Here is a 144,179-nt window from a genome sequence, read left to right on the forward strand (position 1 = left end):
CAAATATCACTCATGTATTGATTTTCTGCCTGATATTTGCGTCATGTCTTGTTTTTGTTCAACAATGTTGACAAACATGAACATTAACACCGGACTTAGGCGTTTAGCTAGATAAGACTATTGCGCATATTCGGTTTCACTTTGGCCGGGTGTCTGAATCGAGTCGCAGACAGACAGACAGACAGACCAAAATTTCTGAGTTTAAGTGGCCCAAGAAATACTATCAACTTTAAAAATCAGTCCTTTAACTCATCTCTCATGCGTATGGACTCACTGTAATTAAACGAGCATTAAATCATTTAGGTGACGCTTTATTACTCCTCTGGGATAACCAAAGTCGGGCAGTCCTCATAGCGTGTACCCTTCTAAAGCCTAGGCTGCATGGCTTTTCCGTTTATCCCGTCATTTTCCCAGCCAAATCCCGTACGAGAAAAGCAGTTAGTCCTGTCTCGCCTCTTGCCAGTTCTTTTTTTTTTTTCTTTGGGCGAAGGGGGATGGAGGAGAGGGCTCGGCAACACCGGCCCAACGCCCTCATTGTCCGTCTGCCCCCGTTAGACGAACATTGCCTTTCAAAAACGTCTTTTCCCTTGATTTGCCCTGCCGGATGCCGTGGTCAGACGCCGTCAAACAACGGCACCACGCACTCCCAGAACTCACGCTAATCCTCTAGCGAGCCATTCTAAAGCCCCATTCACGACGATGATGCATTGCGCATGCGTTTAAAAACGAAGCGTGCTCCACACTTCTGAGTTCCTGTCCGTAACAATGTTGAGTTTTCGTAACGAGGTGGGTTCGGGACTCTAATGCGCGAACTCGTTCTGTTCTTCTTCCCGTTTCGACGGCGTCAAAACAGCAGTTAAGTCCTGAACGAAGACCTTTCTGTCAGTGCCGTAGAGCAAGACGGGAATATAACAACCAAGCGGTTCAACCCAGTGTCGTCTCTCTCTCGGTGTTTTCCGTCTCTACGGAAAGCTTCAAAATGAGTTCTACACTAGCTCAAAACAAGAATAAGCTGTGTACGCACTGTCTTCTATAGACGCGTGTAGGCTGAACTGTGGGGGCGACCGATAGAATTGAGTAATGTACAACGAAAGAAGTGCGGCGATTTCCCGCAACATCGGTGGATGTCTGTAAATTCACGTTGAACGAAACGAAATTGTGGGTATAGTTTTGGGCGGGACACCGAATGCTCGGCGTGTTATTGTTTTTTCAGGCATCTGTGCTACCAGACACGCCGTTTAATTCACGTCGATTTCAGGGGTCCCTTGTACTGACAGCATTGACACGCTTACCCTACGCTCTCCCTCGAAAGGCTACATGAGAAGAGGTGCTCTGATGGGACGCCGCAAGCGGAAAAATTTAAACGTTGAAACAGAGGGTGAACTACACCGCCTTACTATCGCTCAACGTTCTTAGTTTCAACAGTAGAGCTGATAAAGCTTGTAGTTCCGCCGTATAGCGTTTTCATAAAAAAAAAATGCCATGAAAAAGACCCAGCGCACGTGAGCGTCCGCCTCGTAAGGAGTGCCCGGCGTCCTCCAGGCTTCCGCATTGGCTTGCGCCTCGTGAGGAGCTCACAAAAAATACGAAGAAAAATACCAAGCGTACGCTAGCATGCTGCGCCTCGTGAGAAGCGCCCGGTGTCGGTCAGCTCGACCTTCGAGAACACTGTTACCAACGTCCGTGGCGTGATCTCTCGCGTGGTGTTCTCCTCGCCAGTTCATTTGCGCTCGCGCCTAAGTTGGGAGCACAGACGCCGAGATCGCGCTACAGGCGCCGAGCTCGCGAAGCCGGTTGCCGCGGATACTAGCGCGTGCTAACGCGGTCCGCTTTGGGAGAGATGTGAAAGGCTGCGGACAACATGATCCGGGCCTGCCAGTCATGGAGAGCTTTCAGCGGCAAGTTCGGAAATTCCTGTGAGGTGCAACAGCGGCGTCTCCGACGAAGGAAGAGGGGCCGACAAGAGTTCCCGTATATAGCTCTCCTAGGGGAGCAGAGTTGCGCGTCCATCCGCCATCTTGAGTTCTAATGTACTGCGGAAAAGCCACCCGTCACGCGTTTAGGAGCCACCACCGTGCCGCCGCGCCAGTGGCAGCGACGGGGAGAGTCGGCGCATGTGCGTACGCCGCGGACAGCGCGACGACGCGGATATTCGGCTGCTTATCAGCTGAGCTACAGTGCCTGTAGCTGAGCTGCCGCTGCTGCTGCCGCCGCAGCCGGCACCGCAATCGTCACCGGCCACTTGAGCAGAACTGACTAAAAACGGTGTCTTGTGCGCATCACTGAATTGCGGGCTTCGCTGTCGTAAGGTGTAACCCGCGGCATGTGCAATCATACGCGCAACTCTTGCGCTACGCGATATACAGGAACTCTAGGACCGACATCTCTGCTGTATCGAGTGCAGGTCTTAGGGGCGGGCGATCGGGGCGCCGGCGCAAAGGAGGCGCAGACCTGCACTGAACACCACATCCCCCTCTCCCTCCCTCTTCTGTCCATCCGGCTCTGTCTTCCATCCATCAAAAGAACAGACTACGGCGTGCATTTTGAAGTGAGGGATACGCCTGTGTCCAAATAATCCCAAATTATCAAGCTTATACCCAAAAACATAGAGCCACAATTACACACCCAAAACGAGGGTACGAATGTGGAATTGGCCTTCCGAGAAACCGCCTGAGGAGGCTTCCGGAGGCCGTATTCACAAAACTAATTCAGTGTAACTTTTGCATTCCGACATTTATGCTTAAACTAAATGCTGAAACAAGAACAAAACTTATGCTTAAAGGTCTCCTTGTCGCGAAGTTTCTGGTCCGAAAAGTAAGCTGTACTTAAGGCAGAAAAAAGTGACGCAGAAAATTGAATTGATCTTATTTTTGAGTAAAGAACAATTTTTTTGCTACTATTATTAGTTTGTACGTGGATATGGATAATGGTCTGGCTATTTCGGAAAGAGGGTTAGCGTTTCTGGGGTCTAACATTATTTTAAAGCCCGGGTTGGTTTTATTTTGAGAGAAACAAAGAGAATAAAATTTCATTTATCGAGCAGAGGGTGATGTTACGGGCTCCGTCCCGTAGAAGGCATTCCTGTGGTTTTCTGGATTCTTCTGAAATCTCCTCCCTCCCGTGTTGCAAACAAACTGAAGGAAAACTTTATTACGGCAACTAAAGCCGTCTCCTCGTACGTACATTTCTAAGCAGGGCTGTTTGTTAAAGAAAAGAACGACAGAAATGCTTAAACTACTGGCGTGTGTTTAAAGTTTTATGGAGAAACAGAAGAAACTGAATAATGCCCTTTTAGTGTAAAAGAGCAAGCCTGATTTTCGCATTAGACTAACCTGATCTATCCCGACCAAACTCGCACGGTCTACAACGTTACTTGAGGAAGTTGTCCTCATATTGACAGCAATCATTTCGCCCCGCTAGACTTTTTCCCAAGTGTGTGAGCAAAAGTGGTGCGCCAAACTTTGTGAACCCTAGACCATAGCCGAGACACGTTTATACATCCCCGAATAAATTCATCACCATCATCATCATCATCATCATCACCAGCCTATATACGCCCATTGCAGGGCAAAAGCCTCTCCCATTAATCTCCAATTATCCCGTTCCTGTGCTAACTCCGACAAATTTATCACCGCAAGCTCCTTGATCTCGCATGCCCATCTAACTTTCTGTGGCCCCCTCCAACGCTTGCCTTCTCTAGGGATCCACTCTGTTACCCTTAATGACCAACGGTTATCTTGCCTTCGCACCACATGCCCTGCCCACGTCCATTTCTTCTTAATTTCTACTAATATGTCCATAACACGCGTTTGTTCCCTTACCCCCTCCGCTCTCTTCTTGTCCCTTAACGTTACACATATCATCTTCCGTTTCATTGCCCGCTGAGTTGTCCTCAATTTAAGTTGAACCCTCTTACTGAGCCTCCAAGTTTCTTCCCCGTAGGCGAGTACCGTAAAACCACGATCATAAAAATAATATGCGTGCATTTGCCAAAAGATGCCCCCACTCCACTGTCATGAAGTTTGACGCTGAAACTTTGTCCTTCTGCCAATATGTTACCTGAGGTTTCTACGTGAATCTATCGCACCTAGTACTAAGACCATCACTTCCACATTTCTACGACGTTTCCTCAGGTCTCTTCAATTTGGCCTGCACTTTCTTCACGAGCTCAGTATTAGTCCAGCCGGTTCAGCGCAGGCACCGCCACTGCAGGACCGGTCGTGAACTTTTGTCGCCTGCTTCTGCACCTCCTTCCTGGGAAGTGCAGCGAAAGCCGTGAACTCATCCTGCACTCCCTGCACCGTTGGTACATCCAAGAGGAAAGTGCAGGCGCCACGCTGCACTCGAAAATCGAAGAGGCGAGTGCTGCACTACCTGAATGAGTGCGGCGAGTGCAGCCAAATCGAAGACACCTAACGTCTGTCTGGTCCTCTGCGCAGCACGCTTGACTAACGAGGCGGAGCGCGTGTGGACTACTGTAGAAAAATCCGTAATTTTCGGGCGTAATCTACGAAAACGAAAACGGACGCTTTATTGGTCCCTTCACTATGCAGGTCTTATTCCCGCTCCTGCTATTTGAGAGTAGCTATAGCCCTACTTGTTTCGCTTTAATGCCCGCCGCGTTTGTGCCTCCAACACTGGTCGGTTGCTTATAAAGGCTTAAAATTAGACAGTCAACACAAAGTTCGAAATCAGACAGTCAATGAGACAATAATAAAGCTTCGCTAGTACGCACTAGCTTCTTCATGAATAACTGCACTTGTCTGGCATTTTGGTTAATACAAATAACTTTTTTTTACTGGGAAGCTTCTTTTCGCTGGTGCGTTTCAAACAGCATTATCTGCTTGAAATGTACATGATCAGTGACCTGATCGCAACTTAGGTGGCGTCATGCATGAGAACCTAATTCGGGCTGGCGCATTGATTCGCGGCCCTTGTTACGGGCTTCAGCCACCGAAATACATAGCTCGCGTGAGTGAACTGTGAAACACATTTTTTTAACGGTTACACACCCTACTAAAAACAAAACGAATAGCATCAATCCCATAAAGGTAATTTATAAATATCTACCATCCCTTCCTAAATAAAGTTGAGAGAAGTGCGGAAGCGACCATTTTTTCCCACTGAAACGCATTTACGAACAATCTAAATGCACACCGGTACGCGATTTATGATACATACATACATATATATATATATATATATATATATATATATATATATATATATATATATCATAAAATATATATACTCCTGCTTCACGATCGATGCATTAACAACCGTTCCTTTTTCGCGATTTTCCACTGCCCGTTTCAACACAATAGACGCTCGGTTTTACGCTTGTAGCGTCGTCTTAGAGTTTAATTGCTATGTAATTTCTATAGGGATACTTTTGTTAACAGAAGAGTTAGAGCCATTTTCTGTAATCAAACTCATTTTGTAGATGGCCAGGCTTCACTGCAGAACCAGCTGTGTGGGGCAGCCAGCTTACAAAGATCAAGCTTATTCCGACATTTTGAAAGTCGGCTTCACCTCTAAGCACAAATTTATTACTGAGAAGACATTTCGTCAGTGGCAATATAAGCCGGGTTATATCAAAATAAGGAGGCCCTAGGACTTTTTCTTTTATTACTTTTATGGTTTTGTTCCTTACGCTGAACGTGTGGCACACAGTTTTACGAATCCAGGAATTAGAGTGGACGCCGTAACCTGGCGCTGCGCTCGCGTGGGGTATTCTTGTGTACATCGCTCTATAGTCGGAGTAGTCGGAGACGGTCTACTAGATCCTAGTCTTAGCTTCGCTGTAAAAATGAGTTTCATGGTCGGAAAAAGGGGGGGGGGGGAGGGAGGGGAGGCGTCTTGGACAGCAGTTCGCATAGGGCGCCGAATGAGGTAAGGCCGGCCCTGGCTGTATCTTCCAGCCTTGCACCACTAGTGCAAGCTACGGCAATCTTTTTCGCCTATAATAATAATAATGATAACGCAGAACCGTGATGAGACGAGGTCTCCAAAGATGGCAGTTTAATTAATCGGAAGCATATGTGGCCCAATCCATGAAAGAAGAGTATTCGGCATGATGCAGTAGTAAATTTACGTCGCTCCAAGTAAAAGCGAACCTATACTGTATTATATTGCACGGCGAAACTTTATATCCGCTTATTTCGGCGAACCTTCCGCTGGGTATGCTCGTAAGTGGACCCAGAGCACTTTGTTCGTGGCCCCACCCCGAAATAGGCCAACGCGAAAGGCAATGTTCTTCTCAAGCAGCGACTAAAGGCTACGCTTGCTGAAATCTGACGTGCTCATGAATTATTTCTAGATGCAGTATTCTCATATTACCATATTCCATGGCATGAATGCATTACAACCAGGGGCACCAGCAATTTCCGCAACCACTTCTGCTTACCGAAACTGCTACCACACCCGAGTTGAATAGGTGTCGTGCTTTCCGTTCAAATGAACACCATAACGCTCATTTATGGCGATAATTCGGCTGTAAAGTAAAGTTAAAAGTAATTACAAACGAGCACAGTATGCAAACCGCAGGTCCCAATGAGCGACATGGAAAGCTCCAGATGGACACGTCACGCCTTGCTGGGCGGATTGGCGCACACGGGCTGAGTTCGGCCTCGCTGAACGGATCGCAAACAGATACGTCAAAAAAAGCAAATACTGAAGAACACAAGAGTGGTTCACTAAGATATGGTTCGCATATGTATTCATTTACAAAAAAATTACACCATCTTCCCGTAGGGGAGCCCTGAGTAGTATGCGAAGCAGCCATGGGGTCGACTGAAGTTCCATTAGTTTTCAGTTCGTCGTTTCCGTTGACGTTCGGCTTCGCGTGCCTTCGTTGTATCAGTAGCTTCTTGACGTAGTTTGAATGAGTGAAGGACACAATGCGCGTCCGTAGCACATGCTCCCGTCTCGGTTTGTAGCGCAATGGGAAGAGCGCCACGTACCTCCGTTGCGGCCAGAGAGTCGTGGGATCGAAACCGGGCGCCGCCTAACTATTTCTAGCCCAAACGCTGACGGGGCTGAAGAGACGCGCATGCGCAGTAGTGTGCGGACGGTGGACGACAAGGGAGGGAGGGACACAGCCCCGAGCATGAGATGCTCCGCATCTAAAACAGACGTTAAATACTGGTTCAGTAGTACGTGAGCTCATCCGACCACAGAATTTAAGCTATAGTCAGCGGACGTAGTTTGAGGTCACCACGCTCACAAGAGTAGACGTCGGCTGGAATATAATCTCATATCTCTTTATCAAAAAAATAAAAACGCAGAAGACACAAAAATATCAATTCCATCATATGTTGAACAGAGTGTGTACAGGTTTACCTCATACTTTTCCAATCAAGAGTTCGTAATAAGTGATCGACAGCAAAAATATGGAACGCCATTTGACACTCCATCAATTTCCAACCAAACACCGGGAGAAAAAATCCCGCACCCCTCCGCCTAACGATGACGATGGTTGAACGCGACGCTTTCTTGTGATGGATTCTTTGGTTGGCCAATCCCACACTGCAAGTATGTGCTACTCTGGAGGTACGCGCCACTGTTCTGGAATACTTACAGCCTCGCTGTACAGCTCTCGGGTGTGCAATTCGCGGGCCTAACGTTCAGGTTTGGGGTGTACGGTGCGAATTGGTACCTGCTACTTGGCAAAATGGAGCAGTCGAATAGACACCGGCTTCATAATGCGAGGTACCCAGGTTCGATTCCGGCCACGGGAAGTGTTTTTTTTTTTCTTTCCCTTCACCCACGATCATTCATCATCATCGCCAGAAAATGTTAGCTTTCCTGCACGGCGAGGCCCGGACGTGGCGCCGGCTACAGACAGGCACATACTTCAACTGTACCGTACTGTCGCACATCTCCCCTACCACATTCTCCTACTTCTGCCATTCCTGCAACCTCCCCGCCACAACAGCCCATCTTGTATGGTTCTGCCCGCACCATCCCGATCCCCTCCCTTCCCCATCCCCTGAGCGGTGGGAACGCGCGCTGACCAGCCTGCACCCGGAGGACCAGCAACGCCTGATCAACCGGGCCACCCGGGCTGCGGAAGCGCGCGGCTTCCTGAACTGAGGACGCCACCCACCTTCTTTCTTTCTTTTTTTGCTCAATAAAACGTTTTGCCTCCTCCTCCTCCTGCACGGCGTATGGCGTACAGCGGCATCAGTGAAGAAACTAATTCATCACTAAATTCATCCTTCCTCACTCTAATTCATCCTGATTCAACCTTCTTCGCTCCACTTCAACACTAATTCGACACTAATTCTACACTAATTCTAAATCGACACTAATTTATCCTTCTTTAAGGACGACCAGCGAGGCTGCGGCGTGTTTTACCTCAATCAACGCATCTATCCACCGAACAACACACGTTTGTTTGTAATTTGCGATTGAGCGTACCTCCTAATTCGTTAGTTAATTAGCTTGATAACCTTAAAAGGACTATAGTTCTAGTCTATAGCGGACCAACGCGGGGCCGTTCACAGCTTCACTGTGAAATACGCAGTTATGAAAGTAGATGAAATGCGGCGTAATGCTAGAGTCGCCTGAGCGGCTAATTGTCATGTAATTCGCTTCGGGGTAGCTTCAATAAACCAAGCGTTAGAGCCGTTTTCTGTTACAATGATCCCCACGTATACGGCCCTGTATTAACAGCAGATGAGAATTCTGAAACGTTTACAAATTCCCAGTAAACTAATTATGACGAGTAAATGAAACTGAGCGTAACGGTAGAGTCATCTGACGATGATGATGATGGCGGCGATGATGGTGGTGGTGATGATGATGATGGTGATTATGATGATGATGGTGATGATGATAATTGATAGTGGTATCCACTTTGTAGCGGGGTGATGACGCGTCATGTTACCAAATAAACTAAGAAACTAATACTCCTATGCGTTACACTCTTCATTTAATACTAGCGCTGCTCTTAGGGTAGGCACAAAAAACTTATTAGGCACAAAATACTTGTTTTTTCTTTTACAGTAGCTGCCTTAGTCAGTATTCTCTCTCTGCTTTTCGTCCACCAGCATTCTAATCTTCTTTTGGTCGCCTCGGCAGCCTTGGAGTTAACTTCCTCTGTGCTACCCTTAAATCCTAGAGCTTCTGGAAGCCGAATATTCCCTTCATGTGGATTTGGATGGATACCCTCGCATTCAAACACTATGTGCCGCATATTTTCTGTTTCTTTTCCGCAGCCCACGCATACCTCATAATTTCGTGTATACTTCCCCACAAAGCTCTTAGTTCGCTAGCAACCTGCTGTAGCCTCAAAAAGCAAAGCACTGCATTTGAAATGATCGCAGAAATTTTCCTTTCTAATGTCTAATTTTCCAGCCCTGTACATCTATCTCTAACGAAGTTTTAGCTTCTATTTTTAGCTTCCTTACGGCCAGATTTAGTGTGTGTTTTTTTTTCTTCAAAATACCTATATTAAAATGAGAGCTATGGCGCATTGGCCAGAAACGTTTTTCAGCGTTCGGAAGTACTAGCGCAGGCTGAAGAATTGGGCTGGTCCGAACTGAACTCCTCGCAAGTGGGGAGCCCATCTATAGTCGCCAGCGCGTGGAGCTAGTCTGAAAAAAAAAAAAAAAAAAGGAACATAAAAACAAAGCATAAATTTGTGCGCGGTCCCCAAACGTCTTCGCTGAATAGCTCTGCCCTCACTTACCCGTCTACCCGTCCGCATTTAGGTTTGGGCTCACACGCGGTTTCCTAATCCCACCATGAGACGAGAGAGGGAAAGCCAGTCGAGCCGTGTCATTGATACAGGCGTCGGTTTGTCGCGCCATGAGCGCGTACTCTCGCACTAAGCGCTTCCCATATTGTGCGCACTGACTGGCTGTGCTTTCCCTAAAACAAGGCTGCTTGTTGCAAAGCGCGCCGAAGAGGCGACAGGAAAGTAATCGCACCACGATAGCCACGCAATAAGGCCAGCATATACACGTACGCACATTAGGGAGGAAGCAACAACGGTAATGAGGTAGACGGCCCTCCCATTGCTTGAATCCCTTGAAACGAGAAAGCTAGCCGCGAAGAGGCTTACGGTGGTGTCTGACCCGACGCTGATTCGGCGCGGTGCCGCCATTGGAGCGGCTGAGAACTCTGAAAGACGACACGTATGGTTATTCTCGCCAAACTATTGCCACCAGTCAACCACCCTCAATGAAACACATTGTGCCAATGACGTTGAAGTGCGCTTCTTTACATTTCATGTCTGGCTGCCTGCGGGTGAGACATGTTGGTAACTCGCGCTCGCCTTACATGTGTGCCGATACAAACAGAAACATTTCGCTCATTCTTACAGAAGCACAGGCTTGTTCGTACCCGCAAGAATACCGCCTGAAAAAAAAAACACGTTTTTTGTGAGATCTGATGTTTACATAAGCTTAGTCACTCTCAAAGAACTACACGAATAAAAAATCAAGCGCGTGGTGCCGATATATCCGAAGTACGTTTTATTCGAATGCACTAAGCTGCCGGTATACACGAACAAACGCGCGACCACTGAAATCTGATACGCTCTGATTGACGCCACTCTGTGCGCTGTTTGACGCCACTGCCTACTAACACGCGCTAATATACCTAATAACTAAACTAATATAGCTAAACTAAATATAACTATTAACAGTGCCTGTGAAAAGACACGTATTACTTCATCTGGCAGGATAAGTCACATCAGAGAGAGAGCCTTTCAATGCCACGTGGTCATAAACTAACGAATAATGAATGAATGAATGAATGAATGAATGAATGAAAATGAATTTTAGGCTTGTATTTAGAAACACAAAAGCGTTTCGCATTCAACTTTGGTTCTGCCGCCTTCGTCCCTTCCCTGCTGCAAAAACGCCGGTTCATCCGCTCTGCGTGCGAGCAGAGATTGAACTCCTTCACCCCCTTTATCCCCGCGGTGACCCTTAATTGCGGCCGGTAAATAGTTCGAGAGGCCCCTTAATCTCAGATTTGCGCGGTCATGCGAGCCACCACCTCACCACACAGCATTCAATCTCATGCGTCGCACCAATTGAGATGACGGCTCATTGAGTGCGCACAAACAAAGATATCCGCGAAGAAAAAAAGCTAAGAAATCGCGAAAAGAAACGAACCCTGAAGACGCATAGCAAGGGAAAGGCTGCATCCCTAAGCAACCGGCTATGGGGAAGGGGACGGTGAGAGTTCGTAGAGAGATGCTTGGGAGGATGGGGAGGAAAAGGATGCTGCTCCCACATCTTGATGGTGTTCCACGGGAGTGTGCTCTTCCGCATCCTTTCGATTACTGCTCCGCTCACAATGCGAATGCACGTGGCCGTGAGGGAAGAGGGGGCGGGGGGTGGCGTGACGTCAAGCCCGACAAGCGTTCCCATTGGTCGAGACGACGACCGAGGGCTGGCGGCTCCGCGGTTAAAAACTCTGGGGCGCGCGCTGCTCGATTGTCCCACCGCGCTTCAGCCATCGGCACCGGCGGAATTTTAGCGGAGACCATCTCGTTCTCGCGAACGCAGCATCCCAGACCGGACAAGTGAGTGACGTCCGACGTTGGATTTGTTTGCGTCTTCTTGCTCTTTTTCACAAAACCGCCTTGCCATGTTACTTTGCGACGTTATCTATTAATGTTTGCGCGTTTATGAAATAGCAGGTTACGGTATTACTTAGCCGCTAGTTAGACGAAAACCCTTCTGATGATAAGCCCGACAGTGCTGCTAACATTGAAATGAAGGAGGAATAGCTTTATTCTCAGAGGGGGCATGATTGCCCTGGTGGGGAAGGAGAGGGACATTCAGGGAGGGAGGGAACGATCGAAAAGATATCACAGTTCAAGGTTCAATCACTTTAAATGGCGGATAGCATTTAAAGAGGGAAATGTCATCTGTTGCAGCGCGGTATGCTAATCTCATTCTGTAGTTTTAAGTGAAACTGATAGCGCCTGGACCTTTCACAGGCAAGTCTAATTTTCACGCAAGCAAAGCACCTCCATTCCTTGCAGGTGTTTCATACAATATGAATTAGTGATAACGCGAAAAAGAGTAGTCATTGTTTGAAATGTAAAAAAAGGACCTTAGATTTGTTGCATTTCAGCTTCCTTTCTTTCTTTTGTTCATAAATGGTTAAGCATTTCTGTGTGGGCAAAGTGAGAAAACCGGTCTGTCTGTCTGTAACGCGCGATGTGTTACATTCTGGCCGCATACGAAAATGCTATCAATTAAATGCCAAAGGGCATTCACATCTTCATACAAGTACTCGTGTATTGCCCCTAAAAATGTCTCTTCAGCATTGCATTTATTTACTTCCGTGAAAAAGACTCTAAAGGGGCTGATTGTATAGTGCGTTATATCAGGAATACATGGGGTTTTATAATGGTCTTTAATACAAGGCCCTAGCACACCCTTGTTTTCCTACTAAACCTATATGATTGCCTCTAAAAATGTATCCCCAGAGAGGAATTTTTGTAGTGTAGTGAGGCCGACTTTAAAGGGGCTTGATATACATATAGCGCCTTATAGGGATGCATGGTACCGTGTAGAGGTATTAAAATCCCGAAGGACTTCCTACTTAGGTTTCCGAGTGCTTATATGGCGCTTGGAAGGATATCTTCATAGCAACGAAAGTATGTGGTAGTGAAAGCGACTTTAAAGGGCTAGATGTATAGCCCAGCGGCTCAAGCATTTATTCAACAATACTCCCTTCGGGAGTTTCTGCAAGTGCTTTTTTTTGCGTTTGGAAAGGCTCGGGGAAGCACAGGAGACGATCAAACAGCTTCGCCTAGCATTATTGCAGATATTACCAAACAAAGCGGATGGTACAGCCATGTTTCCTATGATTCAAGTGTCCTTAAATTATGTTGGGACCAAACGCGATTCATCTAAGCTTTCAAGTCTAAACCAATTCAAATGAATGAACGGGAAGATCAAGTAGCCCTGACTGCGCAACTTGCAAACGTGACTATCCATAAATTGGCGAATGTCGTCTTTTCTGCTTCGACGCCGTTTTTAGAGCATGTCGGTGTAGAGCAACGCGCGTTTGCATCTGCAAACAAGCTAGTAGAGATTGCCTGGAACGGGGGAGGGGGGGTCAAAAATGGGAATACAAGGATTATCCTCCCCAACCTTTAAATCCGAAACCCAACTGGTCATCACCTTCCTCGTCCTATTTTGGATTAACTGTGCGCACATACAGAACCCAACGTAGCCTGGCATGCTGCCGCATTTGAAACAACATAAGAACTACCGAAGAGGACAGCTTGATTATTTTTTGTTTACTGTGGGAGCCATGTCAACCACAGGGGTCATTGTATTTCCCGAGCTTGCCGGCTTGACAACCTGCCGCCGTACCGCAGTCTCCGTACGGTTATCGATACTCTTCGCAGCGGTTTAGCTTGAGAGAGAGAGAGAGAGAGAGAGAGAGAGAGAGAGAGAGAGAGAGAGAGAGAGAGAGAGAGAGAGAGAGAGAGAGAGAGAGAGAGAGAGAGAGAGAGAGAGAGAGAGAGAGAGAGAGAGAGAGAAGGCTATTTATTGAAAATGCAGAGAGTTCTGCCGGCGTTTGCAATCGCCTACATGCTTCTCTGCTAGGAGTCGGGGATGTAGGGAGTGCAGGCGCTACAAAGAGTTGGGCAGAAAGATAAAAAAACAGTGGCGTGACTTGACGTGCTTGACGGACTGTTTTTTAGATTGCGTCACAGAATTCACAATCTTAAAGTGCGACCGATGTCCCCCAAATAAGACAACGAACTTTTTAGAGCTTGAAGCTGCTTTGAGGGGCAATTCGATGGTCCTAGAATAGTTTTCAGAGTTACCAGCCCTTGATCTAGGCGCTCAATTCTTCAAACAAACGGGATCTTGGTGCCAACTAGGCCACAAATTCTAATAAAATATGTTCAACGGTTTCTACAAAAGAACAGTTGTCGCAGTACGGGTTGGTCGAACGAATTCATGATGTACGACACCGCAATGGTCTCCAAGAGAATTCTCGACAGGAGACAGGACATTTAAGGAACCTTTGCTCAGGCTCGACGCAACGGTCATCGTGATGGGCTAACCCCACAAGGCAACACAATTGTGTTGCCTTGTTAGACATTAATGTCTAACACAACGTGCCCCCCACCCGCTTCGTGTATAAGCAAGGTTCGACCAGGAATGGCCGAGGTTGGCGGCGCTGCAGCTTGGGCCATGCTTGCATTGCCGCAACAGGGCACGGCAATAAAAAATTCTGGTTAAATAATAACTAAAAGACTTCTCTCACGAGCAATGCGCGTGGCACAAGAAGACCTATTGATTAGCGCAACCCACCTCTGGCTATCTTTTTTTTTTTATTCAGCCGTAGGACTCGCGCCGTCGAAGCACCGTAAATACTACGACCTGTTCTCGGTCTGCTAATACAACGGCGCTCCTTGACACCAATAATGCGCACCTCGTAACGAGCAGAGGCCGCGATGAAAGCCGCAATTATTCACTTGAGGCTTTGTACGGAGCACGCGAGATAGGCAAGCGTTTTAATTGTAACGCACTGCGCGGGCAGCGTTGCCCTAGGGGGCCAACTGTCAGCGACAAACACCAGCTTAGCGTCTATGAGTGATTGTGCTAATGCGTCGGCTTATATCTACGCCTGCCCACTGTAGACACAAAATGTAGGGATTCGGTTCGCTAATTATGCTCCGTAGCCAACGATCAGTTACGAAAAAAACACACAAAATCTTTCAATGATGGATCGCTTGTAGCAGAGCGGACCTCATTCGTGGCCGCTGGGTGAAAGAGCACGTGTATGTCTCAATTAGCTGCAAGGAAATAAGACCCGCCCCGGTGGCTCAGTGGCTAAACGTTGTGCTGCTGAGCCCAAGAACGCCGGTTCGATTCCCGGACACGGCGGCCGCTTTTCTGATGGAGGCGAAAACAAAAACGCCCGTGTTTTCGAGATTTCGGCGCACGTTAAAAATCCCCAGGTGGTCAAAATTAATCCGGAGCCCTCCACTACGGCGCGCCTCATCGCCTGCGTTGCGGCGGCGCGTTAAACACTACAATCAATCAATCAATCAATCAATCAAGGAAATAAGAAGTGCGAACGCTGTAAACGGTATAGCGAAGTTCGAACAAACAAAACAATCGTTTTGCCGTGATATCCGAATGCAAGCGAATGAGGCGGGCGTAGTAATAGCAGATATGGTTAAAATACTAAAGCTAAATTATAGGTTATTGAGAACTAGCAAAATGATTACCGAGTAGCGCACTAAATGCTTAGCTTCGGGAAAGTATCTCAGTTCAGAACGCAAGCTATTTATAAAAGAAATCTTTTACTGACAGCAAACTTTCAAGATACAGTTCTTACCGCGAGCACAACCTATGTTGAACATTACCGGAACGCCTTGTGAGCTCGCAGAGAGCGAGCTGTCCCTCGAAATTCCTGCGTGACAGCTTGCGTGCCCCGTTCCCACCACTGAAACTTAAAAGGCACTCCACGAAACTGCTCGAGAGCATGGCAGCGTTGTGTCTGAAAATGAAATACCCGTAAGGTAGCACTTAGTAACGAACGCCGCCTCCGTGCGTCCACTATCGCAATTAAGGTGTCAATAGGCCCGTGGATATTGCGCTACATAGCCGCAGCCGCCATAGGCGTCCTCCACAGGATACGGCTCTTTGAAAGGTTAAATTCTCGAGAGGTACAATGCGTCTATTCGTCCACGATCGTCCCTCATAACGAGCTGGACGGCCCGCCGCCATACTTTCTCTTATACTCTTATGAGGTATAAGGTTATGGGAAATGTAGAGTTATGGCGCTATGAGGCGTTGTGGGGTTATGGGATAGGCGGCGTTATGGGGAATGAGTCATTGTATGGGTCATGAAGAATGAAGCCGTACGGGGTATGAGGCATGAGATTATGTGGTATAAGGCGGTATGGGGTAATGGGGTATGAAGCAATATGGGGTTATGTAATATGTGGCGTTATGGGGTTTGTGGGGTGTGATGCATTATGGGGCTGTGATGTGCGAGGCGGTATGGAGATCCTACTCAGTAGCGGGTCATGTCTGGCTAGTAGAGAGCGGTCGTGACGAGTTCTGCGAACGCACTAATTTTCTGCTTGTAGTCAGGCGCACATCATATAGTGTGGTACAAACTACCATGCTGCTTCGAATTTGGCGCCCCTTCTGTGCTGTGCGCATCCACACAGTCGATGACTATGGCACGCTCCTCCTACAACACGTTGACATTCAACTGGCGCTGAATTTCGTGGAACCAAAGCACAATGAGGTGTCGTACGAAGGAAGAGCGACGCATATCGGAGTCATTTTGAAACGAAAGCTCTCCTTGTGGGACCCATGGCGTCCTGTCAGGAAACCAAAGCATTTCACCATAGACCGGATGGTCGACTGAAAATCTTTGATAAGAGCTCTGGACACACGGTGCGTGCGTGTAACCGGGCTTCCATATGTCAAAACAGTTAATGAAAACCGCGATAAAGGAACGGCTCTAGATAAGACAATACACTCGTCGATCATGAAGAAGGAGTACAATAGACCACGTATTGGCATAGATTTAAATCGTTCGTAGGTACGTTTATCCAGAACGCGGAAAATCGCCGCATGGATTCGTTCTCCGTTTGAGATTTGAATCTTTGAAAGTCTGACGATTGATACGACGCACTTTTAGCGAAAGTTTTGACGCACTTTTGACGCAGCTTTGATGTCAGAAAGCTTTTGCGCTTCTCACAACTTTGTCTAGAAAAGGGTGGTAAAGTTTTTTTTTTTTTTTTTTTATACAGATTTCGAACAATTTCCCAACCTGAGTGGGCAGGTAAAAAGCTTGTGCCCCTAAACACGAGAAGCTTGGATGCGCAGGGGCAGAGAGAATTTTCTACAAACGAATTTTCTGCAGACGAATTTTCGGCAGACACGACACGGACACAGACGAGGCGGACGATACTGGCGGAAACTGTCAACTGAAGTTTGTTTACGCAAAAAAAGCGACATATATACACAAACCACGGCCGCTCGATGGAAACTAGTTTCCATCGAGCGGCCGTGCACAGACCGGCCAATACTGAGTGCAAGGTCCATAAACTGTCATCTTACATAATGTCCATGTCTGATTTAGCGCCCTTTCGAATACCGTCTAACCAAACTAGCTGAATTAATATGCTACTTCGACTAAATACGGCTGACCAAGAAAAAAAGCATTTGTGCCTAAGCGAGTGCCCTGAATAGCAAAAAAAAAAAACAGAAAGACACAAAGAAATAAAGAACAGGAGGAAACAAAAATTAAGTAAAAGCTGTCATTTGGGATATATACTGAGTTCCGGAGGACAATGTCGGAAGGAAATTCTTCTATGGCAATACAAAGGTTGCGCGGGCTGTACCGTTTCAGTCTCGAATACAACTGTTCTCAAAGCAAGAGTTTTTAGAATAAAGTATACACAGAAAGATCAGACACGTATGTAGCCTGCGTGAATATAAAAGAGAAATGATTCCATGAGTTTGCTGCACCGTCTACTCAAACCCACGCGAGAAATTTCACCTTGCTTAGGAAGTAGCATTGCGATTCAGAGCGACACTGAAAAGACTTATAATTATTGCTTGATGAGGATAAAATTCGAAGTCCTTTCAAAATTGCCGCCGCATCACTCGAATGATGTCGCTCGAGCGCGCAAACAACGCCAAGACCGGGAAAGAGATAAAACTTTTTAAAGACGATAGTCTTTCTTGGGCTACTTAAACCCAGAAATTTTGGTCTGTCTGTATGTCTGTTTGTCTGTCTGTCTGTCTGTGACTCGATTCAGCCAGCCGGCCAAAGTGAAACGTAGTCTGCGCAATAGTCTTATATACTCACAGCCAAATCTAAACGTCTAAGTCCGGTTTATATGTTCATACTTGTCAACATTGTTGCACAAGAACAAGACATTACGCAAATATAAGGTAGTTTCCATCGAGCGGCCGTGTATTAGGCAACAAATTAATACAGGAGTGATATGTGTAGTGTTCCTTTGTAAAAAATCATACATGCTAGATTTTTGCGAAATTAAATACTTCATCAACTGCAGAAAAAAATGCACTCCGCCGTCGCCTGCTGTCGCCCGCGCCACTATAGCTTCTGGCGCCATTTTAAGAAATCAACCGGCAACAGCTACGAGAGCTTCAAATAGATAGGTTCCACGTTCTGCTTGGAACGCACGTGGAGTACGGCAACGTAGTTCTATCGACGTTGAAGTAGGGCGCCTCGATTCACGCGCGCCTCCGCCGTACGGCAGCGTTGGCATCGAGACACACGGCCTGGAGCAGTGGAACGCGGTAAATTTATAATGATTTAAGCAAACCTTTCGCGTCTTTACCTTGGGAAAAGCGCGACGCAAGGGGAACAACATGAGAGGTGAGCGGGAAAGCGAAGGGAGGCATTTACTTGGCAAAATTCAATAAAGACTATCGTCTTTTGTCGACATTTGCAACGAAAGGAGCAGATGCGCAGCCAATTTTTTGAACAAGTTTTCAAGTGATGTGATGGGTGTAGACCGGTAATATTTTTTCTGTTGCATTATGTCACCCCATGTACTAAGAGCTGAACTCGCTTGTCTACTTAGTTCTGACAGCATTTCAGATTTAGAAAGAAATCGGAAAAAAAGATTCGGCACTCATTAAACCTGTATGAAGTGTCCGTTAGCAAACAAGTCGTTATGAACCAGAAATAAAGATGAGCATCAAAATGTTTCAGTTTGAAACAACATCAAACCGTTTCTATACAAACAAACAATCGTGACGACATTACGTTACTATAGCGGTAGTTCTCGAGTCGGTCGCGAATTGCGCATAGCGATTTTCGTTCTTCCGACCTTCGCGCGTAAACTAAGGCTCCAGACTTCTATTCAATTGGTTAAACGCAGAATTACACGTGTTACACTATTCACAACGCGGTCACGAAAAATGTATTTCAGTGTGTCTTTAATGGGACCATGCAGGCAAAACACAAGTTTGGTTCATTCGATAGATTGCCTCGTTAGAATCATACTGACACCACTTTTAACGCACACTTCGCTCAAATAAGCTACATAATTAGGAAAAAAGAGAATGGCCATGAGACCCACTAGCTCATTTCCCGCAACAGAACCTATAATGTCATATGCCCAGCCGTGCGACTCGCTGAGGCCAGCAAAAGGAAACGCAAATTAGGCAGGGCTTATAATCTTGCGAAGCGAGCTATTTGCGCTTAAATGTAATGCATACTCATTTTACAGCAGTAAGAATGGTGGGGTGAACAATGAAAGTTAAGAAAAAACACGCAAACATAGAAGTACCGATGCGCACTGCTGTTGGTACTGGGCGCACTATGCTTGTTTTAACTGACCAGTTGCCCGCCGCTTTGGAGTTGTCTTACGTCCGATTGGCGAAAGCGACGTTGTCTTACGTCACCCTGTTTGTCGAGCATACCCCATGTTCCACGAAACGATTACTTTCTCCCGTAATAAAAACAAGCCAGGTGCAAATACGGTCAAAAACACAGCAACGGCGGACAACGGTCCGCGGCTCAGTATGGCAGCGCCATCTGGGAAGACTGGTGGAGACGCACTGGAAGTTCGTTTCAGTACCCGTCCTTGTGACTTCATGGCAGACGTCACGAAAGCACACGACTTGGCGGGAGAATTAAAATTTTAACCTAAACTGACTAATTTCTCAGTAAATACGGCATCGTTTGCGGCCGGATAAGCGCTGGGGGCACTATAAAACACGAAATCCTTCGAATAAAACAAACTTGTATTTTGTTTCCTTGGCCCCTTTAAGAATAATAAGCAGAATCTAAACCAATAAGGCGTGGACGCAGGACGAGATTATAATTTTCGGTAAAAGGCGAAAGGGAGGATAATGAAGAACATCTGTACCCTAGTATGCGATATTCCGTTCCCTTGGGGGGACAAGCCGGGTATTTCCTGTGAGCACCCAGCGGGCTTAGCGACATTGAAACCGTTCTTTTCTTACCTCCGGTTGGTAAAGATGGCTGAGCTCGCAGCAATTTCACTGCCGCGTTCTCAGAGAAATTTGCATATACATTATTAAAGCCATGACAGGCACTAACTCTTTGCCAGGACGTCTTTGTTAGGAGGGTACGGCTAAGAATTGGATATTACAATCTAGCACTGGGAGCTAAATATTGGCCTTGCCGCCTCCGCCTTTCGAAAGTTCGCGCCCTTTTATCGTATGTCGCACAGAAGTTGTTTTCATCCTGGATGCTTCCCGCGAACCATTAATGAAAACATTTTTAACGAAGCAGCTTCGGTGGACATCAAGCATGGCTCCCCGTTTTCCTCGCCGGCTTCGAAAACCACTGTACCCCGCGGTGAACCGTAAGAACTGGCAGCCCAACACTGACGCCTCATTCGTCCTTTGTTTTGAAACTGCGCGCCATTGCGGTCTGCGACTTTCTCACAAAGGCGCCGGTCGCCGTAGGAGCTGTGTATTCGATCGCACGCTTTGTGTCGCCTATACGAGGGGGACCCGCTTGGTCTTATGCTTGCACTTGTCGCATTGTCTCCGGGCTTTTAAAGAACCCCCTTAGGCACGCGACGTGGCGGTGAGGTCAAACAATGGCCACATCTTCCCATTTTTGGTATGCATTTATAGCAAGGAAAACGCCAAGTTCCCAACCAGCCCGTCGAGCCCGCATCATCAGCTTTTTCTCGCCTGCGCATGGCAGCCAGGTGTACAGACGAATAGCATCTTCACTCAGAAGTATATGCATTTACGGAGCGTGTTTAATCACCTCCTTGTTGTACTACAGAAGAAAGAAGTAAAGGACGAATGTAACGAGTAACACAGGGATGTAAAAGTGGCAAAAAAAAAGTTAGCATGAACTGAGAATATAATTCTGAGCGACTAGGCTGGCTCCGAGAGGCGTCAGGTGCTAAAGTCCTCGCGCCCCTCATGGGTAATTTTATGCAGCAACGCGTGCCATTTCCTCTGGATGCCAGTGAGAGCAGGTGCATTCCGTTGTTCCATTTGTTGGCGGAGAGTTCCATGACAAGTTGCTTCGGTACCAACGTTAAAGTGCCGCTTTGAGTTCCTTTTTTTTTTGACATACCCATAATTAAGACGAAAACTAGTCTGTAGCCAAACTCCCCCTCGCGCTCTCCCCCTTTTTTCTGCTCTACTTTCAAGCTGGCCTGCCTTACCGGCTTGTGGGCTGACAGGACGCATTGCATGTTTTGACCTTTTCTCTGTAAGGCCGGGTTCAGACTGTTGCCGTAACTGTCGTAATAACTTCAAAGAATGACGTTATTTCACGTCTCAGCCAACCGAACTGCATGACACGCCTTTTTTTTTTTTTTTTTTTACGTTCATAGATCACGATACGGCTTTTGCGTCGGTATACGTCTGAACATAGCAAAAAAACGTTTTGTCGGTTTAGATCAAGTTATGTCCTGTAGTCACGTGACCAGCCCAATATCTCTGTTCCGGTACCCCGAGAAACGTTACGCGACATTTACGAGTAGCTCAATAGCAGTTCACAACCTACTTGAGAATCTCGCTAACCTTCAGGGCTTGACAAGCTTCATTCATGGCTGCATTACATCACAGGTGATAAATTGTCCTTTAGGAAGAATTCCATTCATGCTGATGCAATAAAAAGTAAACGAAAAAGCCTTGAAAGGCGCGGAGGCTAACCCGAGCAGATTCTCTTCAATATTATGCACAGTGAAGGGACCCTGCCTATGCAAATAAAACGTCGAAAGATAAAGGGAGCGTAACATGGAAAAACTAAAAAAGAAGGCCAGTGACTAAGAAACTACAAAAACAATTGAGACAAAAATAAAAAGAGCGCACACAGACAATAAATGCTCTACACCAAAGAAAGAGCTGTTGGAAAAGGCCTGTTACATCAAGGGAGCTCTTTCATTGAACTTTGGAATAAAAGTGACGACTCACTCTAATGACTTAAAATACCCCTTTCTGCGAGAGGATGCACAGTCCAAAGAGGCCCACGCAGCAACAAAAATCTTCTTCGAAAACCCGTATAACGAACTTCCCGATTAAAGCGAAGCAGGCATAAAGAAATGCGCACAACACATGAGTCGAGACCAAAGTATGGTTTTCTACTGCTGTGTGCTTCCAGCCACGATGCATAGAGAAAGGAAGACAAATTTTATTCAGCCCCATTTCCTTAATCCACTCGGCAATTTGCTTGAACTCCGAGCTACTTCGCACTTCCCTGATTATGTGCCTCCTCCCGTACAACTCCGTCAATCAGGCAATTTTTTTTTGTTCAGCTTTTTGTGCGCTTTATTACACATCAACCACAAGTTCTCGGCCTTCTTTGTTCCCAGACAGGACCTGTTTTTATGTCTTAAAAAAAACTAGACGAGCCAGTATTGAAACCCGTAGGCCATGAACATACTACATTGGATTGGTATGGGGGGCTTCTTTGATTGGTTTGATAACCAGGCTAAACTCGTTTCCCGAGAGACGCGAACAACTTCGCCACAAGCCCTTGACGATGTCGTCGCGCAAAAGGAAGACAAACATCCTAAATGGAATCAGGTCATCGATGACGTCGCGGGAGACATTTTGTCGCATGCACATGCGAACAGCGACGCTAAGAAGGAGACAAAAGAAGGAGAACTTTAATTAGAGAAACAAAAATGGCGCAGAGATGGCCGGCTTGCTTTCGGACGTCCGGTTGCATCGTCAGCGGCGATCATCGATCGCTCGCTGTCGTTGAATGCAGCTGTTTGCTGCCTCCATCACAAAGGGTGTGATGAGAAAGTCCAGTAGTAAGAGCAATAACGATAACACAACGCTTGTCTTTATGGGGCGCCAACCGACCGCATCGTTTTATTCCGAACGAATCTTGGGCAGGATCATGACTGCCAGAAAACGACGCCTGCAGGCCGACTGACTTCATTAGAGGATTCGTTCCCTTATTTTCTTGACAGTTGAGCCCGCCGGGACATCTCCGGTATGAGGAGACGACTTATTTCTGCAGTTCGCTGTAAGCCTGTACGGCAAGTTGTAATGTTAGGGCGTACGTTTTTAGGAATATTACGGAGTTGGCGGAGACGCGATAAAAGGCTGTATTGCGCGGACAAATTTCGCTTTATTGCAGCTCTGCGCACTTGAGTGTCGGTGAGAATTGAGAGTTGCCGACAAGCGTTTATGCAGGGCCGAGACAGTTTCCCGCCTTAACGAGAAATTTTATTACAAAACGCCGGCTGTAAAACTTTTTTTTGGTCTTTAATAGACGCGCGAAAACTCCATACGTGTAGTGCCGATTTCCGTCCCTCCCAGCATGTACGAAATTAACTGGAAGTTAAAGCTCGGTTCGCAAACACGCCATTCAGCGTCCATTACGATAATGGGGCATGAGATAGAGTCAGCAATTTTCACTTAATGTAGCCCAGCTGCTTACAACAGATAGGGCTAACAACAGCATACAGCTATTCCATATTACGATTTAAAAAAACATGCTAGGGTAACCGTCATTTGCCGCCGTATTACTAAGGCAGCCAATCGGGGCTACCGTTTGGTCGTGTGCGAGAGGGCACATGACATGGTGTTGCGCCTCATACATTCGTTCAAAATGGTAGAATACGCATTTGGTTTAACCGCTAGCTGCGAACGTATTTGACATTACGTATACGTAGGAAAACTCGGTGATTACGTCCATGGACCAGCTCGCTGGCTGAACCAACAGCAACCTAATGTCGTCCTTGTTTGTCCGCGCGAAGTTTATGCAGATCTAACGCATACTCTCGAACCGGTATCACTTTGCACTCTTGCGAGGGTGTCGCCGCTTCCGACGTCGGCCAATCGGCTCAAAAGATGGTGCGATGAATATGTCCCCTTTGAATACACTCTTCCCTTGCGGAAATAATTGTGTACATCGGAAGAATAAAAAAACGTTCGGCGTAGCCTAAACGCTGTCACCACTAAGCCGACAAAAGTACTATAGAAACTTCTTTAACCCTTTACTTGGGAGATGAGGCGCCGCGTGTAGTAAAATGCTTCAGATTAATTCTCATCCCCAGAAATTGCTTTCAACGCACTCCACAAATAATGTCGGCGATACGTACTGCATCTCCACTCTGGCGAGGAAGAAGTTTATCACCGGTCAAGGGCGGGCCGTTTATGTCGTACTCTCGCACTGGCGTATTCACACAGCGGATCGTATCACGCTTGTATGACGTCTGTGATTCTTGCCCTGGTCGGCTGGGTTGCGCATGTCACAGGGCCGACAACGGTCAGTGCTCTTTCACTCTCTGAAAATTGGGCAGTAACTTGAGCACTCCTCATGATTTAGTGAATGTGAAAGCAGAAGTGTAAAGTTACATTTCGCTGGAGATTTGTCTTGTCCACAAACCGCATTCTGTTCACCGACGGAGCGCCAAAAACAGCTTTTGACTCAAAACGGTAGCCGCGGCACGTGACTTAAAGGGGCCCTGAAAGGCATTTTGAGCACACTAAATGAACTAGCGCAACCGTTAGATTGGGTCGTCAACGTCCTTTGTGCCAAGTATTACTCTTTTACGCGCAGCGGAAAGCTCACACTTTTGTTGCAAAGTTTGTCGTTTTTTTCTCACCCTTTCCTTCGTGTTTTTGGACGCCGCCATCTTCACATGTCTACATCATCGATTCCCAGATGTTCGTCATGAGCTAGACATCCTGCTATTGGGCGGCTTTTTCACGCACTTCCGGCAAAGAGATCAGTCGTCTGCTCAGCGTCGGCTTGCCGGCTGATCTGCCAGCGTAGTGCCGGAGTGCTTGGACATTTTACGACAAACGAAACAAGTGTAAACAAACGCTTAACCGTTTGTATTGAATGCAACACGGCCATAACACGACATGGATATTCTGTTACCTGAGTACGTTCCATAAAGCGTTGAAGCCCCGTGGCACTTCTTTCGTGCAATCGCAGAGAACGCCCTGAGCCGAAGGCCCGGGTTTGACGCATACATTTTATTCGACTTCAAAACAATCCAGAGATGCGTTTCTAACGAACACAACGTCACAACATGCGTTGAAAGTCTGAACCACGATTGACAGAGGATGGGTTGCCTCCTGCCCGTCGTAAATTCGGTACTCACCTCGCGCGCGCTTTGCGGGGACGAACAGCAAGTCACTTAACTCTGGCGCACAAGCCGATGGCTTTTAGCCACGCACACTGCACATACCCCATGCGAGGTTGAGTCGTACGTCGCTCGAGAAAGATAATCCAGACCATGGGAAGCACTATCCACCCGCAGAAGCACAACATCGCATTTAATCGCGAAACAAAGGCGTTCACAACACACACACCATCGCCTCCTGTAATGCCAAACGCATCTCGCACTTCCCAATGGGAGTGAGTGGTACGCCTGCAGTGCCCACATGTAGCAAAGTGGCGCCCCAAGCTGAACCGGGATCACGCAACCGTAACTGACTTCTAAAGCGGTTTGTGCCTTGTTGCCAAGGCAACCGATGTTTGAGATTGTCAAAGAAATGGCGCTCGGTCCAGCGCTAGAAAGCTGAGAGCCGCGGAGGAGCATGTTTTGCCAACGTTGCAGCTCTCCACCACGCGTCGCCCCAAGCTAAATTGGTCACATGATTGAAGCGTTTTGTGCACGGGTTCTGTATTGGTTTAATATGACTTTTTCACATGCCGCCGGCAGGAATTACCACCACCGCAAAATAAGACCCGGCACCAGCGGGGCCACATCTGATACGGCGCTTTTTGTATAAACAGTGCGCGGTGCATCAAGGGAACGAGCGCACTACCCTCCCCGTGCGGCTGCGAGTTCGCCGCCGATAAAAAGTCATGTGCCGCCAGCAACGTACACCGCGAAAGGGCAAGGCCAGGCCGCCGCCTGCATGCGGCCAGATTTTTCGTTCGCTTTTCCAGCCTTGATCGGAGTGCGGGATTCATGGTGTCAACAAAGCTTGCCCGTAGCAGACGACAGTCTGAGCAGCGCAATAGCGGAAGTACGTCACCGCTGCGGAGCGCAGCATCATGGGAGGCAAGGCTCGCGCGCCGTCAACAGCGGAGAGTAAGTCGAAAGAAGGAGGAAACGCGGAGCGACGATAATGCGCGGTTTTTGATTTACGATTTCTCAGCTAATACTCATCGCTTTAACAAAATTCTTGCGGGAGGAGATTGCAAATACATTGCTTTATTTGGGTACATGTACATCCATGCATCGGTGGAAGGTATTTCAGGACCCCTTTAATCGAACGGGCGATTTCCTCCGCCAATTCCGTGTACGTAAATGCGGTCCTCGTGATGAACCGCGCCAAACAACCATCAGTACGTGCAAAGATGTGTTCATGCTACTGCGCACAAGTTCTGAACTAACCCAAGGAAAAGTTTTGCAGCAATTTCTACTACCCTAATTTGTCGTTGGGGGCGGTGTTGTCGTTTTTGTTTTAAACGTTGCTACCTTATCGAAAGGCACCTCGCACTTCTACCTATAGCAACAAAAACAACAGCAGCAGCAACAAAACCACCGCTGGAAATCTTCCGTTCGCACAAACAGGTCAAACGGGACCTCCTCCGACTGATGACAAAAATAACACTGTTCTCCATTCACTGCTCGTTTATCTCCTACATTATTAGACTCGACAACAACATCGGGGGAATGTGACCCCCAAAAAGGAGGCCAATTTTCTATGCTACGCCCACTTCCCCCTATCAACGTGTTGTTAATTTTAATCTCGGCAAAACAACGATAACCATCAGAGCAAGGACGGAAACACAGCCAAAACTAGTCTTGATTGATTGTAGGGTTTAACGCGCCGACGCAACGCAGGCGATGAGGCGCGCCGTAGTGGAGGGCTCCGGATTAATTTTTACCACCTGGGGATCTTTATCGTGCGCCGAAATCTCGTACAAAACTAGTCTTTCTTGTCTGCATCTAGCTCGGCAACGCAATTAAGCCTCGCGCTTGTTTGTTCCTCGTCCTCCAAAGAAACTCACTTGCAAGTAAAACAAACAAAGGAACGAAAAGAGGAACGAATGTCCTACAGCGGTCACGGCGATATATTCTACAGAAGCCTTGAAAAGCATCGATGCAGAGCGGGCGAAGCTTAGACGAGCACGCGACCTTGCGCCGGTGTAGTGCGGGGTCACCGATTGCGCTGCTCCAGGTATACGCCGTACGTCACCTCGATTAGCTCCCCGCTCTACCTGTTGTTTACCTCCTGTCGATGCGGTCAGCCTGCTTATGCACGGACGAACCTTGCAGTGCAGGGCTGTCGGTCAAGCCGGCCAGCTATGACGCATGACCAGTGGAAATAACCCGCGCCGCTGGCCGGTGCCCGGTGGGCACTTCTTGAAGGTTTCGGACGCCGCAAGACGCCGTAAACAGCTACCGCGCTTCGAATTTTAGTTCTTGACCCAGTCGGATAATTCGCTGACGGGCACAGCAGATCAAACAACCTTCGCTTTTGGACAAAGACTGGAAACACTACACCAATCTTTCACGCCTCTTTCTCGCTTTTTTTTTTTTTCGGGGCTTCACGAAGCTTAAGCAGGTTCTCTCGGGGCAGCGAAAGCGATCAAGTGTTTCGTCGCCGGCAGGGGGGGAGGGGGCGGATCTTGTTCCAGATTCTGCGGCGGTAGTTTTCCATGTTTCATCCATGTCACGTCTTGGGCCGAGTCAGCGCATTCGGGCACCGACTGCGCACTGATGAGGTTCCTTTATGCGTAGTAATCAAATTTTAGAGCTGGAGTGACTACGCGATCAAAAGGTGTGAACAGCACACGAATGCTTCCAATTCGGTGCATAGTACGTTGCTAGTATATTATCTCTATGGTTGCTACAACCGTCCGCTCATTTCCGCGCACCACTTATGCGATGAAGGGTCTTATATGATCGAAGTTCATACGCTTCGAAAAAGCAAAACAGAAAAAAGACAGGCCGAAGTTAAGAACCCGCTACCGATAATGTAAAGACGGCTCTTAAAAAGTTGCGTTTTAACGTGTAACGTATGTTTACTTCACTTTTGCCCTAACTAGTGTCCACATTAAAAAAAAAATCACGTCTGTCTAAATACCAAAACAAAAAGTTACGGGCCACACGTTTCGCGATTGTACATATATTTGCTTCTTTGTGTAATCGGGTGAGGAATCGCTAGAACATTACGTTATACATTACATTATACCTTGAGTACGTATATAAATGTTCCGAAAAAAGAAATGGTTGCTAATGTGAAGCAGAAGCAATATCTCTGCTCCTTCAAGAATGATGAGCCATTTGGAAATTCACTGCTTCAAGCCGTCAATATCTCCGCCTTTTACATATTGTGAAGCCCAAAAGCCATAAATGCCTAAAAGTACTGTCCTAAACTTCGACGAGAATTCCCAGACTTTTAACACTGCCAGCGCTTCTTGAAGCGGTGAATTCGCCGGAACGTTTAGCACAGTACATTTCACCACGTCTTGTAAACATGAAAACGCACACTCGCACGCACAACCACACAAAAGCGAAGGAACGCTTCAGCGATGCTTTAAGGCACGCATACATACCTATCCTTGCCCAATTTTAGCCGCGATGCTCCTCCATTCCAAAATTCAGAAAAACGTCTGTTTTTCGTAGCACGGTTTTTGTTTTTGTTCAATAGATAATCACCCCTTTTACACTTACAGTGAAAGTTGCCGTCAAGCTTACCTATTTCCTTTTTTTCCCCCTTTCTTTTCGAGCAAGCAAGTACTGAATAGGCAGAAGCCTCATTCAATTATGAATAATTCATTTAAGTAAGTACACTCATCGGACGATAATTTAATCGAAGTTCTTCTGCCCCGATTGTATTTTTCCCTTTTAATGTCTAACAACGAGTTCTACAGATCATGAATGGAAAGTCCTGGCGCGAACGCTTCAAGCGCTTGATGCGCTCTCACAAGCTGCGCCCATGTCTTGTGAAGCGCGGTAATAGAGTAAAAAAGGTAAATATAGACGAACACGATAACGTGTTAGCGTGATGCAGAGAGCAAGGTGCAGCCGCAACCCGCCGACGCTGAGCAGACGACGCATCTCTTTGCCGGAAGTGCGTGAAAAGGCTGCCCAATAGTAGGATCTCTACCTCGTGACGCACATCACGGAATCGATGACGTAGGCGTGGGACGATGGCGGCGTCCTAAAACACTCAGGAAAGGGTAGGAAAAGGGCGACAAACTTTGCAACAAAAGTGTGAGCTTCCCTTCCACTGCACATAATGGAGTAATACTTGGCACAGCTGACATTGACCACCCATCTAACGATTGCGCTAGTTCATTCAGTGTGCTCAAAACGCCTTTCAGGGCCCTTTTAAGACGAAAGACTTATAAGTCTGGCGAAACGCGGTAAGTGACCCCCCTCGTCGTTGTCGCCAACCCGAATAGTACCAAATGACCACCGCTGTAAATATATAAATAGAAACACATGTGGGTTGGTGTGATTTGTACACGGGTTTCCCGAGCAGGACTGAGTGCGTTACCACTGCGTCGTGGTGCAGAGGTTCCGCTTCAGGATAGCGCTAGCTCGACACCTTCCCAGAGGGGGTGCAAGAATTCGCCTGGGTGTGTGCCGCGTGACCGGTGCACGTGACGGCCCGTGAGTAGGACAGGCGCAAGCGGAGGGGAGCTCTCACTGTGGCCAAGCTGACGCGTGATTTGCGGCCACTGTAAGTGTAGGTGTAATTCACGCCAAAGTACAGAGAAAATAAAGCGAAGGAATTGACGCAAACACGGTGTAGCAACTTAAAGAAGTCTGATGATCGCTAGGGTTTCGCGTTCGAAGCACGTAAGGAGATGTAAGCAGAATTTTTTTTAATTACTTTACACAACGGCAGCGCGAGGTCGGATGAACGGAAAACTGTGTTATGCAGGCAAGTGTTGGTCACTGTTTATTTTTACAGAAAAGGCGCAGCTGAGGCACTAATCGCATTTCGCGAACCGTCGACCACAGTGCGGGTGCTACTTTCGTACCCGGCGCCGGTACCTTGGCAGATGAAAAAAAAAAAAAAAACTCTGGTTGATTCCTCTGCCATAGGAATCAGTCAAACATGAAAGTGAAATGTGCAGCAAAACCTGCATGTGAGCATGGTTTGCGGGTCGGCGGGCGTCTTGCGGGTGTGCTTGGCAAGCGACGTCCTACTGGCGGGTCGCTTCGGCAAAGGTGCACCGGCGTTATTTCTGTGACGGATATGACGTCAGGGAAATCTTGGTGTATCCCGGCATAAAACACTTTCGTGTTAAAATATAAAACCCGAAAACGAACAACCCTAAGTATAACGTACTCTTTAGCTCTAAAAGTTGCTTCCCCGCAAGAAGACCTTGTGTGCAGAGAGAGAGAGAGAGAGAAACAACTTTCGCTGAGCCCATTTCAGGTGACGCTCGCAGGCGTCAGACGGGGTGGAACCCTAGTCACGAGTCCCATATGAGTCCAATAGCTCCTGGCCCCTGGACGCGAGCTCTTGCTGCGTCGACAGGTCGGGGCTGGACATCAAGATCTCCCATCGCTCGGGTAGGGGGGGAAGGGGAAGGGGGAGGGAAGGTAGAGGGTTCTTGAGCTCAGTACACTCCGCCAGTATGTGCGGCAGGGTGCCTTCCGTCTTTTTGCAGAACGGGCAGATGGGGTCGTGTTCTGCCGGGAACATCTTGTTCAATAAAGCTGGGTGCGCCAGTGACCCCGCTTGTGCGCGGCGCACTATTGTTTGTTGCTTGCGGTCGAGTTGCTGGTGCGGCACGGGAAGCCTGCACCTGGCGCTCCTGTACAGCGTGGTAATCTCGCGGTAGCTCGTGTGCAGGGGTGCACCCTTTACAGGCCGCTTGCTTCGTTGTACTGGCGTCACTTCCATGACGAATATGACGTAAGTGAAATCTTCGTGAATCCCGGAATAAAACACTTTCGTGTTAAAAAAAAACAAAATCCCAACATGACGTTCACTGTTTCACATGTACTGTGTGGTTTTTAGGCTTATCCAGTGAAACCCAATAAAAGCAACAAATCGAGGTTAGGTAGAAGCCTTAGGCTATGAACAGACTACCGACGCAAAAGCCATATCGTAATCTATAGACGTAAAAAAAAAACGTGTCACGCAGTTCGGTTGGCTGAGACGTGAAATGACGTCACCCATTAAATTTATTACAACAGTTGCGGTAACAGTCTGAACCCGGCCTTATACAACATAACAAAATTTATCAAACTAAGCTAGAAGCAAATGAGTGCTCGCTTGAAACGCAACAAGGTCAGTATGTTATCTACCTGGCTGAAGAAAACACCGGTTCAGGCCATGATGGAATAACTAACGTGTATAGGCGCCAGCGAGCGTGACCATGGCTATTTTCTTGAAGAAAAACGAATAACGCGTCCATGTTTAGTTAGGCTTAGCGCTCGCTCAACGTAAGTTCGTATGCTCAGAGGGACATGCGCTCCGTACCCCCAAACCGGAATCGTATGGTTGTTTCAGCATCTCCCTACATGTTCCGACAGGCATATAAGAGAAGAAGCGGAGCGTGTCATAAAATGAGGCGACACCAAGTGCACGGATCGCACCGCTCCCTGGAAATGAGAATGGAATAAATATATATGTCTACTGCAACAGCAAGCTCGGTGGTATACATGCTGCAACGTAAACACAGAGCGAATAAAAAAGGCATTGTGCGAAACAGGTTGGGAAAAAACGAAGCAAAAAGTGAAAACGCAAAATTCCGCGTGGCGGGCAGCAGCATGCATTTTTAAACTTCATTAGCCCCCGACCCTTGCCAGGTAACCGGTAGGAGCTGCATCGCGGCACCTCGATTCGAGGTTAGCCGCTGGATTAGGTCGTTTTCGCCGTCGTCCTGCGTTCGAGGGTGGATTGCCTTGCGGCACCGCTATCGCCACGTACTTGAAGAGAACGAGAGAAAAAAATACGGGGAAAAAAAAAAACAAGAAGGCAGGCAGGTGCGATGGAAGTTGATGGGAGCACTTCGTTGTACCGCGGAGCTCTACGCAACTACCGGAATCACCCGTTGCGCTGACACAGAAGTCGGAGGGAATATCGTTTCGGCGCATAGCTACGCACCTGTGTTGCCTAAAAGGCATGACGTTATTACAGGACGCGGTGCATTTGAGCAGTTACTCTTTTTCCTCTCATACAGAAACCATTTGGTTTTAGCCGGGGAGTGCAGAGCTGTAAGCTGCAATAAAGTAAAGGTTTCCTCGTTCTGACTTCGATTTTACAACTTCAACTATTAATACGACGCTCATGGTCGAAAAGTTGGCTCGCAGGCGTTTGAAGAAAAAAGCGCCTTGCTGGAGGTGCCGGGGTTCGAACCCGGGGCCTTTCACATGCGAAGCGAACGCTCTACCACTGAGCTACACCCCCGGACATGGTAGACCGGGCAAAAATGCCCTACATATCTCTTTGGCTGTGCGCGTACGTGTGTTTTAATTCAAAAACTACATTTCCGCGTTTCGTTTCACGAATGCACTAAAACGCGAGCTGAACCGCCATTTAAAAGGGTCGTGAATTAACATATGGTACTCGGCTGTCAGGGTAGCAGCTAAGAGGAACAGTAACTTCTTCACATGCAAGTTCGTTATCATCGTTATCATCATCACCACCATCAGCAGCAGCAGCATGCTTGTGGTGATTGCAGGACGAAGGCCTCTCTGGGAGTTTTACGGACCAGCCGTCTCCTAATGAAGAGACTGGCACGACGGCCCGGACTAGGGCTGTTTAAAGAATAAAGTCTCTCTCTCTCTCTCTCTCTCTCTCTCTCTCTCTCTCTCTCTCTCTCTCTCTCTCTCTCTCTCTCTCTCTCTCTCTCTCTCTCTCTCTCTCTCTCTCTCTCTCTCTCTCTCTCTCTCTCCAACGCTCCTCAAAAGCAATTACTCAGTGCAATTTATTTATCCCTGTATTTCTGCTCCTTTATGCCCCCAGAATGCACTTCGTTCTACCCGGAGCAACGTGGGTTCTCATCTTCGCTGTGACGGTCATCGCAGCATCCTCCCCGGCGCGCTCCAGGTATAGTCTGCTTTACACGTGTTCTGTTTGGAGGACTACAAAAACAAGCATCGCACTTAGTTGGGCAGTCTGAAACAGCGACAACCTAGCCGGCAGAATATAGCGCGTTGCTGAAATACATCCTTAACGGTTTCTTTTTGTTTTGTTTCATTTTGTCTAGCTAGCATGTATGAGTGACTGATGAATATACAGTTGAATGCGTCGTTAGTTCCACTAATTGAATTAATTAGTACGGGCCCGGTAAGAAAAAAACGCCTCCGATAACCGCCATACTGGGGTACAAGTTAAGAACGGCAACGGAAGTTGCCGCTGTGTCTCATCCCCGCAGCCGGATGTTACTCCACGCGGCGCAAGTAGCGCGTCAGTAGGAATATTTTGAACATGGCTAGAGCCGTTTACATGATTCTTTGGACTTAATATGCTTTAAAATACTGCAGCAACGACAAACAAACTGCGTGAGAAGAGGCAGACGATGATTCATAGCAATCTCCTTCCAAACGCGAGCGTCCGTTGACATGAAGGAGGTTAAATATTTGATCCCCAGGTGGTCAAAATTAATCCGGAGCCCTCCACTACGGCGCGCCTCATCGCCTGCGTTGCGTCGGCGCGTTAAATCCCACAATCAATCAATCAAGGTTAAATATTTACCTCCTTGGTTGACGCCCGAGTCCGTTGCTTAGGCGGAGTGATATCGTACATTCCCGAGTATATATTGCGAGTCCTTGATTCGGTAGCTACGATCCTACAAGCACCCAGTATAACCACCCGTTCAGCGAGAGGTGAACAGACAACGACATATTTATCCAATCATGTGTCCCTTACTTTTCTTTCCGATCGATTGAAAGGACCTCCGGGACTCGAACCTCGATCCTGCCAGGGAAAGGGCGTTTTGGAACCCGACTGACGTGGATCGTTTGCGTTTACCTTCCCATATTGTAGTTCCCTTCGGCATAGCGCACACATCTTCACCGTCATTCTCGGCGGGGTCTCGAATGGCGCGGGCAGCGCGCGTGCAGCGAGTTTAATGACAGGCTATTTGGACTCCACCTTCCCCGCCTGTAAACTTCTCATCGAGAAATAGTTAAATTTTGTACACCTGAAGCGAGCAATTACCCCGTGTTTTGTTGCGCCTTAAACTCCACCACCCACGCGATAGTATACTCTCCTGAAGAAAGCGCCCTACCGCTGAAAGCGTTCCTACACATTTCTCTTGAGTATACAAATGTGAGAACGCATAGGAAGCCTTCTCCAACATATAATATGTTTTTTCTAGCATGGTTTACACTTAGTAACTCTTGCAGACCTGTAGTCAATTGGCCTTTGGTGTAACCTGACAAGATATACCAGGTGTCCCCGTTCAACGGTTGTTGTCGCTCCATTACAAGAATTGCAGTTACAGCAGGCCGAACAACGGTTCCGGATATGTTGCCTGGCACGCGGTCGGCGCCACTGAGCATGCGCACTGGGCTCCGCGCGCGCGTTTTAGGCAAAGCGTCTTACCACGGACGATATCGCAAGTTTGCTATGTATCTCTCTATTGTCGTCGTCCCAGGCCCAAGCGTGACGTCTACTACGACTCCGGGCTTGACGCTGGCGAGGAATACCTGCTCGGCCTGCTCCGCAACCGAATGAGGTAAGGGAAACTAAAGCCAAGATCGCTCACGAAACAAAGGCAAACGATAACGGCAAGCTGCGACGGAACACATCTGTGAGGAGGGGACACACTGCGGAGGCAGTGGGTGTGGGAGGAAACGAATGAGATGAAAGGTGAAGATGTTGGAGAGAAAAAAAAAACGCATATAACACTTACCAGTCTGATTTTCAGCTCTATAATTTAGTCCAAGGGTACGATTCAGCTCTATAATTTAATCAAAGGGTACGATTTTATAGGAATAGCCCAATTGAGTAATGTACTTGACCAGAAATAGGGCCACAGCGTAGCACAATTTGCAGTCAAAATGACCGAGCTCTGCCAGGAAGAGTGGACCGTGAGGGAGAGAGTGTCGGGGAAGAGGTGGTGTGGCGAATGATAAGCTTAAAGGGGCCATGCAGACAATACACACGTTTGTTTTATTCGAAAGATTTCGTGTTTTATAGTGCCCCCAGCACTCTTCCGGCAGCAAACTATGCCGCGTTCACTGAGGCAATGTAGGTTAAGATTTTGATCAGTATCCCGCCAAATCGTGTGTTTTCGTGACGTCTGCCATGAAGTCATGAGGGCGGGTATTCAAACGAGCTTCGAGTGCGTCATTAGGCTCTGCAGCCTTGCTTACCGTCAATCCTCCCAGACGGCGTTACCATAGTCAGCCGCGGACCGTTGTCCTCCGTTGCTAGCTTTGTTTTTGACCGTATTTTTACCATGGGTAACGGCCACATACGGCCACTGGGGTAACGGCCACATACGTTACAGCGTGGGAAGTACGTGTGGTTGAGTACACGACAGTAGGAAAGGTCGCACGGCAGCCGTGTTCTAAACGGAGAGCACGCGTGCTAACAGATAAAATGGGCAATGAAGCAAAAACACTAGTGTGGTTCATTAAGACTGCTTTCTCCCGCTAATAATGACACCACTTTATCCCAAACTTCACACGAATAACCGAGATATTGAAGGGAATAGATGAAGCAGTGGCAACTCACCAGCCACTTTCCTGTGACGTCTCTATGACGTCACACAATATTGCCTGTGTGATTGGCGGCCGCCGACTGCACCATCGTATTTGGGCCTCTAGTTTCGTTTGGTCGTGCCACTTTAATGCTAACGTGCAGTTAACACGCTGTTAACTACTGAGTCACTGCTGCCCATGTTGCGTCCCTGTAGCGCGAAATTTGAAAGTTTTTCAATGTGTCTTACTTTCTCTTCTGTTAAAAGACGTCTTCGTGGCTGGAATAGGGTTGTGTGAGTTACCAAAGGCTGGTTCCTTCAAGTTAAACCAGGTTGTATTGTGTCTTCATGGCTGTTTTAAGACTTCTTACAATGCTTCAGTTGTACGGTCGTACACACACTTAGCTGTAACATCAGATGCGGCTTTAGCATAAAATACCTTGAAAATTCTGCTGAAAATGTGTTGAAACGAATGTTTCAACATTCCCGTTGAACTTCAGGGAAATTCAGCAGTTGTGATTACATCACGTTACGTCAAGGCAGGAGGAGACTATAAGTGGCGTTGCTCCAGCTAAGACAGGTGGAAGACTGTACACATAGCTTCCACCTCAAAATAATCTTTGCAACGATTTTGTTAACTGTTGCCTTTGTGCACCATTTGACGTGCAGCCGCCCCTCCCTCATGGAGCAGCAGAAAAGGGCCGGCGGTCTGCTGGACTTCGGAGTGTCTCGAGGAGCGTCTGGAGCCGAAGCCGCCAAGGCCCGTCTCGGACTCAAGCTCGCCAACGACCCCTACGGACCGGGAAAGCGCTGAACAGCTTGCGTATATACGCGGGCACCGACCCAGCCTACCGTACGTGCGCAGCGCGCAGAAACACCCCCACACAAACACGCCTGAAAAGAAATGGAAATAAACAAACTCCGTTAGTTTTTATTTTTTTTCCTTCTTCTGGTGGTGCTAGCTGATGGTTGCGACACGTGCGCAAGTTCGCGCTTCTTGTAAAACTTCCTTGCTTCAAAGCTGCGTGCCCGCATTCGCTGCGGTAGTCTGCGGGTGATTCTCGGGGTTGTTTGCCATGAGGTAGTGACGGAGCCCAAGCGCGGCAACCGTCTAGCTGGTTCATACCGAGTTTGCTACACAAGCATTCGCGTGATCAGGGTGTCTTGATTTGCCGCCTCATCATGTTTCCTTGTATTACGTACACGGACAAAGTACACACCCCACACATGACCACGCACGCGCTGTGTAAATTACTTATTTGTACGCAATAAACCAAACCGATGGACGTTAGCGCACTGTTTCACTTTCATTATTGAGCTGCACAACGAGCAAAAAGTAGTACCGAGCACGTTGACCGTACTCTATCAGTCCCCGAAGGGGTAATACACGCGATAGCAGTCGTACATGGTACATTCCAAGTTAAATCGCATGGCCCTGAGCCGTTCTGCGGTGCGATTGAGCGCTGTGGTAGGGGAATACAGCGGAATGGCTTAGTGAATCAAGGGACCTAAACAGTTCTGCCACTCTGAACACCCTAATCAAACCCTTGCCATAAATAAGCCTCTATTCATAATTTACACCATGATGATGCACAATAAAAGCGGTGTTGTATATAGTGGGACACTGCGTAACGTACGGGCCCATCCGAGCTAAGACATCATTCGTTTAATTTACCCGTGGAGGAAGATTCCTTCCTCCACGGGTAAATTAAACGAATGAAGCCTTAGCTCAGTAGGGAGAAGCCCAAAGATATTTCTGAGCCCATAAAAGCTCGGAAGAAGCCCATAGATATTTCTGTGCATTGTAAAAAGTGTGGCAGAAGTCGCGTGGTTTTTTATGTCGACGAATGGCCAAACCAACGGCCCACAGAGGCCACGGTGCGGTCCAACGATTTATAGGAGCAGACGACAGGACTGGGGACTAAAACCCTCCCCTATGGCCCAGAGGCTAAGGCATTGTGCTGATGAATCCAAGGACGCAGGCTTAATCCTGGCCACGGCGGCCATTTTTCTGGTAGATGCGAAAAACGATAACTGTGCGTCGAGATTTCGGAGCATGTTACAGAACATCGGTGGTCAAAATCAATCCCGAACCGTACAGTCCAGAAGAAGTTTTTTTTTTTTTACAGCGAAGCTGTCTATGGGTAGGATGCTGAATTTTATGGCGCCCACGTAAAAACCCACCACGTGGGAAAGACAGATTACAGAGACCAAGCTTACACCGATAAAGTCCTAGGGCCTGCATACTTTGACATAATTCAGACGGCTTATACTGCCCCTCAAAGATTTTTTCAGCAGTGCATTTGTGTTTAGTAGTGAAGCCGATTTAAGGCGGTCGGTGTAAACTTGGTTAGCCTACAAAGACCAAGCTCACACCGATAAGGTCTCGGGGCTTTCATATTTCGGTAGAGGACGGTTTATATTGCTCCAGGAGAAATGTCTTCGAAGCAGTGCATTCTGTGTTTCAAAGTTAGGCCAACTTTAAGAAAATTGGGGTAAGCTTGGTCTTCGTGAGCTGGCTTTCCCACATTGCATGTTGCGCAGTGAAGCCATTTTTTGTTAGGAAAAATGAGATGCGAACGGGGCCCGATAATAGCGACGGGAGGGAATACTCTCGATAGCCATTGCTGCTCGAGCTGCAACGTGAGCGGGAGACTGTGGTTCGACAACAAGTTGACGTCAGACACGAATGTGCGACAAATATTCGCCGGGGAAGTATTGCGTTAACATTCCCACGCACTTTCACTAACCACCTGTACAGAGTGGAACGACCGAGGAATTTTTAGAAGCGAAACATCTCATGCTCGGGGCTGTGTCCCTCCCTCCCTCGTCGTTGTCCGCCGTCCGCACCCCCACTGCGCATGCTTGGCCAGGCACCGCTGATGATGATTGTGGCAGGATGCCCCTAGCTATTGGCCAACCAAATAATCCATCCCTCTCTCGTCGTTGTGGTTGTCCGCCATCCGCACCCCAACTGTGCATGCTTGGCCAGGCACCGCTGATGATGAATGTGGCAGGATGCCCCTAGGGATTGCAACCAACCAAAGAAACCATCACGAGATAGCTTCGCGTTCAACCACCGTCGTAATCTTCCCGTAGGGGAACCCTGAGTACCACACCCCCACTGCGCATGCCTGGCCAGGCACCGCTGATGATGATTGTGGCAGGATGTCCCTAGGGATTGGCCAACCAAACAATCCATCACGAGATAGCTTCGCGTTCAACCACCGTCGTCATCTTCCCGTAGGGGAACACTGAGTAGTATGGTCACCATACTGAGTAGTATGCGAGGCATTCCTCCTCTTCTCTCCGACGCTCCTCTCCTCTTCGGCATTCCTCCTCTCCTCTCCGGGATTGCGCAACGAATGCCAACACCTGCGGCTCCGCGTGCGATAATGCGAATCACCTTAGGGCTAGAGACGCGACGGTAGCCGCTGCATACTCCGCTGGGGGCGCCACTGTAGCTCCGCGGTATAAATGACGCGCGCGCGCGCTCCGCTCCCCTCATTCTCCTCCCGCAACACCGCGATCGAACTGAAAACTAATGGGAACTTGAGTCGACCCCATGGCTGCTTCGCATACTACTCAGGGTTCCCCTACGGGAAGATGGTGAAATTTTTTTAGCTTTATCCGGCTGCAGTACGCTGATTAAGGTATATGATCTCGTGATGATGAAGCAAGGTGATTGAACGAACATGAAAAGGCTCGCTTCACGGGTGAAGTCCACAATTAAACGGTTGTGTTCCCGCAATGTGATGCGTCGTCTGCGCAGAGGTCTGTCGCTCGTCGGACGCAAGGCGAAGAGGGACCACAGTAAGTGGTGTAGGTCGGCTTCCGTATCGCTGTAATTGTAGAATGGGCAACCGGCGTTTGAAAAAAAAACGAAAATGGGGGAGCTCCGCACTAGTGGCGCGAAGACTGGACAAACGACGAAGCTGGCGGCCCCGCCTAGCTAAGTGTACGCGTGGTTATGCTTGAACACTCGGCCAAGTTTTCTGCGTGGTGTCGTCGTTAGCCCCAGAACGAGCAATGAACACTCGACCATTTTTAGTATGTACAATGTACGCGTGCCCACCAACTTTGCAGGGAAGCTGCAAGAGTAGCGGAGTGCGCAGCGGGACGATCGTGTGCTCAAAATGTTTGAACTGGTTCGGTGGCCGCTATTCGTCTTGTGTGGTCTGGCGTGTGGGACGCTAATTAAGAAATTGATTAACCTTATCGATTCTCGACCTTTCGTCTTTTCATTCTTCTCGTAGCAACGTCAAAACTGCACGTCACTGGTCGCCACATGCGATAGAGCGAGCCACCGTGCGACACGTTCCCAAAGCCATGCTTGTGCCAGTTGTATTGCGCCTCCGACGTGGTGACGCGAGTCCCACCCGAACGCGGGTAGACAAAGTTACCGTGATGCGGTGCCGTTATCGCTTGGTGAGGTTTTCCTGCGCCCGTATGCCGGTCCAACCACCAGCGTACAGCATCGCTGTTAAAAGCACCTCGGAAGTGAGGTGCTCTTGGCTGGTCCCTAACTCCTGGCTGGTCACGGCAGGAGTTAGGGACACCCCCAGCTGAATCCCCCTCCTCGACACGTGGGTAAGACCCGGGGTAAAGTGGCAGCACACGGTGGAATAAGAGCACGTGCGCGGTGCCGGTGGTGTCCTTTACTTGTCCGCAGGAGAGTGGAATCATACAGCTATAGAGGGGGAAGTCGGTGAAGGAACGGAGCTGCTGCCCGGGCTACCAGGTCTCCCTGGCAGAAGGGTGGGAGTAGGTCCGGAGAAGTCCAATCAACTTGGATTTCATGGTCAATTTGGCGCCACAAGGTTGCGAGTGATCTGGGCCAGCATGTGGCTACCAGACATTCAGCAAAGTGTGCGAAGTGCTTGAATAGCACCGGTGCGAGTCACACGTAAAGCGACGCTCCGGGCTGGCTGTAAAGCAATTCTATAGTTACAGCGAAAGTGCCTCTCGAGTTCTGAAAAGACCGATGACGATGGTTCCGGGAGCTTAAATCGTGATGCCATGCTTAGTGCCGGGTAGCTGGTGGAGTTGGTTGCGGTGCTAACCACAGTACCTCGAACGGCGGAGCCAGGTGGGGCGTGGCGATCCATTTCGGCAGTGCGTTGTTGGAGAGCAGGCGCTGACGCCATGAACTGTGGGCGATGAAAATCTGTTAGCTTTTTTTTGTTGCCACTTAACGGTATATACTCCCAAGGGGAAAGAATTCGCTCCGGTAGTATGTGAGAGACAGCGTAAAGCTATCAGTGCTCGCGCGGAATCACGCAATGCAGCCTTTAATGGCGAGCTTCAACGGTGTTGATGAACAGCTCATCCGGCATGTTAAGTTGGGCATGTTCCTGGGGCACTTTAAGGGCGACACTTGGAAGGGCACTAATTGCCCTCATAGTCTCCCTATTGAATGCTCCCATGTCATTCCCATTGTGTTCTCGCCAAATGCTGTAGCTGGGAAGAGTAGACAAGGCACAGTTGTACGCCTGGAATTACCTGTTGCGCAACACGTGAGCTGCCTCCACCAGCGTTGGGAGCGTGCGGCGCAGTGCTGTGTTCGGAGCAGCCTGAGCAGAAAAAAAAAAACAAAAACAAAAAAAAAAACCACGCTCTCACTGTTCCTGACTGGTGAACCATCAACCCTCTCGCAAACGTTGCCAATCCAGTTGAAGCCTGATGTGACAAGCAGCAAGTTTTCAGGGGCGCCAGCGGTTTGTAATGGATGTGTATGTTAAGCGAAGGCTGCAGTGACCTCTCGGGCTGATTGCAGGGCAGTCGCTTGAGTTGCCAGGTCATGGTGAGTGCTCCCCACGGTTTTGTCAGCAGCGTAGCTTCGACGCGTAAAAACCAGGGTGTCGAACCGGAACCGGAACCGAACCGAAAATGAAAACCGAACCTGAATTTGTTCCCGTAAGCGGAACCGAACCGAACCTGTATTTTTTCTACCATTTTGGAACTGGACCCTAACCTGAACGAATCGAAAGAACTGTTACGAACTGCTTACGGGGCTTCAAAACTCTAATTGCTAGTTTTTGATTATGGCAGTCTACCTTGTGTCAGAAGATATACCACTCGTCCAACAGCACCACTAAATATTATGCGTAGCCTGCAGTCCCACAACCCATGATTTTTTTCTTTCTATTATTACCCTCAATTTGATGTAAAGTTGTCCGTATATACTATCAGTTTGCTCAGATACTGCCCATTTCGCCAATTTTTTTTTTGCTTGCATTTAGAATAAGTTAAACTTGAACGCATATTCTGAGGCAACATATCACAGCTTATTTATCGTGGTTCCCGCGTGTACGTGGTGTTTAATAATGTGTAAAGTTTTCGATGTGTTGTTAGTTCAGATGTATTCCTGTCCGCTTGTGAAGGCCTTCAGGGACATCATCAACTTCAGGAGTGTTGCATGCTGGGCTTGTTAGTGCTGTTCCCTGATGGCTAACAGCGCAGGAACTGGACGAAGACACGAAAGCGGAGGACACAAACAAACGCTATTGTTACTCTAAAATTCTTATGCACTGCTCTTAAAGCCTGCTCACAGAACAGACCTTCCGGTAACACAACGCATTCGTCCTCTTTATCCGATAAAAGTAATTTCAGGTCATGCATGGTTCACTAGGTAATCCACCATATCGTTCCAGTTGAATCTTTTTTTAGGCCTAGCTGTAGGCCGCACGATGGCATCCATGCACTCCCCGATGCAGCGCTGCTTGTCACCCTCCGGAACATGACGAGTGATGCCACGGGAAAATTAACCTTTTGCCCTTTTGTCAAACGGTACTCAAAGGCAAACTTTGGGCTAATAGCTGCAAAACTTGGCGATGGGGCTCCGGAAGCTGCACGTCATCCAACGTGGCCACTTTTTCTTGCGTTGGAGTGGATCTTCTCCTGGTTGGGAGGGTAGGCCGGACGATGTTTCAAGACGCTTCCATTACTTGGTCAGCGGAAACTATAGCCTGTATGCAATAGCGAGGCACGCATGCAGGCAACCATGGGAATGCGCCGTCACTGGTTACGTCGGGCTCCGCGGGATGGCGGTGCTTGTCCGTGCTAAGCACATGATATGGGTTGGACATTTCAAGCTCTAGCCCGCCGAACGCAAGGTAATGCCTCCACTCCAATGTGAGAGCGATTAACAACAACTCTGTTGACACGACCGTTGATAATCGGGTTGAAACAGAGCAGACGACGCACGCCGGTGTTATTTTTTTCTTCGGCGTGCGGCCGCAGTGGCACAAGCCGCACCATGTCCGTTGCGCTTCGGGCATGTCCGTGGCCATTTCAGTGTTGCCAAGCGAAGAAATTGACAGCTAAAATTTTCAATGAATACCACCTATAGGGACCGGGTGGCCGTTGTATGGCACCACCATCGCTTCAGTCAACAGCGCCGCCCGTGGCGAACCGCTCGTCAGTGGAATGCCGGTGGCGGTCAGCGCAGCGTAGTTGTGCATGGCTTTCTGGCGTTCTGCTGCGGTGCGGCTTGCAAAGCGTAGATATATAATCACAAGGACTTTTTCAGATCGGTAAATCTTGAAAGTAGAGGCGACCTTTATGGGGCATGCAATGTGTCAGTAATTACAAATAGCAGACGACGCTCAATGCGCCAAGTTGGAAGTCAAGCTGGAAGTGCAAGTCCGTTCTTTCGTGCAGATTTTTCATGCCTGCATGCAGTTTGGCGTATTGAGGAATAAATTGCAGCTATATATACGCTCCTGCAAAGCTACTGTGTGCAGCCGATTCAGGAATGCTGCGGCGCTGGAACAAACTAGGAGGGTGCCTTCTAAGGTTTACCCCCCCCCCCCCAAATTGTGATGGACGACACTCCGTAACTTCATTAACTAGGTGTAAATGTGTTTAATTTCACAGAAATACGTTTACAGCGGTCATCGGGAATCGTTTACAGAATAAATACCGCATGATAGTAAAACGTTATTGCCTGTCGTGAAAAAGCATCCCTTTACAAGGCTTGCAACCGGTTGCTGGCTAGTTGGTTAATGGTTTTTCAAAAAAAAAAAAAAAAACAATTCCTGCGTGGGTGCAGGACCAGAGACAGGATGGTGCCAAAAACCTGCCATCAGTTTCACAACTCAATGCTGCAGTCGAGTACAAGTTGTCACCTACACTTGAAGAATCATGCACTCCGTCAATGACGATCACAGTTTATCGCAAAGCTTTCTCGTGCGGGTTTCCTTGGTTGCCTTCTGGACTTACCTAGTTGAGCTTTGAATTTGACCAGCACGCAGTTTGGTCTTTTGATCGCAGCGTCTTGATCCTTTCCTATTCTATTTCGTAACGAACCCGCCACAGTGGCTCAGTGGCTAAGGCGTTGGGCTGCTGAGCACGAGGACGCGGGTTCCATTCCCGGCCGCAGCGACCGCTTTTCTGATGGAGGCTAAACGTGGAAACGCCCGTGTGTACGAGATTTTGGCGCACGTTAAAGATCCCCAGGTGGTCAAAATTAATCAGGAGCCCTCCACTACGGCGTGCCTCACTGCCTGCATTGCGTCGTTCGCGTTAAACTCTACAATCAATCAATCAATCAATCAATCAATCAATCAATCAATCAATCAATCAATCAATCAATCAATCAATCAATCAATCAATCAATCAATCAATCAATCAATCAATCAATCAATCAATCAATCGTAACGAAGAAAGCTTTGCATTCAAGCATCGTCGTCATTAGACAGAGGACTAGATGAATTTGCTGTATAATTTTGCACTTCCATGCGCGCCTCTCCAAATCCTAACTGCTTCCAGCGTGTCGGAAATGCGTGTGTGCAGGAGGACTCGGGCTGATGCACCTCTGTTTGAGGCAACTAGTCGCACGTTTTTGGTTTCTTCACAAGGCATTACGCGATTTTTTTAGGTGCTCGGCAAAGATACTTAAGCATTAAAAAATACAAACTGACGTTAACACTGCCCCCTTTTTTAACTCGTTAACACTGCCACCTTTTTTTTAACTATCTGTGCCAGCATTTATTCCACGCAAGTGGTAAAATGGGAAAGGGAGAGGGGATGGTTTGTAGCTTGGGCTTTTAGGTGGTTGAATAACTTTGGCTCTTGATAAAATGACCACTACAAACAAACGTGGGAGTTCCGCTTCGGGTCTCGGGCTCCCATGCTGTCACTCAGGGCCGTAGCCGGCTTTTTTTTTCTTTTTTTTTTTCGGATGGCGTTGTGAGTTATGGGAACGGCTGAGCTTTGCCGAAAGGAACAGTAATTAAGCCTCGCGTACGCGCTGCCTAGCAAAAAATTCGGAGGGGGTTTGAGCCCCCAAACCCCCCTCTGGCTACGTCCCTGCTGTAACTCACGAAAACCGAAGACACAAAGCTCACGGAAAGTGTAAACTGCCGCGACATTTCCATGGTCACACGATAATCGAACTCGTACGTAAGTGCCTTTTTCTTCAAAGAACACGTATCGATGTAACCCGCTGTTAAGACTGGCGTGGAAACCGTAGTCACTGAAACCAGCGATGATAATTTAAAGTGGTAGAAATGGATACTAATTTATTCCTACTCAGATCGCGCGGTGCCAGGCGTAGAGCGCTGCAAAAAGCGCTTATGTCAATGAGGCCCATTCCCAACCTTAGAAGCGTCCAATAAGTTTACGTATCCTTTAGTGCGAAGAAATGAATACTAATAATAGTATATAGTGTTATTCGTACTCAGATCGGGCGGAGCCAAGCGTATATCCCTGCAAAAAGCGCTCATGTCATTGTAGCCCATACCCAAGTGTAGAAGCGTCCGCCAAGTTTACGTAGCCGTTATTGCATCTAAGAACCCAACATATCTGTCTGGACTTCGTTTCATCGCGCATATCCGCTCACAACACCAAAGCATTCCCACAGCAAACGCGCAAAAACATCGGAAGGCTGCGTAGTCCAATGCACCGGCTCATTCCACTGACGAGGGGAGCGCCGAGTGGTGGCGCCACCCGTCCAGCTGCCCGGTCCCTATAGGTAGACAAAAAATATAGCGGATCAACCAATTTTTTTATTGATTGTTCGGTTTATTGCGCGCCGACGCTACACAGGCGATGAGGCGCGCTGTAGTTGCAGGGCTCCGGATTACTTTTGACCACCTGGGGATCTTTCACGTGCACTGAAATCTCGAACACACGGTACGTGTTTTTACTTTTCGACTCCATCAGAAAAGCTGCCGCCGCGGCCGGGAATCAAACCCGCGTCCTTGGACTCAGCAATTTTTTTTCTCAATGCGAAATTCATTGCCTCGTTGGGCGAAAATTAGAGTGAGCGCGTGTGCTTTTGTAGGCATTTGATGGTATCAAATGCCATGGCGGTCAGGCAGGCTCTCTGCTACCCAGAGAAGTTGCCTGCCCCGCCAAGAGGGTGTCCACTCGCCAGTAAGCTACCTGTCTACCTGCCTTCCTGCCAGCCAGAAGATTCTGGCAAGGATGCGTGATTGGAGACGAGGGGCGGCCCGTCAGGCACACAGGGGTTGGGGGACGCGACGTCGCACCGAGGCAACACTCATATAGTACCAAAACAATTACTGCCCTTCCACTCTGTGAAGAAATGACCTGCGAAGCTGGACGCAGCACCAGAAATGCACGAAACAAAATACGTTTGTTTGTAATTTGCGGTCGAGCCATTAGCACTTACCCCAATGAAACTTTTAAAGCCTAGAGATTTATTCTAGCGGTCAAACATGCAGCTGTCTTTCCCTCCCACGTCGTAGGCATCTTATCGTCTGCGTTAACACACCAACCCAATCCGCTCAACCGCTCAGGACACCGGAAAATTCGCATTTGGGCGGTGGACATAGACATTTAAACCTCGCAGCACAGCAGGCATGTCATCAATGAGGGCATAAAACCTATATCTGCGCATGCACGTGCCTCCCACCTCCTCTACCCTCCACTCTCAACTCGTGCCTGGTAAACCAGCAACCAGTGATGTACGCGTACTTAGAAGTGAAAGGCGCCGCCAAAATTTTAGCTCTGAAAGCCCTTCAAGCGGAATAAGAAATATTGGCTCACGTCGACATTGCTGTTCATCCGGGAGAGATTCACAGCTACTCGGCGAGCTGGAACGTGCAGTGGAAATTGCGGCGGCAGCGGCTTTCTGTTGCTTTCTCACACATTCGCGCTTCTGTTCCGGCAGACGCTCCTGCAATTCCCGCTGTTCTTCCTCCGAGCGAACGACACGCGCCTGTCCATGGAGAGGTAAAAGCTGGAAGGACTCAAGCTTTATCCTAACGGACAAACATGTGGCTGTCCATTTCCCTCCCACGTCATAGCTATCTCACTGCCTGTGTAACACACCAATCCAAACCCAAACCGCTTGACCATTGAGAACAGCTTGACAGGTCCCAAGTTTAAATTTCCCTCCAGCACAACGCGCATGTGACAGCGGCATGAAGGCTAGCTGTGCATGTACACCCTACTGCTTCCACCCCAAACAGTGCACGCAAAAACCGGCAACTGGTGATGGGCATTACTTAGGCGTGAAATACACGGGCGAAAATGTTGCGCGGAAAGCCTTTCATGCTGAAAAAGAATTATGGGCTCACGTCGGCATTCAAAGCGGGCAAGTTGCTCTGGTAACGCCAGATAAGGGCACTACTGCCGTTATCAGCCGATTGCGCAGCTTGTGAAAGAGGCAGCGGTGGTGGCGAGGGGAACAACAGTTTTGAAAGCGGTGCCGGCAGTGGCGAGGAGGAGCACCGCAACGGCGCCGAGTAAATCGGCTTCACCGGAATTAAAAAGGAGGGAGGGAGGGAGGGGGTTAGACGTCTACTGCTTTGCAGTAAAAATGATAGACGGACGGTCACGTGCTTAATGCACGGACGAGGAAACGGGATGCCTGCAGGGAAGGTGCCCATTGCCAGAAGCTTCAGGCGAAGATGCCACAAGGGGGTGGGTGGCAAAGGTGGCGTTGGCGGCACTGGGGCGCTGCCCACTGGCCAGGAAGCTACATGCCTCCCTGCCAGAAGACTGCAGTGGAGAATGCAGTATTTGGAGACTAGTTGGTTGGTGAGGGGTGTGGAACACAGGGCGGTACCACAGCGGTTCCATTGAGTCATGTTGTAGAGCGCAGCTCTCAAGCACCCGCTGCTCTCGTTTGGCGTAGTCCATCAGGGTTGGCCTCGTTGTAACCAAGAGAATGAAAAGGCCACCGAAGATTGAGCAAACAAAAAAGTGGAGGATGAAAGTATGGCAAAAGTGTAAGGGGGAGGGCGGTATGCCAAAGCCGCGTGAGACATGCTCCCCGGCGGTCTCGTACCCCGTGCGGGGCACACAAAGCCCGCATGGTTTGGTGTGCCATTTGATGCGTAGCATTACACTATTGAGCCTTCATAAGAGCATCTCAAAAATACTTTAGGGAAGCCTACACATGCTCGAATACGTATTGTGGAGCTCTGGGCACTGAACCCCACAAATAAGTTATAAAGGACGAGTTACACACAATCATCTGACCGATACTCTGAAGAAAGTTGGTCTGTCTCTCCTCGTTTGTTGCAAATTTGTGTGCGTGAAATTATTGTTGCGGCCAAATATCTGAAAGGCAACATTTGGCAGCGACATGTTGAAATGCACAAACCTGGTCGAAATGTTTTAACCTGGAAGAATCCCCCACCCGCATGCCGGGCACGCCACCGGTGTCATACGCATGAACGACGCGATGAGAGGCAACGGCAAGGCGAATTAGGCTGTAAATACAGCCCGCCACCACTTGCCATCGCTCTCCACAATGAAACTGTTTACGTAAACAAAGTCCCACACGCATGAAAAAATGTGATAATGATGGCTAGAATTACACTAGGAAGGGTCATACGGGCCGCCAGTAAAAGTGGGGATTAAGTGTGAGCGAGGATTAAGTATGTGTTGCAATGGGTGACGGTGATGACAGGCTCCTTTGAGTACTTCGAAACCGTCGCAGGACATCCGCTGATCTCTATTGGTGCAAGTGGACCAGGCCCCACCCAGTGAAACTAGCCCCACCCACGCAACATTCGCATCGCCAGACCATATGCTGCTTGATATCAGGATCCGCCACCAAAACTGGAGAGAAAAACCCCTCTGCAAATTGTTCCACCATGGGGGCTGCAGTTTCACGCGATCTGACCGCAGGCTGCACAAACTGGTGTCGTTCTATGATTTGATGTGTGGACCGGGGTCTCAAAGAGCGATTTCGCCCGTCAGGTGGATCGACTGTTACGAGTGCGCTTTGTACATGGCGATCGGGCACAGGCGAAGCAGTGAAAATTATCTGTGCACCAGCTACCACCAGACACTGTTTCACTTAGCGGTGCTGGCGGAAGTCCAACGGTTCTGTCATTCAAATGAAGTTTGTGGCTGACTGCACTGTTGGTACAGCTGAACAAGGTGGATGATTCCTGAATAAAACCAAAAAAGCCAAGTTAATAAGGTATCCAGTGCCACTCAAACAACCTCCAACATGCAGGAGGCCAAATGGCACAGTACGTAGTTGGGTTTCCATTGCAGCACACGTTTATTTGTTGCGCCATTAATCTGATGGTTCAAAATAGGTGGAAAAGCGCGTTCACCTTGACAGGTTGCCGGACCCAATTTTTATCCTCTTGCCACTAGTTCCATTTCGGGTGACAGTGTGCGTTCAAAGCTTTTCAAGCTTGAAATATGACCTTATATCGTGAAATGTCATGTAATGTTGTCGTGAGATGTGTCTGGTATTCTAGTATGGTCAATCTGTACAAGCACAAAATTTTTATATACACACACAAATGAAAAATAGGCATCTTTAATACTGAGCATTCCAAAAAAACAATGTTAAGCTGAAAGTAAAACAAACAAATAGGTCGTTTGTGCGGGGTAACATACAAATGCGCTTGGACGTGGCACAATTTAGAGATGTTCAATTGATGCTTGCATCTGGACTTCCAACGTATGCACAGAAGACGGCGGGCCACCCATAACACACAGTATAACAATAACAACATGCCCAGAAAAGCCAACAAATCACAATAATGAAAAAGAATAAAATGGTTGCTTTGCTTCCATGACGAAAAGTTGACTTCTGTACATTTGTGCAAGGGAAAAAAAAAGCCCTAACAGTCCAGTCTCCCCCACAGCCCCACCCCTTCTAGTTGTATGCCGATGAAGACCACAGCATGTTTGTAAGCATGGGGCCGCAACAATATGGCAGCATGAGGCATTTTTGCATTGTGCCTTCCCGTATTTTCATTCCAAGCTGTATGCTACTGGCTAGGTTGTTCGTGACACTTTTTCAATGCCTGTGGTCTATTTCACCACAGTCCAGTGGCCTATGCAGAGGATTAACACCCGACCTGCCCACTTTTGGAGCATGGATCGACACCCCAATTACCTCTTTTGTTGAGCTGTTAGGGACAATGCTTTTTGCCGACAACCTGTCTCAATACCGCGGTTACTTGCTTTCTCAGTGACGGCATGTGAACACTACTTCGACGAAAGTTTGAACAGTTTTCCACCGGCGAAAGCACACAGCAGGCACGGTGCTCAAGAAATTGTTCACAAATTCCTGCTTATAAGCCATAGATTGTTGTAGTGCATATGTAAAGGATATGAAAAGAAAGGCAATTAACACCCACAGACCCAACTTCCGATCTCTCATTGCAACCACTATTGGCATAATGTATGCCATCGGGATATAGCTAAACCAAAGAAAGTGACCGTGCCAATTCCGTTTTCCTGGTTCTGCTAAACAGTCAGCATACTGATACTCCCTTGGCTTTCAGCTCTGGCAGAGTCCCAGCCATTTCTTAACACACTTTAACGTAATGTATGGCACATCCATAATTCAAAACAGGGGGGCAGTGGGGAGTGGGGGGTAAGCCTAACTGCGCTGTGCACATCTTCGAGCACTGGCCAACACCAGCTTTGAACTGACGGTGCCGAATAACTCTGTACAGCGCCCGGCCACACCAAAGGCAAGCCTGGGACGCAGGCATCCTTCGGCGTTAAGTCAACACAAGGACATCATCCGATTCGTCAAGCAGGTCAGCATCATTGTCCATGCTGTCTAGCGCCGTGAGGTCGTCGTCCTCGCCAAGAAGGTCGTCGTCCAGATGGCTAGACACGTCCACCGTGGCATGGCTTCTAACCGCCGGTGGCTCCATGTCTGGAGTGCTGCACCATGACACAGAGGCATAGACTCTTTTGAACAGCTCAGCTATAAAGCAGCAGTGGTATGTGGCTAACACAAACTTGACACACGGTTAGGCCTAACAGCAGGGTTAAGCTAGATGCACAGCGTGTTTCGCTTGGTGAAAGCAAGTACTGTCGATCGCGCTAAAGAGCACCACGTGCAGCAAGTTTGCTGAAGATGAATTTACCCACAACATGACGTGCCCTAAAGGAGTTAAAAATGAAACAAACTCAACATTAATAGGCTCGATTAATTTAGTTGGGACAACTGTTGCCTTGCAACTGTAGATACATTTGCAATTAACACGCTCACTGCGGCATGCTTTGCTGAGGTCTTGTTTTACGTGCGGAGTGACCAACCAGTGGGTCATGCGCTATGCCTGTTACACTTTCTCCAAAAGAGATGGCACTGCTACCTCCCTTGCTGGCATTTGGTGAGTTATTTGAAAGACACAAAGCTACAAAGAGCTATATAAGATACAAAACTGAAAGACAAAAAATACAAACACAACAGAGAAATAGGCCGCCACTCCACTCCTTGAAAACAATAGCACTGCCACATGTCCAATGCAATAAATATATACAGTAGAACCCCGCTTTTACGTTCCTCAGTGCTGCGTTTTCCTTGCTGCTATGTTGTTTTTATCAAGTCCCTGAGCAGCTCGCATAGAGTCCCATGTATTCAAATCCTCACTGTTACGTCGTGGCTCAGAGTACGTTCCTGGATCATTCATCGCAATCTGACACTCCGAACACGCCCGGACAACATGCGCGGACGGTGGACCACCATTTTGACGTTTGTGGAGAATTGGCCAGGCTTGGCTACGGAACTGACTGCATGAAGCCGCACGCGGGTGCGATTCATCCCCACTAGACGGCCATATGGTACCCTATGCTATCTCCATCATCACTGCGCTTACCCCGGAAATTTAACTTCGGAATGCCAGAAGTGCGTGTTTCCCATAAAGCACCACCACAAGAATAGCACGCGCTCTCATCGCCATCGTGCGCTTCAAGCTTAGAGAACACCTTTGAACTTCAATCCATGAACTTCGCCGTGCCTTTATGGTGTCGTGAAAATGGGAGGCGCTTTCCCTTCAGGAAAACCTTGACGTACTAAGTGCAGTAGGCAAGCTGCCAGCGCAGAAGAGAGTAGACATCGCTAGGGACCTTGCATTGCCACGCGTGGTGTTTTCCAGCAATCGCAAAAGGCGGCAATCCTACATTCTCGAGTTTTTTAAGGTTCGAAAGCCAAAGTTGCAGAAATACATGGTTGCAAATCAGGGCTACACTGTTCTCGTTCATTTCTGAAGGTTTCCTCACTGCTGCATTTTCCTGGTTGTTACATTTTGTTTTCCGAGTCTAGTGAAAAACGCATGAACGGGGTTCCACTGTTTATATATATTGGTCTCATTGTCAAACCTCACACGGCCGCACATTACACAGTATTCTCGAGCGTGGGTTACCAATGCATCACACTGCACTGCACCATGAAAACGTTCTCATTGAGTGTGCCGCAAGCCACCGGTGGGTCACAGCATTTAACACCAGGAAAGCATTCTTCTGGTTATTTATACCCTCACGCAAGAAGAATCATATCTCTGCATTCAAGTGTGATAAAGCTATGGCATCCGAAAGCAGATGCAGGCTCGTAACTTTGCTGCCGCGTAGGAGGAGTACAAACCATGACCCACCGGTGAGCCACGACTCAGTGAACATGTTGAATGCTGACCAAAATTTTTATTTTCCGATTTACTGATCATGTCGTTAATATGACATGTACCCGATGTGCCGCAAGCAGCGTGCCACCAAGGTGGCCAACGGGCCCAAAATGACAGAAAAGAGGGGCAGAGAGAGAGAAAGAAAATAACTGACAGTTATAAATTCTTTTGTACCGCTTAAGGACACACAACCAGGTGGAAACAACAAAAAGGAGAGGCGCTGGGGATTAATATTCACGAGTCCTCTCCCAGAACATTTTATTTGCAATTGCACCTTCTTGAAATTTATTTGCATTTATTTGCACCTTCTTCCGCTATCACCCCTAGCTTGCTTTCCATGTCACTACCCCTCCTTCCATGGGTGCCACCAGGATACCTTGCACCCAACGAGACCAGTCATCCTATCATGAATGTTCCACTGTCATGAAACTACACTAACTGGCCTATGACGAAAACGCCACACAATAAACAGGCTGTATCCCAGAACAAGCACCCATACGTGCTTGCAGAAGAAACTGAGGATAACGCTAAAGCCTGTTTTCTTTATGCTGCGGCAAAAAAACGGACCCAGACGAAACGGTTCCGTACCTTCACAAACAAGCCGAATTTAGTCAAGGAGTAACTTTTTATGGACATCGTCCATTGAGGCTTGTTTTTGCATAATGAAGAGGGAGAGAGAGAAGGAGAGCAGGCTTAAACGAGGGACAGGTACAACATACAATATGCATAAACAATGAGCACATTTTGCATCTTCACTCAGCTCTTATATATTCACTACACTGCTGGCTGTGCTCGGCAGCAAGAGAACAAAATGGGTGGAAAGAGAGGTAAGATGAGTAGTGAAAATTTTTCGTGTTGCGGAAGTCTTACCTGGAACTGACGGCAGTTTCTTGATCCACAACCGCACGTTTGTTCACTGCACAGCAAGAGGCAAATGAAAGAAATTTGAATGCTATGCCCACATTGGGTGAACTGGTTTGTGGAAAAAAAACAGCAACAACAAAGATTAAAAGCAACCTCTTGCAACATCCGTACTCAGAAAGTGAAAGAGTAAGTTGTGCCCGCCTGATGTTGTAAGAGGGAGAGTTGTATGAGGGACTCGTTGTAAGAGGGACTTATTTAGACCGATAAGATTGTCTAAATGTGACCATGACTGACCATACACCGGCATGACTGCACATGCTTGGGCCATGCAGACAAAACACAAGTTTGGTTCATGCGAAAGATTGCCTCGTTAGAATCACACTCACACCACTAATAATGCACACTTCGCTCAAATAAGCTATATAATTAGGAAAAAAGGAATGGCCATGCGACCCACTAGTTCATTTCCTGCAACAGAACCTATGATGCCATATTCCCAGCTGTGCGATTGGCTGAGGCCGGCAAAAGCAAACGCAAATTAGGCAGGGCTTATAAGCTTGCCGAATAAGCTATTTGCACTTAAAAAGGCAATGCATTTTCGTTTTACAGCAGTAATAACAATAATGGTGGGGTAAACAACGAGAGTTACGAAAATACACAGGAACATTAAATTGCCGAAGCACACTTTTGTTGGTACTGGGCGCACTATGCTTGTTTTAGCTGCACAGTTGCCCGCCGCTCTGGAGTTGTCTTGTACGACACTGGCCAATTGGCGCAAGAGACGTTGTCTTAAATGACCCTGTTTGTCGAGCATACCCATGTTTCACGAAATGAACTTTCTACCGTAACAAAACAAAGCCAAGTGCAAATATGGTCATAAACAAAGCAACGGCAGACAACGTTCTGCAGCTGAGTATTGTAGCGCCATCTGGGATGACCGACGGTAAGCAAGGCTGCAGAGCCCAATGACGCACTGGAAATGCACTTGAATACCCACTCTTATGACTTCATGGAAGACAGCACCAAACCACACGATTGTGGGAGAATCAAAATTTTAAGCTAAATTGAATATTTTCTTGTGTGAATACGGCATCGTTTGCTGCCGGACAAGGGCTGGGGGCACTATAAAACACGGAATCTTTCGAATAAAACAAACTTGTATTTCGTCTGCGTGGCCCCTTTAATGCTTAGTAAAGGACACACATGGCACGCAATCACAGTCGAGCTAACACAGAGCTGGTAAAAATGTATAACGCCCCCGAAAACACAAATTTCTCACTTAACACTGTAAATGCAACATACGTATAGCCAGGAAATTTGCAGCGGCAGAGAATAGGAGCTTCGTGCTACCTTCGACTACACGTAAACAGCACCACATAGAAGGTTACATTCGGTATCACTACACCAATGTGCGGGGACCACAAAAACGAAGGGCTCAGCCAACCTGTATTGATGATTTGATGCATCAGTGTTGCTATTAGCGCCACCTTTAAATTATATGTACTGTGTGTACAACTTGAACACGGTACCTGCTAGAGTAGCCTGATATGGTTGCATGGCATCTTTGTCCAAGGCGGTCGTCCTTGAACGTTCCTTGAAGCTTGGGCGCTTGATGCGAGTGCGAGCAACTGGAAAAACAGCAGCGAGACATCGATCAGATCAGAGGGCCGGCATGGACAAAACACATCTGGAACCATCATCTATTGGTTCTCTCTTTTTTTTTTGCCTATAAACTAACACTGCGCATGAGAGGACATGGTCTAAAGGATGGAAAAAATGCTGCCATAGAGCATTTTTAGCAGCAGCCCCAAGGAATCGTTGGAGGGCAGAGGAAAGAAGTTAAAGAAGAAGGGAGAAAAGTGGGGAAATGGTACAACTTTTGGGGGTCACTGATGCTTAAAATCGCCAGGCAGGTGGTACAAGTTTTGCAGGCTTTGAAAATCAAAAACCTATGGGGGTTCAGGCTCCTTTTTCCTTTGCTGCTGCGTTCCTAAGCTTTTGGCGCATGCAAAAGGTGTTCCCAAACTGACTTTGTTTTGCCTCTTCAGTCCTGATCTGCTTCGGCTCTGGCTGGTCACAGTCCTCTGCTGAAAAATAAAAGAAGAAGAGAGGGGGAGGGAAAAATTTTTAATCACAAACTGTCATTACAAGGCTCAACAAAAAAAAAAAAAAAAAAAGAAAAAAACAAAGCGGGCGAACAGCTTGAGCTCACCAGCATCGTATTTTCGCTTCCTGGCGAGTTTCTCCCGGAGGTCCACTACATCATCTAAAAGAGCAAGAATGGAGAAGCATGGATGAAGAAATGAAGTGTTCTGGTGCTCGTATGGCAGGCGAGACAATTGACACATGTCCCAGCCGCAAGCTCAATTGCTTTTTGGCCTTTTTACAATGATAGATATCAAAGCAAGACTAACTAGGGTGCGTGCTGTCCACTGTGCGTGTGGAAACCCTTATTGCCTGTAAAGGTTGCTTCACTGCACGCGGGTATACCACGCAGTGAAGCCAGCTTCATGGAGGACGCTATCCACGGAGGTTAATTAAACTCCTTGGCGCCATCATCCGGTTGAATGTAAATGAAAGACAGTTCTATGCGACGACCTCACTGCAACAGCGCATTTCAGTGTGAAACAAAAAAACTATCCCACTGAGATATGATGGTCTGTGGCTGTGAGTGTTCAGATTCCTGGGACACAAATTTTGGATTTCCCAGGGGTTTTTACATAACGTGACCATTCAGCAACGATCGCTTAGCTGCCTTGCTTTTAAATGCGGACCACCCCAAGGCCATTTGCAGCCACTTTCCCGGTCTCTTGGGTAAATGTAGTCGAGGAGGTCAGGTGGGGCTTGTAAGGTGTGGTTCATCATCATCATCGTTGTCATCGTCATCATCATCCTATCTATGCCCATTGCAGGGCAAAGGCCTCTCCAATAGATCTCCAATTACCCTGGTCCTGTGCTAATTGCGACCGATTAATCCCCACAAACTTCTTGATCTCACTTGGCCATCCAATTTTCTGCCGCCCCTGCTACGCTTGCCTTCTCTAGCGTTCCACTCTGTTTCCCTTAATGACCAACGGTTATTTTGCCTTTGCATTACATACCCTGCCCACACTCATTTATTCTTAATTTCTACTGATATGTCCTTAACACGCATTTGTTCCCTGACCAACGCCACTCTGTTCTTGTCCCTTAATGTTACACCTACCATCTTCTATTCCATTGCTCACCGAGATGTCCTCCATTTAAGTTGAACCATTTCAGTGAGCCTCCAAGTTTTTGCCCCACAGGTGAGTACCGGTAAGAAGCAGCGGTTATACACTTTATTCTTCAGCGACAATGGTAGGCTGCTATTCATTATCTGAGAATACCTGCCGAATGCACTCCACCCCATTCTTATCCTTCTAATTATCTCTGCCTCAAGGTTGGGATCCGGGGTCACCACTTGGTCTAAGTAGATATATTCGCTTACCACTTCTGTACCTCGCCACCTATCTCAAATTGCTGTGCTGTACCGAGGTAATTGATCATTACTTTAGTTTTCTGCATATTAATTTTCAGGCCCACGGTTCTACTCTGTTTGTCCAGTGTGGTTAGCATGCGTTGCAATTCGTCCCTTGAGTTACTTAGCAAGGCAACTTCATCAGCAAATCTGAGGTTACTGAGGTATTCTCCATTAACCCTTATTCCCACCTGTCCCCAATCCAATGTTATGAATACTTCTTGTAAAGAAGCTGTGAATAACATTGGAGAGATTGTGTCTCCTTGTCTGACACCCTTTCCTTATAGGTATTTTACTGCTCTCATTATGTAGGATGATGGTAGCTGTTGACCCATGGTTCACACAGGTGTTATTCCCTACCCGATCTAGGTGCTGCTTGAACACATTAAACCCAGAATTTTGACATGTGTTTACACACGTGTTCTTACGAGAAAACTGAACATTACGACAGACTCGCCACATGCTTAGGACAGACTGCACTCCCTTTGATCAAAAAGCAGAAACACTGAAACGACTGGAATCTTCTTTTCCTGGTTTTAAAGGGTGCTGCCTGTTCTAATCCAATCAAATGGCGTGCACAGTTTAGTGCTTTGGAGTTTAGCTGCAGCCCCTCCAAGGCTAGAAAAGTTCAAAGCTTGGAAATAAATTCTCCTTTGTGAGTATATACACCCACAAGCCTCTCACTGCTCCCAGAAGAAAATTTAAGTTGGTCTTATAATGCTGACAATGACGGAAACACAAAGCCTTACAAGCTTGATCGGTTGAGGTCCTGCACATCTCCCGAATGTCAGCTGAACCCTTGAGCATGCATGCACACATAGGTTAACATTGCTCAGTTAACCGTGTTTCCAGGTCTTTGTCGGCATAAATGAGCTGGCCACAGATTTTTTAAGGGGGGACGAGGGTCTTAAAACTAACTTTTTTGTTTATGGGTAGAAACTTATGAAAATTTGCACACGGATGTGCTTTTCTCTGTAGATTTCAAATATGCAATTATATTTGAGCTGGTGCTGTTAGTTCAAAAGTTATCATACAAAGTCTAAACCGCAATTAGGTAATTTCTTACGCAGCTTTAATGAACTTTCGCATTGCATTTTGTCGCTTTTAATTACATGAATGGATAGCCAGAGAGTTCCCATACCCGATGACATTCTTCGTTTTTCTCTAAAGTCACAGCATCCTAAAAAAATATGTCAAGTACAAAAAATGGCAGTATTAGATATTTTGGCTCATCAAAATAACTGCAAGTCATTATTTATGCGTAGCCTAAACAGAAAAACTAAGAATGTCATCGGCTGCCTCAGGCTGTACTGAAAAAAATGGTACCAAGATTGACCTTATGAAGCAAAAAGAAGTTTCCTAAAAGCTGCGTAAGGCTGAGGGAAGTTACCAAAAATATGAAACTGAGAAAACTGCATTTGAAGTTTGGCCATGTGTTATGAGATGAACCGTCAGTAGTGTAGCTTCAAAATTTCCCAGTAACAAAGACATGTTCTTCCCATTTTCAAATCTGTCTTTGGATTCCAAAAATGTCAACTAGAACTGGAGATACAAAAGGCCAAGTAACGGACCCAATCAGGAATTTAGCAAAATTTATCGACTTCGAATCGGTTGGCATTTTGCTAGCGTTGTGAAATCTGGTGGTGTCTTGCTGGCGTCGTGAAAACTGCAACAGTCCTTCGTGAAGTGCCATCATCTATTACAGTGCACTGTGGTACCCAGAATATTGTGTACGGCAAAAGTGTGAGGGTGAAACTTGCTTTAGGTGCCCCCCTTTTTTTGTTCTTTGGTGAGGCTATTTCATTCGCGGTTTTTATGCTGGAAGTTTGAGAGGATACAGGGGTGGGACACTGCGCAGTGCGTTTTCCGCAAATGCATCATGTTGTTGGCCCTCAAGAGTTTTGGGGAAAATAAATGTAGCCGAAAGGCAAACTTTCTTGGCCTATGGGGATAAACCCATAAGACGCCTTTTTCCTTCAAGCCGTGCATGGTGCGGCTATCTCCATTGGACATCACGGTTGTGTACCGCAGCCCATTCTTGGAGAGCGAGCGCTTGAACATTATCAGGGCTGCCTCTACATCCATGCGTCCTGCACCACAGTCAATGTTTCGCTGAGACTCATGGTCTGCCAGCCAATCTTCGTAGCCCTCATCTGAAGCTTTGGGTCCGATGGCGCAACCTAAGCAAAAGTTAAAAAGGACTACATGATCAATCACCAAGCCGGTGTACACTTCAATGATGCAGCCCACTCCAATGTGTGACAACCGTCCCCTTGTCATCCACGTGCCATCAAACATCACATCTATGTTGTTTGGCGGCTGACCAAGGTTCGAGTACAAGTCCTTGATGGCACGCACACTATCAGCTTCAGAGGCTGCTGCAGTGTCCTCGCAAACCTGAACCACTTTCCTCAAGTGCGCTTTGGAATGTCTTGTGGTGCAGGCCTCTGTGGGACAAGTTCATACCAGCACAAAAATCTGACAGAGCAGTCACCCCCTTCCCGATGCTTTGAATACTTTTCAAAGCCCTCATATTCACTTCAAAAAGAGTGATATTGCCAGATCCTTCGGTCCTTGGCGAGGAAAAACGTTCCACACGGTGTTCACAAACCGAGCACGTCACCTCGAGCTTCACGGCGAGGCCGTACTGCCGGTCAGGCTTCCTCAAATCCGGCGCCGCCAGCCCGCACTTGCCGCACCTGACGTGCGCAAAAAGGTCCTTCAGCATTGCAAAATCCACTAAGACAAAATCTGTGCCGGATTCTTCCTCTGAGTGCGCCAAATCCACTTCAAGGAGGTCGAATTTCCGCTGCGTTGCTTACTTGGTCTCCATTCCGCGCTTGACCTCGTCCGCGTGTTCCGTACGCGCGGCGATCTCCTCCGCCGTGTAATACCTCGTGTCAAGCCGGCAGGACGTGCTTGGACCAGGTATGGATTCCGGAGGTGGTTGGTCAGGCGATGGGGCAGGCGAGGCAATACGAGGCGGCGAACGATTCTCATCCGGCGGAGTCGAGCGGCCCGAAGTCGCACCACGCGACCTTGGGATAGGCGGACGACGCTTTCGCTTTCCGTGCGCATGACGGGTTGTCTTCTTCAAACGTACGTCTCCTGGCATCATTCACGAAAGTACGCGATGGAAGAATTAGAAGAAACTGTAAAAAAAAACTGCTCTAAGCGAGCGCTGCGCCAGAAGAGCGGACTCCGTCAGACGCGCGTAGCAGACGCCATGATGGCGACCGCCATGACAGCAGTCGCGCCGACCAATGGGAGGGGTCGTATGGCGAACTCAAACCGCGCGCGCCCGCTCTAGCCAATCGGCGGCCGAGAAGGTGCCTTCGGAAAACTGGCAAGGGCGGTCGTTCTACTCAAGCGACGCCATTTTGAGATATCGCAAAATGCGCACAAAGAAACAAGCTTCAAAACAAGACCAAGATGGCGGCGATCGGTCGGCTGCTTCGCCCGCGGGGCGCGCGGGAATTTGAAGCAACTTTTGCCCAATTCCGGGCATTTCGTGGCCCTCGAGGCGTTTCAAAACATGATTTTAGAGTATTTCCCGATGGAATTTCGCGTTGATATTTTGAAGGCAGGTGCTTGAAGGTACAATAATTCCAAAAATTGTATTTTCTCAAAATCGATATTTTGGCCATTTTTGACCATTCTAAGACCCGCGTCCCTTAAATTCACTTCATCGCGGCACCTCAATGCCTAAGAGCAATATGCTTTTCACAATTCTGACAACTGCCTTCCATGGGTTGGGCGAAAAAGAAATGTAGCAGACACGGTTTCCAGAGGACAAGAAACAAGCGAATGGAATGAGATCCAATTTCCTTTGTCCACTGTTTTTTGTTTGCACCATTTCTTTTGCTCAATGTTCGACTGTTTAGTACAAAACACTTTCGCACCGCGCACATAATAGCTGGAGTGGTAAAGCATTTAAATATCAATATCAGATGACAGATTGGAGTAACACTTACCATGCATGAGGTCACCTTGCATGACAGTGTAGACTTCAGACACACCCAGAATGCGCTTAAGCAACTGCTCCTCTCTCATTCTCTCAAAATCTGCAGTAACCGAAGAATCCACCTCTAGAATAAGAAGCGAAATTAAGAAAATTTAAAACATCATAAACAAACACGACACAGATAGGTGCCAATAATGAATTTCACACAAAATGCAAGTGTAACTGCATGCAATAATTTTTTTGCAAAACCTGCTTATTTCAGGTTACTTGGGCAGGTTCATTTGATTCGAGGGTTCTCTTTTTGAAAGGGTCTTCCCATATACTCCATCTATAATCTTTTCATAGTAACGTTATAGTGTCTTGAACCAAATGGCTAGTTAACGCCCGTCGGGAAAACTTAGCATTGCATTTTCCACAACCGCGACACTTGGCACAAAGCTATCTGAGGAGTGAACTGGTCTGACACGATCCAAAAGAATAGCATACATGATAGACAGGCAAAAATAGGAAAACACCACGCAGCCCAAACTAACACACTGTGTTTATTTTCTGCGCGCATGAATACCGAGAACACCAGTGTCATCACTGGTTCCTAACTGCTACTGGACTGGTCTATCCCCCCCCACGTGGAAGACTCGGATATGCGAGACTGCGTATAATGAGGACACAACCTCACCGAGAAGCTGTTGCCAAAAACAATGATGATGAAGGCGTTAGACTGGGTGATGAAGAAGATGATGCAGAGCTTGCACATGACACAATGATGATGAGTTGCAAGGTGGGAATGGCGAGTCCAGTTATCATTTAGGAACCAACGATGACGCTAATGCTCACACTATTATAATACTGTCACCGGCACATGTCTAAATCATAGGTCACGTGAGCATGGGAACAATTTATGTAATGCTTCCAGTGGTCATCTAGGCATTCATTGCTGTGACTGCAAATGTTAAGCTGATTTTAGGAAAACCGACGCGCTTGCTAAAAGCCATGGCTGCCTTCCCCAAGAAATAATTGAAGTCCGTGAAGCTATTTGCAAAAGTGAAATGTGCGTAAGCGTAGCACTGATTAGTTTATCACAAAGAAATCCCATTTCTCGATGGCATGCTTCAAGGGGAGTGGCGAGCTGGAGGCAGCTGTGCTGGTTAGGGTGAACTGTATTTCGGTTGTTTGCCACATGACGATATGATAGTACATACTATGTGCAAGGGAAATTAACCTGGTTTGTATGTCTGTGCTGTGTGACGTGTCTAGGCTGTCTTCATAGTTCCTTTAAAGGGGCCGTGCAGACAAAATACAAGTTTGTTTTATTCTACAGATTTCGTGTTTTATAGTGCCCATAGCTTGTCCAGAAGCAAATGATGCTTTATTCACTGAGAAATCAATCAATTTAAGTTAAAATTTTGATTCTCCCGCCAAATCGTGTGTTTTAACGTCGTCTGCAATGACATCATAAGAACGGGTCTTCAAGATAAACTTGGTGTGGAGCGGAGACTTGTTTACTGTCAGTCAACCTAGATGGCGCCACCATACCGCAGTGGACCGTTTTCTGCCTTTGCTTTGTTTTTGACTGTATTTGCACCTGGCTTGTTTTTGCTCATGGAGAAAATAATTGTTTCGTGAAACATGGTGCTCCTAGACAAATATGGTCCCATAAGACGCCATAACTTACGCCGATCGGCCAGTGTCGTCTGAGACAACCCCTAAGAGCCACAGTGCTGTTCAGCTAAAACAAGCATAGTGCGCGCAGTACCAACAGCAGTACACATCGGTACTTCTAAGTTTACGTGTGCTTTTGTAACTTCCACTGTTTACCCCACCACTCTTACTGCTATAAAAAGAATGTGCCCCAAATTGAAGTGCAAATAATTCGTTCAGCAAGTTTATCAGCCCTGCCTTATTTGCATATGTCATATACGCCAGCTCAGCCTTATTTGCATATGTCATATACGCCAGCTCAGCCAATCGCAGAGCTGGCGTATATGACATCATAGGTTCTGTTGTGGGAATTGAGCTAGTGGGTCGCATGGCCATTCCTTTTTTCCCTAATAGTATATAGCTTATTTGAGCAAAACTTACGTTAAAAGTGGGGTCAATGTGGTTCTAATGAGGCAACCTTTCGAATTAGCCAAACTTGTGTTTGTCTGCATGACCCCTTTAAAGCTGCTGTGAAGTTGCTGCCAAAGTTGCTGTGAAGAAACGGTCAGGTTCGAACTTACCTTCCGTACTTGTCACCGGCACAGCTGCTGCGTGCCGTGCAGCCTTCTCTTGCCGGATTTGAGCGAGAGTTTTCACCTGGATAGTTTCGGCAGCATCCACGCCTGAAATGTATACGTCGTGATGCCAAATCAACGAAGGCAGCTCGTCTCGTCACGGGTGATGGCACATCGAAATAATGCTCCAAACTGTGCGGTGCTTGGCAAAGAGAAAAACTGCTACTTCAAATGTGGTGACAATGAAGATGTGGTACAAGTTGCATGGGCTAGGTCAGTGGTTCTCAAATAGGGGTCTGCGGACCCCGGGGGTTCGCGAGGGCATTTCAGGGTCCACGAAGACCTCTTCAAAACTATCCCCCTGCAGCCCCCCTGCATGCGGCCCCCCCCCCCCCCCCCCCCCCCCTCCACCTTCTCCCCCACCCCTATTTTTTTTCTTTTTGGCAAACCTTCCTGGCAAAAAGGGTGCTTCAGTGCACAATATGTACTCCAACTTTTTCGCGTAGCGGAAGTTTTACGTTGGCTTTTTTGCATAAAACGCCAGGTATGCTGAGAAACCAGACACCCAGAAGGCAGCATCTGGGTAGGTCTTTCGTTGACTTTAGGCTGCAAGAGAAAATTGTCTGATAATATCACACGCATCGGCGTAAAATTCTAGACACAAAACGCGGACGTTGATAAGTATGTTTGAGAGGTTAGCTGCATATGCAAATTGTTTGACATTATGACACGGATGAACATATTTTGTCGTGAGGTCCCCCATCACCTTTGCAAGCCCGAGGGGGGTCCCCAAACACACTCAGGGTTGAAAACCACTGGGTTAGGTAGTCAGATCCCTGCCCCCTTCGCTTTTGTTCCCTTTATGCCCTAATGCCAACAACATGAAGCCGGTAGGCTGGCATGTTTTAGCCACAGAGGGTTAAATTTTAGCAGGCAGCCAAAAAAGTGTGCATTATTTGACTTCGACATGGTCGAAGTCGTATCCCCAACTAGCCCAAATTTCTGCATTGAATAGTCAGCATTATTTGAACATGTCACTGGATAGTACATTGGAACCTTAGTGTTTCGGACAATGTACCTTGTATCGAAACAGTTACACTTACGTACTAAGTACTCAATGCAATCTGCTCCTACCATGCAGATGACCTCGGATACAAGTGTATAGGAACGAATGAGCACTTGCAAAGCACTTTCCTCCATTTAACAGCGAGCTGTTTTAGGGCTGGCCCTGACAACACTCTCTGCTGGTATCGTGTCATGCTCTCCCTGGAGCAGGTTTCTCCCCCGCGCAAAAAACCAGTTTCCAGTATAGAAAACATCTATAAAAAATATTTAAAAATGTCGAAGACGGCTCATATCGCCCCTAAAAATGTCTTTCCAGCAGAGCACTTGTGCTTGCAGGCGAAGCTGACTTTAAGATCGGTGTAATCCTGGTCTTTGTAGGCTGGCTTTTCCACATTGCGCGTTGTACAGTGAAGCATGGCCATCTTTGTAGGGAATATGATCACAGAAAACGGCTCTTAACTCTTGTGTTAATAACAAGAATCCCGAAAGAAATGATATGACAATTAGCCGCTAAGCAACTCTACCATTACGCCATGTTTCATTTACTCGTCCTGATTTGTGAAGTTGTAAATGTTACAGAATTACTGTCCGCTGTCAATTCATGGCCACCTACGGAGGGAGTATGGTTATAGAAAATGGCTGAAACAGTTCTTTCACCGGAACTGTCCTGATACAAATTATATGGCAGTTAGGTGCAAGGACGACTGCACACATGAAATATTACACACAAGAAGCGGACACTAAGCAGAATCTTCGTAAGGCAACCCACAGCTCAACTTTTTCAGAAGATTTCACACCGGGTGGAACTGGCTTTAAAGGAGCCATGAAGACAAAATACAAGTTGGGTTTATTAGAAAGACTGCTTAGTCCCGATAACAATGATACCAATCTCATCGCAATCTTCGAAGAAATAACGGAGATATTAAAGAAAACGTGTAAAGCTGAGGCGACCCCCTAGCCAATTTCCCGCAACTTTTCTATGACGTCACGGAACCTTGTTTGTGCGATTGACGGCCGCCTAACTGACCTGTCACGACGACACATGACTGGACATCTGTAATGGGGCCTCTAGTTCTACTTGACTGCATCACTTGAATGCTAACGTGCAGTTAACGCACTGAAAATTATGTTTTATTGTTGGCCCGTATGACGTCATTGTTGCTCATAACACGTCACTGTGGCGCGAAATTTGAAAGTTTTTAATTACTTCTTGCGTTTTTTTCGTTAAAAAACAGCTTTTGTGGCTCTAATGGAGCTGAGTGAGATACTGAATCCTAGTTCTTTCAAATTAAGCGAAGTTGTATTTTCTCTTCATGGCTCCTTTAAGTTCGCAATTTTGCAGACTGCGGCTGATGGAAATATGGGCCGGATTTCTTTTTAAAGAAGAGGATAAAAAGGGCGGTTTATTTAACCAGGGAGAGCTTAAACTAAACTGCAGTACTGCATACTCCCTTTCGCATCTTACCCAGATCGTTCAGAGTGTGGTCACAGCTGGCAGCACGTGCCAATGTTTTAAAAAAAAAAGCACGTCCCCTCAATTCCTCTTTCATTCCTTCACATTAAAATACCACGCAGCGTTGACAGTTTAGTCAATGAAAAGAACGCTTACCTTTTTTCTGCAGGCTCTGTCCTCGAACTTGCAATGCACGCAATGCCGGGCGACTTTTCTGCGGTGTTCCAAAAGTGCTCTCATTATCCGACTCTGAAAGAGAGCATTGAAAATGTTCTGACTGTAAGTTCCGCTTACCCCTTTCTGCTTCCAGCGAACTGTTGACAATGTGAAGCTCGAAACACAGAATGGGCCTACGCCAATGACTATCTCTTAAAAATAATTAGTTGAAAACGATTGAACCGATAACCCATAACGTAAGGTAAGCTCCGTATAAAGCCAAGGAACTCTGAAAAGCAATCAAGTGAAAACAATTGAGCCAATGGCCCATAACGCAAGGCAAGCTCCATATAAAGCCAAGGAACTCTGAAAAGCTGTTAGGTGAAATCAATTGAGCCAATATGGTGCCTGATCTAAGGCAAGCTCTATATGAAGCCAAGGAACAGATCCTAAATTACAGGTGCGATGACCCCGGCATAAGAAGGTGGGTTACCAGTGAAGCTGAGATGACACAGAATGTTGAACAAAGGTACAAACTCATCTGCTGTCTTGATCGGTGGGTCATCATTTTTAGTCAAGATCTTACCCCTTCATCGTCCAGAACTCTTACCCACTTTCCGGCCACTCCAGTTCGCTACCATTCTGGCAGTTTCTGGTGCCGCAAATAAAAACACAAACTGTGCAAGAAAACCTCACAGAGTATTTACTTTTTCTCCTGCATTCTGCTTGCAACTCCTATCCCGATATTTGTGCAGCGTGCGAGACCGCTCGAAGCATTTTCCTAGGTTGTTACTGCCGGTTTTGCAGAAAATTTGTTTCTTTCCTGCTTCCTATTCTTTTGCTATCGCTACAAACTGCACAGTCCTTTCTGATTCAGCGTGGGAGCCTGCAGATAAAATTTTTCGTTCCAAACAGCCTTTCCTCAGTCCATATGTGCCAACAGGCCCTGCTTTCTGGCTCAAGACCTCAGATCACCCACCAGCTGTTGGACGAGGTGGCGATGGTACTGCAGGTTTCGCTGCTCTTTCCCCACATGATTCTGCAGCTGTGTTCCCGACTCCAAATAAAACTTTTCACAACTGAAACCTCAAGGTGCCAGGAAAAAATGTTTAGCCCCCTATTCATTGTCTTTCAACAAAATGTGTAGCTCACTGAGTAATGACCCGCCTGGTGCTGTCTCCACCGCCGTAGTGGTCTTCAGCACTCACTTCTGCCGAATCACTGTCATCACTATTGATGGAAGCACATATAATTCTCTTCCTCACTGAAGTCGCCCCATAGAAAGCCCGCGATGAGGAAGTGGCCATGCTTCTCAGCAAACAGCACGCCCGCGAAAACTCTCCAGAATCCAGAAGGCCCGCGCTGAACATTGTGCTGCACCCCAGCGCAAAATGAAGGAAAATTCAGTAAGCGAAGTTCACTTATCCCTCAAGAGATGGCACATCGTGTTTACAAAGATTGTGCGCATGGCGCAGTAAAAAAAAACGTGCAATTTAATCTTGAACACCAATGTCGGGCATATCCCGACAACAGGCCGATACGGCCATTTTGCATTGTCGGGCATGGCGCGACAACGGACCACAAAGGGTTAATTGGTGTTTGCCGTCTGCTGGAGATGATTCCATTCCCGTCGACGAGTCCTCACTTTACGCTGCCTCCCCATTATGACGACAGAAGAGAAGCGGAATGCGAAATAGAGAACGGCAACTTCGCGAGTTAGTGAGTGCGGAGCCAAATACATAAAAGCAGGAAACCGGGCCGGCAAACAAACAAAGGCATACAATCGAATACCTTGTGGTATGGAATGCCTTGCGAAAACAAACACACAAGAATGCCCCATGCTATGGAGTGAATTGAAAGCCAAAGAGAAACAGGGGCACACAGACGAATGCCACGTGCTAGGGAACACCTCGCGTTTCAAAGAGGCGTGAAGCCTGGGGAGCTTTTGTTCACGCATGTGACAGATACAGAACCCTTGCCAAAAACAGCTCAACTGTAAAAAGAAAGCAAAACATTGTGAGCAACATCAAGCGTGTAAAAAGGAGGCCAGCTTGGGCCACCTCTGGGGCAAAACTACCAAGCACTACTCTCAGTGACGTCCCGCAACATGGCATAAGACACGAGACTAGAATCCAACTTATGAAAAGAACATACAAAGTCGAACATGCGAAGCAGTTGCATTTTGAAATCTACAGCCTCAGCTTCAGCCCATGTAGAACGAACAATGTTGCCAAAACTAAAGCACCTTAGCCTCGAAATGGCAAGATAAATTTCGCTTCAAACCTGAGTGAGTGGGCTGTGTAAATACACCGTGACCAGCCGCAAAGCGCTAACACGGACCGAGATGATGGCATGCCGCGACGTGTATACGGTACATGCAAAGATTTCTATTTCTGGCCTAAGTCCATCCAATAGTCATCGCAGGGCCCATTCCATGCCACGCAAAAGCATGACTGCAACAACGTTCCTGTACAGAAGTGAATGAAACAACATAGTGAACAAAAGCCGGTGCGAGTGAGCCCCAGTCAAACTTTTCAGTGAAGCTCGCACTCTAGAGCAGCACCTGTGAGTGGCGCAAATGCATTTGAGTGAGTGGCAAATGCATGTGACTGATGAGTGCAAGCAAGTGTTAGGAAGAAAAGCAGTCTTTTGGGTGAGCCTGATTTAACTATGCCATGTTTTAGCTGATGTATTCCTTTAAAGGCAACGGTGCTACATTATTGTTTTAGCGTATTGCCTAATGCGAACTGATAGATAAATCTTAAATCTGTCATCGCATGATGATCTGGAGGTGAAAATCTTATTGCAGTTCATACAGTCGCAATAAAAAAAAAATGTGGCACTTTGCACCATTGTCCACATCTCCAAGATCGTGCCAACCGAGTTACACAGCGCTTGTAATGTTGCCATTGAGCTCTTTCTTAAGGCCAAGCCTCAAAAACTCTCTGGGCAACTGGGTCTGATTCACGCGAATGTGGGCGGGTATGTCCTTAACAAGTCCAAGTGTTTGATAGAGCTCAGGCACTAAGCACACAAGCAGTGGCTCCTTCCACTCATGTGCCCCAAAACCTTCATTTGTCCCCATGCAGAAGAATAGCTGATCCAAGTCCCGGATGTCGAGGCTGTAGATCCACTTGCGGTAGTCCTAGTAGCTGATCTTGCACGAGGAGAACGTGAAGGTGGAGGTAGGTTTGAAGTCCCAGGCAATCAGTGACGTTTGCCAAATATGTACAGTGGTTGCCGCAGCTCACAGTTGTCTGTTTTCCCTTGGTCTTGTACACACGGAGTTCAGCATTGTGCACTCAGACAGCGCTTTTTGGGTAGTGACGGAGCGCAGCACCCTGAAGGCACACATTTTCTGCTTGCGCTGCAGCACCCCCAAGCCGCCTCACGGGCAAAGTAGTTGCGGCCACTCTAGGTCAGCTGCACACAGTGCGTCCTCCTCACGAGCAGCTTGCTGTAGAGATGCGTACAGCGGGACTGCGGAGCCTGCTTCACAAACTTGGCATGAATCATAATATGGGTGCCGTCTGCCGCCAGTCCAACAGCAATAATTATCAACCTGCACTCGAGAAGGCGTGGCAGGTACAACTTAAAGCCATGGAAGAGGCTGGTGGGGCTGATCTTCTCCCTCACTGGGACACAGCCAAACATATGACACGCGATGTGTTTGAATTCGACGACAGGCACGAAGTCTGTGAGGTACTCAACCATTCCCATGCACGGATAGGTACCCAGCGGTACCTGGTCTGCCTTTGGGGAAACCGGCTTGCCAGGCTTTCCTCTAACTTGCTTTGTATGCAGTTCTCCCATCTTGACATTGGAGGTGGCGAGCTTTGGACACGATGAGCAGCAGCTTGCCGCGTTGTTCCAGCAGTGTGCTTTGGTAGCGGTGAATGCTGCTGTGGCCACCATGTGTGCTGATAGTGCTCTTCTGGCTGCTGCAACTGGGACAGCAAGCACACCCCTCCCATTCGTCGTGTGCAATACACTGGGCCCCACACTATCAATAAACTCCAGTCACTGTGACACACACAAGGCTCAATTAACACCTCCTCCATGGGTGCTCTTCTAGCCGATACATAATCCTTGATCGCTGCCAACCCCGTCCAACAGCAGTCTAGAATGTGGTCTCTGCCGTTCTGCTGCTTGACACCGCACGCGATGGTTGGCTGTTTAAAGCAGTAGTGCTAACCTCTGTGAGACTTGTTGGATTGGCAGGAGACGTCCCGGGCTCACCCAAGGAGAGGCTGCCAGGGCGCCTGCTTTGCTTTTGCAGGGAGGCAACGAGTGCTCCCTGGACGCAGCCAATAGACAGCTCTTCATGCTCAGGCTCAGGCTCACCAGTGACCACCAGCAATTGAATGTCCTCGCTTGAGTGTGGGTGCATCAACTCGTGTCACGCCGCGTCTGACTTAGCGGTCATTTCAACTCTGTTGGTTCTTCAGCTCGCGAAATATGCGCCAACGGGATGGGCCTTTAGTTGAACTTAGTCTGCATCATTGCCAGGCAATCCAATGGCTCCAGCACGACTCAGTCGAATGAAATCATGGCCGGTCATCTTAGGCACACTGAGCACCGCCCAGTTCTTAATACCAGAGCATTTCTTTCACAGAGAAGTCGATGCGTGGTGCTGCAGCAGTTTTCTCCACAATCATGCTGTCGAGAAGCAATAAAACTCAGGTGCTATGTCCCTCCTGAGCTAAAGGAACTTGGAGCAACAGCTAGGAGCAATGCAGCAAGATGGAAGGAGATTTATTTCAGAAATAGTTTTGCCGATGATCATGATGTGCTATTATGCACCTATAATAATAGCACATATACCCATGGATTTGGTCTGCCCAAGAATGACATTTAATTAGACAGACAGGTGAAGTGATCACAATTAGGCCTCATGGTTTATTATTCTTCTACTGTTTAATTATGAAGGGTATTGACCACGGTCTAAAGCAACCGTTTTCAACGCGACAGTTCAGGAATATGGCGTTCTTCTTTCTCCGCTGCACTATTAAAATGCCCGTGTGTGTGAATCTACACTTCCTTCCGACATTGCCCCAACTGTCTCTAACCCTGTGGTGTATGGAAGATGTTATTTTGAAGGGTGGGGGCCCAAAGGGAAATGGAGAACATGAAATGAAGGAGAAAAATTCAAAGCAAGAAAATTTAAATATCCAAAGGAAGGAGTTTTTTCAAATTAATAATAAAAACCTTCTAGGTGATACTGAAGTCTACATAACTTCCCTATCGTTTCATTCATTTCCTTTCACAAACAAATCGCACAATGGCTTATCATAGTGGCGAGGGCCTACATTGAAGCCGCATATTTTATTGATTTATTTATACAGTAGAATCTCGATAAACGGAAATCGCTTAAACGGAATTGCCACTTAAACGGAACAGTTGCCTGGAATTTGGTTGGTTTTGTATTCAGATAACGTAAAAAAACTCTCGGTAATCAGAACTAAAATTTCCGCATCACCGTGTAAACAGAACCAGAAATGGAACTTCTTGTGAAATCCACTGGCATGAGAATCAGCTTTTCACGGTTCCGGCTGTTACGTTCGTTTTTTTTTTCTTCCTCCATGCTTTTTTAGCCTTGTTGGCCTCATAAGCCTCGTCTCGTAAGTGGTTAGCCGCGTTAGCGCAACGAATGCAACATCGCAGTTCTTGTTCCTGTCGTTCGGTCTCGATTCTAGACGCCGAGGCTACAGGGCTCACCTCCTGTCACCTCGTTCGTGCCATCGTTGTGCTATTCGTGCTTCATTACCACGTTGCCATCTTCTAAATTCGGTGGCTCGTAAGCACTCCCGCAGTTGAGGCCTCTAGCCTCCGTGAAGATGCAATTGCAAAAATAATTGACGCATTTTGTAGTGCACAGCGACTCGTTGCCAAATCAACTTTGTGAATGCTGTGCCTACGCTTCTTGTAGTTTTCTTGCTTTCTGAAAACTATCAGCTAGTCACTCTCTAGTGGTTAGAGTTCCATGAAATGCCCTTAAAAGTGTGTACGCACATAAATTTGCACCTTAGAACATCTCTCTCAGTAAACAGAACTCCTGTTAAACGGAACTAATTTTTCCGGTCCCTTGAAGTTCCGTTTATCGAGAGTCTACTGTACTGTTAACCCTCACTTAGAGAGGTAAGCGGATGATACAGACAGTAATTACAGGCACTGATGCTTTAAGCTACTTAGAATAAAAAGTGCAACCACATATTCATTGCCGTGCGCAGTAAACATCAAGAGCACATTCAAATTTCTTAACGTCAGAACTTTTTATATGTTGCGGCTGCTGCGTATGGTTACTGCATAGCTTGTGACACAAAAGTATTCTCCGAGAGTTGATATTGGATTGTAGGCTGGGTTAGTGGCTGTCTGTTTCCTACCCCCCCCCCCCCCCCCTCCCCTTTCCCTCACCAACGAATGCCAGAGCTAAAATCTTCCCATTGGTAACTTCGAGTCAACGTGAAGCTTTTCTTTCCTCCATGCTACAAAAGACACACTGAATGAATGAATGATGATTATAATGGTCTACAAAGAGTAGCGCATACAAACTAGGGTGTCGGTAGTGCACGAGGAGAACGCGCTGAAAAATTACGTTGAGCTATGCATAGCTTTACGCTCACCTAAAAATGATGGTAAACCCAACTCACACTTTCTTTCCCACAAGCGCTGATGATAAGTGCCGTCACAGAAGTTTACTTTTAGTACTCCAGCAATTTCAGCAAATTCTCCCACAGCCACAGCTAGCTATCAAACCCCGAATATCCACCATAATGGAGGTGACAAGTGCATGTCAGGCTACAAGACGGATGGCAGTGGAGGGCAACAAGTCATGTTCCAAGTTCCTGGGATTCTTTGACATAAGCAGACGTCAACGTTGCATTTAGGTCGCCCACACGAACAGTTTGTAACTCTTAATTGGTAACCACTACTACATCTTTGTAACTCTTAATTGGTAACCACTACTACATCGAACTGATCTTAATGCATTTTCTTACAACTACCCTTCTTTAGTATTTCCTCAACCGTAATTATTAAAGCTGTGCTACTTGTGCATTTTAATGCAGAGCAAACCTGTCGAGCAATGCAGGTTGAGGCAACTAAATGCACGTTACTAACACAGGTGGTCATTCAACAAGTCTTGTTGGATGCGAAATGCCAGACGACGCAAAAAAAAAAATTCCTCATTCCTTTTGGAACTGTGGTCTACACAAGCACCAAAGAAAGAAAAGCATATGCAGGTACCACACGGGCTGCGTCGGTGCTACTCAGTACTACTGGTCATTACGGTGAATGGATTGACTGATTGATGGTGGGGTCAACGTGCTGAAGCTACAACTGGGCTCCGAGACGTAGTGGAGGGCTCTGCATTAATTTTGACCACTTGGGACCTTTGACGTAAGCCGAAATCTTGACACAGATGTATTCACTTTTCCCCTCCATCTAAAAAGCAGTCACTGAGGCTGGAATTGGTAAATGAACTGAGAGCGACGATAATTAAGCATTTGCGAATGTCAATCACTGTACCCAAACAGTCATGCTGTAACAAGCAATGAGTCTCGGCTCATTTTTATTTTCCACAGAACCTATGCCAGTGCAAACACCACCATGGTGAATGGATTGGCTTAAAGGGACCCTGCAACACTTACCATAGACTACTCAGAATGTATTTTGGGGTAAAGTATATTGTCCCAGCAATCTCCTCCTGCAAGAATTATGAAAATCCGTTCACTATCACCGAAACTACGCGCGGTGAAAAAACGCGATAAATGTTCCCTCTCAACTCGACAGCGGACAATGCGGCGAAAGCTGCGCGCTCTCTCCCAGAGAGGGGGGCGGCGTGCGGCGTTTTGTTCGGCGGCCTTCGATATGTCACAGGCCGGGGAGTTTCGTCCTTTTCCCCACAACGTGGACGGGTCTATTTCCGGTCTGGTGCCACAAAAAAGCAGGTATGGTGGCCTGCTCGCAAGCAAGCGCTCAGGCTGGTAGGGCGTTTTTGGAGCAATAAACGTTTGTTGTCGAGTGGGCTCGTTGAAAGTGGAATATTTAGTTCGTCACTCAAACTCCGCGCGCACTCAAAACAAAAGAAACACCAAAAGCATGCGGACAGGTTCAGACATAGAAGAGGTTCATACACAGCGCCGATGACGGCTGATCGTCACAAGAAATGCCAGAATTTAGCCGCGAAGTTGACCAGCGACAGCCAATAGGACAGCCAGGACAGCCATGGCCCGATTGACGTCGCAGAGGCCATGCCAGGGGTGCATAATGAGGAGAATTGAAGAGAGCGCGGTTGGTTTTTCCGCGTCTTTCACGGCGATTTGTGCGCTTACCGCTTCACGTACACGTGTAATATTTGGCTGGGATGTTCCTGGAAGTCTAATCTAAACGTCGCGCAGGTTTACTTGCACTGCACGAAGAGTGTTGCAGGGCCCCTTTAAGGCAACATCTTTTACCAAGGCCAGCATAGCGACAAGACAATTTGCTTTTCAGTCTCGCACGAAGTCTGCTCAAGAGGTGATGACACACCGGTTCAGGAAACAATGCCGCTGTTCCACCACTGGAAACCACAACCAGAAACAGGTCCTCAGGACTGCCTCGCCTTGGCTCAAAGAAAGGTCACAACAGGACACACACACACAGCGTGGCAGCGTTTCTTTTCCAAGTTCTTGTATTCATTTTTTTTATTGTTATGTACAAACAGCTTGCATTCTCTTAGGTTCTGTTAGTGACGTCCAGCATAGCAAGCGCCTTTGTGGGGGGTCACGTGACACAGATAGGAGGCACAGGGATTGGCAGAGTCAGCGAGAGAAACTCGGGCGCTTGATCAGAGAGGGCCTGCCAGGTGGGGAGAGGGAGAGAGAGATGAGGTGGATGCATAAAGGATGAGGCAGGCAGGAGATGCCAAACAAGGAGGGAGGGAGATGGAGGACAGGAAGAGAGGAAACAAACCCAAAAATAGCCTCGCACCCAGGTGGCACACACCTTGCCAGGGTGCCACGGGGTGCGGGCCTAAAGAGCGGCTTTCCGGCAGAGGAGCGACGTTCTGACATCGAGAGTGAGCACGTCTGAGGTTATTGGCAACTGCGACCACATTCATATGCTGCTTGCCTGGTGCAGAAGGATGGACACGGACAAGCCCAAAAGAAAAAGACTATGACGACGACTGCGGCACTCCCCGACCTTGAAGCACTTGCCACAGTCCTCCGAAGTGACTCGGAGAATATTCACCGATACACCATCAGCCAAGATCTGGAATCTGTGCAGCAACGTTCCCGTGCCATTCGTGAACACTCATTGCCAATTTTTCTTCGTGCCAAACAATGGGATGCGCGGTTGCTTTGCACCCAGCCCAACACCATTGTGCATGCGACCGACTGTGGTTCCTTGGGACCTGTTATCGAGTGTGCACTGCTTCCTTTGAATTTGCAAATGTCTTCAGCAACTGCCCGGGGGACTTTCTCCTTCCCTATGGTTTTGAGCAGGATTGCTGCTAGTATTGTCGCAGCCCTGTCATGATCCTGTCATAGTCCTGTCCAAAGGTACCTGTGGCACACATGGACCAGGGTGGGCAAGTGCAAAAGGATGCCAGGGTAGCTTTCAAGTGAAAGGGCTGGCAAGGTTCCATTTACGTTGCCTCAAGTTTCCGAGAGCCAGACAGAGGAAAAGATACACGAGGTCCATGGTAGGCTCACGCAGCGTTGACCAAAACCAGGCACTGCTACGGTAGCTGTGCACCTTTCTTTCTTTCCCAGTGTGCAAACATTCCCAACGCTACTTAGTACTCCGCAAGCCATATCGAAGACCTAGCTCCTCGCCAAGACAAACACGGAGGTTCCCCTAACGGGCAATCCGCCACAGCGGCACTCGACAGTCCCATCTCGTGGAAACCACGCCACTGGCAATATTCAAAGGAAAGGAAAGAAAGACGAAGCGCAACAGAAGAGAAAGGGACGGCAGAAACGCAAGTTAGGGGCCGGGGGAGAAAGCAGGGGGCGAGATTGCACGAGATAAGGAGGGCGGGGAGGAAGAGAGGGGGGAGAGAGGGAGGGAGAAAGCGACCGCAGCAGCGCCGGCAGCAGCCACGGCGGGGCTTGTCCGCTCAGTGCCAGGCCGGCCGCCCCAGGTAGACGCTGCCGTGGCGCAGGAATCCCGTGTGGAAGACCGTGTGGTGACGCCCTGGGCGGGGAAGGGGGCAGCACAAGCACCAGCTGGTCAGTGTCGTCACGCCGCCACCACAACACGCACCACAGCACACGCACGTCACAATTACGGAGGAGACAGGACAGAGAGAGAGAGAGAGCCCGCACTTGCTCGAAAGAGGAGGAAGAGGAGGAGAGAGAGAGCCTGCAAACCTCCCACTGCGCCTTTTTTTAACACTCAACCAGCTTAGTCCGCCGCACACGCCCCTCTGACTTACTCGTCATTATCTTTTCTTTCTTTTGAGTATTTGGGTACTAAATACATCCAGCAGTTTTGATGGCACCTACTGCAGTCGAGCACAGTGGTAATTGATCCTGACGAATAATGTGACATCAGCGAAAACGTTTACCACACGCAATTCACTTGGCTTATGGGTCAACCTGCTAAAACTAATGCTACGCAGAAACGCAGCGCTGTGTATCATCACAGTTTTATTGTGCATGCAGCATTAGCTTTTATAGGCCGCGCCGTAAGCCAAGTGAATTATGGACCAGCTGGCTCAGATTCTGCCTGTTTTACCCTACCACTGCTCTGTTCAGTTGAGTGCAGCGCTTACTCTACCAACACGTTCCCCCATAGTGCTCCACTGCAGTTTCAACCGTACAAACCTCTCTTGCGATCCTCATTTCACCAGAGTAATGTTTGATAGTGAAGCTCAAGAGTAGTGGGCCTTCGTCCCAGGGCCGCTGGTCTTTGAAATGAACTGCACAGCCGCCATTGCCACACGTGGCCAACGCTTTACTCTGCTTTCATATACACCATCACATCCGGCAGCGAGATTTTAAATACCTGGCTGCAGTCCCTGGCAGTCCCAAAGCACTATCGTGATACGCCGTGTATGAAGAAAGGGATGACCCCTATCCTCTTTATTGGCTTGATAAGGGTTGTGATCCGTGTAACCTGGCCTCCTGATTAGTGGCTTCAAACATGGAAGAAGGAAAAAGGAAGTTGCAGAGGGCGCAAGCTTAATAAATTCAGCCCCATCTTGACAACCCCTTTTTTTCTACCAGGCATGTATTTGTCTTGTCTTGACTCAGATGTTGTTCACAGGCTTTAGCCTTTAAGGAGGCACAAAAGTGCTCAAGTGCAAGCTACCAACCAGCAATCCCATTTTGGAAAGCTCAGTTGCATGCTGTGAACACAAGTGCGACAGTATGCCACATGTCGCACCTCTGTGAATGATACCACTGCAGCCTTGCCATGGTATCATTTAGGCTAGCCTCCTGTTTTCTCATGTATTCTGTTTCTTCACCACGAAGTAACTCACCAAACCACACAACTAGCTCTTAGCTGTTGCAGTTGACGGCACATAGCAAGACGTGCCTCCCAAACCACAAAGCCAGACCTATATTCAAGTCATGGCACCGAAAATTTGAAAAACTTTCATCAGTCACATTCCGCCTTAGAGAACAGAGAGAACAGACGGACAACTTTCCAACAATCGAGATGAAAGAAGCAATCATTTCCATCATTCTCAGGCCCCCAACATCTCGTATCTTGGCGCTTCCCCCTCAGAGACACAGGTTTGTGTTTTCCTTGTCACTTTGTGCACAATCTTACACCAGAAGAGTAAGCCACTTCCTGGCATCGGTTTACTTCGAAATCATCAAACAGCTGGCTACCCCCGTTTTTCTGACCTCCCCAACTACCTGTACAGTTGCAAGCTGTACACTCTGTTCACCAGTTTTTACCAAAAGTATCCCCGCATGTTACTTTTTCCAACTTTTGTGCCACAGACTCTATGTGTTAAACCAAAATTAATTTTGGTGTGTCATTCATTAGAATTTTCCTTTATGAAAGGTGTACGTGACAAAGTTTGTCACCGGAAATAATTCATAGCACTAGCAGCCCAATGGCACAGGCAAAACTGCTTATTGAAACTACTTCACTCTCTTAAAATACAACCAAACGCGTTCAGACATTATTGGGGTGGTGATAAGGCATTGTCTCCCATGCAAAGTCCCACTTTCAAAAAACGCAGGATGAAGTGTATTTCAGATATCGATAGCAGGAACATTCAGGACAAAGTGTTCGAGTTGCTGTGTGGACAGGGATCATTTGAACAGAGAGCAAAATAGCAGAAACTTGACACCTTCAGAATGAGCCACCAACCACTATCATTCAGCCTTCTGAGCATTTCAGAAGTTGACCTGAAATTTTCAGCACGCCCTGAAAATTTTAGCACCAACACAAGGTGGTGATGGTTTGCCGTAACCGGAAATCTCAAGAGACAACCCAAACAAAAGCAGGAACAATTCTAGTGAGAATAAAGGGATGGGCTAACCCTTGGTGCACAATAATAGACTGTTCAAGGTACATTGCAAAAGAAAACAAAACAAACAGGGTAGATTACCTTTTGGTCATAAGGCAACAAAGCCTTCCTTTTTAAGTAATTAGATTTTTTTTTATGTTGCTGCACGTTAGCGATTTCAGTTTCCAGCGTCTTTTTCAATTTTGCCATGTGAGCACACTGTCTCTAAGTTAAGCAAGACTGTTAAGCAAGATTGTTTTTCCAGAACTACTGTAAGATGAGAGTTAAGCTGTCAATGCAATGGAAAGATCGATCAAACAAAAAAATTGGATAGCTGAAAATTGCAGTGGGCATTGCTGTTTGCCTGTTTCAACATCCCCTAATTCTAAACAGTGAAAAGGAGGCAGCAATGTGAGCTTGGAAGGCTTCATTCTTGTGAAGCTTTGTTTCGCGTTGCTTGCGAATGCAACCAAGCTTCTTTTTATTTTTTGTGCATCTTTTGAGGCAGGTTTAAAAACGCGAGGCGAGAAAAGAAACAGGCTGAATAACCTGACCAATGTCTTTCATTGCGTAAGACGCAAATTAGGATTTCGCACGCTGAAGATACATTGATGCTAGCGGCTGTGTTGGGACACGGATAAATTTTTGCCACACGGAGATCTCTACCGATCACTGTTGCGTCGACACAGAAGCGTTTGTTCTTTTTTCGGTTCCTTCACAAAGCAGGCTGCAGTGACTGGAAGTGAAACCCGCAATGACAGTGCCCCAGTAGTGCTAAAAACATACCAAAACATGCAGGGATGGCGCTTATCAACACACGCAGGCGAGTAACAAATCTGCCGAGAGTTTTTCCTTTCAAAGTAATCGAGACGACAGCCACAGAAGGAGAAAAGAATTAGGGGCATCATTCGACATTATCTACTTTCATTCAATGAGGGACAACGCCCGATTGACCATTCTGTTCCAGCAAGTACGTTTGCATACCCGTGGTGTTCTTCTGCCTGGAGTATTTGATAGGCAGAACCAAACGAGTATGTGCGCCGCCACAGTAAGTACAGGCACGTCCATTACAAAGTTTTAAAGCAAGAATCAGCCCGCAAGTGCAACCATATACAGTGCACTTGCAATAACTCAAAACTCGAATAATTACTTTCCGTCACTTCAAACAAATCTCAAATTTACGGCTGGCCCGCTATGTTTTCTGTGTACTTTCACTATGTTTTTAGTGTACTTAAAAGCCGCTTAATTCAAACTGCTCCAATGCGTAAGTTCAGTTAATTCGTACTTTTTACTTCTCCTTGCCGCAAAATATCTGCTGAATTTGCCGCTTCAAGCTGCACATTTGCATCCTCATATCACTAACAGTCACGAATAAAGACGATTATCTACATGCACATGTCAAATCGAAATACCTGCGTTTCAATAACGGCGTGTGAATTAAAGAAAGAGAGAGAAAAAAAAAAATCAAGACGGCAGGAACGACACGCGTGAACTCAATAGAACTCCAGTATTGTGAGTGAATGTTGTATTATTAAATATAAGTGAATGTTTCATTACGACACAAACTGTTATGTTGCCCCGAGCCATACTTATGAAAACTTATTTTTGCAAACAAAATCCTGGGGTCCCTTCGAGTTTGCATTATCGCAAGTCTACCGTATCAATAAAAGAGCAGGCATCAGGTAGGGAAGGTGTACACTCCTGTTACCCCACATTACGCCACATCATATTTAAAGTGAGAAGTCCCGAAATTCGGTTACCAAAATTTTGGTTACCCAAAGGATAACTGTCCCGACTCTTCCAATCCAACGCAGTACGGTCAGCCGACTTCGCTTCCGTAATCCTCATCACAGCCCATTTAACCCATTAGCAACTACTATCGCACGAGCACAACAGCAGCAACTGCACATCGCACGTGGTCACTGCCGTAAATGTACGAGCCCCAAGTAGGTAAATTCATGGCTTAGCAAGAAGAAAAGCACCCTTGGGAATACCCAGTCATCTATTTACGTTATAATGAACTAGCCTCCAGGCCTAGAACATTTTTAATAGCGGTGGTGTTGTTGCTGGCCGTAATGTGTGCGGCGTCATCAGAAACCCCACGTCATAGTTACTCCCACCGTTCACCAGGCAAGTGAGCATGCGCTTTACGAGGATCGCCCGTAAAGTGTGACACTTGCATTAAAAAAAAAAAAAAAAAAAAAAAGAAAGAGGAAAAGAAATAACAGTTAACGTGCGTTTGTGCCTCAAGGGGGGCGCACAAGACAGCTCGCGCTGCAGATGCCCAGTTCACGAAGCCGGTAGTCGCCGGTTCTAGTGCATGCTGACGCGTTCCACTTTAGGAGAAAAGTGAAAGCCCGAGGACAAAACAATCCAGGACCGGCAGTCATGCATGACGAAGATGACAATATACTAGACGGATACTACCACGGTGAAAAGCGACGACGGAACGTGCAAATAAAAAAATTTCAAGCCTAATGCAATACGTGGTGGTGTATCCTTCAGTGCTTAGAGAGAAAGAAACCCTCCAGCTTCGCTATGCTTCAAGCCCTGAGCAACTTAGTGCAAGCTTCGACATTTTTTTTCCAGTGTTTTTATCCGTTTTGATTTTTTCCAACTCTGCATCCAGACATGGCACGTGTAAAGCATCAGTTCCAGCAGTGTCTCTTGGCAAGCCTGGCGAGTCCAATATGACAGCGCAACGGTGGTTTGGTTTGGGTACGTAGGGCATAAGTTCATCCAATCCCCAATCCACGTAAAGTGTCACACCCATCCCACCCGTATTCGGAGTTGAAATATTGCAGCACATCATATGAAAAAGTAGCACCCGGTAATTCCAACTAGGAGTTTAAGTATACCTCTACTCAATGCTTGTAGTCAGCACATAAAAAAAAAGTAATTCGCACATAGCATCATTTCAAGCATGGTTTTTATTTTATCACAAAGACAACCCTGCCTTTCATACAACTGACTGTGAAAGTAAGAAATACAACCATGAATTGATTAAATACTAAACCACAGTGATCATTTGGCCAGAATTACAGTGAACATTTGAAAGAACAAGGTGCCTACTATGACTGCAGTTATAGCTATAGAAGTTGGAAAAAAAAGTTCCCTTTAACTCTTTCGTTACCGCGGGAAATTGACCAATTTTGAAGGGTCTAACAAAACATTTTTTTGTGCTATACATATTGGTTAGGCACACATTGCAGTGACATACAATGCAGATTATTCCACGCGCTTTCCAACGACACCAGTTTTATTAATGTTTTCCTAAATAATGATTCCGAAAAAAATTATCGAATTCGAAATTTTTGTCCGCGCGTCGAGGAAAAAAGAAAAAAGTAAGTTGTGTATAATAAACCGCGAGTAGTAGAAAAAATTTAGAATATACATTTTGTAGGTAGACATTTCAAAAACCCGTCCTAGAAAAAAAATTGACTTGCGCAGTACAATTTGTCAGATATAAAAGAAAATGTTAGCCCACGTGGTGGCCATGCCATGTGGTGAAGCCCAACCTCTATTTCAAGTTTTGCTATTTTGGATAGTTCTCTAGAAGAAATCTGGTGATTTGACATTATTAAAGGCCCAAATTAGCCTCCACGTGATGTAAAAACACCTTGTCAATGATTATGACCGGCACAATATTGAAGGCAAGCAAGCGATGTGAAAAAATCCGCTTGGAGTTGAGAACTAAAGTCTTTGGTGGATGCTTGTTGACGTTCTGATGATCGCTCATCAGTCAGAACTTTCATTTGCGGTTTATTATCATGTTCTGACTCACTATGGTAGCCCTGCTTGCAGGAATAAGGTACGATGCGCTAGAATCATGCCCAGCAAGCTTTCACCAAGCCGCCGTCGGGCTGTGAAGCGAGTTCAACACTACGAGCCTACTACATTGCAGCGCCACCTAACAATTTCGAAAAGAAACAAATACAAGGCTGTTGGAGACTTTGTCAGAATAAACAGTACTACTAAGAAGCGACACTAGACTTCCGGAAATACCCTCGTCTGAAACCGAAACTGGCCGGTGAACAGCTGGCGGTGTTCAAGGCCAATTGGAAGCGTTCTCCTCGTCTGAACTGATACCCGACGACTTGGTGTTATCGTTTGACTTTCAGCGGAAGCTCTTATCACAGAAGCAAGGCGTAGATAAAGTGGAAGCGCGAGCGGCATGCTTGTTTTGAGGAGCAGTAGCGGGCAACGGAGGCGCCATGGCAAATGAGCTTGTAGTTGGGTAACTGCGTAGTAGCGCCAAATATGAATTTCGCAATGCGAAAACGAAACCGAAACTGCTGGAAACTGGTTGAAAATGTCAGGCACACTTGCTAGACATGCGGGGGACCATGAGAAATAAGCTTTGGGAGAATAAAGCTGCCCTTTGTCCGAACCAAAGATCATTAGTGAATAGCTGGGGCCATTTTCAAGTAATTATCACCTCTCAACGCTGTCGGATTACAAAGCTGACCCCATTATTTGGTATTTGACTTGCCAGGAGCCTTTTAACAAAAAAAATATTATGGTAATGCAGCCTAACCACGACGTGCATCCTTTTTTCTCAAGTGCAGCAGCCACGCCCCCTTGGTCAAAAACACGCGCACCTCAGCTCGCAATAAACGCCGCCAAAAATCTCAATGTCGCCGGAGCGGGAAAATTTAAACTGATTCTAAAAGGGCAATGCCTAGACTAATCACTGGCTGCATTAGGTGTACGAGAAACGACTACAACATGTCGAAATAGGCAATATAAATCATCGATCACCGGTGATCGATTTGAATAGGCGTGGTAACGAAAGAGTTAAATGCCAACTTGCTGCCAACTCTGCCCAACTTGCACACTAAGTCATCAATTTTATGCACTTTTATACAAGCTTTTTTAAAAATGCCCTGAGGATAACATCCCTTTTAAATGAAAGATTCACTCTACAGTGTCTTTGAAGGAATGGTTTTGTCTAAAACGAGATAACTAATACTGACACACTTTCCAATTTCCCACTACATGTAATCAGGACTGACATCACTGGGCAGTAGCCCACTGGAACGGAGCTTTTGGGAAGTAGCCCCCAATCACATGAACTAGTCCCTGCGATGTTGTAGAGGAATTAATGCAAAAAAGTGGATCGCGAGCCGCCGTCCTTTTATTTTTATTGTCTACCTTACTTGTATGAAGCTCGAGTTAAAACTCACGTGATTTTTGTTCTGCCGTCGCAATCTTTTTGACGAACCCAACTTAAATTTTGTCTCAGTTGCCCCTTTACATAGCACGGTCTTCAGCTGCAGGAAAAAAGGAGTACTTGTTCACAGACGAAACTTTACACATTGTTCTGTGGAACTCTCCCTGCCACAAAGGATTGTGATTGGGAGCGCACAATTGAGACAATGTTCCATTCTTGCGAAACCGAGGTCAAGTTCAAACAAGTTTTTCTTAGTAAATGGGGAAGACGCATCTCAATTTTTCTTTTCCTTCAGAAGGAAACCTTCAAGCAAATTTTCAGTCTTGTGGATAAAGGTAACACAATTTTTTTTCTAGGGAACCTCTCAACTTGAACGACTGAGATGGCTCACAAAGAAAATTTCCCCTTCAATGCAAAAAGCTTGAGCAGAATTGTCCAGAACAGAGCACCTGTCAATTCACTACCAACCCACCATTTCGAAGAACCACATGTTATAATGACCATTGTGTTCTGAAACAGAATGTGACAACTTTCGGCAAACTACACTAGCATGTAGTTGCTGTGCGACACCGAGCGAAAGCTTCCAGCATAAAATTTGACTGCCTTGTCATCTAACGCTATCACATTGTAGCCGACCAAATTTGGGTCAATATAGGTGGCCGAGATTTGGCCGAAATTTCATCGAAATTTGGGTCAATAGGCGGCCGACAAGCCAGCAAAATTTTATGCTGTAAGCTGTCTCACAGCGTAAACACCAACTACATGCTCTGGTGTTATGGCAGTGCAATGATATACTGACATACATAGTTTGTCGTATAAACAAAATTATGCAGCTTGACCGGATTCGAGGCTTCATTTCTTGGTCCTGAAACAAGAGTGCTACAACTGTGCCCTCCGAAAACTGCAGAGGACGAAAATACCAATGAGAGCCATCGATAGTTCTGTGCAGTATTTTCGTTTGCACGAGAATGCCAGCAGTTCCAGCTAAAACCATGGCAACAACTTGCTATGCTTTAATTAGATAGCTGAAATTCTTTTTTTCCTTCCTTGTGATGCACCACTATACCTACTTTTTTTTTTTGTAGAAAAACACAGTTACAACTACTTCCAGCAGCCATGCATCATTTATTACTAAGCCCTAGTGTATTCATGGCAGCAATTGATGCAGGGGAGTTTACTAGGCTTTAATAAAAGCTTGTCCACAGGCCGACAGTATAACAGTATTCACTGCCAACACCTTAAATGCTCATAAGTTAAATGTCTTGCATTCTAATTAGACAATTAGAATGCACAGCAATCTACTGTCGTAGTTTCAGATGCTTGCGAGGGCAGTCGGAAAACAGAAAGGACCACATTCCCAGAGCTTCACCGTAATCCTACATCCAAATTACAAATTGACACCTCCCTGCAGGTCGTGCGCCCAATGATGACAGTGACAGATCACAAGCTGTCATGATAGCATAAATCATCATTACCGTGGCATAGACACAAACTGCAGATATCTTCACTATAACGAATGCTGAAAAGGAATCTGTTGCTCTAAAGCATGCACGTTCAAAAGTTTCAAGAAGCATGCTTCCTCTACCTAGAAGATAGGAAGTAAAAAAATCATGCACCCCTCATCTAGCGATGACGACGGTTGAATGCAAAGCTTTCTTGTGGATTCCTTGGTTGGCCAATCGCACACTGCGAGTATGTGCTACTCTGGAGGTATGCAATTTTTCTAGAATAAGTGCTGCAACTCCCGGGTGTGTACTCCGTAGGCCTAACGTTTGGGTTTGGGGTGTACCGCGCGCATCGGTACCTGCTGCTTGGTGTACAGCGAGTACTTCTTCTAGTGGGTGCTGGTTCAAGGTGTTAAACCTCAAATTGTGCCTTTAAGCCCAGCGTCCTAAACCTCAAGGCCTAACATCCTGCGGTGAACAGCCTTACTTACAGCATGCAGAGAAACGTCATTGTCATAAGCAAGCTGTGGGCAACGGCTGTCAACGTTCTCCTCAGAATGTGCCATTAGGCCAATATACGCCGCGACGTCACACGCTTGCCACCTTTTCCTCTGCAGCATTAGTGGAGGGGGCCCAATGAAGTCGTCGCCTATCCTCGCAGGAAAGTGTTCTTAATTTTTACACATCTCACCCATGATCATCATTGTCAGAGGAAGTTTCCTTTCCAGCAGCAAGTTTTCGCATCCGGACATCAGAGAGAGAGGCTGAAAGCTTCACTTAAAAGTGCGATGGGGACTTAAAGGCTAACTGTGCCAGAAAATACAAAAACACAGACGTACAATCAGCAGCACACCTGCGCTCCTTCCCCAGTTGTCACCACTACGGCCATCGGAAGACACGCTGCCATCTTCTAGCAAATAGGTGCTGCAGCGCTTCGTCCCAAGATGCATCCCCAACTTCGGATTCCACCACCAGTGCGCTGCTCACAGAGCAGCCATGCAGTGGTTGAGTTCCCAATCTTCAAAGCAGTGGAGACAAATGGAAATGCCACAGCGCTTGTGGCAATAGAGCACAGAAAAGGACAAGAAAGAGACGACTGGGGGCACGCGCAGCATGTGCACGGGGAACAGGACCAGGGACTGTGGCAGTGTGTGCCTGCGCTTCGGGGAAATCGGACGTGTGAAGACTGGCTCGGATCTCACAAAAGGTGTGGTTTTCTGGGGACAATGTCTTCCTTGGGAGCCACAGCCGGGCGCTAGGACCCCGGTACCACACGCTCTAAGGATGCCGAAACGATACCCGAGAGAGACGCCCAAGAATTGAGCCCAAAACTTGGGCATCTCTGCCAGTGCTTGTTAAGTTTGCCTCATCTTCCCCTTACCTCTCTGCTTTGCACCTACTACCACTCTACCTCTACATGGACTCCCACTGAAAGGCATCAGGAAAACTAATTCGCCCAACAGGGTGGTGGTAGTACCTCTTCTGTTCGAAATTGAGTGAGTGGTGAAGTTTGCAGATGGCGACCGTTAGACGTTCTCACAGAGGGTGATTTCTCCACTTTCAAAGGCATCAAAGCCAACACAAATTTAGAAGTGGAATAGATATAAAAAGACATGCAATTTGACATATCACTCCAAAGGGTGCGGGTCAAGCGATGCTTTTACAGCAGATACAATTGACAGTAGTGACGTCATCCTGCTACCACAAACAGAGCAGTCTTCAATACAGATGGTTTTGAAGAAGAAGAAGAAAAAGAAAGGAAAAAAAAAAAAAAAAAGATGGTTGCCTTGCATTTCAAGGGTCATGTTATAGATAGCAACGCAGCCAAACCACCTTTGCACCAGCTGCGATAGACTAGATTCACTCAAGGTTATCGCAGCTGGTGCACCCTAGGCTCAATAGGGTGCATTGCGCGGACCCTGGCTGCACCGCCAGATCAACACTGCAAACACCGGAACCTCAACCTGAACGCACCTGAACGCAGGCAGGTTCAGGCAGCTGCTTCCAGGTGTTGTCCAATGGAGAGCCTTGAAGCGCGCAACGAGGCCATACGGCAGAATTGCAGCTTCGCGGTACACAGGCACCACTTGCTTCACTAGAGCGACTCCAATCAGCCACTCACAACCTAGTTCAGTTCACTTATTATTAATCAATCCGTCCATCGTTATTTGTTACGTGTCGATCACAGCTCCAACTTTCTGCTACGTTGATCCCCCCCAATCCAGTGAAGGGTAGTCTTCGAAGGTTGATGCCACAAATGAATGCACGTGAAGAGGTCCAGAACGCACGAGTACTGTTAAAATGCGCCAACCCAGGTTTTGCAGACGCCCTTCCCAACCCCCCCCCCCCCCCCTCCAAGCAGCACGAGCCTTAGGCAGCAGCCCCCAGATGACACTAAAGGCACATCAGGCACATACCCCTCTTAACGTTAGCCCCCCCACCTTCAGACTGTAGGCAACAATGCAGCTGCTACCCTCCAGACTTACCTGCACAGCTTCCTACGGCCAAAGCATAAGAACCATGCCGGTAGCAAGCAGGAGAGAAAAAACAAAGAGGACACCTCGCCAAATGAACGTTAACCGCACAGGCAGAAACTAAAATGTGAAACAGAAACAACACGTGCACTAGGTCACCCGTTTTTGTGCAAGAACTCAACTTTATTTTTTTTTCTTCTTCTCCGAGAATTTCATTTCGATCAACACTTCCGTTGAAAACATTCTCAGATTGAGAAAGAGAGAATAATATTATAAATAAGGCTCTGTTACTCTTCAAGGCAGAATAATATAACCAAACATAACAGAACGAAGGATTTTCTTTTTTTTTTCTGTTGTCCCATACACCGCCACACAAAACATGCACACACGAACCTGTCACAAGAGGTGAAATTAAAGAAGAGGAACCTAAAACAGCAAAGAAACAAGCAATAGGAAATGTTTAGGATCGTGTAGATCTGCTGGGGGTAAAAAAAAAAACTCGGCTGTGTACGGAATGAGTGCAATGTGAAAAAAAAAAAGAAAAAAGAAAAGAAAACCCACGTGGTATTGTTATTGGAAAGGTATAATCCCCTGCCAAGGACTCAAAATCACACAAGGTAAGGTAGGTGCGGAACGCCGCATCACCATAGAAAACAACCCCAAAGTGGCAAATATTTCTCTGTACAAAGCTTACACTTGCAAACAATAAATTAATACAAAACACAACTACGTCGCATAAACTAGATGCACAAATAAGAAACGAGCGCAAGAAGGAAGAACAAAGAGGGAAGTGGTTTACTGCGTCACGCTGCCCAAGATAAATGCCAAAGGAAATCACGCGGGAAAAAATTTTTTTACAGAAAGTGAATGGAGAGAGTAAAAGAAGGAAAAAAAAAAGGGGGGGACACTTACAGCAAATGCCTGCCTGGTACAAATTTGAACACGCGATTTAGAGTCTCTCCAAGACAGACTAGCCAAAAGAATAAGAAAAAGAAAAGCCGACTGTGTTTGCAGCCGTCGCGTTACATCATGTCCAACACAAAAGAGAAAAAAAGGAAGAACAAGCAGGTACAAAAAGAAGAGAGAAAAAAATGACAAAGTGGGGGAGGGGAAAGAGGGGGGAGCAGCTGCAGAGTGCGGAGAATGCCAAAATCCCGGCTGTGGCTGTGGCTGTGCCAGAGGCTGCGGCTGTGGCTGCGGCCTTTGGGGAGGGAGTATCGGCGGGCACAGCCTTGAGGGGCCCAAGCGCACACCGCATGCGCCCACCATGACCTAACTCTTCCTGCCTCTCTAGCAATAGCGAGACGTCGACACCCCTGCAAAGACGAGGAGAAGAAACAGGAGAGAGAGAGAGAGAGGCGCTGTTTCAGCCCACGCCCCCCAAATCGCAAGAAGGACGAGAGAGAGAAAAAAAAAACAAGATCGGGCTTCTGCGGATCCCCTCTGTGCAAGACCCACCGGCAGCGTGGCCTCTCCCTGTCCTCAACGGGGGGGAAGAAGCGGGAGGGAGGAGCAAGCGGGGGGCGCCCCTATTGGTTCCCGGCAGCCGAGGCGCCGCCAAGCAAAAGGAACCACGCCGCCGGAGGAGCGCCGTGAAACTGGTGGCTGCCGGTCGCCCGCGGGTCGACACAGGTCCCGGGAGGGCCGGCTACGGGCAAAACGGGGCGTTCGCGCGCACGCACGTCTTATAATGCCGCTCTCCCCCGCCACAACACCACCGCACGGTAGGCTCAAAAGCCAAACGGCCACCAGAAACGTCATGCTCAGTTGCAGTCCAGTACATGAACACAGCCAGCACAGCACACAAACCTATCTTGTTTTCGGGAGGGATTAAAAAAAAAAAATGACAACTTGTTGTTCCTCATGCATCAAGCATACGGAGTAAGCGATAAAACGGCAACCACCAGTTCCGTGTGGCTTGCCAGAAATGGCAGCAGTAAGAATTCAGGCCACGGCTCGCCTGCGCCTTAAGTTATTTCGTCCGAATCATTCTTCTTGTCTTGACCATGCAGCAGTTACGGTCATCGTCGTCTGTCCCACTTTAACAATCTCGGCGCGTTCGAACAGAGTGTACACATTTCGCGAATAGCTTGGACACCACCCCTCCCAACCACTACGTTTCTGAATCGTCATCACCATCATCATCAGCCTGTGTGTCCACTGCAGGCCATCCCAGGGCAGTGGACATCATCCCAAAGATCTCCAGCCCCGTCTATCCAGTGCTAGCTGAATCCACCCTTTCCCACCAAATTTTCGTAGCTTATCCCTCCATCGAGTCTTTGGCCGACCCCTATTGCATTTACTGGCAGCCATTTCGTTAAACGGATGGTCCACCTGTTGCCCCTCATGTGGATGGCGAGGCCCACCCACACCCATTTTCTTCGCCTAATTTGAGCTAGAATGCCTTCCACACATAAAATGTCTAACAAAATAAAAACGTCCAAAACGACGCTTGATATCCAAAAACGCAGGCTGATATCCAAAAACGCAAAAACACTCCAAAAATTTTGAGAGAAATTTTGAGCCCATGCTTGCACTTTTGCATGATTGAAAAAAAGATGCTGCTAGCAACCAAAAAGCGTGGAAAGAAAACTGAAGTCATGTGCTGTGCTGCAAGGTGCTCAAAGGCATGAAAATGCCATCATGCCACAACACTACAGGCAAAACGTAGCACCAAACGCAGCACCAAAAGGAACGCATTGTTCTTGCCCACTGTGCAACTTTGGTAAAGCGAGAGATCAAAACACCCGAAAAAGAATGCAAAGGAGGGAATGACCGTGCTCAGAGTGGCACACAATGTGGCGTTACAGATAACACGTTGATCATGCAAGTGCTCTTGAAATGCTGACCAACGTATAAAGCTTGCGCGCTGTCAAGCATGCACATTTGAAACATCCACCGAGAAAAGCAACAGTGAGGTAATGCACCCGGTCTTCCAAAGAGGCAACAATACAAGCACTGGCTTCATGCAAGTAGGTGCCAACAAGGTTAACGAGCCCAGCCGCTCTCAGCAATTTCAAAAGAATGAGACGCATTAAAATGTCTTCCCCATGCCTGGCCAGAAGTTAAGCCATTGAAGAGACACCAAAGGCAAAAAGAACACCGGAATACAAAATTTTGTATCGACAGATTTAGGTACACCAGTCTTTAGGTAGACCCTCCTCACCAACCATCTTTTGACTGAAGAACTAACCAGTAGATTACTAGGCTTAAGAAGTGTTGTCCCCATTAAATAAATTCTATGCACTGAGATTCACAACATTAATTACAAGGCTGGTTGGGAAGAACAATTCCAAGGTACAAAAAAAAAAAAAAAAGAAAACTCCCAGTAGCTTCTGTTATGTTAACGCTCAACTGGCGCTAAAAAAAATCTGCTGCTTTGCTGTCTAAACGTATTAGAGAAAGCTCAAAGGAAGAGAACTTCATGCTCTCAGCATCAATTTCTAAACAAAGAACTAAACAAAGAAAAAAACGTGGCATTGCTAAACAGCTACCAAGACTGAGAATGCTCTATCCCTCAATAAAAGCGGGAGTTCAGTTGCCGTTAGTGCCCCTTCAATTTACGATACTCCAAACAAAAAGAAAACGCTTCAGAGTATGTATCTATCCTGTCCCCTATGGCTACAGAACTTGACACTTCCCAACTTCCAATGTAGCACCCCCCTCCTCAAGCTAGCCTGCAGCACAACAAGCTACTCGCATCCCCCTGTCGCCCAAAGACGCGTTAGACTGAGCCCCCCCGAAGACTTGCCTGATGCCATGCCAGACTGATGGAGATCAGGAGGAGGATAGCCCGTATCCCAGTACATTCCTGAGCAAAGCCGACACACACATCAGGGCTCAGAGCAGGTGCAGCATAGCAGCAGCAGCAGCGTTAGCATCACTGACATGGGGGGGAAAGGAAAGTGTGGCAGCAGTGCTGGACAGGTGTGCTGGAAGAGACAGCGCGCTACTTCGAGCAGTTTCTGGAGCAGCTTCTAGAGCACACTTTCGAGCCCTTGGAGTGGGTGATTATGGCGATTTCACTTACACCAACGTGCAGGCACCACCGGAAACCATGCAGTGCTTTGAAGTGCTAGTAATACTGTTTAGTGGCTGTCAAAGAGTGCGACTCAAAAAGGCCATCATGTGCAGAAAGAAGTTTTAGCTAGAAGTCTCATATCAATTTCAAACACAAGGATGCTTTTACAGGTGGTGGAAGCGGGCTTGAGCCTTTCGGAGCAGCTCAAGGAGCACGAACAATGTTGTTTTGGAGCAGCGTCCGTGCAGTAAAAAGGGAGCTCTGAAGCAGCTTCGCAGCACCAAAAGGCAAATATTAGTGCAGTGCAAGCCTGTTTGGGAGCAGATTTCTAGAGTCCAACATCATGTATATAAATTTTTCTTATTTGCATTTTTTATTCCATTGCAATTCGCCTCAAAACTCATTCTACGGACGTTCTTCTGCACTCATTGGAACCACCAAACGAGTGCGGAAGCCGTGTCGTTTTAGAAGTGTGATTGCTAATTATCTACCGCAGTGAAGAAATGACTCTGCACAGGTATTGGGTTGTGCTAGCATTCAAGTATAGACCCTTTGCAAAATACTATCAGGCATAGCGGACAAGCGGAAGGCCAGTCGAGCAACATTCCGCGCGGCCATGATGAAGGAAACACAGCGATTGTGCCGGCTGCTCGACTCAGTGCGCTCCCGCATCGCCTAAGCTCGGACTTCACGGACTCACAGTACTGGGGTACTGGATGATATGGCGTCTGCGTCGCGGGGATCGGTCTTTCCTATCACCAGGTGGGACACCAACCTCTCTGGTATACCGCGTTTGAGCGACGAGCGCATTCATGCCGTTTGCAGAGGGGGACGCAGCAATGAGTCGGCATGACTCCTGCAGAACTCGTAACCGCATGTGGTGATAAAATCAAAACAGCAAGCAAAAGAAACTCAGAAACTTATCCGATCAGACTGAACGCCGAGGTGACTACGAGTGGCTTTAAGAGAGCGCCGCGCAGCCGCGCTTCCTTTATCATGGCCGACGTTTGCGAATGACCTCAGTTATCATGAAAGCTCGCGTATGTACTATGTTGCCAACTTTTCTGAAATGGGTCTATTAGCCCAATTCATTTTTAAATACACGTATTAGCATGGGAGTTGTCAAGTTCTGCCGTGCAGAGTCGAGAAGATCAGATAGCAGGCGTTGCATCGTGTCCGGTAAACAGCAGTGTTAAGTAAACTTGCGGTGGCATTCCGTAAAACAAGAAGTTTGTTTGCATTTTTTCTATCGAACAATGGTTTCAGAGCACGCAAAGCAGAACACAGCTTTGTGTTCACCCGTCGCGAAGTTGTGAGAGTCGACGAACGTACGACGCAAAATACGTAACAAGAACGTGTTGAAATGTTGTACCATCCTCCAATAAACGAAGCTAACCCCCCCAAAGTTCACAGGCGAAAATGAGTAATTACCTCACAACAAAGGCAAACCCAATTACAGTGTACTCTCCGTACATCAGATCCAGTAACAGCGAACTCTGTCACAACAGACCATTTCTGTTGGTTTGTTTGGTTCCCATGCACTTCAAGTGGAATGCGCTCTGCTCATAATGGACCTGGCTATAGCAGACTAGATACAACAGACTAAATTTTTGGCAAAAATTGTTTTGACTGGATGTGAATAGCGGACTTCTGCAGTGCCGGCACCGGATATGCTTATTTATTTTGGCGAGGAAAATACTATGTCTGGCAAAATTGTAGGCATAGAACGGGTCATTGGCGCGGCCCCAAGCCAAGCCAGCACCAGTGCCCCCCCCCCCTTTTGCGTGACCAGCGACAGGGGAGCCGATTTCACCGTGGATAAACTTGGCACATAACGCTGTTGAACATGGTGAAAAACAGGCCGACATCGCCAGAAGTCCAGGCCTGTCTAAGCAGATGGTCCGTTTGACCAACAAGAGCAAAGATGCTGACGAAAAACGTGACTGTGGCGAGATTGAACAGTGCTTTTGAAAACGCTAAGTGGCGCGCCCGGACGCCGAGTCTGCCCTCATCACAGTTTATGCAATGAAGAACTCAGGCTCAGTGAAGTTCAACATTTATTATTCCCACGCATGCTATGTTCCTGTTCCATTCGATGTAAAAGGTAATAAATGCCTCAAGCAGGGAGACGGCTATCATTCATTGTGTGCATGCCACTGGCTGTGCAGAGTCCAACTGGCCTCACTTTCCATTTCACAGCCATCTTTCATCAGATTATTTCATATCGGCTGTTTTACTGACTGAATGCGATCATTTAGAAGTGTGCAGGCTGCCTTGGGGAATGTCAGGCGGCGATCCGAATTGTTTGACCAATGGTTTCAGGTAAACCTCCTGCCCCATCACAAAAGGTTTAAAAGAGCCTGGCCAATTCTGCCGGCCATGACCGATTTTTATAGCTGGTTGGTTAGTAATTGCTTCTATTCTTGCTTCATATGCTCAGCTTAGCGCGTGTTTTTGCGCATTCAACCGCATTTGCTAGGCCTTTTCCAAGCACCGGCGCTAAGCTCCGAAAACAGTTAGGCGATTCTTTTCCCCCGCAGGAACTCTGTAGTATTTATATGCAATACTGGTCACAGTTCTCACTTTACGCTCATACCCCTCCTCTGTTTGGAAGTTTGGATATAGCGGACATTTGCTAGATTTACAGGGTCCGTTGTAACAGGCATAGACTATACAAACAAGGACAAAGCATCAATGACCCTATGGAAAGTTGCAGGCCGCGAGGCTAGTGTTTTCAAAAATGGTCGAATAGACTGAAGTTCCCCTCCAGTACGCGATAACCATTCGAGCGAATATTATTAAGCGAGGCGAGGACGCGCTACAAGAGGATTTGCCCTACGCGGCTGTGCCCCCAGAAGACTACGACGAAAGGGATGACGACTGCTACTGAATAAAACACCGTACACACTGTCTTTGCTTCACAGTGCCGTCCAAAACGGCTTTGCACTGCTGGGGTCCAGGAGCTCCCTCTCTCCTGTCATATGCTGTCAGTGTGGGGAGAAGCTAGGTCGACCCCCAGCTCTGCTGTGTTTCTCCAGCCTTGCACCACTAGTGCAGGCTGCACCATTTTTAGGTGCGGAATACCTTAGGACCACACAATACCCGTCCGTGTCCGTGCTCATGGCATTTACAATCGCAAAAAATCACACACGCACCGGCAGGATTCAAGCCTGTGTCTGATAGAGACCAGAAAGAGTTAAGTGTCAGTCGTCTTACCCATTGGGCTTACGACTGCGAGTTAGTACCCGAGAGTCAAACGGCTTACTCCCTCGCCTGTAACGGTGCGGAGTACCTTAGGACCTCCGAATGTCCGTCCGCGTCCATCCGTGCGCACATCACCATCATGCGAAAATCAAGCGAAATTCGATTGGAGCCGTCAGTTGCAGTTTCATTTAGGGAATAATTGAGGGGCAGATCACGGCTCAAATCAAATGACAGCCAGGATGCGTATCGGATGTCACTCGAGGCACAACTTGGATGTCATTTCAAGTTCCCGTACTCCGCACCCTTGCCATCATCCACGGAGTGGAGATGCTGCCATTTTTATCTCTTTTCTATCTGCTTGCGATGAGGCACGAAAACATTTTACTTCCTTTTCGCAGCTGCCAGCACTGGCAAACAAAACCGTGCAAAATGAAAAAGAAGGCAGAGAAGGCGCATAGTGCCTGCAGCCTTACAGCTAAGCCAAAATCAAGTTACATCGCCACTCATAGCCTTGATAAAACCGAAACTATAATTGCCTTGGTGGAACCAAAAACATGATGTTTCAGCCTAGTTTTCGTGCACAGTGCATCATGCCGGTGATATCTCGCGGTTCGATTCGGGCGCTGTGGTGCAGGACAGCACTAATAGCAGTCAAGAGGAGCACTTAGAAAGGAAGCACACTACAAGGGTTTTGCCATCTGATAAAAGACTTTCAAATCAACAAAACGAACCCACATGTCCACCACTCCAACGCCCACAATAAAAACTTATTCAAACATTCAGCCATGTGCGCAGAAAAATGCAGTGGAAGGTCTTATGTCTCTTTGGCGGAGTAGCTGCAGCAGCGCTAGCGACTTTTAGAGAAAGGAGAAAAATTTTAAGTGCCAAAATTTAACCAAAAACTGGGCTATATATACAATTCCTCATTTTCATGTTCTTGAGATGGTGCATCCACTGGAGAAATTTCATCCATAGCCTCAATTCAGCCCAAAAAAGTGTGCGCGCTGTTCACAGACAATGTGCCGACAACATCAAGCCTCCCTGGCAGGGAGGACATGAAGGGCGGAGGGAGGGAGGACATCACGATAACGTCGGGCTGTGCCTGCCACGAGTCAGCCGAAGCATGTCGCTGGTTAGCCGATAAGTGTGTCTTCATTTCGAATTTCATCTGCCCATATTTGCGTCACCACCGTACAAACATCCCACAGCTCTAGAGATGATGAGTTGGCAAGCAAGTGTGCGCCATGGGGGCGGGTTGGCTACTGCGGTACTTGAAGACAGCAGAACGATAACGCTTTCCTCTCAACGTTGGTCAGACCTTATTTTTTCTTCCTCCTTGCTGATGTAAAGCCAGCCACACCTTTGCGCAGCTTCAGAAATAACCATATCACTAGCACTAACGTCCTGCCGGCCCCATGTAGCTTTCAGTCATTCCGGCATGATTTCGGTGATATGTTGCGGCGTGACGTGCGAAAAAAGTATTCCTAGTGCCTTCTAATACTGCCAGTCACTTCTTTTGGCAATCAACGAATGTATTTACTTTGCTTTAACGCTGCAAGAAGCTTTTTACTGACTTTTACACGGTCATTTCTAGCCACCGTGGCATTCTTATAGTGGAGCTGAGCAGGCAACATGCAACGGCCGGCAAGTCAGAGTGTGCCCTGCGGTCAGACGCAGCCAGCAGTCAATGGGGTGGTGGATTCCAGCTTTCTTTCTACCCCAGTTTCAAGGAGCCACGAAGACAAAATACAAGTTGGGTTTATTAGAAAGTCTGCTTAGCCCCGATAACAATGATACCAATATCGTCGCAATCTTCGAACAAATAACGGAGATATTAAAGAAAACGTGTGAAGCCGTGGCGACCCCCTAGCCAATTTCCAGCAACTTTACTATGACGTCACGGAACCTTGTTTGTGCGATTGGCGGCCGCCTAACTGACCTGTTGCGACGACACATGACTGGGCGTCTGTAATGGGGCCTCTAGTTCCATTTGACCGCATCACTTGAATGCTAACGTGCAGTTAACGCACTGAAAATTATGTTTTATTGTTGGCCCGCATGAGGTCATTCTTGCTCATAACACGTCACTGTGGCGCAAAATTTGAATGTTTTTAAATACTTCTTGTTTTTTTTTTTTTCGTTAAAAAAACATCTTTTGTGGCTCTAATGGAGCTGAGTGAGATACTGAATCCCAGTTCTTTCAATGTAAACGAAGTTGTATTTTCTCTTCATGGCTCCTTTCACTTGCAACGAATGGACGAAACAAAATGGTTCTGGTGGGAGATGAAAACGAAGACGCACTTATGAACGAGATCAAGATGGATGTCGCAACGCACGTGGTACTGGAGCGGAAAACTTTCGCGTTGAACCTGGGACGACTTTGGCTGTCGTCCATACTGTAAATTAATATTATGGCTCAAATACATACTGGAGATTAGATGCTTAGGTGGATGGAAGAAATCGCTTTACTTTCAGAAAGTGGCAGTTTTGGGGGGAAGGGGTTCAGACTTTTATACAAGAATGCAGACACTGTGCGAGCATCAAGCTTCAAATTGTGCAGTTTTAAAATGCCACCCCCCTGCATGAACAGTGTTAGTAATCGACGCAATTTTAAAACGTGACCCATCATTCCTCCCAAACCTGGAACTCTTCTCTTGAGCGTCACGTCAGCTCGCTTCTTGTGAATTCCAAGTGAAGCAAAACCCCGCAGCGCAGGATCAAAAACCCCGTGCTCAAAGTTGAAGCACCACAACAAACCCCACTGCTGTGTCTACTGCAGTGTGTCAAAGTAGAGGGAGAAAAAAAAAAAAAAAAAAACGAGACAGCAGCAGTGTTTCACACACATCCTGGCAAACCAGTCATCCACCCGCGAAAGCTCCGAGGTTGACAAACGCGACGCTACGCGCACACCCGCTCAGAGGCCAAATGAGGGAGCCAGGGGGGAGTGAGGGAGCGAGTACCTTCGTCAAAGTTGACCACCACGGGCTCGATGCCCTGGGGAAGGGTGGCGGTCAGGTCCGGCTGCTTGGCTCCCTGGGCCACCACCAGGGCGGCCGCCTCGGGGGCCACCACAGGCGCGGGCACCGGCAGGATCACTGCGCACCGCCACACGAGGGGGGGGGGGACAAGACCCACACGTTACAGAAGAGGCCCCCTTCCCTCTCCCAGAGGCGCAGCAAGCACTTGGCAAAATCAACAGGGCCGATGAGGAGGTCCCTTTCATCAGCCATGCAGCATGCAATATCAGGAAATGCGTGATCAATGAGGTGGCTTGCCAACAGTTACGGGCAGTGGGAGAAGCAGCAACTGCACAGTCAACAGCTGACGGCACACTTTCGGACCACAAGCGGTGACCGTTACAACAGCAGTAAACGCATGACCAGATAACTGTAGGCAGGTGGTGTACGGGAAGAGGACACATGGTGGTACGTGTGCCAGCGCACCCTGCTAGCAATATGCTACCACCCCTCCTGTCCATGCTCACATCGTGCCCGCAGCACGTTTTTCAATGCCGTTTTCACGGGTCTACATTGCACCGACTAGCGACACATCGCTATTCTACCCTGGATACCAAGACTTTCAAAAAAGGTTAATTTAAATTTTCGAATTCAGGAGATCCACAGCCCAAACTACAACGGGACAATGGGGTGTGCCATACTGGAGGAGGGCTGCAAAATAATTTAGACCACCCGAGATCCCCGATGCATACTGAAATCTAAACACTGCCCAATCTTATTTTTCCCCACCATCAGAATAATGGCTACTGCATCCGCATTGAACGTGCATCCCTATTTAGCAACACCGGACCACTTTTTAAAACTCAAATTTGGAATTTAAAGTTTAGTATTTGAGGTGTGAGACTATGAGAGTCCCACAGCCTATGCTCAAGGGTACATTTAGGCTAGGATTCTTTTAAGCAACTCCTCCAACCCACCTTGAGCGCAGTAAATAAACTCGTGAGATCATGACGCTACCTGGGCAAATATCACACCTGAGTGAACACTCTTTCTCAGACAGCAGAGGGCTTTTAATGATGCTAAAAGGTTCGCCCCTTTTCCTGCGCCTATTTGAAATTGGCATTATCCAACTACCCCTTTACTCGCCACCTTCAAATTAAATGCCGTCAAGCAAAGAATATTTTTGCTCATTCCTGCCCGTCTGCTCTCCATCAGCTATCTACCTTCACAAAAACAGTCAGCATTGCCTCCAAAACCCCCACTTCCGTGCTATCGCAATTATCCATGCCTATTCCCTCTTTATTCAAAGGCACGTCGTAGGCCTCTGTGGTTTCAAAATTGCACACGCACCTTGTGGAAAGGGATTGTGAAGGAGGCTGTTGGGGTCCGCAGCTCCTTTGCGGGTCACGGCTGCGCACGTCCAAACATCTCATCGACCAGTGCGTGCACAAAAGCGCTCGGCGAAAACCCCGTCTCCAGAAAACCTCCCACTGTGTGCTTCCGCGCAATTGCACAAGGACCGACAATCACGCAAACAGGTAAACAGGAACACTGCTACGGAAGCCGCCTCTGCTTTACCCTCTGAATACCTGTCATCCATTTTAGAGGCTTTGCAGCGTTGCCACACCAGTCGGCACCGGAGCAAAGCACAGGGCAACGGGAGTTCGACCCCCAAGCACTTAGCATAGCACATGGGAGCTTCTGAAGTACTCTAAAAAGTGTTGCCTAACTTGCCATTGGGCGAAGCCGCGAGCCCCTGGGCCCCAAACTTTGTTAGGCACACTACAAATAGCGCCACCACCCTGTGAAAGAGCACTAGAACCGTATAAACTGGTAGCAGTACATCTCCACCGACTTACTCCACTGTCTCACTCCCAAGCAAAGCATAGCGGTTTGTTTGGCAGCGTTACCAATGATGCGAGGGACCAGAAAAGTACTTTTCTGATTTAAAATACTCTAGTTAATACTAGCTGCGAAAAAATTCTCAAGGGAGCAGATCACTAACTGTGCCGTATATAACCCCGAGCACTCCCTACACAAGTGGATGAAGCTTTGGGACCCATGTAATGCACACCAAATCTCTTACTTTGGTGTCAAATGCACGCAAAACTGGCCACTAATTAACTCTTTCGTGACCACTCCATAGGCCATCGTTCACAGGTGGACAATGATTTTCAAATTTCCCGCAAACGCTAAAAACAGCGCTTTGCGGACAACTACCGCTATCTGGGGTATTGACTGACAACTCATTTTTCCATCGACAACTCGTTTTTCCATTTCTCGAACGTAGATGGTGCCGGGAGTGAAGTTTGAATCCAAGATAGCGGAGAGTTGGGCGAAAATGGCGCCCTCTTTAACTGCGCGCTCCGCAAAAGCGCAGAGTTCTTTCAGGGATTTAGGCCGCTGCTGCCGCTGATTTTTGTTACCCCAGCAGCACTGATAACTCCAGCAACGATGTGGATTCGTCAGATTTTAGTTCTGCTGAAGACGCTCCAATTCAACGGCTTGGGACTTCGACAGATCTTGAAAGGTAAGGTTCGTTTTTGACTTCACCCTGTATTAAATGAAACCTGCTTCCCGTCTGACGACTGCGGTTTTACTTTCATTTGTACGGTCTGGACAATATGTGGTGGAGATATTTTGCCAAATGCACAGCGCCGTATCGCGTTATCACCTTCAAGATAGCCTGGCGCTCGTGTCAGCTCATCGCTGCAAAGCTAACCGCACCGCTTCTCAAGAGCGCTGGACTTTTTTTTTTTTTCCTCGCTTTTTACCACTGAAGTGATAACGATTTTCTGTCGGGAACGTAAACAGGTATGCTTGGATGCATATTTTAGACAGACCAACTTACTCTCGAGTTGCTTTGTGGAGTGGCACAGCTGTCAGGGCCGCTAGGTTGGTGGGCCCGCAAAAATCCTAAACTTGGTGTACAGCAAGGATGTACCGTATTTATTCGAATCTAAGCCGATAGTTTTTTTTGAAATACTGATATATCAAACTCCAGGGTCGGCTTGGATTCGAGGATTTTGAAATACACGCCAATTTCCAAGTGAAGTACCGCGCAGCTAGCGCCACCCAGAAAAGAAAGTATTGTAGCCATTACTAGACGAGCCAGTAGCCACTTAAGAGCCATAGGCCGCCATTTTGAATTGTGCGGACAGTGGCCTGCGTGCGGTGTGGCGTTTGGTTTTGACAGCGCAAAAAGAAGCGGTGCCATTATAGTGCCGCTTTTAAAAGAAAAGTTGTTTTAGCCGCGGAGTTGTCGTCGAACGTTCAAGCCGGGCGGGACTTCGGCGTGGATGAAAAAAATGTCCGTCGTTGGAGGACGCAACGGGAGAGGATATCTGCGTGCGCCGCAACGAGGTTGGCAATCACCGGACCGCGAAAATGCCGTCACCATGAAATGGAGATGGCATTGGCTGACTTCGTTCAGACGCAGCGAGCAGCTGCCCTTCCAGTAACGACGGAAGTGCTCCAGGCAAAAGCAAGGGAGCTTTTAAGGGAACGAGGCTTATCGCGGGCACACTTCAAAGCCAGTCGGGGCTGGCTACAGAAATTCATGAAGCACTTCGGCTTTAGCCTCCGTCGTCGAATCGTCGAACCTCAATCGTCCAGAAGTTGCCCGGTGATTTTGAAGAGAAACTGATTGAGTTCCAGCACCGCATCTTCATGTTCAATAAACGTGTTTTCTTTTTGTGAACGCTGACCTCGCCTTTTTGTTCGGCCTACATTCGAGGCAAGTTTTTTTTTTCTTCGCGCCTTCGGACTTTCGGGGGTCGGCTTAGAATCGGGGCCGGCCTACATTCGAATAAATACGGTATATAATGAATCATAGCTTAAAAACGCAGAAACAACTTTTATATCTTAGAATTCCTCATATAATCTTTAGGATGAGTACAATCGCCTATATGTACTGTATGGATATACTTTTTGGGGCATTTTTTTTGTTTATTTGACCAAGATACCCTAAATAGTACCTTTTACAAAACTGCTGTTGTGTGTTTGGAACAGCAATCTTTAAGCTACAATTTTACGCATAGCAATGCTAAATGTGTCGAGTACCTCAAGAGGGAAAAAAAAAAATGTTTTGTGCAAGCACTCAAAACCGGCCATTTTTCTGCAGTCACGAAAGAGTTATGCAGCTCAGTGCAGCCCATGTCATTGCTTAATTAAGGCTTCACAAAGATGCCGCCAACCTGTTCGGCAACACGCCAGAGGCCGGAAACTCTCAAAACTGTCCCATTGAATCCAAAAAGGAGCCCTTAGAGAGAGAAATCCTTCATGCACCCATTATGCCATGCTTAGTAACACAAGAGGACACTGGAGCTTGCGGGCATCATGTAAGATGTGGAAAGCATGAAAGCAAATTCGACAGCAGAAAAAGAAGAGGCAGAAGGAAGCTTTAGAAAGAACTAGCCCCAGCTTCGTGGACCTGAGGTGGCCGCCAAGTACGTGCCTTTCTGCAAGCAGTTACAGCCACTGCAATTACACAGTGGAAAGCTACCAAGTACAAAACTGCGCCCAGCACCAGAACGTGTGGAAAAATTCAAACAGCGCGTCTGCTGACACGAACCCAGACCGCCTCGCCTAGAGTGCGATTCTGGGCACACACCCTGCCCTACTAACTTCCCTTCCCACTGCACCGCTCATCCCTGCTCAAGCACCTCCAGACAAAGCAGACCGGGAACGTACCGACTTGCTAGCAGCCAGCTGCTCACTGTCAACTGTGACAAATGCCCCCAATTTCTCAGCCATTGTTCCAATCCCGAGCCCATTACCCGGTAGCTAAAAAGGTGGCTAGCTAAACGACAGCTAGTACAAGGAATTTGCAAAAACACTGCCAGATGAGATTTAAAAAAAAAAAAAAAAGAGTTCAGCCTTCCTCAGCACAATTCTGTTGTCCACCTTGTGAACATGGAAACAGTTTTCTCAGTACGTGTTTCCACCTGTTGTCTACCCCGCACCACCTGTCTACAGGTAGCAAGCACATGCATTATTGCTACAGTGAAACCTCATCCAACCCTACCTGACGGAACGCGAAGAAAGTACGTACTCACCGGCACTACAGTTTATCCGAATGCATTAAGTTGAAGGGAAACAAAGTCAGGGATTGAGCTTAACTACGTAGAAAATCAAACTACGGCTTCTGTGGGTACGGTTTAACGAGATTCCACTGCACTACGTTTCCACTCGCATTTCCTTTGGTGCAATCCCATACTAAGACGACTTGCCACTGTTTGCACAAGGCGTTTCCCCCAATGATGGTGCCCACCTCTTCCCAGCAGCAGCCCCAGGGGAAATGGGCAGGAGATGGGGATGAGGGTGAGGATGAAGAGGAGGAGGAGGAGGATGGGCACTACTCACGGCCTGGTGCGCGCTGGGCGCCTAGAACATCCGGGATGGCCGCGCGGGGCCGGCTATGCAGGAACACGCAGTGAGGCTTGCGACATCCAGTGGGCTGGTTCTCCCAGTAGCACGGGATTTGTGACCGGTTCTTCTGCAATGGGAAAGGGAGAGGGGAGGTTCGTGCGCAACTAAGAGCGGAAACTTCTCCCAAATGCCTATAAACGCCATTAAAACCCCGAATGGAATGCAAGACGAACAGATGAAGCCGCACCTTTATTTATTAGCAACCTCTTGAACAAAACAAGCTCCGTCCACCCATCACTGGAAAGGCCTTCCTGGCCACTACCCCACTCAGACAGCATACTCTATATTGGCGTGAAACATGACGGCGTACGTTAAAAACCTTGAGCTTTTCAAATGGTTAATGTTGCGGTCACAACGGCCAGGGCAGGTATCGCGTCACAAAAATTTGAAAAAAAAAAACATTCCACTTGAGTAAATACAGCATGTTACACAACTTCCCCAGTTTTCTTTTAGCTAATTTTGTGCAGGCTGGTAGTGCGACAAAAACGGGGCACAAATGCTCTTTTAATGAGCTAAAATGAGCCCCCTAAAAGCAACTTAGTTTACTGTAGACATGTTTCATTCTTCGTGTAGTGCAACATATGTGACAGTGTAAGGGGAACAAATGGCGATCACATCACGGAATGACGCAAGACCATGGGACTGCCAGGTGTTCATTCCAGCTGTACATTGCACTCATCAGGCTGTGGCAGGTATGGCGTGACTGCCCTCATCAGCTGCAGCGGCCCTAGCTAGGCAAGAGGGCTGCACACGTAAATGAAGCGGTCGGCGGAAGCAACTCCTCCACATCCTGCGCCACTAGTGCATACACGGCTGAACCTCAAATCTTTAATCACTTTCCCAAATTAAGAAAAAATTTGAATCCCCCCCATTTCCTATGGGGTTAAGGCACTCTCGATACTACAAAGTTCCCAATGAAATGAAATAATTCGATGTTTACCCATACTATGGTGCAACTGCAAATGGGCAAAATCGGGATCCCCCCTCATTCCACCAGGGGCCGCAGAATTGGTCGTACAGGAAGTCACTTGCTTACAACGCCAACTGCAGGGCAGTCCCTGAAACTGCCACAAAGCCCGATTAAATTAATACCATCATATGTCGCTCTGTTCATGTCTCCACCTTCCTGGTTAATTAAGGACGATTCACAGCGCGCGCGCGAGGTGTATGCAGCGTGAAATATTGTTCACGGACAATCATAGCCAAATAATTGTGCAAGACTAAGGCAATGGCCGTCACTGTTTTCGCATCACCTTCGCGTAGTTGTTCGAGTGATCTAAAGTCCAATCACCAGCTTTTGTGCAAAAAAAATAAAGGAAGCACACGCATTCACCTATGTCCTCTAACACAACAACCTCAGTCTCTCTCTCTCCCACCCCTATCCTAGAGCAGAACGAGCATTCCAAGTTCTGCTTGCAGGTAGAAATCATCATCAGCCTATCTACGCCCACTGCAGGGCAAAGCCCTCTCCCACGGATTTCCAATTATCCCGGTCCTGTGCTAACTGCGACCAATTTATCCCCGCAATAGTCTTGACCTCATCGGCCCATCTACCTTTCTGCCGCCCCTGCCATGCTTGCCTTCTCTAGGGATCCACTCTGTTACCCTTAATGACCAACGGTTATCTTGCCTTCGCATTACATGTTCTGCCCACGTCCATTTCTTCTTCTCAATTTGTACTAATATGACCTTTACACGCATTTGTTCCCTGACCCACTCTGCTCTCTGCTTGTCCCTCAACGTTACACCTATCACCTCCTGTTCCATTGCTCGCTGCGTTGTCCTCAATTCAAGTTAAACCCTCTTAGTGAGCCTCCAAGTTTCTGCCCCGTAGGTGAGTACCGGTAAGATGCAGCTGTCATACACTTTCCTCTTCAGGGAGCGGGTAGAAAGAGGGGGAGACTTGTTCTCACCCTGCTCTCCATGTGCCTAAACTTGCAGGTCTTCTTGAGGCAGTTGCCTTCCTTCCAGGCCGGGCAGACAGTTTCTGTGCCCAGAGCTGCTTCGCAGTGCCGGAAGGGGCAGTCATCCCCCTGCAAGGTGCAAACGCCACGAGACGTGTGAAGGCCGGGCCCACGGGCGCTCACGCAAGCTCGCGCTCACCTTGGTGCACGTCGAGTAAAAGTAAAAGTAGCAGTCATCATTCTTTCTATCATGGTTCGCAGCCATCACTTTTGCTTGGCGCTACCTTGGGCTGTTGGGTTCCTAGTTACGGTGGTGAGTGGTTGCTTGTTGCGACGAGCGTGTGCTGCCGGGCTCCTGTTTCTGAAGCGCAGAGGAGAAGAGGAACGCGTGAGTGACGAGAGTCGCAAAAGCAGAGGCAACGAAGGCGCAGGCTTGCACTTCGCAAATGAACGGCGCAACTACGATTTACATTCCACGCAGGAATAGGCAGATACTTAAAGGCCAACTGCACTCAAAATTTCAACCTCTTGAAAACATTATTTCCATATAGTCTCCTAAAAAGAAAGCAACATCGCGGTCAGCAAAAATCACGATTTTTAAACCGAAATCGAGGAGAGCGCGGCCATTAAAATGACGCTGCAGCCGTCCAGCAAGCGGCCGGATGGTCAGCAGCTCGGGAGAAAGCCTGCGCGCAAGCTCCACGTGCGCACGGGGCAGCAAATGGGCGAAGCGTTTGCAGCAGAGCTCGACCGGTTCTCCAGCTGCGTGGTTGGCCACAGGAAGAAGCCCCGGCTGGCCGGAGCGTCACAGGTGTGTCATGGCTGTTTATGCGAACCACCGGCAGGTGCAGCGTGGTCTGCGGCAGAGCTTTCTTAAACGCTTCTGGCTGATTTAATACACATTAAAAATAAATTTGGTTGAGGTGAAATTTGAGTGCAGTTGGCTTTTAGGCCATGCATATGAGCTAGCTTTATTAAATCCCACATACAAATTTGCTGAACCACACAATGCCACGAGTCTGGTTATAAGCGCACACTGACTATGCAGTGGACAGCTGAAAATCTTGTAAGAAAAATTTGACGAAATGGCCGGAATGAAAGCAAGCCCAAACCGCACCCCCACTGCCAAAGCTAGTACTAACCAGACGCCTAGTCTTCAAAACACCTGTTGTCTAGCCGGGATCAAAAATGATTGTGACGATTGAGATCCTCACACAGCGTATAAGCAGCTTGTCTGTACACCGATAGTGCCCCAACCTTGGTTTTAAAAAATTAGGCCCGTGCTACGCAAAGAATACCACTGTAAACATTTGAACACTTGCTTTGCTGGAAAGCATTTCAACATTTGAGCATGTTCGAGCCCAGCCACAGACCTACCTCCCATTACAATTGCTATATTTGCACTCAACAACAAACATTGTTTCCCTTGGGAATTTTGTTTTCCCAAAGTCCGTAAACTAAGTTAGGGGTTCAAAACAGCCTTACTTACGTATTCCAGACTGAATATCTAGAAGAACTTTTGTCACAAGCTCACCACTCATCATGATCATGCCAGCCTCTGAAACCCCCACTTCGCAGCGAACAGTGCCCCGAGAAGCTACAATGCACCCTCGCTAGAAACAGCAATGTAAACGACTACTGCACGTCAACATCTGACGCGTTATGCCTGAGTGAACACCACTAAAAACGGCTTCACACTGGCTGCTACACGTATTTTGCCCCCAAACCAACGAAACCACGATACGACTCCCTAAATAAGGGACTGTTTATGAACTGGCATACCTTGGCGAAAATTCATCTTTCACGTGCTTGGGCTGCCATCTGTTAACAGCATTATATCTTGTTCCATTCATGCCCTTTCAACATTGAACCGCCCAAGCCGGAAGGCAAAATTCATTCCAGCCACTTCAATGTGAGCGCGTGTGTGAACAGACAACATGCTCTGAATAATGATGGCAGACCGAATGACAGATTCACAGCAGATGCACTGTCAGGGAATCTGCTACAGAACATTTGGCACAGAATTTATCCAATGCCATCCCTCGAATCTGAAGCCTTCTTTCTAAAAAGCCTCACTGACTGCGTCGTTGCAACTGCCAGCTCTCCATCAACACATTGTTGAGGTGGCAATTTACATGACACACTGACAAGGAACTTTTCAAGAAAAAGAAAAGAGAAGTACACAGCCCAACAACACTGCATTTAGTGCTCCCTCATTCCCTCCCTTCTACGAGTATGCTGTGCTTCATTTCCCTGTGACAGGCCAAGCAGCCCAACAAGGCAAAACTGTTGCGAGCTTGAAACCGCCCATCAACTTATACCCGTGCCACACGTACACGAAAAATAAAGTGCTTAATGCCGTAAGTTTTAACGCCATTAATTTGCTGCTACATGAAAAAATCTAATGCCATTTGCTCTAATGTCATTTTTGATTTTTAAGGAGTTCCGCACAACTCACTGGCCTTCACAAACGCGTTAAATCTGCCTACTCTTGAACGCTATGAGCACCAAATGAAAGCAACAAAACTCTCAGCACCAGTGTGTTGACGCAGAAACGTAGCTGAACTTTGAAATAAGAAGATTTTTGCGCACTCTTGGCGGCTAGGTTCTTAAGAAGACGAAGTTCACTAAAAAAGCAACAAAAGGCTTTTGAAAACATCACGTCACTCGTCGTCTTGAATTTTTCGGATTTGGCTACCGCTGGCAGGCGACAGCAGCTGCTGAAGCAGCTTTTAAAAACTTCTCACACTAAAAAACACTTTCTCATAACATTTTCTCTCACAAAAAACATTTTTAACCCTTGTAAGATGTTTTTCGCTACATTAAAGACTTCTGAAATATCAATGCAGTTCTTTTTTTTGGTCATTATCACCATCACGCCTAACACATTTGCTGCCTTTGCATCCTCACGTGTAGCACAGCCTGCCCAAATAATATCATTCGGTATCTTAACGCCTTAAACACCAAACGTCCTGTTTCGTGTACGAGTGGTACGAGTATTAGCTGGGCCTAACCAGCCTACTCTCTGCCGCGCACCGCCCTCCGTTTTCGACAGGCTGCAGGTGCCTCCTTACATGACTGGGAGAGTTGCCCTTCTTTGGTGTGGTGCCGATGACAGCGGACACCGGTAGCTGCTGCCGAGTGCTTACAGGTCAGTACTGACAACCAAGCACAGCGGGTGACGAGGGCACGGCAGTCGGCCGGGCATCCTAGTTGCTGCCAAGAGACATGACGGCCTGCGCAAGGAGGAGGGGAAAGCGTCAAGCCTTGCATCAAAAGATCCCGCTACACACAATTGCGCGTTCACCACCCGTCTACCAAAGCAAGAGCAAGCGACAACTGAGTATGCAAGTTCCCAGAGAAACGCTTCCGACACTGCTCCAAATGCAAATCACTGCACACCCCAGTTGCAAGCATTAACTCGGACAAAAACCACGCTCCAATTGAGAATTCCACTACACGTCAGAACTGCTCCTATGTGAGGGTAAAATGGGCCGATGTTAGTCGTCATGGTTTGCCAAGAACTCGATGACTTGTGGCCCCAATGCGCTACGCACGTCGTGTGAGGGTGTTTTTAAGGGAGATAATAGCACCTTTTATGCTAAAATGAGCATAACAGAAGCCACCTGATCAAACATCAAAATACGTTCAGCCGCGGATTAATTGGGCAGGTTTTCATTCATTTGAAGCGACAAAATAAATGTACAAGCTGAGTGAATACAGTAATCAAAGGGAGGAACCAGACAAACATAGCCCCCCGGGTTTGTGCAGTAATGACTGTAGAGATTATTTCACGCTTTTGTCACAAAAAATGAGTTCTGAAAATACAAGTCACTGGCCCTAAAAATGTTGCGCCGCACATAATAGCTAAACCTTCTCGCGTGTACTGAGACAGAAACCTAAACCATGGTCATTACTTCCCAGCTGTTGTTACACTGCAGTAAAATGAAGGGGGGAGGGGGGGAATTCCATGCTGTCCTTTTTACACACACACACAATAAAATCTAAAAAAATTACTTGTAAGCACCGATAAACAAGATTACAAAATCCCTTAGAAAGCCCTTTCTCGCTCTCCGACTTCTAAAAACTGTTAGTACTAATCAAGTGACTGCTGTAGGAATAAACAGGTGGTTAAACAAGTAAATCCCTAACGTACGAAGAGGCGCAGAGCTGACGGAACGTCTCTGCCATAAGCGAAAATGCAATAACGAAAGCTAAAGTTCCACCTGCGCAAGCAAGCAGTTCTGCCGTGAGAGACGTGAGCTAACGTATTTAGCGCGACGCATTTCGGCTGTGCAAACAGTCACCGCGACGGCGATTCGAAAAAGAGAAAAAGAAGAAAAAAAGGCACTGCTGCTGTTAAAGAGGCAATCACAGATGAACTTAAGAACGCTGGGCGAGACGCCATGAATGAAAGGAGGCAGATAGCTGCCGGAGGATGTCGAGCTAGACAGGTATCAATGAAGCGAACGTGCGACCGGAGAGAATTACGCGAGGCATGCGTGCGAGTCGGGTTTCCTCCGCCGGAAAAGACGTTCTCAGCTTGGAACGCGAGGGGAAGCGCTTTTTCGACGGACCTGTGGAAACGGCGGCCGTGTGGCGTCATTCAATCCGAGCTGTGCGACGAAAAGGTCACACGAATGCCCACACTAGCCGGCGTCATTTTCGTGCGGTGCGCAGAGAACAGGGGAACCAGCCGAGCGAGTGAAGTTCGAGCAGCTAAGGCGGTCAGGGAAAGGAATTGGGTGCAGATGTTTTCGCCGACGGCGGCGTCAAAAAAACAAAATTGGGATATTCTCGCCGAACCTTTCCTCCGCCCTTCTCACCCGCTTGCGAGGAAGAATTGCGAATCCACAATCGTTTCGGTTAAATTCCCGACAGCCTTGACAGAACGTTGCGTCCGTGTCTGTTCTATTTGAAGTAGGTTCGGATAGAAGCAATCACAAAATCAACACGTTTTCAGCTTAGGCTTAACGCAGGGGCTGGGAAGGCGTTCGCAGCTCTTTAGCGCGTGCAGGAGGCTAGGCACGCCGGGGAAACGCTTCGGTAGACATTAAATTAACCCTCGAAGGTCGCAAACACTCATTTCGAGAACGGGAAGCTGCGAAAAGGGAAAGTAATCGTCGGAACTTACTCGCTCAAGATGGCAGGGAAGCGAAGCAAGAACTAGGAGCAACATAAATAGATGGCGCTGTCGGACGACGAGGGCGCTGGAAATTAGCAAGCGTAATGGTCGTTTACCTTTTGTTTGTCAACCACAAAACCGGGAACTGTATCTAGTACAAGCAACATAGTTCTGGTTAGATTTGATGACAATTATTATTTAGTGCTGCGAAGCTTTTTTTCCCCATAACTAAAGTTGTGCGCCAAGAATTTGTAAGCGAAACTACAGCGAAACGAAACCAACGAAACCTACTGACGTTACTGACGTCACCACGTCTCCATTGAAATAAAACATGGCGGCCTTCAGTAATCCCGGTGTCGCCGGCGGCGCTGTTTAGGCAAAATGTAGTAACCGATAAATTTCTGATGTTACGTGATGACGCTGCATAAGCTGCAGGTGGCCTGTGGTCGCACAAATGTCAGGGAAACCTGCATCCACGATTAGAATTACCACTTCATTCATTCAACTAGTCCCCTCGGAAGACGAACGGCAATTTTACGGGTGCATTGACCGCTGTGGTGAGAGAGCAAAAGAAAGACTGCGTCAGTCTAAAGAAACGGCAATCTAGCTCGAGCACCGGGTCGAGTACGCATGCTGGTGCTCTTCGGAACACTTTGAGGAGACGCGGATGGGAAGAGAATAACATCATTGCGATGGGCCTGTGCGCTGAACTATTAGCTTTGCGGCTTGGCTTGAGCGGATGTCAGATCTCAGCAAAGGCACTCACGTTTCATTCGCGGTCGAGTGGATGACACTGTAGATCCCAAACTTGGCGGGTGCAGTCTGAAACGTAGTGTCTACTGCCCGTAAAGTCCGCAGGCGCTGTTGGTCGTCTCGGGCAGAGGCACGTGAAATTGCTGCCTGGAGTCAAGTCAAACTTCTACGAGTGCCCTGGAGAACCGTTGAACATGAAGTTGATGGCGCTGTTTGCCCTCAGTTGGCCTTGCGTCATTACAATCAATAATCATCGTGAGCACCAATATAATTCGCACTTCAAGGTGGCCAGGGATTGAGAACTTTGGGGTAAAACTGACTGCTGCACCAAACCATTTCGGAATCCACATGTAAAAATTGTGTCTGAAAGCTCAGGGCTAAGGTATGATGACAAACTTGGGGGGGGGGGGGGGGGGGGGGGGGGGGGTTAATCACTGAAGTGCTTTTCACGCTCTCTGGAAGGTGAATTCTTAAGCTTCATGTGTTCAAATGTTGCCTTATTCCTTCTAACAACTGCGTGGAGAACCGCTGGGACAGTGACACAAGGAGCGGAGAGTGCTCACAGAAGTATCAACAAGGGAGAACAAAAGTCACCGGTGGCTCTTCTTTGCAGCCAGCAGTATGTGTCGGCTCACGTGTTCAGTGCACAAGATAAAAAGCCTCCTTTCCTTGGAAGCTTGTATGCCACATGCACGACGAGAGACTCAACCATGATAACCTGGAGGCTGCGCGCAGCGATGAGCTCACATAGTGCTTTCCAAGCAAATTACAGCGGCCATCGCTTTGAGTTGAAGATGGTCAGCACTGTATTGGAAGAGTAAAGACCTGGATGCGACTAAAAATGATGCCCAGGAAAGCCACCTTCCAGCTTTACCTTTAATACGGAAGGAAGGAGTTTTCTCCAGCTAGTGAGTTGGTGGCTTTTTGAACGTGAATCTTAAAAACGCTACCGGCTGAAATGAGGAGACGCCTGGTCCTCCATTGGAGGAAGCGACATGTATGGAGAAAAGCCATGAAGGAAGACAAGGGATTTTTTTATGCACTGTTGGCGCTAGAACTTATGTGTTGAAATGCATCCCTGAAGTGATCACTAGGCAGCTGTGTGCTAAGAGGGACACAGCAGTGTAGAAATGGAGAAAGAGAGAGGTGAACAATATCCAGGTATTACCAAGGGATTATGCAGTAGTTATTGCTGCACTGGCTGACCATCAACACTTTTCAAGCCACCCAAGTTGGGGCTCAACATTTAGATCTGCGATTTAATTACGGTCCATTATTTTGGTCATGCTGTGACAACACGGAACTGCATCTGTGTGCTCCGGTGGAAGAATTTGAACTTCTTTGGACAACATTTTGCTCATTTGCAGCCAGATTAGTGCTATCTCAAAATCAACCGCATCGTCGAAGGACATCCGACCATTTCATTTGTGGATTTGCAGTGATGTGGAAGTGGAAGCAGTTATCAAATAGTAACATTCTGTTCCCCATTCCCTGATGTTTGGAAAGTGTTGCATGCCATGCTTGTCATGTCTGTCACTGAATGATGCTTATTTGTCGTGAAAACCAGGGGCTGTGTGTGCTGTGTGCTCGTAACTATATTTTAATGTGCACTTAATGTTCTTTGGCGCTCTCGTTTCGAGTTTTCTGAGTTGCAGTGCAATCATAATTTTAACTAGGTACAATATAAATGGCGTATTGGAAAAGACGAAAAAATCATAAGCACAGTGTCAATTTTCTTTGATGTTAGCGCAACCAACTCACAAGCAGCAAACCAGATAAATGAAAGCAATGGCACATATTTACAGAGCTTGAGTAGAACATTCTGATCTTTTTTAATTCTCTTGCTGCACAATACTGGGTCAAGGGCAAACATGCACATTTTAGTGCACATTAACAATGTAGAGTAGGCAGGCACCATTATGCTGAGCCTCTGACTATGCCTCCTTGTTTCATGTCTTCATTAATGTGCAACAGTTTTCAGTTCATTGTGAACACATGCAAGCACACGAAACTTGTTCTCCTTTTGGAAACAATTTTATTTAAACAATTCTTGGTACCGCGTGCTTTTCACTCACAGTATTTTTTTGTGGTGTGGGTATTTGTCTACAAAGTAATCTTGGCCCTACGATTTCCCCCTTCAGTACCGCGAACTTTGGACTTGCGCTAGTTGATTCATTTCCTGTAAACTTTTTTGGTTAGTTTTGAACAGTGAGCATTTGCGTGTGCATGCTGCAGTCTATGCATATCACTACAGTGACGTTGTCTTGGTGGCTGCAGTTCCCTGAATCATTATGAATGTATTTACTGAAACCTATTTTAACTCATAAACATTGCAAGTTTATCTATGAATCTAGGCTGTATAATCCTGTATAATTCCAATTCGCTTTCACTTTGCAAAGTGCTAATAATAATTATTTTCTAATCGCCTAAGAAAGCTACATACATTCCCTTTCAGTTCTGACGTCATGGAATTTCTTCGAATCAAGTGGGGATTGACCCTGTCCTATAACTATTAGCTGTCTTCGCTTGCAGTGTCAAAGAAAAGTTTAACTTTGAAGTGAAACTGTTTCACACACGCCAACAAAGATGCAAGAATGGTATATGAATAGAGCTTGGTCATACATGCTAGCACATTTTGTTGTCCGTACAGTTCTTGCGTGTATGTATGTGCCACAGCATGTTGCGATTGACAGATGGTGGTGTGATGAAAGGTGCCGTATAAAATGGCTGAATTAACCAGAGTTTTGTTTTTTACACAGAACACCCTGAACGTGTATGTGTGACCTAGAGCAGCCCACCTAATCTCCAGCTTCTCCAGCCAAGTGCTTCAGCAATCATTATACAGAGCTGATTGTGTGATGATGCACCACTTGGCCATTCCCCTGTCAGCACTTCTTATCCCCCCTAACAATTGCGCTCCAACTGTAGTTAAATGAACCTGCAGAAGAGCTCAAATTTTCACAAACCTTACTGCTAAACCTCCGTGCCCTCGCCTGAAACAGCGCGCATTAAGACCCGTTTACATTTGCGATGAAAGCGACGGGAATTCCGTCGCTTTGTTGCACGACGATCGTTTTTGCCAAACGGTCAGGACCAACTTTTGTCGCCACGCGACAAAGTGACAGAATTCCTGTCGCTTTTGCTTGCGTTCACGTGTAAACGGGACATGCTTGAACAGGACACGGGCTCCAGTGACATGTGAATGGACATGGACGTGTGAACGGGGCATGGGCTCGAACATGCTTTCACGTGTGAAAGGCATGTGTTGTGAACGGGCCTTTACCCTCGTCATTGGGTTAGCAGCCACCTATTGTCGGAACAGTTCAAATCCATGTCCGCCGTCATTTGCAGGGAGAAGCCAGCTGCAGTCCCGCGACCCGGGGTCCATCGGCGCAACGCGGAACGGGCGCACGTTCTCGTGCAAGGTGTGCAGCTACCAGTCGGACAAGTGGGCCCACATGGTGCAGCACGCGCGCAAGCACACGGGCGAGCGACCGTTTGCGTGCCACCTGTGCCCCGCCCGCTTCTTCCAGAGGCACGACCTGGCACGCCACGTGCGCTCCCACACGGGCGAGAAGCCGTTCCGCTGCCGCGCGTGCAACGAACGATTTGCTCGGCGGTACTTGCGGGATCAGCACGAGCTCAGGCAGGTTTGCGTGAGACAGAACCAGCAGTGAATGGCAGTTTCTGTGCCGGCGTTATGGTTCAAGATGAAGACGTTTTTTATGTGTGTATGCGTGCATGTGCACTGCCAGTGGTGACTTAGGGTACCGGAGCTTTGCACCTTACTAAGTGCCTCGAAGGAAATGCACCTTTGTGTGAAACGTAACCTGCAGTGAATGGCAATCCCTTCGCCTGCCTTCTTGTTGAAGTTGAAGATATTTTGTACGTGTTAGTGTGTGCATGGTTAGTGCCAGTGATGATTTTTAGGGTGGAAACTTTGCTCCTCACTACGCCTCGAAGGAGAAGTCGCTGGCATGAACGTGAGCACTTTTGTGTGGAACAGAACCCACACCTTGAATGACAGTCTCCCTGCCTGCATTTTGATCTAAGTCAAAGATGTTATCTGTGTAGTGCCAGTGATGATTTTTGGAGTGTAAACTTTGCTTCTTACTAAGCCCGTTCTTGAAGAAAAGCTTAAGTCAGTCTGACTAGCATAAGAGTAATGCTTAAAGGGGCCATGCGGACAAAATACAAGTTTGTTTTGGCGGAAAGATTTAGTGTTTTATAGGGCCCTAAGCACTTGTTCGGCAGGAAACGATGCTTTATGTATAGGGAAATTAAATATTTTCAGTCAAAATTAAAACTCTCGTGCTAAATCGTGTGTTTTTGTGACGTCGACAATGACGCATTAAGGGCAGGGCCTTAAAACTAAATATAGCCTGCTGACCAGGCCTGCTACCATCTCAGGTGCCCGTTTGACTATCTCGTTTATCGCCTACTTTCATAGACGGTGCTGCAATGCTACTGAAGTGTCAGTGTTTGGTCGTGGCCTCCGCGATCGGCTACCGGCGGCGCGCCGTTGCTCCGCCTGTTCCAATCGCCCGGAGAGAGCGTAATTCCGAAGAGGCCGTTGCGCCGTTTTCCGCCGCACCGCGGCGCGCATAGCCTAAGGTCGTTTTCCCTGGCGCGGACGGGTGCAGAGGACGAAAACTCGGCCTTCGCAGCTTGTGTGCGACATTTAATAAAGAAGTTACCGCACACAAATGCAGGTGAAAGGTAGAAGTAGTTACTGGTGCCATTAGGGTAGTTACTGGTGCTTTGAATTTTTGACGCAGACTATGCCCGGGGTGATGCATAAGTGAATTCATTGCACAGCAGTATTCTTTTTTGTAGTCACGCATGGTTCCAAAACACAACACGTTTTCCGGTTTTCTTTCTAAAAATCTCGTACATGTTTGGAACGCACGGAACGCATATTTCGTGCGTTCCAAGCAAGAACCAAATTATGGGAATTCAACCGACCGAAATCCAACCATTAGTAAACACGAAAATACCCCCTATGTCCTTTCCTTTTTTTCTCCTTTAAACGTGCGGTCTTTGACAGATAAAGTAGATGGCATGGCAACACTACTTGAACCATTTGGCGTAACTTTTACTGCGATACTATTAACAGAGACGTCGTACACTTCAGCATCTAAAGTGTATGCTGTCCAAATGGCTATCGGTATTTCTTCCGCAATAGGCAGGGTAAAAGTGCTGGTGCCGTTTATTGGCATGCATGCTTGCATATACAAACGTACAGAGAGACTTCCAGTCTACCATAAATGGATGTGGTCTAAGTAATGTAATAAAAATCTTTACGCGAGTTACGATTGTTATAATTCTCCACTTGATGTGTTTATTCACTAATATCCCGAACAACTTACTCACAGCCGATGTTGTGCATACAGATATTAGTGATCAGCTTACTTGCTCACCGGAAAAAATAATGCCCTTAATATCTCATGACAACAAATTAGCAAATCTAGAAATTCAGAAACAGTCTTTCGAAAAAATACATATGTAGAGTCGATAGCGATATGAAAGGCATCGCGGAATATCATGACTTTTTCACTCTCAGCAAATAATTTGGTAGCGTGATTGCAGTAGGTACTTGAAACCCCTAAGCATATTAAATAAAACGCAAAGATATGATTGACTTGTACCCGTGGAAGCCTAACAGATTATTTGACTATCGTAGTCGCCTGCCTATAAACAATCCACGAGAGCTTATCGGTATTACACTGTTTTCGCGCACGTGCACTCACGCACACACACACGCACACCACACACAACGGATACCCAGAGCGTTCGAAACAACTTAAAAGGCAAAAAAAAAAAGCATATTTTCGCGCAGCGATGTCGCGCGAAAATGATGTAACAGCAAAAAACGAATTCAGCACGCTGGCATTCACTCTGCCCCAGATGAGAGAACCCTTCTCGGCATTCGCCTTTCAAGCAAACCACCACTAAAGCTGCATGCAAAGGCAATCGTCGGTGTTAAACAACGTACGTTAAACAACTTTGTACTTGTAGGATCGAGTCAAAATACATAGACCATATATTCAAGTTTTCTATCCCGAAGACGCGACAACGAAGGCTGATTTACAACTCAAAGCGCAGGCAGCGTCGGCCAGACGAGCCTCGCTTCAACCTTAGGCTAACGGCGCCGTCTCGCGGCGTGTGTCGGAGTTAGCAAAATTACACCGCTCCCCTTGCTTCCGCGCCGAATGGGACGGCCGGCAGCAAATTGCGGAGGCCATGGTTTGGTTATCTTGTTTATCGCCCACTTTCATACATGGCGCTGCAATACTGCTGAAGTGCCAGTGTTCACGCTTTGCTTCTGGACTGACTTCTACACCTGGGGCGGTATTCTCGCAACTGTCCCTTTTGGAAACGTCCCTTTTGAGTCCCGTTCATCGTGACGTACTTCCGGTTAAGCAATGGGCATTGGCAGTAGGTTTGTTGCGCTTGCGTTACGTCACTTCTGGTTGTTTGCTTTAAGCCAATCAGGGCTCGCCAAAAGGGACACTTTTGAAAGGGACGCAAAAGGGACAAAACTCGAGAATACCGCCCCTGCTGTATTTGTATTAGTTGACACTAATCGTTTCCTATGCTATGCTATGCTATGCTATGAACTTAAGCTATGACTCGACAAACATGGTCTTGTAAGCGACCTTGCCGGTTGTGCGAATTGGTAAGTTTTTGTTTCAGACAAGTCCAGCGTGTCTAACGGCTGTGTTAGCGGTGCCAGCCGGCAAAGAGCCACTTTAACTGCTTCGGTGTTTACATGTTTGTTCGTAACTGTAATTTTTCACCCCACAATACTTACTTCTATAAAAAGAATGTGCCCTACATTTAAGTGCAAATAGCTTGTTCGGCAAGCTTATAAGCCCCGCCTAACTTGCGTTTGCTTTTGCCGGCCTCAGCCAATCGCAGAGCTGGTGCGTATGACGTCATAGGTTCTGTTGCGGGAAATGAGCTAGTGGGTCGCATGGCTATTCCCTTTTTTGCTCATTATTTAGCTTATTTGAGCGAAGTTTACATTAAAAGTGGTGTCAGTATGATTCCAATGAGGCAGTCTTTCAAATGGACCAAACTTGTGTTTTGTCTGCATGGCCCCTTTAAGGGTAGAGCTACTGGCATAAAGAAGAAACTTGTGTGAAAAACATCATAGCTACAATTAAGAAAAAGGAGTAAACTTGAAGCTGGGCATGTAATGTGAAAAACTGACTAGCCCTGAACCACCAGGGTGACAGAGTGGGTGCCATCAGATGCGACTAGAAAAAGGACAAGACCATTGCATGTGGCACAGACCACTGGCCATAACTTGCTGGCATGCTCTTTTTTCTTCTTCATCTTCCTTTCCTTTCGCTTTCTATATATGTTTCTGATGAGACAGTTTGGCACGACACATTAGGTTGAAAGTTAATGCCTTGTCCGTCAGTTCAGGTGGAATTGTAGGCTGATGACGTAGTACGAGGTTATACACCGATATGTACAATTGTACATATCGGTGTATTGCCTGCCCGCTATCGCTGCAATGGCTTGTTTGTTGACGGAAAAAATTCAAGATGTGCGGAGGCCACAAAAAAAAGCAGTATTGCTTATGTACATAGCGAAGAACAAGCACCTTGTTCGTTAGCTGTAATGCTTCTATGACGAAAAATAAACGCTGTTTTTTTGTTCATTTTATTATTGTGTATAGTGCCCTTGGAGCAATTTTTACTGAACGCAGTCATACCAGATAGATGATGCCAATTCCCAGCTGTAACCAGGGTCGCCTAGCTGGGACCAGCTAAGATCAGCTAATACCAGCTGAGACCAGCTGGTCTCAGCTGAGATGGTTTATGGTTAAATTCCCAGCTGGGACCAGCTAGAAGCTGGTACCAGCTGGGACCAGCTGAAACTAGCTAGGACATTTTCTCTTGGGAAATGTATAGAAACAAACAAATATGCATGTGCAAATGTGTATCACAGTGCATAGTATAAATTATTAGTTCTGTATGAATATGTGTGGGCAAAAACAAATATCTGTATAAGGCGCGTATACTTAATATAAGTGTCGTGTGTGTATTGTGCAAAGAAAATTTTTGGATACTTTACAAATACTGATGTTTTGGCGAGTTGGTACGGTGTAACTACAGAGAAACATTGCAAAAATGGTGAGCAGTACCTAAGAGAACAAAGCATTAACTTTCAACCTAATGCATCGTGCCAAACTGTCTGATCAGAAACAGATTTAGAAAGCGAAAGAAAAGGAAGAAAAAAAAATCACGCCAGCAAGTTATGGCCAGTGGTGTGTGCCACATGCAAGTGCACAGATAAAATTGGGGTGAATTTGTTTTGCATTGAACCAATTCTCTGTTTATCGGATGAAAAAGGGAAGCACTGTATAAAAAAAAAGTGATGCACATTTTTGCTATGGCACCCGACCAAATTTTCATGTACTAGCAAATTGCCTGATTTGAACTATCTTTGTGGCATTTACCGTAATGGTCATACAAATAAATCAAAGTGGCTTCCTGTAACTGACTACTTTTTCTTACTGCAACAAATTTGTGCCTTCTTTTTAGTTTTCATTTACAAGACTGCACACTGTACCAACTGTGTGGTACTCAGAGAAATTTTGAAAATATTCCGCATATAGAATGATAAAATAATATGTATTGTGCACCCTGCACTTGCTATATATATTTCACTTTACATTGTGAACACGTGTTGGAAAAATCATGAGCAGGAAAATGAATCTAGGGAAACATAATTACTTTATCTTTGTGTTATATACTGTTCACAACTAATGAAAAAACAATAACATACGGGTTATCTATTAACTATTATGAAGGATCAGGCATGGCATACACACAGTTACCTTGGTTCAATATTGGCATGGCAGGTATATTTTGTGTAACATGGGTTACGAAACCACGTAACCTGTGTTCATCTATAATAAGTAATAATATAGGAATTTCAATGCGCCAGAAGTCCTTCATCTATTCTTGAAACTCCAGAGAAACCTACCTCCGCGTACTTAGTAGTGGTTAGATGAAAACATTTTCGCATTACATATGCAAGATATCAGCAACAAAAGAAAAAAAATTGGGCTCGTCCGGGATTTGAACCCGGGACCTCTCGCACCCTAAGCGAGAATCATACCCCTAGACCAACGAGCCAGGACGTTCGTGAAGCTTTAAATTTGTGTATTGTATTATTGCGCCGAATATAAAATGCTCCAGTTGTCCCGTTTTGCATCACTTGCACACTGTCATGACAAACGGTGGCTGCACACTGAACTCACAATGTGCGATAGACAATCTATTCTCCTCAGCTAACGATACTCCGGAGAGTCCAGAAACAGTCCCGAATCTGACCGAGCCGACCACATCTTTTTTCTCTACAAGATTCTAGGACACTTCGTGCTGGCTTCGCTGCTGTCTCTGATTGGCATGTGGATGAAGTCAAGAGAATGTGCAGCACCGGGCCTAAAGTCCCTTCATACCGAACCCATGCCGTGTTGAGAGATGACGTTATAGCATTTACAGCCAATCGTAGCCAAGGATGCCGAAATCAAAGCAATGGCGCGCGTTTTGAAAATTGGTTTGTACTTCGACGGGTACCGCTACTGCTCGTATTTATAAGTCGGGCTCTTCGATTATCACTCTTAAACACGGTTTAAGAAATTTATTCTTACCCTGTGCTCTTAGGCACCATTGCATTAGGAGATGGGACTCCGTTACGATAAGTTTAGTCATAAATGGTAAAGTCGAAGTCGGCCGCGCTTTATGCCGCGCAAATGCAGCCATAAAACTACAAATAAAAATGTACCGCAGGTCACGTACTCGGTCGGGTGCAGCCGGCTAAGCTCCCCGCGCTAACACAAAACCGTAAAACAGGGTCACGTGGTGCTCTGTGTTACAACTGTGAATGGAGTCTTTAAAAATATATTTTGTATTTAGGATGGCTTGAGTGTGTTGAAACTAAATTTGCACGAAGGTTGCATTTCGGGATCAATTTATCATCTAAAGTAATAAATGCAACAATAAATGTCCTGCTTTTTTAGCGATACAAGAAAAATTTGTTTGGTGGGCGCCATACCTTTGTGCGTGCGTGCGTGCGTGCGTGCGTGTGCGTGTGCGTGTGCGTGTGTGTGTGTGTGTGTGTGTGTGTGTGTGTGTGTGTGTGTGTGTGTGTGTGTGTGTCCGCACAAAAAAAAATTATAGCGCCAGCTTTCCTTTCAAGGCGAGAATTGCTTTTTTAATCAACTGCTGAAAAACCAAGAAACTGAGTCGTCTTTTTTTTAGACGTCTTTTTTTTTTTTAGACGAGGAGGTACTAAGCCAGATTCGGTGCAGTGATCATAGGATGGTTAGGTGCAAAATAAGGCTAAATCTCAAAAAAGAAAGAAGGAAGCTCGTAAAAAGTAAGAAGCCCAACGTCAGGTCAATAAGAGGCAGCACGCATGAGTTTAAAATAACCCTTCAGAACAAGTTCGCACTTCTAGACGGTCAGAACGAGGACGGTGTGGACACTCTAAATGATAACCTAACAACAGCAATCACGGAGTCAGCAGCGGCTACTGGAAAAGCAGCATGTAGGAAGCAAACTGGAAAACTAGCTAGGCAAACAAGGGAACTTATTTCGCAGTGCCAGAAGATGATATTGCCGAGTACGGTGGATCAAACTGAACTAGCGGAGCTGTCAAAATTTATAACCAAAAGTAAAACAATTGACATTCGTGCGTACAACATGGCGGCCATTGAGGAAACTTTAGAAAAAAGAGAAAGCTTGAAGGCAACAAGGAGGAAGCTGGCTATTGGCAGAGACAGAATGTACGTAGTTAGAGATGAACAGGCGGGTAACGTTACGCACAATATGGAAGAGATAATAAAAATCGCAGAACGGTTCTACACCATGCTATACGCCAGCGAGTCTGGAGCGAGACAAAGTACCGAGCCTACAAGCGTTGCTTGCGATGTTCCGCCAGTAACGAAAGAGGAAGTAGAAAAGGCACTTAAGGGCATGAAAAGAGGGAAAGCGGCAGGCGACGACGGCATAACCATAGACCTTCTAAAAGAGGGTGGAGATATAATTCTAGAAAAGCTTGCTGAACTATTCTCAGTATGTTTAAGGACTTTAAAAGTACCAAAAGCCTTGAAAAACGCCACCATAGTTTTAATTCACAAGAAGGGAGATAACAAAGATCTTAAGAACTATAGAGACCCATCAGCCTTCTGTCGGTTGTATACAAGCTATTTACCAAGATAGTACTTAGCCGCATAACCGCCAGCCTAGATTTCCAACAACCCAGGGAACAGCTAGGCTGGGTTCAGAAAAGGATACTCTACAATGGATCACATCCATGTCATCAACCAAGTAATACAAAAAATTACCCCACCTTCCCGCGAGGGGAACCCTGTGGAGATGCGACGCATCTTGGGGGTTCACTTGTGTTTCCGTTGGGTTGATTCTCTAATTGCGTGAAACGTGTGAGGAACGCGCATGATGTATTCTTTATTTAACACGCGGCGTAACGTTTACGATGACGGCCTTGTGGTCGCTGAAGTTTACGGGTAGTGGATGGTGAGGTAACGGGACCACCGTGCAATTTGCAGCGAAGGTCAAGTCTATGCACATGCCCGAAATCGGAACGCCGGTGCTGGAACGACCGCGGCTATGACGCAATGTGGCGCGGCTATGACGCAACACAATCCAACACAATCCAATTCAATTCAAGCCAAGCCCACCCAATCGAATCCAATCCAATGCCCCTCGCGAGAGAGTGTTCCTTTCCTCCATGGAGTGTTCGCTAGAGAGGAGAGGGGGTGAGTGGCGGAGAGCGCAGCCAACACCCTCTGGCTAGTCCAGAGGGTGTTGGCGCAGCTCGCGCGGCGAGGAGAATGGGGGAGGGGTGTGGACGGACAACAACAACGCCGTATGGAGGGACAAGGCGAGTGAATGAGATGCAGTCGCATCTAAAATGCGCAGAGTGTAATAAACCACTTTACGTGCTATTTATAGACTATGAAAAAGCGTTCGATCCAGTAAGCGCCGCCGCAGTGACCAAGGAATAGAGATGACCTACCTACGACTCCTAGACGACATATATGAGGAATGCACTGGCAGAATTACACTTTACAATCCAAGTGATAAATTCCCGATCCGAAGGGGAGTGCGACAAGGAGATACCATCTCACCAAAATTGTTCACGGCATGTCTGGAGAGTGTATTCAGGAGGCTTTACTGGGAAAACTTAGGCTTACGGATAAACGGCGAATACTTGAGCCATTTAAGGTTTGCAGATGACTGAGTCTTGCTCAGTGAATCTGCAGAGCAACTCCAAAACATGATTGAGGAACTAAAATCACAGAGCTTCGCTGTGGGGCTAAAGATAAACATGAATAAAACTAAAGGAATTATAAATAAACATGCTGAACGCGCCTTTTTTAGACTAGGAGACGAAACACTGGAACAAGTACAAGAATATAACTACCTTGGCCAGATGGTCAGTGCGGACCCAAACCACGAGAAAGAAATCAGGCGCAGAATAGGACTGGGATGGGGGGCATTCGGCAAGCACTCGCAAATAATGAAAAGATGCCTGTATCCCTAAAAAGAAAGGTATTCAACCAATGCGTCCTGCCGGTGATGGCATACGGAGCGGAAACTTGGCGACTTACTAAACAATTAGAAAGCAAGATTAGGTCCGCTCAACGTGCAATGGAGAGAATAATTTTAGAAGTAACGCTTAGGGACAGAAAACGGGCTACCTGGATTAGGGAACAAACTCGGATAGATGGTATACCATAGTCCAGGTTAAGAAAAAGAAATGTACTTGGGCCGGCCATGTGGTACGACGAATGGACAACAGGTGGACCACAAGGACAACAGAATGGACACCGCGAGACGGAACTAGAAGAAGAGGGAGGCCATTAACTCGATGGAGAGATGGAATAAGGACATTCGGAGGCAAGGAATGGACACGGGCAGCACAGGACAGAAACGGGTGGAGGTCAATGGGGGAGGCCTTCGTCCTGCAGTTGACCCAAATAGGTTGTTGATGATGATTATGATGATGATGATGATGAAACCACAAATTGTGAGCTTCGCGCAAAATATCTCGAGGAAGCGGGCGATTTGCAGATTGAAGTTCAAAGACGCTCATTGTTGCAACGTTCGTCATGCAATGGGAAAACGAATACCCTACCATACTTCGTCCCGGACAATCTGTGGCGAGTTCGGGACTAGTAATCGCAAGGCCCGAAGTAGGGGATGCGGTGCAGCGATTATAAAACAAGGACAAAATGTTCCAACAATATATGGGCCTCCTTGAAGAGCTTATGGAAAAAGGACGTGCTCCATCTGCCCTGAGATTTTTAACGATGTCGATGGTCAAATTTTATGTTCTATTTTGTTTAAATAAACACGGGTTACAGCAATGTGTCTTTTTTAGTTTACAATCTATTAAAGAAAGTAGCTTTCGCCTATGGCAAGCAATCTTGACCCTTCTCCTTCCCCTACAGCCCCTTTTCCTTCCCCTAAACCTGAGCAGTGGGAGATACTGCTGTCCAGCTCCCTCCCTCACGATCAACTTCTGATGGTCGAGAGGGCCAGTCCAGCCGGGGCGGCACATGGTTACCTGAAGTGAGGAAGCACCCCACCTAAATTTAGCTCAATAGAAAAGTTATCTCTCTCTCTCACTCTCTTGCCGAATTAATTCTTTTATGAGGGTACACGTACAAAAGCTAAAAGAGCTTATTCTGCGCCAGACGAAAGGAGGTTTTTATTTGGTAGTAAAATGTATGCCTGTCGGTTTTGTGAATGATATTAGAAAAAGAAAAGACCATAAAAGGCTCGTTTAACGTTTGAAGTGTACGGCCGCCGGCTTCCAGATTTTTGTTTATTGAAAGTGAGATAGTTAAGGCGGAAAGTTGGGCTAGTTGGTAGCGACTGCACAATTAAGACACGATTACTAGCGAAGCTGTGACGAGGACGGAAAGAAGAGACACTGGACGACACAAAACTTTAATTAACCCAATTGTTATTGCGCACAAAAAGCGCACGCGCTGTGCCAGCCTACTCTTGCGCAAATAATCGAGTTATTTGCCCGTACACAACGCAGCAATAGAAACCTTTTAACAGCGGAGATATTGTAGGTCCTGCCTTTTCGTCCGCCTGCTGAAAGTCGTGCGTCACGCACGGGTAGGGGCAGGTTCCGAGACCCGCCGCCGTCCTTGCAGAAACCGCTCCTCAGACACACCGATGGGGGCGCAGTGTTCTCGCAGGGGTTACAGTTCCTTTGTATAGCTCCCACAGGAAGCTAAGAGTTGCGCGACCGCCGGCCATCTTGTCATCGGATTGCTGCGGGAAAGCCGCATGTCGCGCGCGTGGGAGCCGCGCCGCCACGCTTCCTACGGCGGCCGACACGCGGTGGGGGCGCTTCGGTCGGCGGCGCCTTCTGCGATAATTTCTACGATGCTTCAAAGGCGGTGCTTTGCTTTTTGAGGCTAGTGCAGGCAGCTTGCGAACTAAGAGCTTTGTGGGGAAGTATACACAAAATGATGGGGTACGCGTGGTCTGCGGAAAGGAAACAGAAACTATGCGGCACATAGTGTAAGAATGCGAGGGTATCCATCCAAATCTACACGAAGGAAATATTCGGCTTCCGGAAGCCATAGGATTTAAGGGTAGCACAAAGGGAGTTAACTTCAAGGCTGTCGAGGCGATGAAAAGCAGATTAGAAGGCTGGTGGACGAAAAGCAGAGAGGGAAATATTGCCTAGGACAGTTACCACTTGTAACAGGGAAAAAAAAGTATTTTGTGCCTAATAAGCTTTTTGTGCCTGCCCTAAGAACAGCGCTAGTAATAAATGAAAAGTGTAAAACATAGGTATATTAGTTCCTTTTTAGTTTTTTTTTTTTGTAAAATGACACGTCATCAGTGGTATCCCCGCTTCAAAGGGGATACCCCTATCTATCAATCAATTAATCAATCAAACCTTACGGCGGCTACGCTGGATTCCTGCTATGTTGCTCACGCTGCTGCGGCTGAGACTGCTGCTGCTCCTGTGCGGGGTGCGGTGCCGCCCGCGTCGGCGGCTGCGGCGCAGCCGTAGCGGGGGCTTCCCTGTGCGGCATGAATAACCGGAGTGACGTCATCACGGCGAGCGCGTGGAAAAGAGTCGCGCAACTCTTAGCTCACTGCGGGAGCTATATAGAGGAATTCTAGCAGTGGTCGGTTCCTATCCCTCAGCTGCCGATTCCTCTGCGCGAACCGGTTGCGCTGCCGTTTTCGGGCGATCGGCATTTGACGTTCGAGCCGACACAAGAAAAACGCAGCCCCGCGGTTGCAGCCGGTTTCACACTGCGCGGAACTGGGTTTATTTTTTTTTTAAGCGGGGGCCTGACTGAGCACACCTTTAGTGGCACTCTTGCATAAAAAAAAACATTGTCTGCGCAGGATTAGGCTGGTACAGGGCGTGTGATTTGGACGTCTCTTTACACGATGCAATCCTGCAGTGCGCGTTAAATGGTTGCTGGTCATTCTCGCGTGTAACTCGTACAATTCAAAGTAGCGTGGATACGGGATATGTCATGTGACCGGGGTGGGTGTCCTCAATGCTTGACGCAGTCATGTAGACGAAACCAGCGTTCCATGACGCGCAAACCTTATGCGAATGGCACCTACCGATAACCTTGGCTCGCGTATCCCAGATATTCCAGTCTTTGGCCGGATCTGGTGTGGTTAAGTCTTTGATTTTGTTTGTGTCCAGCGATTATTTCGTCCACGGTCACTGTTGTCCCCATTCGTCCAGAGCTTTGCAGCTCGGGCTGGTAGGGAGGCCTAACGACATATTGATGGCGTTGTAGATTAGGGAGATTGCAGATTAGTGAGACATACTGAGCCTTGGCGACGCGCTGGGAAATGACGCCTTAGCAGCGTATGCCGCCCTCCCCTTCACACTTTCACCAGGTGCTCCTCTCCGTCTTCTTTCAGCTGGAGTGGCTCGTTCGCTGAGCCTTGAAGCAGACAGAATGCGGCCTCTGATATTTTCAGCTTTTTCCAGCGGTGGGGCTTCTTAATATGCATGCCATTGATGTTTTGCGCGATTAATGAAGGCGATCCAACACAGCCAACCAGGAAGGCTGGAGTTGTCGTTTAAACCGGCGCATATGAAAGCCCGGAAGAACTTACCTGAAACGCTGCACCCGTCGCTTCAATAACATGCGATGATCGTCGGCTATCAGGCCAGCATAACTCAACGAGGAACGTACTTTGCTACAGGTAGCGCCAAGTCATCACCAAGGGTAAAAAAAAGCCAATTTATTTAACATTCGTTGAGTTGTTTTTCTTTTTTCTGACGATCATCGCGTGCTCCAGCTTTATTAACACGTAAAATTTGGTTTACTGTTAAGTAGCAGTGGTTATGAGGTAGGTTTTTGGAAGATGTTGGGCAGGTCCGTGGGCCTTCTTGACAAGCATCCCATCGACAAAATGGTGACGCCTGATACCTGCAAAATAAATGCCTCATTGGCAAAATTAACACACGTGATTGTTATAAACAAGTACAAATGGTCGACGATCACAGCTTCGGAGCCGATAAGGAAGCCATTGCACTCTACGAAGGTGGACAACCAGCGAAGCTGAGGAGAGACAGAATTTTGAACAAAGGTACAAACTCTCGACGAAAGTTGTGTTGCGACTCGCCATTCCTCGGCGTCATTCAATATCGGCGCATGGCCTGGAACCACGGGGGTAGACGCATCCGTTCGTGGTAGAGAGTCGGGGCACGGCATCCTACAGCAGAGAGACTTCGCACGTCCCGCACACCTGAAAGTATTCGACGTCCCCGACGTCCGGGAGTCCGGACTATACGCGACCTGCCAATTACGAAGAGGCAAAAGAAGTGTACTTGAAAATGTAGAACGGCGCCTTCCGGGTTTTTTGTCGTGTGTTTGGCCGGCGAGTTAGTCTCCGCCCAGGTGTAAGACTGCCTCGGCAACAGCCGTGGCCTATAAGTAAGCAAGCAAGCAAGCAAGCAAGCAAGCAAGCAAGCAAGCAAAGAAAGAAAGACAAGCAAGCAAGCAAGCAAGCAAGCAAGCAAACAAACAAAAATACACGAATGCATCACGCTCCAAATACTTGCCGAGAAAGTTGGCTTCACCGCAAGGCGTTTGTTTTCTGAGGGCGCACAACAAAAATGCGCGGAACCCTAGCCATAAACAGCTTCGCTGTAAAAAACAAAACAAAAACGCGAGACACGATGCGGCTTATAAGTAAACACTCACTCACGCGCACAGACAGACAGACAGACAGACAGACAGACAGACAGACAGACAGACAGACAGACAGACAGACAGACAGACAGACGCAAGTTCCTCGCGCTTCGCAGACTTGTGGATAATGTTTGAATCGCCGCAAGGCGTTTTTTGAGGACGCAGAACAAGAATGCACGAAACCCTGGCTATAAACAGCTTCGCTGTAAAAGCCGAAAACCGAAACACGTGACACGATGCAACAACGATGCATTAGTGTTCAGTAGTGAAGCTGACTTTACACAAACTGCAGTTTACACCGCTGCATAAAGATACACCGCTGCATAAAGGTACCTAAAGATACATTGCCCCTAAAAGGATGAAGGAAGCATACATTAACGCGTAAGACTTTCGAAGCTGTACGCAACCTTCACGACCATCACGAAGGTTTAAGTCCACGATCGCAGCCGACTTGCTTCTTCTTCGCTGCCGCAACGACCTTTACTCCCTCATTGTTGCTATAACTGTGAGCTTCCTTCATTTTTTTGGATGTGGTAATCATTGGACATCACCTTGGAGGGGCGTACGCTATGACGTGCATTTCTCCTTCCGAGCAAGTGTTGCCACGATTACGGGGAACGCTGGAGTTTTTGTTTGCCCATTGTTGGCCAATCTCCCTTAGTGGGTATGCTTAATTGGCTTGCAAACGTGCGCCGAAAACGCTGGGCGGTCGTCGCGAGGCACGCACAGACGAGCGTTCGGCATTTTCCTGTTTTTTTTTTTTTTTTTTTTTTCATCTGCCGGGAGGTCGCTGCAATCTTGGTCAATCTCCCTAAGCGGTAGCGAATTGGGCGAGTTGGAGTGCGTTCATGATGGCCAGGGCAGACGAAAACCGGACATGCAAGAAGAGTACGGACGCCAGCGCTTGTGTCGTCCTTACTCTTCTTGTCCGGTTTTCGTCTGCGCTGGTCATCATGAACTTCCTAAGTGGGTATGCTTGGCTTGACGAAGGTGCGCAGGGGACGCTGGGTGGTCGTCGCGAGGCCAGCACACACGCGCGCTCGGCCTTGTCTTGGTTTTCTTAACTGAGGGGCAGACGCGTGCGCAAGCTCGGCAATTTCTTGGTATTTTTAACTGCGGACACGAAAAATTACGATACGCTAAACAGCTTCGCTCTTAAAACGTCTTCGGAGGACTTCATGTGTGTATTGCGTTTATGCCGACTTTAAATGTGTTTGGTGTATAACAGTGCGTCTGGAAAAAATTCTTGCGTATTAGTAGACAATGATCAGAACTCCTGTAACATTTTTTTTCGCGCTCACTTATACTCCGAAAAGTTCATGGCCGGAGCGTTGCGTTTAGTTTGACTTTTTTTTTTTTTCATGTGCACTATTGTTACTGCAATACGTGTTCCTACGCTCACTGAGCAGGGTGAACGTGCATTCTCAATGAAGGCTAACAGCGCGAAGTACGAAGGATAGAAAGAAAAAATCAAAACTGAGTCAAAGTCAAAATCCAAAATCCAAACTTTTTTGAGTGTGTCTGAATGGCGCATTCGGATACACGTCAGCTTCGTTACGCGAGGGATTCACGCCCGACTCCGACCAGGGGAATCATTTTTCTTGAGGCGCTCGATGTGCCTTCGCTTATCATCATCGTCTTGTGAAACCCACGGTGCAAAGTTGGCTTTCCTGCAGTGAGTTTCGGTGCGGCATCAAACGCCATAAGTGGGGCATAGAAAACTTCGCTTTAATATCAGCCAGCCACCTCAAAGTTCGAGAATGTACACCTACGGCAGTTGATGTGCGGCTCTGCGATTACGACTATTCTCCTAAGACAATTCTCTCTAAGGACATGGCTCTCCAGCATGCTTCGCGGCAATATGGCACATACTTTGTGGATTGTCTATGTTTTGTTGCCAGCGCTTGCCCGTGATCGGTGAGATACAGTGCTGAAAGCGAAATGGTGTTTGATCTCACCCGGCTTTCCCATTTTATAAGGAAATTACGCAACCTTGTGTGCGCATAGTTGTTGTAAAGAGCTGTAAATAGCATTGTATAGCTTGTATTCACTGGCGAGGCACGCATACAGACAACCATGCGAGTGCCCCGTCACTGGTTACATCGGGCTCCGCGGGATGGCGGCACTTGTCCGTGATTTGTGTTGGATGTTCCAAACTCTACCCCACCGATCGCAAAGTAATGCCTCGAGTCCGATGTCAGTACGATTAATAACATCTCTGTTGACACCACCGTTGAGAATCGGGCTGAAACGGAGCATACGACGCACAGCGGTGTTTTTTTTTTTTTCGGCGTGCGGGCACATTGGCATAACATCGCCATGTACGTGACGTTCAGGGACATAACCCAGCATTACCGCCTTCAGAGACAGACCCTACCCCCGTCCCACCCTGACCTTTCCAGGGAACAACAAATTACCCTACGGCTCATACAATCCGGCTCCTTCCCACACCCGACGGGTTTTCACTTAATGCACCCGAATCGCTATGACGCTGAATTTAAATTTTGCTCAGAAGTAGGAACACGCCGCCACATAATCGGGGTGTGCGCCTTTCACCCTGAGCACCCTCCTCTCTTCCCGTCAACTAACCAACTAGAGCAATGGGAGATGCTGCTGTCCAGGCCCTCTCTACCTACGCAACTTCAGCGGGTGGACAGAACACAGGCCGCGCGGACTGCATATGGGCTCCAGTGAAGAAGGAACCACTTTCCTGGGCCGTGCTCTGGGCCGTTCAGAAATTTGAATAAAAGTATTTCCTCCTCCATCTCCGTAGCGCAGCGGCCATGTCCGTGGCCGTTTCCAGTGTTGTCAAGCGAAGAAATTGATCGCTAAACTTTTCAATGATTACCACCTATAGCGGCTTACACTTTCACAATACCATGTCCGAGGGGGAAAGATTGGCACCAATCCACGCTGTGGAGGTGGTTGGAAAGAAAAGTTGTAAACGACACCCAAAACTGTCCATGCGACGTCACTAGAATTCATACACGTGGCTCAACAAAGAGTGAAACCAGAGATTTTGCCTGCTGTTATACCTGGGATTCGCAGGGACGGCATCCCGAATGCAGAAGCGTCGGCCACGGCCGTGCTAGAGTGCGGACGCCGCCGCTGTAGCCAGGACGTGCGTCGGCAGAAAGAAAACGGCGAGGAGCGTCATTTGAAGGGTGAGACAGCGGAACCTAGCCATCCTGACGTGCTAGCTCGGGGCTACATCACCGCGCGACACAAGCGCGGACACCAAAACAATTCGTCATGTGAGCTTAGTGATTCCCATTTATACCGATTTAAACTAGTTAGTTTAGTAAGTTTGAGAATTGCGAGAAAACTGAGGGAACTTTTATATTCGCTATTTATCGGAACCAATTGTTCCATTCGCCTTTTGTAATACCAGTTAAAACACAACCAAATTGGTATTCACCAATTTAGAAAACGGAGTGTCATTCATGGCAAGCAGTGCGCAAAAGGTAGCGTTTGTTTAGCGGCCAGATGTCTGCATGTGGTCTCTACATTTTGTTTTCGTCCCTGCAAACCAATCTTTGCCGTGCGACCACTTAATTCCGTCGCGTCCGGGTTACCCAGGAGGTACTCTCGAACAATTTAATCAAGCCGTGCGAAGGAAGCGCGCAATGGACGCGAAGCTGCGCCTAAACAGGCCCAAAATAACCGTCGCTAAAGCAGACGACAAAGCCTGGTAGCGCCGATGCACCCGCTGTCGTGAGCGCGCGGGGAACGCTAGGTGAATTCGCCGCGCCATCTGCACTGTGCTCCGTGAGTGAAAACCGCCCTTCCCTCCGCAGCCGCGTTGGGAGTTTCTGGTCCCGCACGCCACGAAAGAACCGTTGGCTGGTAGAAGTAGAAAGTTTTGCTTAAAAAAAAAAAAAATATGCGGACATCGATAACGGTCGAGCGGTTCTGATTCTCGCCTCGAAAGCAGAGGGGCCTGGGTTCGATTCCCGGACCTGGCAAAAGTTGTCCTCGCCGTTGAATGCGCAGCGATACCAGCAACGAGCACTGCCTTTGGGTACGCGGCGACAGACACGCTCCTCGCACCTGCCGCGGTGGCTCAGTGGCTAAGGCGTTGTGCTGCTGAGCACGGGGTCACGGGTTAGATTCCCGGCCGCGGCGGCCGCTTTTCTGATGGAGGCGAAAAGCAAAAACACCCGTGTGTACGCGTTTTCGGCGCACGTTAAAGATCCCCAGGTGGTCAAAATTAATACGGAGCCCTCCACTACGGCGCGCCTCATCGCCTGTGTTGCGTCGGCGCGTTAAACCCCCACAATCAATCAAATCAACAGGCTCCTCGCACACTGCGAAGAGAAAAGCGTTATTCTATCGCCTTCCACGTCACCTTGACCACCTGATGCCACACGTAAAATTTGAATTGGAAGACCAAAGTACTCAAGGGTCATACTTGACGACTAATATTTCTAGATACAAACCATGGAGATTCGAAATTTTTCGATGAGGGGTAGTTTTGGTTGTTACGTGACTCCATGGTCACAATATATATAGGCAGGGTGCTACATCGATAAATTGAACTCTAACATTTTTGCCTGAGCGAATCGCTGCTCTGTTCACGCTCAAACGTCACATGAAGGTCGCATGTTGTGGTCTCTTTTGTCTGACACCGGGAACAACGACGGTACTTACCTGTTTATACTGAAAATAAATAAAAGCGACTTTCGGCTATAGGAAAATGACATCCAGTTGGGATTTGCAAGTGATCTTGGAACGACGGCACCACCTGGGATATGCAAAACGAAACTAGCGATGGCGATTTAACGTAGGAAAAAGCCAAATGAGGCAGCAGACGATCAGAAAACCTTTTTGTCGGTAGTTTGACGACAACAAATAGTTACATACGATTTCATACGAATAATAGTAAAGTATTCCCATGGTTCGTCGTTGTCAATGCCAGTCATCTGGTTTCAGATCGCCTGTCATCTGCAGTGCTAGGTTACCCCGCTTTTCTAAATAAGGCTCCCGATTCTTTGTTCACGTCTGTTGCTTCGTTCTCGTTTTTCCTTTATTCTTTTGTGCGTGCGGATCTGTGCTTGTGACATGACGCCATGAGGTCACTCACAGCAGTCGAAAAGGCACAGCAGACGACAGACGATATGACACTAGATGACTAGTATTGACAACGATGAACAGCGGGAATACTTTGCTATCATTTGTATGAGCTCATATGTAACTATTTGTAGCCATCATAAACTATCAACAAAAGAAATTTTCTGGTCGTATGCTACCTCATTCATCTGGTTCCTTCCTACCGTGAATCGTCATCGCCCGTTTCGTTTTGCATACTATAGGTGGCGCCGTCGTTCTAAGATGAGCTTGCACGTCCAAATTGGTCACCATTTTTCCATAGGCGAAAATCGTTTTTAATAATTTTCAGAATAAACTGGTAAGTACCATTGTTGTTCCCGGTGTCAAACAAAATAGACCCCAAAATGTGACCTTTGTGTGAAGTTTGAGTGCGAACGGAGCAGCTGTTCGCTCAGGATTTTTTTAAAAGTGTTCCATTTATCGATGCAATACCCTCTAAAGTGTCCTGAAACCTGAAATCACGAGAAGTCAATTTCTCAAGTTGTAATAAATAGTCACGAAGTTACGAGTTTGTCGCAAATAACGTCCACCTGGCCCTGAGCTGGAAAAGTATGATTCTTGCTAGTGTAATAGCTTCTTTTTAAAGCTTCGTAACGGGTCAACATCGATCTGCCATTTGTGTGCGTGCATGTGCGTGCGACTGTGTGCGTGCGTGCGCGCGCGTGCAGGTTTGTGTAATCCATTTTTTTCCCTTGCGCTACGTTTTGCGCTACGTAATTAAATTAAACAGGTTCTGTTAAGACCCAACTTCCTCTTGCCACTTCCAACCGTAAAGTTATAAAATGTTGTACCCACATTTTAGGCATGTAGCCACTTAGTAGTTTCCGATATGTATACCACTCACCCATCCCATTTCATGACGCTACAAACAAAGCCACAGAACTGCGAAGCGCACTGCGTACACAGCGAGCGTACTAGAGACGTGTTCGTTATACAGATGACGACCGATATTTCGGACGGCTGATTTTTCGGAAATGCTTGATTACTCGGACTTATTTCCGGCACCAGACATCAAACCTTTGGGAGGCACATTTGCTTTTTCGGAATGCCTGATTTTTCGGACATTTCATGGTCCCTTGAGATTCCGAATAATCGATTCGGTCGTCGACTGTAGTTGCACGTATCGCAGTGCAGCGGCTATCTCTGCAAAGATATAGAGCGAGTTGCGCAAGCAGTGGCGCAACGGAAGCAATTGAATGGCGTCGTTGAAGCTCGTCCTCATACCACGCCCAAGACAGAGAAGTCTTGCAGGCGGAGTCCTGCACTCGGTGTGGTTGGACATGGGGCGACGACGAGTGAGAGACGCGCATGATCCCGTTTCCGCGCTGGTAGAGGCACTCTCCAATAGCCGCTGTCACACGCACAAGAAAGTGAGCGACACTCTTGTGACATGGCCAGCGACTGCTCGTCAAAATGCCGCTCGGCTGGGCCCTGGACCAGCCATCTGTTTCCTTAGGTCCCCCACAGCGGTAGCCGCGCACTGCAAACGTAGAAACAAACACGGTTAATTTCTTTCTCGCGCGAATTGGTGGGTACGTAAAGTATGATGACACGTCATGATGGCTCTATTTGTGCTCACGCCAATCCAAACGAACTACTCTTGCGCACGCCCCTCGCTAACCTCAGGAGCGATTTACATGCCCTTGTTGAGCTCTTAAAAGGGGGCCACGAAGACAAAACACAACTTTCATTCATTAAAGGGCAGCTTTTTACTGATAGCAATGATACCAAGTTTATCGCAAAGTTTAAACAAATAAGCCAGTTATTAAGAAAAGCAGATGCAGCAGTGGCGACTCCTCAGCCGCTTGCAGGCGATTTATCCATGACGTCTTCGTCATTAACAGCCTATTTAGGTCCACTGCAGGACGTAGGCCGCTTCCAGTTTCGTTTGATCGTATCACTTGAACGTTAACATGCTGCTGATAACTGTGTTTTTATGCTCACCCATATCACCTCGTTCCTCCCCTCATTACGTAACTGTAGCGCGAAATTTTAAGTTCTTCAACGTTTCTTGCCTTTTTTGGCTAAAACAACGTCTGAGTGAGCTGGAAATGGCTAGTTCTTTCAAATTGATCGAAGTTGTATTTTGTCCTCATGTCTTCAGAGTGTCTTCAGTCTTCAGTAAATCATGCATGACTCGCGCACTGCAGTTTACGTGGCCCCGCCTGGGAGTGGCGGCTGCGTTTTTTTTTAAAGAAAATAAACATATACAGCAGGTTGCAATGGGGCTCAATTACAACACCAACCGCGTTTTGTTACATTCACCGTTGTTATTTCAATCATGCGAGTTGTGCCTCTTACCAGTTGTGCGGGAATGCATATATAGGCATTTTAGAAAGCGCCACTTCTCTAATATATGCCGACGACAGTACTCGGAGGAGCTGCTTGCGACGCTCACGTGCACAAAGCACATAGTACCCGAGAAGAAATTAAAAAAAAAAACAGAACCGTAGTTGCATTTCGTATCTGCACGCTACTTGGCGTGCGACCACTGCGAAAAAATGACATGCCCGCAAAATATAAAAATAGCCTTAAAACGAAAACACAAGGAACGCAAATGTTTACGCGATAGTAAACTAGAATAGTTTACGCTTCGCAGCCGCACAACAATAAACAGATGGACACCCAACAGCGGCAATTCGGAAGCTCGCATTTACAGCTTCTTTGAAATGTCTCTCAAATATCTCAAATAAATGGTCCAGTAACAATTTGTAGTTTGCGTTTCTTCCACAACAGGTCCATGGAAACGAGTTCAAGTGGAGCTTGTTGCGCAGAATATTTTTGCCGACACAGAAAACATGCACTAGCACATGCAACTACGTACGCGGGCATGTAGTACACGAACATTCACGTACCACTCTATCAGTTTGAAACGATCTTCATTATTCCAAATGGCTTTTTTTTTTCACACCCGCACTACGAATGCGAGGGGAACGAGTCGTGAAAGATCATAGCTACCATTGTGCGCTCTTCCATGTTCATGACCGTGGTTATGTCGAGTAATACAAAGGTGAACAACAAGTTAAATAAACGTACAGAGGTGTTTGTGAAAGCTTCTTTACGTGCATCTACGTCCAAAAATATTCGCATGTTAAGTACGCGCTTATGAACATATGAGCGGGTTTGAAAGGAGGCATCAAGCGACATGTTTTTGAGCGCATCCAACGAACACTCATCGTAGTTTCAGCAGTTTGAGGTAGAGCTTTGTTGCGCGATTGTATTTTCAAAAACCTGCCTCTACAAACCTGAATTTTCGGCTCTTGAGGACGTATATCCTGGGTGTTGCAATATACACACGGAAATTTCGCCGCAATTCCACACACACACGACGGACATCAAATCCCTTCCTGGCACGGACAAGGCACAGTGGAGTTTACGCGGGAGACATTCGCTTTTAGAAGCACCGTGAAGTCGCGTCGCCGATCTTCTCACAATAAGCTATCCAACAACTGCTATGTTATGTCAAATGCCCTTACAGGGATTTAAATCCTACTACCGTCTTCCCCCGCGTACCGATCGGGTGCCATTTGTCGTGCCATTCTATACGGAGTTTCCTACCTACGCGCAGCTCATCGTGCGCATAAGCGTGAAGCAAACCCGCCTTTGTACTTGCATTTCTCTCTAAGGCCAAATGTTTAAGTGTCCCATCCTGCAAAAAATAGAAAAATAAAATCGTCGTTGTTGTCCAAATGGCCACCACCGTAGAGTAAATGAAAAACACACCCGAACTGAAGTGTTCGGTTGTGATTTTAACCCGGGTCCACACAGCACGAGCGCAGTGCTTTACCCCCTCCCTCTATTTCCGCCTGTTGGCAGCCGATACTTGTTCGGGCCGCGAGACACGTCAACGCGACGAAACGGGGGTAGAACAGGGGCAACCCTGCCGCTCAGTACTCTGATTCCGCAAAAGCTGTGGCGTGCGTTACCAGTGTGGTTGCTCGCGCCGAAAGACGAAGAAACGAAATAGAAGAAAGAAACGCAAATACGTCGTACACAGTCCTCCCGAGGACAAGACCGCTGAGCCTCGCCTCAGTTTCAGGGAAATTACCACCACCACCCCCACAACTATCCCCCGAAGCTGGCCACATGTGGCGGATAGTAAAAGCACACACATTCCCCTATGGTACTCAACTCACGTACACATTTACATCAATTACACACTTCCCAGTGCCCGAACTGCGGTCAGCTGGACACTTTATATCACTCTCTGTGCGAGTGTCCTGCTGACCCATACTCTCCACTCCCATCCCGATCCCACTGGGAGCAGGCGCCCTGGGCAGACCGGGGGGGTCCAGCTCATCTCCCGAGCTCTGGCGGTCGCGGCGGACCTCTGGTTTCCCACCATCCACCTCCCTCACCAGGTTTTCTAAATCTCTCTCTCTCTCTCTCTCTCTCTCTCTCTCTCTCTCTCTCTGTGGACTAGTAAAAGAATACACACGAGTGACAAACGTCTTGGAAAAGCGCGGACGCGGGGGGGAGGGGGACATTTAATGGGGCTTTCCTTGCAGACAGAACGGTGCAAGTGCAGGGACGACAGACAAAGCCGTACACTGTGCCGCCTGACATCATCGTCAAGCCTTCAGCAACAATTGGACCAGCTGCCAACGCAACGACAATAGGATGCCCTCGCAGCAATTGCCGGAACTGGCACAAGACTTTTGAAGACGCCGGTCCCCTTAATTGTATCAGAGCAAACCTATCACCACGGAGGGGTGTGATTTTTCGCCCAGCCAAGAGACGGAGGCATGGTTTTCCACCCCCCGCCCTCCCTACGGGATAGCCTAGTATCCACCATAATGCATCAGAAGTGCACTAAGTTTAAGTTTAATCGACTCGGTCGAACCTGCAGCTCCACTATTCTGATCGGTGATGTCAATGCCGAATTTTCCTCGGCCCCTCCGCGGGTCTGATTGTTTCGGGGTAGCAGGCTCTTCGTTTCCTTCTATTCCTTCTTTAGCAGTAAACCCTCCTCCATCCCCGCATTTTATCCTTGTTTACATCTTCTTTACCCACTCCTTATTGTCCCCTTTTTCCCGTCTTCTAGTTTTCCTTTGTTTCTTTTAATTTGTCTTCCTGTTTTTCATACTTTTTTTCAACCGGTTATACTCAGGCGGTACTGATAGGCGCATATATACCACTTTACTCAATGGCCTTCCTTTGGTTTCTGTACCGCTCGGGTCGACGCCGGGGTCTTTCAAAGCCACCCTCCAATGGACCATATAAGGCTTTCGTCTTTGGCACTCCGTGCAGTGAGGTGTCCCAACTCCGTTTTTACAGCGAAGCTGTATGTGTCTAATTCCCCCACTTCTCGTGCCCGTGTGGAATGAAAACTCGGCGTTGTTCAACGAATGAAAAAAAAATTATAAAAAACGAGAAAGAAACTTATGGCCTCGATATGTTGATATCTCTTATACTGCTTTTGACAAAAAATGTTTTCTCACAGGGCATCTGCGTTTAGAGGGGAAGCTGACTCTAAGAAGATTGGTTTTTTGTAAGCTGGCTTTCCCACATTGTGTGTTGAGCAGTGAAGCATGGCCATCACGGAGGGAGTATCGTTTATAACCCCACTTCCGGAGTCGTGTGTACTGCTCGCCACGGGCGGCGTCGATCTCCCCCTTGACATTGCGCAATGTCGCGCGCTCCTTGGCTGCCACCTGTGCGGCGCACTAGAGCCTGCGCTGTGACTGGCGTAGCCGCACCATAATAAAACGACGTGTGTGTCTTTAGTCTGTGACGTAGGGATCGGGTTGCTGTCGTCATAATTTAATATGCCGAATTCCCAATATAGCTAAACCCCCGACATAGCAAATCTAACCACACTGCCAGCTTCGCCGGACTTTCCTCTCTCCAGGGTGAAAGGGTTCTGATTCTCGTAGAGTTTGCGCGTTCGTAGTTCTGCGATGATCTATATGAGTCTCAGGGGACTGAACGGCCAAGAGTCACGTCCGCTTAAACTAGAGAACTTAAGCGACCGTTCCCCTCTTGCTGTAAATATAGTACGTAGTTCATTTTTTTTCCGGGTAAATAGACGCTATAAACTGATACAACACCTTCCGACGTCCCCTCGCCGGAAGAAAAGCGATGAAAAATTAGGTTAACCTCAAATTATCCCGAAAGTTTGCCCTTTACTGAAAAAAAATGTGAGGGAGATTACTAGGCGACTGGTTTGCGGGTGGAGTACGCCTTGATGCAAGGCTGCAAAATGAACCACAATGGAAGGAGTTGCGCAAAAAGTCGCTCCTGGAGCGAATTCGGCTTCTCTTCTGCATAGTGTTTTTGGAGAACGGAACACATTTCATTGGAGTCCATTTTGCAGCCCAATAAACAAATCAGGCTAAACTTATCTGGTCGGTCAACTGGGCACTCTTTCTTTCTTTCTTTCTTTCTTTCTTTCTTTCTTTCTTTCTTTCTTTCTTTCTTTCTTTCTTTCTTTCTTTCTTTCTTTCTTTCTTTCTTTCTTTCTTTCTTTCTTATTCTCGATAACCTCAACCACAGCGGTTGCGGCCACCGCACCTACCAATTCGTCTCCGCGTTCCTGCGGGACCGCACTGCCACCCTCGGGCTCGGCCCTCTCCAACCCCTACCTCCCACACCCCGGTCAAAGGCACACCGCAAGGCTCCTTTCCCCCTTACTCTTTAATATCGCCCGCCTCCAGCTCCCCAGTTTCCTGAATGCCATCCCCGGTATCCACCATGCGCTTTATGCCGATGACCTCACTATATGGATACCAGCGGCTCCAGTGGGGCGCAACAAGACGCCCTCCAGCAAGCCAGAGAGTAACCGTGTTTATTGCGGAAAGCAATGGGGAGTAGTCCTCAGTACAAGACCCCTTGAGCTTTTCCCGCCTCAACAGCCCTCAAGACCAGCAGGCACCGGTCATTGAGGTCGGAGCTGGTCAGAGATCTCTCCCAAAGCTCGTGAGAAGAAATGGAGGGATTTCGCGAATGTAGTGGGAAGTGCGCGCCGCCCCCTACCATATGAAAGAGCGTCCCGGGGGCTACGCAGAAGCGGCATAGCGGGGAATATACGATGGGATGCAATATATGGCATTTAGTATTCGTCTGGAGTGTTCGTCTGGAGTCGTAAAGTATTCGTCTGGAGTGCACGGAGCTGCCGTTCCTCCTCTTTCGTTAGGTGTTTACGCGGTGTTGGGTAGGTGATACGTCCCAACTTGTAGTGCTGTGTTATCTCGTGATACGTGATCAGGGAGTTGGCCTCTCCTGCTCGCTTCCCGGGGCATCGACACCACCGTCGCCTATTTCCACCCTAGAGGCCTAACGGTCGAACCAAGCCAGTCAGCCCTCCTCGTTCTTCGAACCCGCACCCGCGGCCGCCCCCCACACACCACCCCGGACACACAAGTGACCATCCACGGCACTCCCATTCCCGAAGCCACCCCCCTTCGGGTACTCAGAGTTCCTTTTCACTACGACGGCTCCGGCGCCATTCTTCTTCAACAGCTCCACAAAACAATCAACCAACTTACGCACCTCATTCGGCGCATCCGCGGCTCCACCTACAGCCTCAAAGAATCCGACACCCGCAACCCGCAGTCGCCTCACATACAGCTGCCCTTTCGTCAACCTCAAGATACAGGAAGCTAACAAGCTGGACCATCTGATCCGCAAGACCTACAAAGTAGCCTTAGGCCTCCATACCTACACCTCCAACATACGTCTCATCCAGCTTGGCCTCCACAACACCCTTACAGAAATCTTGGAAGCCCAACGCACTTCCCACCTGCACCGACTTTCCCTCACACCGGCTGGTCGACGGGTGCTTCAGATCATCGGACGCGCGGCCCCTGCCACCCCACACGCGCCCAACGCCTTCCCCTCTCCATTCGTCAACGCATCCACGCCCCTCCCGTCCCCAAGCATATGCACCCCTCCTAGGCCGCCGCAACGCCCACGTCCGATTCCTCGAAAAACGCTACGGCATGGATCCCAACACCCGCTATACCGACATAGCCCAGTCCTCCACCCGCCGCAGCACCACCATCGCAGTCCTCACCAACGAGGGCCGCCTTCCCACCGCGGCCTCCTACCGCCAAATCCCCACGCTCACCGCCTAGTCCCTCGCCATGCCCACGCTGCCCTGACCCACTGCCACCAACCCTACCTGACCATAATCACCGACTCGCAGCAAGCATGCCGCCTCTACCAAGCCGGCCTCGCCCCGCCAGCAGCCATTCACATCCTTCAATACCTCCCTGAAGACATTGACCTCTCCATTGTGTGGACCCCCGGCCACTCCAGCCTGGCAGGGAATGAAGCGGACCACGCCGCAGCCCCCGCACTCATTACCCGGGCACTTCCCTCGTCCCGCATCGACCAAGCAACTCCCCTACCCCCCGACCCAGCAGCCCTGACACCTCTCGACCCCACGTACAACGCCATCCTCTCCCACCACACTAACTCCCGACGGCGATACACCCCCCCCCCCTTTCCTCACCGCCCAACAGGCCTACATCCTCCGCCGACTACAGACGGAAACCTAGTTTAAACACAACATTATATCCCGCATTTCGCCTTCTCTCTTTCCACCCGACTGCCCACATTGTCACATCCCTCTCAACACCTACCACCTCGTCTTCTCCTGCCCCCAACACCCACATCCCCACCCCTCCTCTTCCCCTGAGCAGTGGGAGTCCGAGTTGACCAGCTCCGCACCGGAGCGCCAGGTCGCTCTGGTGCGGCGCGCACCGGAGGCAGCCCGGACAAGAGGCCTCCCGGGCTTAGGATAACCACGCCCCTCTACCTCTTCTTTTTGGCTCAATGAACGTTTTGCCACCACCACCACCATTTCTTTCTTATAGTTTTCTCTTCTCATATCTTTACCTTTCACCGCCATTCATCAGCTCCAGCCTTTCCACCTGTCTCTTCCGTTTTCGCCGCACGTGTACCCTCTCTCAGTCAGCCAATGAGCGGTTTGGGCTCCACAAAAAATTCCACGTTAACATTTGCGGTCACAGATTGGCTGTAGCCCGAAATGAAATGAGTTTGGCTTAGATGATATGCTTAGCTCTTTCGAGATCAAGCGAAAATGTGTCACCGTAGTGGATATGTCACCGTAGCACTAAATTTCGTAATTACCATTATATGACCCTCAAAAACTTGCATCGAAGCTTGTGTTTTTTTTTCTTTACCGGCGTATGCTGACTGATAATTGGCAAAACGACACACATCTGAGGAGGTTTCTGGGTGCACTGGCGAGAACCTGCAGGGAATGTCGCACCGATAGTATTTTTAGTTACATGTTGAAGCGGACGTCAGTCGTGGCATGAGAAAAATAGCCTTTCCAAAACAGGGGGATTTGTGAGTTCAACAGCCTCGTTTTTTACGCAGTTACCTGTTCTTTGGCGCACTTTACCGTGGTCAAAACTCTTGCCTGTGAAAAAAAGAAAAACATTTGGCGCAGCTTGCACTAGTAGTGCAAGACTGGAGGGGGAGCAGAGAAGGGGATCGACCTAGCCTCGCCCCACACTGACACCGGATCCCAGGAGAGAGGGAGCCGCCGGACGCCAACAGTGCGAAGCCGTTTTGTACGGCACTGTAAATCAAAGGCCATTAAACTATGTACAATGTTTTATTCAGCAGCAATCGTCGTCATCCCTTTCGTCGTCGTATTCCGACAGCACAGCCGCGTAGAGCAAATCCTCTTGTAGCGCGCCCTCGCCTCGGTAGACCTTCACTTCTTCGTCGGCTGGTTCGGTGGCCGTCTCCACGTGTGAATTGTGAAGAGATGACTAGACGGATTCGTCGTCGTCGTCTTGGGAGCGGCGGACCCATAGCGCGCAGGTCGCTACACGACGGCGAAGGCGGGAGCACCTAATGTGGCGTAAGCCCCCGTGCAACCCTGGACAACGCTGGGCGGTAACCGCGAGGCACGCGCGCACGTATACGCTCGGCATTTTTTTGCTAAAGCCTCTGTGCGAAGGTCGTGCCGGGCGCCTCGCCCTGTTTTTTTTTTTTTTTTTTTTCGAACGCCAACGGACCATGCTCAAGCTCAAACAGCTCTGCTGTTAAAAGTCCAAGAACACCGAAACACTTTTTATGGGTGGTGAATGCGAAAGTATCAGTGCACATTTGAACGCTAGAGTCACCTTACTTCCGCCTCGCGTTGTCGAAGAGCTTTGGAATATTGCCGGTGGAGACGCTTTGCTGTGTGATCCGCCTAAACGCTTTCGAATGGCTTTTGTCTGTCTCCTACGCGTTGAGCTGCTACTCGTTCCTTTCCACCATGTATTTGAAAGAGTTGACGATGATGAATTTATCTGTTTGTCTATTCGCTCATGAGGCTGCGTTCTTCCGCTCTCTTCACCCGCGGTGTACTGGTTTGAACGACCACCTTTCGCCGTGGCCCAGGGAATGGAATGCCGTGGGCTGAAATGCTTTTGAATCAGCCATTTTTCGGTTACCGATGCCGCAAGCCGTTTTTTTACTCAATGGGACACTTAAGGCTTTTTCCTTACAAAAATTTTAATACTGCTTATATTCATGTTTTTGTGATCACGACCCCAGAATTTCACCATGAATGGGTCAGTCAGGAACAACGTCGCCGCTTCGAATCTGTCTGTTTTGCTGAATGGGGACCCCGGCTGTCGAAAGTGTACACCGAACAAGGACCGAAAAACGCGTTCCAATTTGACATGTGCGCCGCACATGTGCGTTGTTAAAACCACAAAAAAAAGTCAGCAACTCTAGCGAATTTTTTTTTTCTGGTTCCAAGCGATTCGCGTCGCTCGTGCGCGGCTGACCCTGTATGTTATTGAATGGCAGCACAGAGGTGTCGAAAGTTAGCGGTTAGCGGTGTACAAGAGGAAGAAAGAAGCACAGACAGACAAACAGACACAGACAGACAGACAGACAGACAGACAGACAGACAGACAGACAGATGGACGGACGGACAGACGGACAGATGGACGGACGGACAGACGGACGGACGGACTGACGGACGGACGGACGGAATGATGGATGGATGGATAAAGAGAGAGATAAAGCTACATGGAGAGACCTATTTAACTTTAGAGGTCCCCTTATACTTAAGTTTTGCTTAATGACCCATATGTTCAGTACTAAGGCGTGGCCAAGGACACGGGCGTCAAAATAGCTACCCAGCACTAACTGGCATACGCCCGTTTGTAGAAACGCTGACTTCGCTTTGGCGGATACATTCCTTAGAAACAAGCACTGCGTTCTTAATTCTAACCAAATATTTGTGAGGGAAATATTTGTGAGGAATCG

At 47.6% G+C, this 144,179-nt stretch overlaps 3 protein-coding genes and 2 non-coding genes across 11 annotated transcripts; 2 read left to right on the forward strand and 3 right to left on the reverse strand.

Moving 5' to 3' along the window:
- The first annotated feature begins 11,449 nt into the window (after positions 1–11,449).
- Positions 11,450–36,841, forward strand: LOC144173296 (diuretic hormone class 2-like). The gene is made up of 4 exons (XM_077701779.1): positions 11,450–11,542; positions 32,865–32,948; positions 34,501–34,581; positions 36,220–36,841. Exons 2-4 carry the CDS (start codon positions 32,866–32,868, stop codon positions 36,362–36,364), a joined length of 309 nt encoding a protein of 102 aa, XP_077557905.1. The 5' UTR covers positions 11,450–11,542; position 32,865; the 3' UTR covers positions 36,365–36,841.
- On the reverse strand, positions 32,235–32,306 carry Trnaa-cgc (transfer RNA alanine (anticodon CGC)). Its single transcript has one exon. It is a non-coding gene; the product is annotated as a tRNA-Ala (tRNA).
- A 12,452-nt stretch (positions 36,842–49,293) lies between the features above and the next one.
- Positions 49,294–109,977, reverse strand: LOC144174631 (uncharacterized). Of its 7 annotated transcripts, none has more exons than XM_077703415.1 (16): positions 109,826–109,977; positions 107,766–107,927; positions 104,891–105,052; positions 104,701–104,820; positions 102,722–102,854; positions 98,708–98,767; positions 97,361–97,495; positions 90,927–90,986; positions 65,630–65,722; positions 62,962–63,063; positions 60,753–60,866; positions 55,492–55,545; positions 55,310–55,363; positions 54,809–54,907; positions 53,286–53,331; positions 49,294–50,676 (listed from the first exon to the last, which is right to left on the reverse strand). In XM_077703415.1, exons 3-16 carry the CDS (start codon positions 104,954–104,956, stop codon positions 50,508–50,510), a joined length of 1,305 nt encoding a protein of 434 aa, XP_077559541.1. In that variant the 5' UTR covers positions 104,957–105,052; positions 107,766–107,927; positions 109,826–109,977; the 3' UTR covers positions 49,294–50,507. The 7 variants fall into 7 exon arrangements, with proteins under 7 accessions (XP_077559541.1, XP_077559537.1, XP_077559538.1 ...); XM_077703411.1 differs by having other exon boundaries at positions 55,310–55,366; XM_077703412.1 differs by lacking the exon at positions 109,826–109,977 and adding an exon at positions 109,518–109,806 and having other exon boundaries at positions 55,310–55,366.
- A 178-nt stretch (positions 109,978–110,155) lies between these two features.
- LOC144174633 (uncharacterized) lies at positions 110,156–119,025 on the forward strand. Its single transcript, XM_077703418.1, has 2 exons — positions 110,156–110,373; positions 113,921–119,025. The coding sequence occupies exons 1-2, from the start codon at positions 110,271–110,273 to the stop codon at positions 114,244–114,246; spliced, it is 429 nt and encodes a 142-aa protein (XP_077559544.1). The 5' UTR covers positions 110,156–110,270; the 3' UTR covers positions 114,247–119,025.
- Positions 119,026–119,652: 627 nt separating this feature from the next.
- On the reverse strand, positions 119,653–119,724 carry Trnap-agg (transfer RNA proline (anticodon AGG)). Its single transcript has one exon. It is a non-coding gene; the product is annotated as a tRNA-Pro (tRNA).
- Positions 119,725–144,179: the final 24,455 nt, after the last annotated feature.

This window comes from Haemaphysalis longicornis, unplaced genomic scaffold (assembly GCF_048455015.1).
Source record: "Haemaphysalis longicornis isolate Haplotype H1 unplaced genomic scaffold, Haemaphysalis longicornis Haplotype H1 scaffold_3, whole genome shotgun sequence".
Lineage (NCBI taxonomy): Eukaryota > Metazoa > Arthropoda > Arachnida > Ixodida > Ixodidae > Haemaphysalis > Haemaphysalis longicornis.

Excerpts from the sequence above, each read along its gene's own strand:
- LOC144174633 (XM_077703418.1), top strand. The coding sequence starts at position 110,271 with ATGTCAGGGAAACCTGCATCCACGATTAGAATTACCACTTCATTCATT. Across the intron at positions 110,374-113,920 it reads CGGGTGCATTGACCGCTGTG|GGAGAAGCCAGCTGCAGTCC; the intron begins GTGAGAGAGCAA and ends CGTCATTTGCAG.
- LOC144173296 (XM_077701779.1), top strand. The coding sequence starts at position 32,866 with ATGCACTTCGTTCTACCCGGAGCAACGTGGGTTCTCATCTTCGCTGTG. Across the intron at positions 32,949-34,500 it reads TCCTCCCCGGCGCGCTCCAG|GCCCAAGCGTGACGTCTACT; the intron begins GTATAGTCTGCT and ends TCGTCGTCCCAG. Across the intron at positions 34,582-36,219 it reads CTGCTCCGCAACCGAATGAG|CCGCCCCTCCCTCATGGAGC; the intron begins GTAAGGGAAACT and ends TTTGACGTGCAG.
- LOC144174631 (XM_077703411.1), bottom strand. The coding sequence starts at position 104,956 with ATGGCTGCGAACCATGATAGAAAGAATGATGACTGCTACTTTTACTTT. Across the intron at positions 63,064-65,629 it reads ACAGAGCCTGCAGAAAAAAG|GCGTGGATGCTGCCGAAACT; the intron begins GTAAGCGTTCTT and ends TATACATTTCAG. Across the intron at positions 60,867-62,961 it reads GCCGGTGACAAGTACGGAAG|AGGTGGATTCTTCGGTTACT; the intron begins GTAAGTTCGAAC and ends TTCTTATTCTAG.